This window comes from Chiroxiphia lanceolata, chromosome 2, assembly GCF_009829145.1.
Source record: "Chiroxiphia lanceolata isolate bChiLan1 chromosome 2, bChiLan1.pri, whole genome shotgun sequence".
NCBI lineage: Eukaryota > Metazoa > Chordata > Aves > Passeriformes > Pipridae > Chiroxiphia > Chiroxiphia lanceolata.
In genome coordinates, this window is record NC_045638.1 from 65,471,654 (window position 1) to 65,615,832 (window position 144,179).

The following is a 144,179-nucleotide window of genomic DNA, read 5'->3' on the forward strand; positions in this document are numbered from 1 at the left end:
ATGCCCTTTAAGGTATACATGTTTAAGCTTCTGCTAGATGACACTGAAATATATCTTGAAGGAAAAAAGTATGCTGTGTGATCCAAATTTCCGCTGATATAAATCAGAGGAATTCTCGGAATTGAAATCATCTGCGCAGAACCATCTAAGGATGTGACATATAATTTTTACAAAAAGTAATTAATACAGCTATATTTTTATTTGTTTGTTTATTGAAGTCACTGACTCTTCTGATATTTGAAATATTTAGTTCTAAGTTAATAATAAATTTAAATAGACTTATTACCTACTTCCAATTCCAGTTACTGTTGATTTCCTTACATCAGTTCCTTCAATCTCAGATATCTATTAGTCCCCTGACTTCAGGAAGAATACATTTTTCTTATGTTAATTCCAGACCCTCATTGAAACCAGTAGTTACAATATTTCAGTGTATCAGGTTTATGTCCAAACATAATTTCTCTAAAAATAATTTCTCTCTGATTTTCAATCATATGGACATACATACGTCTTTTATTTTTCTTTCCAAGTTGTATTCATTCTTTGTGTCTAAGAAAAATGAATCCTTCCTTTCTCTATTTTGAATTTTGAAACCTTTCTCTTTTCCTCTGAAACATTAAATTAGTCTATACTTTCTAACGAGTCACTACCTTTTTTTTTTCCTCCACCTCTATTCAGTTCACCTAAACACACATATTCAGTAATAAAATATATTAATGGGTTGCACTTTTTTTCCAATTTAGAAACTCTGACAAAACAAATTTCACTGCATGAGAGAAATAGAAAGCCTATGAAGTTAATAGGCTTCCCATCATCTTTCAAGAGAATGTCTACATTTTATTCTCTTAGAAGCTCTTGTTTTAGTTTTTTTCCTCTTAGGGTCACAATATAACGTAGAACAAAGGCTTCAGAAATGTTAATCAGATATTACTAAATAACAGCCTTATATCTGTTCTACTTTACTCTCCTTAATTTTAGCTACGTAAAAATTAGGCCTGTAAGCCTATGACTGTACTGCTAAATGATTTTCGATCCGTCTTGGGAATCCAGAGAGGTCCCAGCTGACTGGAAGCTGTCAAAAGTTTTCCCAATTTTCAAGAAGGGCAAGAAAGAGGACTCTGGAAACTACAGCCCTGTCAGTCTCACTTCAGTGCCTGGTAAAGTTATGGAGAAGATTATTCTGGGAAATATAGAAAAGTACCTGAAGAAACAATGCAGTCATTGGTCACAACCAGCACAGCTTCATGAGAAGGAACTCCTGCTTATCAAAAATTATTTCCTTTTATGACAAGGTAACCCACCCAGTTGATCAAGGGAAGCCAGTTGATGTAATCTTTTTGGATTTCAGTAAAGCTTTTGATACTGTATACTTCTGGAAAAAGTGTCTAGCACACAGCTGGATAAACACACCATGTGGTGGATGAGCAATTGGCTCACAGGTCGAACACAGAGGGTAATAGTGAATGAGGTGACATCAGACTGGAGACCTGTCACTAGCGGGATTCCACAGAGCTCCATCTTGGACCCTGTGCTCTTCAACATCTTCATAAATGACTTGGATGCAGGACTGGAAGGGATACTAAGCAAGTTTACAGACAACACAAAACTGGGAGGAGCTGTTGACTTCCTCGCAGGTAGGGAGGCCCTGCAGAGAGACCTTGACAAGTTAGAGGACGGGGCAATCACCAACTATATGAAGTTCAACAATGGGTAGTGGCAGATTCTGCACTTGGAATGGAGCAACCCTAGGTGTTCCTAAGGACTGGGGAATGAGATGCTGGAAATTTAAATGTCAAATGTTCAGCATCCATGATACTTAAAGCAGTATTCTTTGTGTCATATTTTCATGAAGATGGATTAATGAAATAATCAAAAACAGAGTTGGGAAATGATTTAAGAGTTAAACAATGTGAAAAATAACTGGTCAGTATTGGAATGCACTCCCTATCCTGCTTTTGTTCCTCAGTTAGCATGTACTTTATGGTTAAATCTGTTACGCAAACTCTCTCTGCTATTAAGGTAGAGGTACATATTTTTGTTTGGTTTGGGTTTTTTGGCTTATGTAAATGAATTGGTATTTGTAAAAGGAAAAGAAAACCTAGTCTTGACTTGAAAACTCAGGAGATACCTCCCTTCCTGGCTGTCTGGTTTTCACAGATGTGTCCTGCCGGCAGTGAGGTTAAGTGTACACTCAGAAAAGGCTTGACCAAACACATACAGTACAGACCAGAGGGACACAAACACAGGTAAACACGCTTTTACAGGCATACACACAAACACAAACATCACCTAAATAAATATAAGCAACATAAATGTCCCAATCCTATTCTTCCTCAGGGCTATCCACTAGTAAAGTTTGCTTATTGGAATTTAGACATAGTCATATGTCATCTGTCCAATCACCTTTACCAGTCCTTCAAACACTGACTTTAAGATCATCCAGTTTCCATGCCCAGTGCTTGGGCATGTCAAGTGGCCTCCAGTTTAGAGGTTTTGTCTGGAATTTCCAAATACTCGTCTCCATCTCCTTACCTGTTGTGAGACACTGGATTTGAATCCCACTGTATTGTTTAATTATTGAGTTGGAAGCAACCAATTCGTGCGTGTTGGGGGACAGGCCAGGTTGGAGTCCACGTGGTCAGGCCTGCAGCCTCATGGCAGCACGGAACTCACATGGCCAGGCTGGAGCCCACATGGAGTAGCTGTCCATCAAAAGGCCTGCCTGGAAGCTCACCCACACCATGCCCCCCTGGAGCCTCTGACTGGCTGCACTACCCCTCACTCTGGCCGGGAGGGCCCTGAGCGCTCAGTGAGCCGGATGTCCCACCTGGGAGGGGTGGTCATGCTGGCCAGACCACATAAATGCAGCAGCACAGGTTCTTACTCTTACCTTTTCTCTTGGGTCCTGCCATCGATGTGTGGAGGTCTGGACTTCTATAGGGCTCTGCGGTGGTAGCTATTTAATTCTCTTACTCTAAGCTCTTTACTCCTTCTCTCTTCTTCTTTCTCTTTCTCTCTCTTTACTGTTTAAATCTCTTTCTTTCTTTACTCTTTCCTTAATCTCTTTTGGGTAACTTAAAACTGATGTCTTGTATTTTACTAAGCTGTGTGGGGTTGGTGTGTGCTGGGTACTTTGGTGAAATATTTTATCTTGATTGTATGCTCCCCCTTTTAACTTTTGCTAAAATACCTTTTTTCTCACTAAATTCCAAGAAATCTCCTCAGAAACGTATGTAGTGTTCTCTCTTTACACAATCTTGAGGTATTAAGCACTAAAGGCTTTCCAAAGTAATTTGCTGGGAGAATTATTTTGGAGCCTTAAACATAAGTAAAATGCTTGGGCAAGCAAGTGGCTTGGACCTGGGGTCTGTTAGTCACACCTGTTGGTCTTTCTTGAAGTTTGATAGTGAACCATTTACTGTGCCCCCCGCACCAACAGAATAGAAATTAAGGTCACACAGAATGTAGTTAGGAATAGAGTTTAATGAGAGGATATGATAGATTGTGGCAATCAGTTTCATTAGAATCTTCATTAAAATCATCTTCAGTAAAATGCTTTATTAAATGTAAGTATTTAATTGACAAAATATTCTGTGTCTTTGTCATGGTGAGCAGTGTTTACCTGCAGTCTCTTGTTTTATGCAGTGATTGTACACTTTAATGTATCCATTGATTTAAAGTTTGGTATGGGAATAGCAATGAAGTCCTTCACTATCTATAATTAAGATTGATGTCTGTATCACAAAAAAAAAAAAAAAATCATTGTAAGAATAACCTTCAGTTTCCTGCATGTGAGTGATTGTACTGAAAATTCTCTTAGGTAGCTAACTTTCCCCTTCTGATCAAATGACGTTGCCTTATGGATAAGTTGTGATGCTCATCTGAATCTCAGGGACTTTTAAACGTTGCTCCTAATATGGATAAACTTAGTCCTTCTTGCAAAACTGAATGATGTAATATATAGTTTTGCAACATGCATGCGCAAAGTCTGTCACAAGTTAACACATCTTAAAACATAAAGGAGCACAGCAGACAGATGGTCCTAGCTGTTAGTTCTGTCAGTTAATTGTAAAATAATATTATCCAAGTGGCTTTCAGGACCATGTACCAAATTTCCCTAGATGCCTGCTTCAAGGGACAGCTCATGTCCTTTAATAACCAACAAGTAGAAAACATGCTTTACAGCTTTTAACTCTAAGGTAAACCGTATGATACAGAAAACAATACTTGGTTTAAATACATAGCAATCTTCTGATATATTGTTAGAAAAAGAATCTCAGAAAAAAATTAGTTTGGAAGTGATTAGCTTGTTTGATAATTCTAAATTTAACTCAGAAGATGTGAACTATATAAAAGTTGAGGCTCCCCTGTAAAATCAGTACTTTTATTTGTTTACAAAAGAGATTACAAAATCTTCATTCATCTGCTGATTTTTCAGGTATATAATTCTTTTTTTTCCAATGTGGTGAGGTTTTTTTCCTTCTAATGTACTGAAATTTCAGAATAGTGCATTATTAGAACAAAAGTGCTGTAAAAATGTCTGTCATCAATGCATAATCTATAAGAGCTCTGATCACTGTTGTCCTGTTGATGCGTTGGTACAATATATCATCAAGATGAAAGACAGAAGGAACAGAAGGCCAAAGAAGGATCTTTTCCAATACTTTCAAAAAATGTTGTGATTCTTTCTTAAATATTAGTTGAAGATAAGCCTTCTGTTTGCATGTGTATATAAAGATTTAAAAAAGAAATATCTCTTCCAGAAAAGGTAATGAGGGTGGTCCATTAACAATAACTGACATCTTATTATGCAGAATAAATTCACATCTTTTCTAAAAAGTCTTTTTTATTGTATTTCAGTATTTTAGATATACCTCACTCTGAATCCCTTTTGCTGTTGGTGGTTGTCATGTTTGCAGAATTACTTGAAGTTCAGTATAAATGCATCTCAAGTACTCTTTCTTCATCAGACAATACTTCATTTCTCCCACTACGAAATCATATGATTTGGTCATCCTGAAATAGAACAAAATCATTCTTCATTCCCTTCCTACTCTCTATTTTGTCATAACAAGCCCAACTGGCTCCAATATGTGTAAGCCTTTTCACTCAAGGATATGCAGCCAGTGACTGACAAAAAGGCTTCAAAGAGTAAGAGAACAGTTTCTTAACTTCAACATAAATAGCAACAACTAAAGTGAAAAAATATTGAATGAAATGATAAAAAAAAATAAATCCACTTATGCACGTAGCCTCTGGACACTTGTCTTTTACGTTTTTTTTCTCATCTGAGTTAATCACATTTCTATTTGTAAAAAAACCAAAACAACCCACACCATTTTTTTTCTGTAACAGCATCTCATTGACTTTGTCTTTTTTCTCTGTCACACATAGGCTCATTAACGAATTCACATCCATATGTATATTAGTTTCTGTACTTCATCTTTCCTAATTCAAAAATATAAAGGTTCTGCAGTTTCCTTTGATACTAGTTTTACTTTTGAGAAAAATAAATCCTGTTTTCCAGATTAAACAAAGAGGGTATATTCAAATTAACAGCTTTTCCACGGATCTATCAAAGACTTTTAATAAGATATCCTTTCTTATCTCTGTTGCTGTTTCTTTTCTTGTTAATTTTGACCTAACAGGTTCAGTGTAATATAATTATATGCAGTCAGAATAATAACAGTCCTTTAAACAAAGACATATAAAATATATCTATTCTCATTTCTTTTATGAAGAAAAGTATTTTGTGCATTTTTTCTCCCCAATGACTGGCTTGAACGAAAACATAACTTGCACTTACTGCTTTAAGTACCATTTTTTCCCTCCTTTTGGAGATATACTTTCCAACAAAACAGTTATTCCATACCTTTCTTACCTGCTTACTCATTATTTTTACTTGCAGCTGAAAGCCAGCCTGGCCTGGCCTGAATTGAAACATAAAAGGTATTGTGAGGTTTTCTTTCTCCATATCCACTGAATTTAGTATCCAAATTTGACTAATTCCAACCATTTTTGTGCTTCATAGATCCGAATTAGTCACTTAATTAGTGTTAATGCACTGTAGTTACATAATTACACTTTGCAAGTGTATAACTGGTGCTTGTAATGGTATTGGAAATACAATTTTGTCAGGAGAACTCATAAGTTTTTTGGCCCAGGATAAAGTTTTCAATTCTTGTTCTAGCTTGCTTATTTAGAAAAGACATTTAAAATAAGCTTAACGATATTTTCTGTCTTTTATTTGGCATTTTTATCTAAAAGAGAAAAAGATTTCTTATTTCTGATTTGTCTGTAGGAGAACGAGATCCATTCCTTACACTTTCATTTGTCAGAATGAACCTTTCATTGTCAAGGTCAAACCATAGTAAATATATTATGAACCTTGAAAAACAGAATATTATCAAAAGTCAAGTAACCTTACAAAATACAGGAGTATTATCACTCATTTCTATTATAAAAAACATCTTTTATGAACAGGTTAAAAGAAGATGAAACAAGAAGTTCAGAGGCATAATCATATAATTATACTACGGTAGATGAGGTTTTGAAAGATTATGACTTTGTCTTACACGTTTAGGTAGCTTATGTTTGTGGAATGCCTCACAAAGCTGCAGTTTATGTTCCATATTAAACATCTTTGTGGGCCATTTCAGAGAGAAACAGCGTAAAGCATAACTTATTCAAACTCAGAATTCTGGAATACTTAGTATAAGATGCTAAGTGCAAAGCAAGCTTCATCCCTTAATTGTTCTTTTCTCTGAGCTACACATTCAAGCATTAAACATTTCTCCAAATTGGTTATTCTAGACTCCAAAACTTTGATAAATGTTCAGATTTCTACATTTAATAATTTAACTCACTTGCCTTTAGATTTTGTTTAGCAAAATATATGACTGATATAGTGACTAGCCACTTCCTTAAATCACTGTTCTGTTCAACTACACTCAGAGTAGCAAAATCAGGAAAATATCTAATATTTTTCTAGTTATTTCTGTCCATCATGTGGGTGCTAATAATAATAATAATAATAAAACCCACTCATTTAAAAATGTTAAGGGTAACAGAACAAAGAAAAAACCAAAGCCCGGTCTTGATAATGTATTGTAGAAATATAGACATAAATTGTTGACAAAATATATTTAGGAGACTATAGTAGTGTAACAACTGGAATACCTCTTCATGCAGCTCTACCTCCTAACTTGTTGCTTTATACTCATGAAGGAACATACATATACTCTATGAATTACTAATTGTATTGACTCAATATTGTGTAAAATTTCACTGGAAATCAAACTTTGAAAATATTTAAGTGATAGAAAGGATGGTGTCCAACTCTCTTTAGGTTGTATGCAATGTTATTAGTAGTAATGGTAACATGGTAGGTTTCAAAGACTATTTACATATTGGCCTAGTATGTCCAACAACAAAATGCATGTGACATATAAAGTGACAGTGTGCCATTGCCACTCTTATTGTAATAGTTATTGGTTGTAAACTCCTATTGCATAACTTTAGACATCAACAGTTTGGTTGACTGTGTTGTAACTAATCATCCAGACATGGTTTACATTGAAATATCAGATCACAGGATCAAGTAGCTATGACAATGCACATGTCAACCCACCAGTAGTAGAGGAAAGACTGATGTGTGGCCTCTTGCAAGTCCTCAACCCACACAAATTTATGGCCTCGGAGAGAATCCATTCCAGGGTTTAAGAGAAGTGGCTGACGTTGTTACAAGGTCACTACCTATAATGTTTGAAGTGTCCTGGAGATCAAGGGGTATCCTCATGACTAAAAAAGGGCAAATTTCATCTAAAATAAGGACCCAAAAGAAGATGTAGGAAACTACAGGCCCACTAGTTTTTCTTCATTCACTGCAAAAGTACTGTAATAAGTTCTCCTGGAAACTACTCCAAATTAAATTATGCAGGTGATAGGGAAAAGCCAGCATCAATTTACTAAAGGTAAATTATGCCCGAGTAACCCGATCTGTTAACATCAGGAGAGCATGGATGTTGTTTACCTGGACTTCAACAAAGTGTTCAACACTGCTTCCCACAGCCTTGTCCTGGACAAATTGTCAAGATACAGATTGGATGGGTGAGGTGTGATATGGGTGAGAAACTGACTAAGTGTAAGGTTCTACACCTGGGATGTCATAACCAAAGGGCCCCCAGTAGAGGCTCGGATGTGTGTGTCTGAGGAACAGCCTTGCTGAGAGGGACCTGGGGATCCTGGTGAGCCACAAGCTGAACATGAGCCAGCAGTGCTCTGCTGCAGCAATGAAGGCAAATCAGATCATGGACTATATTTGCAGGGGTATTATGAACAAAGAGAGACTCAGCACTTGTCAGGCCACATCTGAATTACTGTCTCCAGTTCTGGTCCCCCCAGTTCAAGAAAGATACAGAAAGACTGAAGAAGGTCCAAAAATTGACAAAGGACTGGACAACCTGCCTTGTGAGGAAAGCCTGAAGGAGCTACATCATTTCACCCTGTAGAAGAGAAATTCCAAGGGAAACCAGTACTTAAAGCTTTACTACAAAGAGGATGGAGGCTCTCTTTTTACAAGGAGACATGTAGAAAGGACGACGGGTAATAAGTTGCACTGGGTGAGGTTTCATCTTGATATAAGAAAGAATTTTTTTTATAGTGAGAACAGTTATTCACTTGAACAAACTTTCAAGGTATGTGGCAGAGGCCCCATCAGTGTATGTTTTCAAGATGCAATTGGACAGGAAGTTAAGTAATCTGATGTGGCTCCTTTTCCAACAAAAGGTTGGACAGATGGTCTCTTGAGGTCCCTTCAAACCTGGGCTGTTCTATGATTCTGTGATTCAATGAAGTAGAAATCAAGGAAAGCCAGACATTTCTAGAAGATTAATTCCATTTAAAGGGAGACCTCTGATTAAATTACTTCACTTTAGTGCTTATTTCTTACAATTAATCATATTGAAGAGACCTAGAGCCACTTCTCAGATTTAAGAATTTTTGTTTGTATTTAATTTCAAGAGATGTCCACTCATGTGGTATTAAACTCCTTTACACTTTTTATTTAGCAACTACATAGTAGAATCCTAAAGAAACTTCTTAAGCTGACCACATGTTTATTTTTGAGAAGCCTGACTGGCTATGTAGATTTCATTAACATATGTTATCTTGGAAACCAACACCAAGCCATCTAATATCACTGAAAAGCCTGAGCCCCTCCTGGCTGCTGCTCCAAGGAGTATCATCATACTGCATATCCCCTGCCTCTGTGCCAGTCTTGTGCATGTGTCTGGTGCCTTAGGGTTCCCCAGGTGGACCTGCTTTTGTGTGGGCAGATGGAGTCAGACCTTGCTTGCCTGTAGGTAGATACCATGGGCATCTACATTTGCTCAGTTCTCAGGCTGAGTATCACTGATATGAATCTACACCCCAGCCAACTTCAGATGTATGTATAGTATGTATGTATACATTTATTTATTTATGCTTTCTCTAGGCCTTTTACTGGTAAAACTTCCATAGTCTTATTTCAATTTTAAAATAATAAGCAAAAACATGCATATTTAGTATACAGTACATGTTGTAAGAGTAGTACTTGATGACCATGCTTACTAAGGAATATTTAGTTAATTGCTTCAGTTCATATCTTTAGGTTTTAAAAAACAATTTCTTATGGTGATACTAGTGCCACGAGGAAGGACATAAATTCTCAAATAATAGAATTCTGAATAGAATTGGAAAGTGGTTTTTTTATATATATATATATAAAACAGCTTTCAGAGATTTTTTTCTGTTGGGTTTATTTTTTACAATATCTTTTTATTGTTGTTGTTTTGTTTTCATGATGAAACAAGGGAAAATCTGAGATGTATTGAGCAGGTGCAGTGACAAATGAAATCAGAGAATATAGTGTTATTTAATAAATATGAAATTGTGTTACTTTGAGATTTGCCAGATGTTCCTGATCCATTTAGTTTAACAAATTCTGTTATACTGATTGCCTGTGATATTAAGTTTTGGAGAATCACAGTATTTACCATAGTCCAGTTCCTTAGGGGAGTGTTTAAAGGAGAATCAAAGGGGAAAAGAATATATTAGATCCAATATGACATACGGAAAAAATAATAAACAGTAGGAAGATATCAAGAAGATGAAGGAATGAAGATGATAGAATAAGATAACGAATGAACAACAGTTGCAAGAATATCTTTTGTGATAACACAAAAGGTATACTTCTTAAAAACTAGCTAACGTACATATGTGCATCTGTGCATGTGCACATGCTTTCTGGGGCAAGAATAATATCTCATAGATCTGATTTGCATCTTGTTTATCACTTTGAATACAATGTAAAGATTACTAGAACAATAAATACATTATTACTTTAATCATTGTCCTTTGTTTTAATGTAATATTACTAATGTCTGGTTGCCAATATGCCTGAAATTACAATACAAAATTTTATTGAATAGATCTTGTAATAGTATTGTTATTTACTGTTACAATAGCTAAATATGTATTAAATACTGAATGAAATACTTAAAAAAAAACTTTTTATTTTTTCCAATTACTTATGCAATGAGTTTCAAGCACATAGGGCATTATTAAATTATGGATGCAGATAATAATAAGGGCTTTCACAATCCAATCAGACTTAGATCCAATCAATTTCAGAAAAGTTTTATCAAGTCAATAGCTAACAAGCGACCAGAAATAAGTTTCATCAAGATCTATTGCAATTTGTGTTACACCAGTGGAAGTAACATTCATACTTTCTATCTAATCAAGTATTTAGCAACCATTCTAAGCATCTCTCTTTTGTAACAATAGGAATAGGTAGGAACTATGGCAACATACATTGTGTGTATACATGACTTACCTCCAGAACTATTCCTTTCAGATATCTTCATATACATATTAGCCCTAGGTATCTAATTCTGGGCCCTCTGGTGGTCTAGTGGTTAGGATGCGGCGCTTTCACCGCCGCAGCCCGGGTTCGATTCCCGGTCAGAGAAAAAGTCCCCCGGGTAGATGGAGCTCGTTAGCCCTGTAAGGCCATCCATCTAAGAGAAGGTCACTCTAAACAAACCTACGTCCTGAGGACCTCACTGCCACCGTCCAAGCTTGCTCGGCCCCGGCAGATGAACCTCAGGATTAAAGGGTGGGCTCAGCTCAGCGCACACTGTGTCTCACCTAAAAAATCCACTGCGCAGGCTCGAAAGGTAAAGACCCTTCCCAAATCTTCGTTCGCGAAGACTGGCCATACATCTAATTCTAAATCTATCATTCCTCAGTTTAATGCCAATTTAAATCACGCTTGGAAGTGTTTGGTGACATTTATACTATTGGTCTTGGTTTCTCAAACAGAAAGTTAGCTTTCAATAGGATTCATAGTGCAATGATCCAGAACCAAATATTCATATTAAAGTTTAAAGGACTTAGAAACAAATTATATGTTCTCTTTATTATTTTACTTTAAAGGAAATAAAGTAAATCAGCAGACCAAAAATAACATAAAATGCAACTTGCATTGTTTAGCTTAGATATTCAACATAGAGGAAACAAATGTAGAAAAAAGAAGAATTTTAAAAGCACATATAGATACCTTCATAAAACTGAATAATGTATTTTTCTTACTTTGGTGAAACTTTTAAAGTAGTAATTTACTTATTGAAACCAATTTTTTGTTACATAAATAGCATACATAATAGCACACCTACATAAATGCATATTCTCTGCATCAAATTACATCTCGGTAAAATTATGTTATTTAAACACATCATTAGGTAAAAGGGGTTTTGTACATGTTAACATTGTAATGCTGCAAAAATTTGAACTCTTTCCCCCAAAATAAAGTGCCCAAATCAGTCTAACTGCACTTAGTGAAGGGTCAACTAGTGCTGTCACTTCTGTTACAATATGACTCGTTTATTTATTTAATTGATTAGTTATTTGTTCTGAATAGCCCAAACTTCAAGTCAGAAGTAGCTGAACAGAAGTTTCTGGTGTTATGGAAAATCAAGTCAGGTTTGAATGCAATTAGTAATTCAATTGAATGCATTGGATTGACTTTTTTTTCATTTCAACTACCCTCTTATCCCTGATGGAAAGTTCTTTCCTTGACACACAAGAATTTTCCTTCAAATATCTTTGAAATATAGGACTATTATGTAAATCCAGAGTAATAAAGAATGAGAGAAGATGCTAGAAAAACATTTAGCACAAAGCCAGCTATGGAAATGTATGTGAAAATGTATAGATGAATGATTTATGCTTTAATTGGGAGAGGCAAAAGAGGGAACTTCTGTGAAAACCTCAGATATTCATCATTTGATGTAATATTTCTAATATCAGTTGGCAAGAGTGATATTGATTTCTACCATTAAAATCACAACTTCAGCTGCAAATCACTGTATAACTAATAAGACAAACATATTTCAGTGTACATTTTGAAAGCCTTGTAAAGTACAAAAAATTTTTAATAAAAAATGAAAGCAGTAAGCTGATTTTTTTCCCTCAGATATATCAATGTATGCACTTTTTTAATAATACACAAGGGAAGTCTCCAGAGGGCAGGTGATGAAAGTTTGTCTTGATTAGTTTCCTTTAATGCATATGTAACAACTTCAGAAAACCAATAATGGTTAAATACATGTATATCGCTAGAACCTTGAAGTACTTTGGCAGGATGTTTATCAGCATTTCTTCAAGAAGGGAAAGGGAGAAAATATTTGATTTGAAAATTTTTGTATTGTCCCTTGAAATTTGAAAGAAAGCATTAAAAATATGTAGTTTCACTTCTATTTGAACAAGTAAACTCAACTATTTTCTGAGTATACAAGAGGTAATTTTAAGAATGCAGGATTAACTTACATTCATATTTCTCAGCATAATAGACAATTTATTGTAATGTTGAGAAACAGATCTGAGGGGAAAAAAGTGCACTGGAATACACTTACTGTTTATTTTGTTACAAGTTAAAACTGTAAAACCTAAAGAAAAAAATTGGTCATAGATAAACACTTTCAGAATGCTTCAACTATTTGAATTCTTTTTCTGAAATGCTGTCTTCTTGCAGATTTTTTCTTTTGAACTTCTCTTTCTTTTCCTATGTCTTTTAACTTTGGCTTTTACTCCCAAATTCAAGAGAATTTGTTTGACCCTAACAACAAAGATGAAACAACATCATTATTTAGATGTTCCTCTTCATCTAGGAAGAGGCATTCTGAGACAGAACAAGCATTCCTCTGAAGGGACTGTGACCCATGGATAAGACTCTATTTGAGCAGGTACACCTCTGAAATTACTGCAGCCCATGGAAAACCCATCTTGGAGCATAGGAAGAGTGTAAAAAGGAAGAAGAGGAAGAGACAAAGTACTATGTCCTGACTCCAATCCACTGTGCTGCAGAGACTAAGATAGCTGTTTGCAGTGAAGCTGGGTCTGGAAGAGAATTTGAGCCTGGAAAGTGGAAAAAAAGGTGTTTTATTGTTTGTCTTTGTTTCACAATGCTCAAATCACTAATTAAGTATTTATGCAAATTGACAATAAATTAATTTTCTCTTTTGTCCATGGCAATAATTGCTAAGTGATCACTCTGTCTTTATTTCTAACTGTGTGCTGTTTCGTCTTATTTTCTGCCAGTTTTCTGTTGAGTAGGGCAAATGGGAGAGTGGCTGGATGAAATAGTTCAGTGAAAATTTAAACCTGCAATGAGTGAGACTGGAGTTGATGTGGGAATTAAGGTAAAGTAGGAATCAGTTCTTAAAATACACATAAATGTCATTAGAAAAAAGACTAAAGATGAAAACAAATACAAATCAGCACTTTACTGTGTAAAAGAAACAGGAAGGAGAACACCGACAAAAATTAATAAGTACATAAGGGCACAAGACATCTTGATAGGGAGCTCAGAAAAAGAAAAAACCCTACTAAGATACATAGGTGAAAAAAGAGAGCAGGGTTGGCTTAGCCTCAAAATCTTTTCTTTTAATGGGATTTTTCATGTTTTGCACATCAGTGAGCTTTCTACAAACTATGAAATTATGCCCATATTTATAGTAGGTAAAGATGAGGAGCATGCTCCAGCCCAGTGAATATTACTTTATCATTACTGGTATGAGGCCGGAGGTATGATAGTGACTGACACCACAGGGTCTCAGGGTTTGTCTGAGCTTGTACTGGACTGAGCTGGTTCTAGCTCGTAACAGTTTTCATGTACTGTATATGGTATGATAGAGCATGCTATATCACATGCTCTCCCTGGTTAATAACAGTGCATCAATAGCCCCAGGCTGAGTCTGACGGAAGACTATTTTGCAGCTTTAGGTGGATCCCTTGGGAAGGAAGATGGTTGTGACAGGAATCATATAAGAAGAAAAGTAAGGAGACTCTAAGACTGATGGAGAAGCCCCTACTACCATGGGTAGATACCCTACTACCATGGGTATCTAATTCCTCCCAGCAAGGAAATGGTAATGTTACTGAGCTGTAAATACTTCCTCTGTCTACCCCACTTCCTGAGGAAGACTGAAACTGCTGACTGTAGGACCCGAAGGGACTATGGGAGAATAAGGGTACCATCCAAGAAAAGGAGAAGATACTGGAGGAGTTCTGACAGTAATTTTTATGTTTTCTTGTGAGGCTTTTCTATATTAATTAAATATTTTGGAATTCTAGAGCATTAAAACATTAATTGGACTATTCACTTTTTTTAATATGTTTGAGTATCAAGTATCCTTTTGCATATAATCTTATTTTCAGATTTTTAGAGTAAAAAAAAGTCTACCAGTGTGTTGTTTATGATACATAAAAATTCTGGTGGTTCAAAAAAACATACCAACCTGCTAGCAGTATGTTTTTTTTTTTATTAGGAGATCACACCAAGTCTTCTTTAAACCATTATATGTATATGTATGCATATATATATACAAATATAAATATATATATATATAAATATATATAAAAAACTTTTCCTCCAAGGGAAAAATTAACTCTTTCATGTTATTAGTATGAGTAGCTCATATAGTAAACACAGAAAAGCTACTAAATGTGTGCCTCTTTAATTTCCCAATTTTTTAAATGTGAAATTGATCAATATTATTCCTATTGATTATGTGTACTTATTTACAGACTTATTTTATGAACTAAACTGCACTACAGTTATATACAAATAATTTTCCGATAATTGTTTTGTCAATAATTGAATGTTTGGAATCATCTATTGGAAAATATTTCTGATTATTGAAACCACGGGTTTCTTAGCCTCTGAAATTTGTTTCTCTTTCATGAAAAAACAAGAAGACTCAAGCATCTAAATATAAACTCCCAAACAGTTTTTATTATTTAATTACTAGGATTTTTGAGTTTTAAATATATGGTCTGTGAAAAATAATTCATCCTTCTGAAAAAAAAAAATAAATGAAACTAGATGAAACTAAAATTTTCATTCAAATTTTGAGACTGAATTTCCTGAAGCTGCCATATCAGCCATATATAATATATTATGTCATTATATTTGATCTCATATTTATGTAGTAAGTGTAATACTCAAGAAGCAAATTTTTCCAACTGCAATCATTACAAACTCTTTTTTCTCTTCTTATCACATCACTTGTTTGGATTTTTTTTTTTTCATTCTGGCTTATTTCTGAGATATGATATAGGAGATTTAAGCCTCTATATAAAAATGATTCAGGCTTAATTAGTTTATTTGTGAGACAGACTGTTTAATGCTTTTCCTATCTAAAATTAACTGATCTAACACAGACACCCAAAGCTATAGAAAACTGTTCAGAAAAAGACAGGAGACCTTCTGGTTTTGGTTTGGAAGCTTTGAAGAGGAGTAGGGGATAGAAGGCTGCATAAAGTTTACCACATGCATTAAGCAAAAGTAGAAATCATTAAAAACATTGTGTGTGTGCTTAAACCAAAAAGGATAAATTTTTAAAGGAAGTATTCTTCCTATCAGGTTTTGGTTTATGCATTAATATTTTTAAACTTTATTATTCGCAGGATCTTCTCTGAGATGGAAAGGGAAAAGGGTTTTAGAGACTTTTTGGTTAAATCCACAGTCCAAGATCTTCCTGCACACTCGTAAAATCAGTGGGGTTTTTAATATATGAAGAAGTTCTTAATCTGTTTCTGCAGTGTCAGTGATTATATATTCTATCTCTAATTTTTTCCCATGTATTTTATCTTACATTACACCATTTGACAGCTCTAGTGCCTGGTACAGTCATACTACACTAGTCAGTAAAAGTTTTTGACTACAATTAGAAGACTATATTGAAATATAACTTGTATCTGTTATTTTAAATTTGGGTAATTTTAATTCTTCATTGTTTTAAATTTTACTTTATGTGATCCCAGACCCAGTTTTGTATGTTGTTGTTTTGATATTTTCCATAGGCTGATCTTGCATGATTCCATTTCTTTCTTTCTCCTTCAGTGACAGTGACACAGTTTTTCTCCTTCAAATTTAATCTCTTTTGTCTTTTAGGTAAAGATAAAACAATCTTTATTGGGGATCAATTGCTTATCACAGAATAAAATCTAAGGGGTTGACTTTACAATAAGTACATTGCCAGCTTTTATTGCTCGTGTCTGGAGCAAACCTATGGAAACAAGGAATAAAAGGCACATTCTGTTACAAGTCCAAAAGAGCTAGCACATAGATTGATAGAATAATCAATAGACTCAGAAAAGGATGAAATAGAGGATAAGTTTTAGTGTCATGATTAGTAAGCAGATGACAGTTCATAATAGCATCTCTAAACAAAACACAGTCAGTGGTCTTAAGTATTTTTGAAGGAACAAATCTGATAGCTGAATGAACATAAATTCATGGAGAATGAAAGTAGTAGTATAAGTGACTGAGGAAATGGGCTAAGTATATTTAGCACTGAGTAAAAAACACATGATACTTAGGTCATAATTAGCCTTTATATGATTAAGATTAACAGTAGAGAGTATTTAATGTGATTTTGTTATGATACAAATTCTAGGCTTATTTATAGTGTGATAAAACTGGTGATTCTAGAAAGCATCTACACATACTCAGCAAATCAAATAGGAAAATGTTACTCCACTATCTTAAGTAGAATTCCAGCTAATTTTTAGGAAAAAACTGCCACTTTTAAACATTTCCTTTTTTTATGCATAGTTTACACATTAGTATATTTAGAGATTAAACCCCTGAAGTCTTGTATTCTGGCTTTTTTGCTTTTTTTTTTTTTTTCAAGACACTTAAAACTAAATGTACTTATTTATACATCATACAAGTATTTTCACAGTGATTTGGCCATTATTGGTAGGAATTTAATCTCATGCTGAACTGTACTTCCTTCATCAAAAAAAATGTCTTTTGCAAGTGTCATCATAGCTCTCTAACTCTTGGAGAATCTCTTTATTCTGCTAAGCACAAAAGGGAAACAGAATTTATTTTACATACAGTGAAAGTAATACAGTAGAAAAAATTTGATGTGATGTTTTTGTGTTAATATTTTACATGGATCATGGTGGAAAAGCACCACACTGCTTCTGCTATGTGAAGCATCTTTTTTATGAAAGAGCATAATACATCAGAAAGAAATATTTTTATCAGCTGCATGGCTGATTTCTTTCTATTCAAATGAAAGCTTTCATTTGTATTACTCTTCCCTCAGATATTCCACTCTCGTGGCTCACATCTCTGTACACAGTGCATTAATTCTGTAGACATTAGACTCTTTCATAAACCAGTACTCTCCCTGTTGTGCCCAGCCATATGAATTTGCCAGCTCTCTGGCTTCTTTGCTCTGACATCATTCTGCTTCTGTTATTTCCCCTCTGCTTCTCTGGCCTTTACACTTTCTTCTTTTCCTGAAGAGAAAGGTTGGTCAATGCTGCAGGTAATTTCAGATTCATTTTTTGAAACGAATTATTCCCAAACTGGTATAACAATTACCTCAAGTCAGCAGTATACGGTAGAATGTGTAGCTTGCTGTATACTTTTTTCAGTGCCTACAGTCAGACAAATTTCCAGTGCTTGCTCTGTGCCCTTGTCAATAACTGCAGGCTGGCAGAGTCAGAATATATGTGCTGGTTTTGGCTGGAGTAGTTAATATTCTTCACAGTGGCAAGTGTGTGGCTATGTTTTGGATTTGTGCTGAACACGGGGTTGATAATATAGAGATGTTTCTGTTATTGCTGAGCAGTGCTTATACAGAGCCAAGACCTTTCCTGATTTTCATAGTGCCATGCTGGCAGGGAGACTGGGGGTGCATAGGAGACTGGAAGGAAACACAGCAGGGACAAGTGACCCAAACTGATCAAAGGGATGTTCCAGACCGTATGACATCATTCTCAGTCTATAAAGTAGGGGGGAAAGAAGGAAGAAGGGGGAACATTATTAGTGATGGCATTCATCTTCCCAAGTCACCGTTGTGTGTAATGGGGACCTGCTCTCATGAAGATGGTTGAACACCTGCCTGCCTGAGCAAGTTTGGAGCTGGCTTCTTGCCAAGTCTCCAAAACTCAGTGAAAGAGCCAGAGAGGGAAGAAAAAAAAAAAAAAACAACAGCCAAAGCTATAGCAAAAGTATATATTTTACATATAAAAGAGACACATACAGTGAGAATGCTATGTACATATAACCCCAGAAAGCCCAAACAGCTCCCCTAAAAGGGAAGAGGGGAAGGGAGAAGGGAAAAAAGAACAAAAAAAGGACAAAAAGGGACAAAAACAAAGCAGATATGCACAACTGAAAACTTGGTAACCAGCAAAATAAAGAACTAACAAAATCCCCCACTTCCCTTGAGAAAAGCAGGACAACCAACCACAGCCCAGCACTCTCCTCTCCTGTGTGGCAGACACAGCATTTGCTACAGGCCTCAACTTCAGATAAGCAAGACCAACGTAGCAACCTACTGTTCTCGAACCTCGCCGGAAAAGAAGAGAGGGAGGTCTCTCCAGTCGACTTTATTTATACCTCAGTTTACGTAAAGGAATAGCATGGAATACTTCCTTAGTCACCTCCCTAGTTCCTTCCTGGTTCCAAGTTGGTCTCCAGGTAGGCGTAGGCTAAAACTATCACACTGCCTTTGGGAAGCAGTGAATTAATTCCTTGCTTTGTGTGAGCAGCTTTTACTTTCCCTATTAAACTGTCTTTATCTCAACCCACAAGTTTTCTATCTACTCTTCCAATTCTCTCCCTGATTCTGCTGGTGGGAAGGTGAGCAAGCAGTTGCATGGGGCTTGGTTGCTGGCTGGGTTAAACTACGACAATATATTATACTTTTTCCTTTGTGTACTCATGGAGGATCTTTAAAACTTACACTTAGTGTGGGGTTTAGATAGCTATGTATCTGCCAAAAAGTTGGGTGTTTCCTCTATTTGATCACATCAAGGCTGTCAGAAGTTCTGTGTTCAGAGCTTTTGGATGGGATCGAACAGTAAGAATCATTGTTCTTCTATATGATAGGTCATGGTATCTTAATTCTATCAGAAAACAAAAAAATAAATACAAAACAAAAACCAGCCCTGCAGATTCAGACAGAGATGCCCAGTAAAACTAGTTGAGTCTAGAATGGAGATAACTAGAGTAGGGAACTGTTTTTCAGTCTGTCTTGAGATCTGCAGAGGTGCCAAAGGAAACCAAACTAAGAACATCAGCAAAAAACTGGGAGATACAGGATAAGCTTTCCTCAATATAATGGAGAACTACTGCAAAGGATACCCTCTATTTCCTGGTTGGAACTACACAGAGCTATTGGAGAAGCCACATTTTCTGTACCTGCCAGCTTTCACCAGATACCATTTGTTCTCCTGCTTTTAGTAGTGGAATGGGAGAAGGAAGGCAGGTTCAGCTCGTCAGCAATCCCAGCAGTTTTGATGGAAAACTTCCTTTGATCTTTTCTCTGTTTCAATCTCCTTTTATATTTTTTTTTCTTGGTGTTTTGGTGACTTTACTCATAAGTATTAAATTTAGGTAAAGTTAGTATCTATTCTTTCTTCAGGGGTAAATGACACAGGTCAAATGGATCACCATGTTCTCTTCCTGCAGGATGTTTTGTGAGGAGAAGCTATGATGTCTTCACATTATCTCTTCCCATAGTTTCATACAGCCGTAGCAGGTGTTTATCCATAGCTTTGAGGAACTTTGTGAAACAAAGTGACCTTGTCAGCATCCAACAGGCACCAGCTGGATTTTTCTTCCGGACTCCTTACTCTTTAACTGTATCTATTACTCTACATATACTTTTATGACAGCTCCTACTTCTCAACAGGTTTATTTCTTTAACATCACCTTCATTAAAAAAGAACCTGTGAACTAATTCAAACTAAAGGAGAGCTTAGTATGAACTTCAGTTCCTTAAACTCATTGCCATCATATGTTATAACATTGTTTAATTATGTACCTAACAGAAGACCGTTCCAGTAGCTTGAGCAAATATTTGGTTTAAAAAAGGGATATACTTTTAATAAGCTTTTATTGGAAACATTTTGTGATTCAGTCTTCCCCTGTTAGGTATCAAAATTCAACATACAGTGATTGACCACTCATTCATGTACACATAATATTGAGTGTGGTACCTAAAACAAGTGGATAAGTCTTCCTGTTGAGGCCTCTAACTCATCCAACCCTGTTGCTGCCAAACCCATACGGGAAAATCAGATGCTTAATTTGGGAGTACGTGTTCATTGCACATCTGAAATGAAGGTGCAAACTAGAAACCTAAGTTAAGCACAGTAGATCTCCTAGTGGAATTCACAATCGAAGTCTACTCCAATTAATGTTCCCAAGTTATGCCAATACTTTTTGTTTTTACGGATCTCATAAAGATTAAATTATTCAGCTGGCTGAACATGAGCCAGCAGTGTGCCTAGGTGGTCAAGAAAGCCAATGGAATCCTGGACCGTATCAGAAATACTGTAGCCAGCAAGAACAGGGCTGTGATGTCCCCCGTCCTCAGCACTGGTGAGGCCACACCTCGAATCCTGTGCTCAGTTTGGGCCCCTCAATAGAGGAAAGGCATCGAGGTGCTGGAGTGTGTCCAGAGAAGGGCAACAGAGCTGGTGAAGTGTCTAGAGAGTAAGTTCTATGAGGAACAGCTGAGGGAGCTGGAGTTCTTTAGCCTGGGGAAAAGGAGGCTCAGAGGAAACCTTGTTGCTTTTTACAAGTACCTGAAAGGAGGCTGTAGCGAGCTGGGGATTGACCTCTTCTCCAAGCAACTAGTGACAGGACAAGAGGACACAGCCTTAAGCTGTGCCAAAGGAGGTTCAGGTTGACATCAGGAAGAATATTTTCACTGAAAGGGTGGTTAAATACTGGAATGCACTGTCCAGGGAAGTGGTGAAGGTGTCATCCCTGAAAGTGTTCAAGAAACAACTGGAAGTGGCACTTAGTGCAATTTGGCAAGATAGTATTAAATCTGTATGCGATTGTTAAGTTGCTTAAGCAGCCATTGTTCTTCCCTCTGTTCCATTATAATTTTTCATGCATTTTTCCTAAAAAAGTCCTTTTTCTTTTGGTAAGCAAGGAAGTATATAGTTCTTCAGGAAGATACTGATTTGGTACAGAGAGGTATTTAATCTAGAACAATGTCAACAATGTTATCTAGCCATATCACTATCTAATACAAAGTATCAACATAAAGATATCTCTTTTGTATAAGTCTCCCAGAAGGGGGGGGGGAAATATTTGATTTATAAATACAGTAATAGAACTTTCCAAGATTTCCTGGAAATTGGTGAGTTGATCTCTTTTAGCTTCATGACAATTTTAATTAATATTATGCACAGAGCAGAATAAATCATAGCCTTGAAATAATTATTTGTATAAATATATACAAATTTACCCTTCCAGGACTACTGGATATCACTAACTAGAAAAACACAAGGTGCAGATATTCTGGTAAAATTGCAAATAGTTTTGACAATAGTGTTTTTTCATATGCTTCACATGCATCTGTGTCTTTGCACAGATGAACTATGACTGTACTTGTCTAAATGATCAATTTTATTTTTTTTTTCAGATACAGTTGTAGCAGATTCTGTGGGAATCTGTAGCAGACTGTTGCTCCTCTGCAGGGAAGTCCATATTTGGCATTTTGTGATATTGGCAATCTATATCATCATACTTCCTCTTGCTGCACTAGCACATGTGAAAGAAACTGTATTCATGTAAATAGGAGAAGAAGGCATTCCCCAGTATGATGCCTTTCGCATACTGATTTAAGACTGGACATATGAACATATGACATATGAACATATGACCAGTCTAGTTCTTCATAGTACTATCACTCTTAAGGTGAGTTTGTGTTGTGGTTTAACCTCAGTCAGCCACCAGATACCAGGGCGCCACTCATTCAGTTTTATCAAAGTTCATTAATCATTATGCAATGATCAGAGAGAATATCCCAGAGGTTCATATCCCAGAATGTTTTTAATAGGCACTACAGGAACTCTATCCCCTTCCAAAGTACATAAAAGTTTTCAATTTGGCTGGGCCAGCCCAGTTGCTGGATTCTTGGGTGCTGACTAACCATGTGGAATATGCTAATAAGTATCTCAGAGTTTGAAAGTTTTAACACCCATAGCTCTAAAAAAATTAAACTCTACTGTAGCCCAAACCACAGTTTCCCACTGTCATGCCCTGCTTTTAATCTGTATTGCAAATGAGAACATAAAGCAGCTTAAATTGCCAATTATTTTGTTTATTTTTGTTTTCCTTAAGCACTTTATACCAAGCATGCTCGTGACAATAATTGCTAAGTTACATGTACTTCTTAGTCTTGAAAGACAACTAATCTGAATGACTCCCTTTGTGCAGATAAATTTGAGCTAATGGAACCCCAGCTAAAGGACTCATTATAATAATAATAATTAAACCACAATATCTTTCAAAAGAAAACATCCAACTAACCAACCAAACACAAACCATCAAGAACAAGAAGAAATCCAGTCTAGGGAAATAAATTATATCACTAATGTTTTGTAATAGAAATAGCTCTGCACTCATTCTGTTTCCTGTGTTTACTACCACTGATTTCTGACTAGTTATCAGTAAAGTCACACTAATGCAAGCAATTTGTATTCACAATCAAGGGTAGTGTCAGAAGAACTGCAGCTATGATGCCACGTCAAAGGACTGACTGTGACATGAACCTATAGAGATAGATCTGCAAAAAATACCTGGACAATGACTGTTCACTAGTACCACAAAAGCTGTGTTGACAAACACTCAGCATGGTATATACAAACCCTCCTGACAAGAGGAGTCATCCTATCAGGTAGAAATGGTAGACAGGAGGGATTCCTTCCTTCCTTCTTTCATTAAAATACAAAAGGTAGCAGCAATAACCAGCATTTTGATTTCTAGCATCTAATATACAGCAAGAACATAATTCTTGATTCAAGGACCTGGTACTTGTTTCAAAGAGTGTTCTAGAAAATCATGGTCTCTTTTGCGTGATTCTTGTTCTCACCAAACTCAAGCATTTATATTTCATTCACAGAATAGCTTCAAAGAAGAAATAGGTACCAAACCTACCTATCTCAACACTATTCAAGAAGGGTAGTGTTCAAGGTAGGGAACTGTTTTGTCCTATAAGAAATGTGGAACAAGTAATTTCAGCAAAAGATTTGAATTTTGGCCTTCTTGCATCTGAGGCAATAACGTTGTATCTGTGAGGAGGTTCAAGGCTTTCCAGAGTTTTACCTATACTGTAATTGAACATGGGTAGCTAACAGAGGCAGTATTACCATTTTCTAGCTCTTTGATAGGAACAAAATCTAATATGAGTTAGGAATTCTGCTTTCAGTTACAATTTCTTTCATGATGTTTGTAATTTTAGCTATTTCCTTAGTACATAATTATTTTTCTTGGCCTCTAGTAAAATTTCTGTTGACATTAAGGAGGTAATTTACCAAACAACATTTCTTAAAGTGTATACCTAGATCAATATAGGTAGGTTATTTCCATTATAAAAACAATAAGTTCATCAGCAGTGATCTCTGTATGACCTGAAGGGAAGGGAAGGAAATTAAGTTCAAAATACTTAATGAGTATCTGTTGATTCATCTTATTATATTCATGGGATGATATATGCCGCTTGGATATTCCTAGTAATAACAAAAAATGTCAGAGGTTTTCTTAGAGGCTATCTCCTCTTTCTCACCTACCTCCTCTTAAGTGAAAATCCAAGCTTTTATTACTGTTGTTCCTTTGTATGGAAAGTTTGACTCATTCAATCTGATAACAGAAACAAAAGCCATGAAAACATAAGCCATGAAAAATTGATAGTACCAATCTCAATTGCCTTATAATGCTGAATAAAATAAAAGTACATGGATTTATACCAGTGGGAGAATATTTCTGGTGATCACCAATGTTAATACATTATCAGTATAAAGTAAGATAATTAGCATGTACAGACCTAAAAGACCAATCACTGCTCACAAATAGCTCATGTCTTTTAAAAATCACCCTTCAGAAATGGATAGTAGAAGAAGAAAAGATCTATATTGTGCTAATGCTCTATACATTGTGCACATTGCCCAAAAGTAGCAACCATGGTGAGTGTTGTACTACCCTTCTGTGGAGTATTATGTGATACTGTGAGTATTCACACAAGGCCATTGAACTGGAAAGAAATGTAGAGAGTAGCAACACATTCTCAGTTACAGTCTTGTGATCTGTGTCCCAGTTTTACTGCTTACTGCTTGATGTCTTAAGAGTATTGTCCTTGGTTTAGGTTTTTTCACTGACACATGTCTCTGAAAACCAGCTATGTGAGTGAGATACATACTTTTGATCCAACTTCTACTCTTCCTAGCACTCTGCACAATCTTGCCTTAAAGAATTCAAACATGACTTGTTGGAATAAAAGAAATTAAATCAGTGATATGTAGAAGGACTGGTTACACACCCTAGAAGTCTGTTATTTCCTAAATGAATTGAGTAAAGAAGAGAAAATGACATGTATTAACTCCCTAATGGCCTTTGAATTAACAAAATCTTGGCAAGAGTACTAAAAATGAACCCTAACTTTTAAAAATATATACTATTGATGATCTTCAATCTTTGTAGGTCAAGTCTCTTTAGAAAGAAAATTCTTTATCTCATTTTTAAATACCAAGGAAAGGTCACAGGACACTGAAGACAAAAAGTGATAGAATTGTGTGAGATTTAAAATCTAAAATTATTCATGATCTTATATATTATAATAATATTTTTAGTGTTTATGTCATATAAATAGATGAAACCCGAATTCTATATCAATAGTCCTCTGTCTTTGTACTGCAGATATTTTTTGTTTAGTTCATTGTTTCTTGGTTCATTTTTACACTGTTTAGCAGTAACTAAATAGGGACTTAAAAATACAGTTAGCTCCCCTTTCTCCACCCCTCCCCCACTCTCTAAACAATACATTGTGTTTTGAATAAATAATTCAGGTTACTTATATAAAGCCTCATTTGCTTGCCCATGCTCTGGCTTATTCTTTATTCATCAAAGTTAATTTTGGTGCACCCTCAACACTTTCAACTGTGCATTAAGTTTATCAGAAGGTACTGTTCATGGGATGTAGCTTTACGACAGCTGTAATACCACTCCATAAAAAGACCTATTCTGACTAACTTCAACATCTGACTTTCTCTTAAATAGTAGGCATCTGGAGTGAGGTTTGTTTGATCTCTGGAACGTCACATCAGGATGTCACTGATATCTCAGTCCAAATGAATACCCTAAATAGATCAGATGAAGCAGCCTCTGGAGAGGACCATAAAAAAAATTCCATGTTGATAGCTGAGACCACAGATATAGACATCTATGTTTTAGCACTAGCTGTCTTTTAGAGATTTCATGTTTGTTGATACAACTTTCACTTCTGCTATTTTTTCCTCTTAGCAGTCGCTTAAAATGAGACACTCATTTTAAGTGTTTTCACTCTAAAAGTCTTCAGAAGTACTCATTTTTACAGACTGTATAGGGAATGCAAGCACTTACTTTTAGAAGATTAATCTATTCTATTTAATATATTTAAGTTGTGTCTCAATAACATAATTTTCCTCTCTGTGAGTGTGTGTTTTTCACGTGTGCTTGAACAGAAAGTGACTAACGCATTCAGTATTTGATTGTATCTTTAAAAAGTTGTAAGATGAAGTAATCACAACAAAATACAAATATCAATTTTCACTAAGTATGGAAGCCCTACATAATCAGTATTTTTCATTAGTTTTCAAAAGTCAAATATATTGTTAAGAGTAAATATATTGTTAAGAGTAACTTATAAGATAATAAGTAAAAAAAAGGGATAATTCCTGTGACTATATTTTATAGCTGTTGTGTTTTTCTTCCCCTAATATTTAAGGCCTGTAGAACAACTAGTTATCAGCCTATTGCTTTTCATTCAGCCAAAGCAGAGCAGGGGGCAGGAGGTAGGAAAGTATATTTTCAGATAGAGAAAGAGTTTCAAGAATATTGAAAGATTCTGTGAGTTGTTTTGGGCAGTCATATAAATGCTATTGAAATCAATTGACATTTTACAGAAAAATCAGTTGTAGGAGAATGGAGGGTAGTGCACATTAAATGCACTGTATGAATTCATATGACAATGGCTACTCTCCACTGATTATCTATAGATCTTTAAAATTTGAATGACTCTCACAAAAACACAGGCCAAAGTATATGCCAAAGTGTGTAGTCGCAGAAGAGTAGTATTTAATTAAGTTCCCACACTGATTCGGGTTCCTAAATATGCTTCAAGTTGGTAAATTAGTTTCTAGGCTGTGGTAAAATCTACATAGTAGCTTATTGTTTGCATATGACTGGAGTAACATGGTCTTGAGATTCCACACTTGGTCTACACCATCCATCCACACTTCTCCTCATATCAAGTTTATTTAGTTTGAAGTGGCACACGAGTCAAGCAGCACAGAAGTTATTAAGAACACTTATCTTGTGATGAAACATGTATAATACAACATATGAAAAAAGAAGATCTGTATTCAAATCTAAAGATTTAAGTGCTGAAAATATCTGCACAGTTGCTTGCTAAAACTTTGTTTTAGAAGTGACAATTAAAACATGAAAGCTGTAAGTGACTGTGGGAAACTAAGCAGGAGAAATCTGAACTCCTTTTGGCACTTAAATCTCATCAGTTTGAATACACAGTGAAAAGGGTTAGGATATTTAGGGCTGTTAGTTAGATCAGCTAAACTGAAATCTGTTAAGTGTCATGATTCAGCCACTGCAGGTTATGTGGAGACTCTGAATGATTGTCCAGACCAAGGGGAATAAGGTTTATATCACTTGCAAGCAAAAGCAAACTGCTCAGACAGGGAAGGACTGATCTCAACGCAGATGTAGCAGATGCTTCCTTTTTGAGACTGCTATCTCTTACCTGTTTTTCAGCTGCTGACAGAAATGGAGTGGAGGGGGATTACTCATGCAAACAGGAAAATTATCAGGAAAAAAACTGAATACTTCTATGTCAAAGTTAAGGTGAAACTGATAGTCTAACGTTTAGTTTCTTTTTTAAAAAGACTCTGTGTAATTGTTTTAAGAGTGTAATTAAGTCACTTTAAACTTAAACGATTGTTAATTTGGATTGCTTTTTCTGAACACAGGATTGCTTTTGCTAGTCTGAAGTAAACTATCTAATCTATGCTCAGACCTAACCCCCCCTAAACCCTTTGGCTCCTAAACTCTATTAGTCTAAAACCCCTCTTTGGCTGTGTTAATGTGTTGAACAAAATTAATCACAGGATTGTGCAATAAGAAGTTCTTGTGTGTAGTAGTAGTGTAGTTATTTCCTTTGAGTGGGAAAAAAAGAAGGAATTTTATGAAATATGTTAGTAATGCTCTCACTTTATGCAGAGAAATGGAAAGAATAGTCATGACTGACCCAAACTTAAATATTAAGCACACAATTAATACTTAAATATTAAGCACACAAAAAATAAATTCTGCTCTAATATAGATCAATCTTTGAAAAATATAGCTGTCTATTTTTTTTACCCTTAATAATTGTAGGTCAGCATTTTATTTTTTTTAGAAATTAAATTAAATATTTTATATTTATATTAGTCACAAGATTGTTAAAGTGTATTGGACTTTTTAAAATAATTTTTCTCTTAATTCTACCTAAATTCATCCCTGAAATCTTTGGTTAAACCCAAATATTTACACTGATCTACAGGACACGCACACAAAAGTACTGTTTAGACAACAGTGAAAAGAGTTGACTGGTAAGAGCTGCTAGAAAGCATTTGACAGAAGGTATAGTTCTGCTATGTGTGATGTAACTTTCATATAATCTCCATAAATAATGATATGAATACATAATTTGATATCTAAAGAGAAATTATTCTATGCATTATTAATGCATATGATGGTATTGTCAGTCATCCTACATTAATTTCAACATTCTGCACTATGATAAATGTGTATGTGTGTGTACATACATGCTATTTTTCAGGATCTAATATTTCTTCTTTCGATAATATTTAAAAACCACATACAAAATATTGCATTCAGAATCAGTTAGGCTCAAAACAGTGTGAGTGCTTTCAAAATCTGAGCTTGTTTCCAAACATGACAAAACAAATCATAGATGAAAACGATGCTTAAATAAAATTTGTTTCGTTCCTAGAGAATGGTATAGAAAAATGCTGTCAAAATTGCTTAGTTACTTGAAGGTACTTTAGACCCTAAACCTGAAGATGGTGAACATGCATGTATTTACAGCTGCAAATGTCTAGATAAAATACAAACAAATGAAAAAGATATTTAATGTATCCAGTATACTTAGAACAAGTTGTACTTTGCATTTTAAAACTCTGTGCTGTGTTATTTCAGTTACTTCACTTAAAATCAAAGGCTTTTAAGAAAATGTTCAAGGAGAACATTTTCTAAGAGATAAGAAGACCTGGATTTAAAATTTGCAGTTGCATTCTTCATATCCTGGGGGATTACCACAGTCACCAAAACACCAGATATTTTCTTTAGAAGTATGTCTTTCATACCTCCTACTCAAAGCAGGCACTGTGCAACTAGGAGTGTCAGAGACACGGCACCAGGGGTAGAACAGGCTGTACAAGAGCCTATTACACCCAGCATTGCAGCCAGAACAGTGACTTGTTGTATATATAAGGTACAGGTAGACCAAACAAGATTAAATGAATATTTGTTTGTCTTACACCTGTACATAAGTAAACCAAATCATCACATTAAGCATTTCATAAGACTGTAACACAAAATATGTCATAGCAGTCTGTAAAATGTTACTGCAAAAGTGAGTTGAAGCATAGGTCCACAAGCAGGATTCGATAAAATATATCCAAGTAGTAAAATCTGATAAAGAAAAGCAAAGAATGCAGAGTAAGAAAAAAACAGTATTTGGCAAAATGATAACAAGTACAGATATTAGAAATCATATTTGATGACCTTAGCAGTTAAGATCACCTAATTTCTGTTGAAGAGAGATCTGTGGAACACAAAACACCAGTGAAGGGAGAGTCAACATGGGAAAGAAAGAATATTGCTTTGGTTCTGGTTTCCCTTGTCGAAGAGTTCTCAGACATAACCATCTTGATCTCATGGACTGAGAGAGCTGAGGGCTGTGGCTGTCAATTCGGACTATACAGTATCAGCTCCATGTTGCTGCTGTTTTAAGTTCTAACTGTTAAAGACTGTTTTATATACTCAGTAATAATTACTGGTAATGAGTAAGAAATAAGATTGACAATGTTTATTTCTAGTGAATAGCGATGCAATAAATTATTATCCTAAAGTTTAAAACTGTCCTCATCTCTCCATCATTTCCATTCACAGTGATTTCTAATTTCCTAACTGAATATTTGCATACATTATATGTATCTATTATGCAACTATATATGTAAAATATATTCACATTTGTTGCATATAAACATTGCACATTTGCAGCATATATTCAGTCTGCTGATCTCTTGTGCTCCCAGCTAATCTTTGAAGGTTGTGCATCACTTCCTTCAACTCATCTGACCTACTGGGATTCTGTTCATTGCACCGTGGAGTGCCAGAGCTTTACCAGATTAGTTATTCCTGGATCCTCAGCTACAATAACTTTATGTTTTAGCTTAAGTAACAGTTCTGCAGTTAACCAAAGAATTTTGCCTGTCATTTAGCATACCTTACATCACCTTTTAACATTGCCACCCTGCATTTCATCTTTCCACATATCCAGCTAGGTACTGGGAAATCACACTGGTAAAACTAATGATTTTCAAAATCTCTAAATCACTTCACTTCCTGGGATTTTTTTTTGTTAATGTCATTTACTCTCTGGAAAAGTATGTCTCTATTGAAATCTTACCTTTTCTTCTGAAATAAAAACTTGATTTCCACCTTGATATACCATATCTGTGATTTAAGTCTGGTAACTGTATGAACAGCAGAATTATCTAAAAACTGTATAATTGGTTTTCCTTTAGTAGTTTCATTTCCTAAAATACTGTGATTAGTCTCAACCAAAATAAATACCTACCTTTGTATGTTTTTACATAATCTTTGTGCGATGTGATTATAACTTATATGAAAGATGACAGAACTAGTTCAGACATTATTAAAGACTTCCAGCTAATAATTACCAATCTAAAATTGATACTGTCCTTTAGAAGTGATTTTATTTATATTGGGATTTTTTTGACATTTCAGGACTCTTAAGGTTAATGCAGCAAGTCGCTAGTTAATAGTCTAGATAAAAGAATTGTTCTTATTTTGAAAATAGTTCTCTCTTATCTGGAGAAAATGTAGCTGAAATGTACAGTGAAACACACTCTTCTGTTTCTATATCTGAAGGGAAGAGAAGTTTAAAGAAGTAGAACACTTCATTGGGAGGCATCAAGAATGATCAAACAACCTGAATTCATTTGTATTACTTGGTCCTGAGAAAAGTTTGAATAGATTGGACTCTGGACTAACTGAAAGTTGAAAAAAGCTTAACATTTAGGAAAGAAATTTTCTCTTTTGTTGTATTATTTCTGCTGCATTCAGGGAAATATGATTTTGTATAGTCTTTATAATAAGTAGCATTGCATCAGTGAAAAACCTCATCCCACAGTGAATTCCTTGTAACTGGAACAGGTTAGCTAATTCTTTGAGGAAAAGACAAACAAATAAAAACCCAAACAATCTAAAAAAATTCTTATCTTAGCATACAAAATTTATTTCCCTGTGTTATTTTTCTTTCCATATAATCAAAATCTCTTTTTTTTCCCCACTGTATTTTCCAATTTGGCTGGTAAAATTAAAAGCAAATTTCACTGTCCTCCTTTTACATATTAATAATAAATTGCAAGAGCTAATTCTGAGAAGAACTAATAGTGAAACATCAGCACTTTTATTATAAAAAAGCATTGTCTCTACCATCTTTTACAAAGACTTAGGAAATATAATCGTGTAGAGTACTGTATTTTTTCTTATTATCCTTAAAGGGAGTACAGTACTTGTAATCTTATGTTTTCTACAGGATGGCTGTAAGTATATATGTAATATTCATGTGAATTTTACTGAAGTGGAAGAATATATTTGAGTAATCTCATTTTCTCTGCTATATGGTTGTAGGATTACATACATAAAAATTCCATGACTACACTTGGTGATAAGATACATAATATTGAAACTTGCAAGCTTTTCCTTTTAATAAGGTTTGAATTAGATAAAAGATTCAAAGTTTCTAATCAGCTATTTCAATGCAGTCAAAATAATTAAAGAATTTTCAAGACAATTTATTGGTTTTGCACTGTGATATCTGTTTTATAAAAGTTTTTTAAGTCACATTCCTAATGTCAGTCATTAGCTAGATCATGGAGAGCCAGTCATACAGAGTGTACGAAGACAGTAAAAGGCATTAGAACAATACCAATCAGTATAAAAAAACAACTAGGTTCAACATACCTTGCACAGAGCAACCAGCAACCAGTCAACAGGAAATGCCAAGAGATAATTTTTAAATCTGACTTTTCTAGAGGAGTCACTTCAGGACTAATTTAACTATTTTGGCACTGTGGTCTCTTCCAACCTTACCCATTCTGTGAATCTGTAATTTTAGGGCACTTAATGAACCACCTAAGTTAAGAACATAACCACCTATTGTTCACTATATTATTGAAGAATAAATATTGAAATCTCTAGGGAGAAGTTTAGATTTTAGGTACACTTCTTCTCTCCACTATTAATATAGAAAGTAGAGAAAAAAATATATTTTAGTAAATTGCTAATAATCACAGGGAATCAATCTTAAATCATTATGTTGGTTTTAAAGGAATTCTGAAATGTTGAACAGAATACATCATATATAAATAGATGTTATACTGTGAAAATCTGGAAAGTAAATGTTAACATATGAAGATTTTGAAAGCTAATTTCAAAATTATATATTAAATGTTAAAAAAAGAAAGACCATATGGTATCAGGTACAGTTCCACTAACTATCTGCTGATTTAGAGCTGATATTAGCTCTGTTCAGACTGAGGGCACAAGGGTTCTAGGCTTCATTGCAGCCTTCCAGTACTTGAAGCGAGGCTACAGAAAGCTCAAGAGGGACTTTTGACAAGGGTATGTAATGATAAAACAAGGGAGGTGTGTAGGACTGGACATAAGCATGTTTTTTCTCAAGCATTCTGACTGTTACAACACCACAGATGTGGTTGGAAGAGAGGGTCCTGTGGAGGTGGGGTAGTCTACCTCATACTCAGCACTGAAGTTTGTTGTGGAAGTGGAGTGCATGTGGATGTGTTTGTGGCTTGTTTACCAGCACCTTTTAGTATTGGTGCATTGTGGCTTGTGAACCAGAACCTTTGAGGAGTTTGTTGTGGCAGCTGAGAACTTGTACTGTACAAAATCTATGGGTTTGCTAGCCTCCACTCTTGTGGAAGGGTGTTATGAGAAATGTAAGTGCTTGTTAGCCAACACCTTTTCAGTCTAAACAGTGGGCTGGTTGCTGGAGTGGGCAATCGTACATTAAAAACACAGGAGTTCCTGCACGTGGTCCAGTGTCTTTGCTCAGCCTACCACGTATTTACAATGAACATCATGCCCCTTCTTATGGGTTGTGATAGGGTAATGGTTTTAAATTGAAAGAGGATAGGTTTATATTTGATATTAGGAAGAAATTTATTACTATTAGGGTGGTGAGGTGCTGGAACATGCTGTCCAGAGAAGTTGTGGATGCACCATCCCTGGAAGCGTTGAAAAGTGATCTGTTGAAAAGTGTCCGTGCCCACAGCAGAGGCGTTGAACTAGATGATTTTTAAGGCCCCTTCCAATCCAAACAATTCTATGATTCTCTTGTTGTAACTCCTGTAAATACTGGTCTGGTGTGGAAGACGACACTGGAAATATTCTTAATTGAAAATAAAAAAAATCTAAATGCTTTTCTTTGGTAATACTCTCACTAGGATTATAGTATTCTGTAAATTTATTTGTATTCAGTGCTGAGTCCCTTTAATTTTCTGTCTCTCATCAATGTATCACATACTGCTAATTTGACTGTATGTTCCAAATGACAAAAGCACATTTGCTTATGATTATCCTTTTTTATATATAAAGCTTTCCTGGCAATAATAAACTGCCCATTTACTTTTTTGTAAGATTTTTTTATAAGTGACTTTTCAGATTCAAAACAACTCAATTTTGAGTTAAAATGTTGCTGTAATGAGAACTTCAGAAAAAAACAAGCCACTACTAACAACAAAATTACAGCCAGGCACTACAGTGATATACTCCATTGCAAATAGTTCAGCATTTTCACAGATATAGAGATTGTTCACCCAAATGTAATATTCATTCCCTATAACTTTTTCCCTTTTCTGCCTGCCCGATAGTAGTAAATTAATAAAGATTTCAATCAATGTATTACTGTACATCTTTCAACCAATTTATTTCAAAAAAGTAAAGATTCAAAGTGCAGATCAGGGAGCCATCAAGAACATATTTCATCTAAAACTCATGAAAGGCCCAATTTTTTTTGATCTAGGTTAGAAGTTAAGTTTTCCAGATCATTGCTTATCAAATTATGTTGTCTTTCATCTTTTACACTGTTAAATTTTCTTCTGTAGACCTTGTATGTACTCAGTCCTCAAAAGGAAGAAGAACAATATCTGAGTTAAGTCCCTTTCTCCTATGTAGGAACACAAAGAAATTCAATTACTGATTGGAAGAGATCATTGGAAATACTGGTGAACAGACCCCATAACTATTCACTAGGCTGTCTGGAAACATTCATCATAAGACTTTTTTTCCAAATTGATTAGCATATTTAGTAAAACACTGAATCAGAACACGGGGAATGATTTAACTACTGTCTCAAAACATTTAGGATGTGTTTAATAAAATGACAAAACGTGCTTTGCATAATAAAAATAAAAAACAGAAGGTAAAAGTCGTGTCTCAATTTCACTGGCATATTGGCAAAGAAACTTCCAGAACCCCAGAGAGAATTGATGCAATTCCAGATACTTTTGCTATTCTTTTTAGTAATAAATCACTTTCAGAACATGAAGCAGGTAACCAAGAAGCATTACAGATATAGGTGTTCTATTATGGCTGTTGTACTCCAAATTTGCAATATTTTTTTCTTGGTTTTCATTAGTCAGTAGGAGACTGATTACATTTTTCCCCAGGAAGCGTGTTTGCCTTCCTTAATTGAAACATAAGATTTGGACTTTTATCCTTTATGTTTATTTTGAAGTGGAAACAATCAAGAGTCTTTGTTCTTGTAGGAACTGATAATGACCCCCAACATGTAGCAAAATAATACCTTTCCAATTTAAAAGACTTTTGGTGATCTTTCAGTAGGAGCTGATCATACTCATTGATAGAATCAGTCAACAGAAATTCATCTGGTAAAATATATTTCTTTTTTCTTTAAAATTACCTTCACTGATTCATATATCAAGGTTTGAAAACTGTCATAGTTTCACTGAAGACATTATTTAAAGAATGAAAATATTACTAAGTTATCTGCATAATCTGATTTCTAAGATAAAAAAAAAACAAAACCACAAAAAACAAATTACAGACTCATAGGAAAATAAAAGGTCAGTGTGTGGTCAAGATTGTGAACAGTTTATTGGAACAAGACAAAATTAGGACTGAGACTAAAATGCCTGGATTGCGTAGTAGGTATAAGCTCCATTGAGTTTCTATTAACTATTTCTACCCCACATTCCTGATAATATATTTTAGAAGACTAAACAATGAGGGCTAAAGTTTTTGTAGTATAGTTGCATTCCTCTAGAAAAAGTAACTATTTGTACATACCTACCCATTTCATGACTTATCACTATGATGCTTACTATCTTCACTCAAGTCTTTCAGCTGTATAACGTGCCTCTCCTACTCACCTTTCCCTGGGCAAAGATTGAATCTTATAGGAGTGCTGTAGCTGAGAGTGCCAAAAATAGTGTTGGATGTCAGGCATTATGTGTGAGCTAGAAGATTCATCGAGCTAGATATCTCTTGTGGAAGGAGCAGAGTACCAACTCTGAATCATATGCATTTTCGTCTAGTAGCTATAGCTTGTTGCTCTCGGGATCAGTGTTTTAAGAATGTACTGAAAAAGTTCAGTGAAAAAAAATAGTCAAAATTTAAGATACTTGTAGGACTGAAAAATCAGGTGCATGCTAGGCTTAAAAATTATGACATCTGGACTCTTGCATTTTACTACTTTCTGAGCTCCCATTTGGGTGCCAACTGGCTCTGTAGAAGTAGTTGAATTTTTTCTAAGCTGACTGTTAAATACAGACAGATATTAACCAGAACATGAAAATATCATATGATGTGATACCCTAAGGGAACTATTTCTGGTAAATTATCTTTGTCACTGGTGCAAGATAATGATGGCATGTCCATGTGGCTTTCATCAAAAGACCTATTTAATTCTGAAGAAAGTCAGGTATCTCTGCATGATTCCAGACTACCTACCATCTCAGAAAGAGGGAAGATTAAGTCAATTATATGGAATTCTTACCTGCAAAATTTCTGTGATGCTTTGTGGACAGGTGTGGGGGCCACGCAGCAGAACTGATAGCAGGGAACCTGCACCTTCAGAGCCACCAGAAAAGAGAGCAAAGGCCTCTCTTCCCTTCTTCTTTATACCCGCTTACGTAAAAATCGTAGGAAATACTGGGTAATATGGCCACTTCCTTGGTTACAAACTGGTCACCAAGGAAGGCCTAGACTAAAACTATCACAACAGCAGGACTGATAGTGAGGACATAATTGGGACTCTCATATATAACACCAATATTCGAACTAAATAAAATGTAGTTTGAAAAAGTAATACAGGTGCTGGCCATTAAATATGAATGATAAAATATTAAATTAGTATCTCATTTTTTGAGTCTAATTCACATTGTATATAAACATCACCTATATTATTACAAATTTTTGTAAAAGAGACACACTAAAATTATGGAATCTGAATAGAAAAGTAACCAACATCATAGTTGGTAAAATTTATTTTATTTTGAATTTTGAAAGTTGTTGGAGCATTACTAAAAAAGAGGTGATTTTCTTTTGGTTGTAAAAATACTGATTTTATAGAAGTCATTCTTAGAAACTAAGATTTGAAAGTTATGACCTTAATTTTTATCTGTCTTTCATGGAATTTATATCACACAGTACCTTCTGGCTATATTTAATCTTTTTAAGGAATTGCTTCTGACCGCAAATCTGATGAGATTATGCTGCGTTGTGCTTTTTTTTTTTTTTAAGCATTATGCAAAGCTATCCTTAACTAAGAGGGAAAAATTCCAAAGGTCACTCCCTCTTATTAATTTTAAACCATTATGATATCAGGCATAGCAAGCAAACTATCATAAATGTTCTGATTACACAGGGAAAGGAAAGATGTTGCAAACTATAGAAGATGACTTTATCAACTTAAGTTTCAGGTCTGAGTTTATATATGAAGATTCACTTTCCAGACGTATTCAAAAACTTCTGCTTATCTCCATATGACATACAGGAACCTTATGATGCTTAGTGAGACCTTCCTCATTTTGAGTAACTGAATGTGGACATAACAGATAGATGACTTTCCTAAGAGTTTAAAGTCAATGCATATTAGATGATCATGGAATGGCAAAAAGTCTATAATGGACAGTAAATGACATTTTTACAGCACATGTCAGTTCAGTTCTGCAGGGAAGATGGGAAGCTTAATTAGAAACTAGTAGTCTAAATGGAGGCATGAAGTAAAAGTTATTTTGGAGGCACAGCACAAGAGCATGAGCAATTATACAGACTCTACCACTGGGTTTATTATCAGCAAGGGACACAGGGATAGAGTAAGACATGACAGAAAAAAACCCCACAGTGTAACCCGAGATACCTTTAAAGAATTCTCGTTTCCACATTTTAAGGTGTTTCTACCTTAGGTGTTACTATTTGGCTGTCTCCACAGTTCTGCCTTAGACTATTTGGATTTAAGATGGAAAATCTAGGCCCTAGTGCCCCCTTTTGAAAACTTTGTTTGTCTCTATCTGTTCTCCCTTGCCCTGTATCTCCTCAAATCTTGTCTGATTATGGCTAGTTTCCCTGGTATTTAGCTATTATTGAATGCAGTAATGAAAGAAACCATAGAGATACTTAATTATCTACACAGCAGGTGTCCAATGAAGAAACTTAATTCTGACCTTTTCCTCTGTGATAAGATAATTAGTTGGGTATAATTGCTGCTAATATAAATATTCACTGATTGCAAACTGTAGTCTAAAGGCTGTTTCTGTGAAAACGAAAAAAAAACCTAAATAAAAACAAAATAAAATCCCTAGTCTCTTCTAAAACACAACAGGAATGCTGTTGCTCACTTCTAAACAAATACAGATTTTACTTGAAGAAAAAAACAAGCAAAAAATCCTACCCATTTTTATTGTGAAATAATAATAGAGTGCCGTACCTGGGTTAAAAATTCTAGCTATTACTACACATATTTACACATGTTAAATTTATAACTAAGGACCAACAGGTTGTTGGTGCCCCTACCAAATATTATATTCACATAGGAAAAAAAAGAACAATATTACAGGAACTTTGAAAGCAAGTGACCCTATGACCCCACACATTGGTGAAGAGTGGGGAAATTAGAAAGGCATATGGGGTTTGCTTGTGATGATCTGCAAATCAATCATCAGTGACACTGTTTATTACACTGGCATAACTTGTCATGTTTTGGTCTCATTATTAAACATTAAGACACTGACACAGTTCACAAAGAAGTTTCGAAAAGGTTTGCCTTGATTATGCAGGCATGCAGCCAGATCCTAATTGCGATGATAAAGCAAGAGCCAAACATTGCCTTATACTGATATATGCAAGGGGACACAATTTACCACTGTTTACTGTTCATACTTATGATGTTCTATTGTGAAGCAGACAAAAATTTAAAGGAAAAACTAAAGAAGCCAGGAGATTTATTCTTTGCAATGCAGTTTTGCAGCCAGGAGTTCATTTTGAATGGAGTGCCCTGGGCACAGATTTGCACAGTTTATGGGTCTCTGAGAATAACAGAGAGCAAATACAGACTATTTTGGAAAAGATGTAATAAAAAAAAATTCATTATGTTGAGTTGGTTTGCCAGTAACCTTTAGAAATACAGTACTTTCAATCAAGACCCTTTTTACAGAACCTCTCCTAAATCCATCACCTTGAATGGCAAAAGGGCCATAGTCAGCACCTCGAGAAGCTGTTCAGACCTCTGAAGATCAAGCCTTGTTTTTCACCCACATTTAACACAGAGTGGTCATACTGAATTCTTTTTTCTCCCTTTATCAGAAGAGTGGACTCCTTTTCCTGTACTCCTTGCCTTCAGCTGTCATTCTTGGTGTTAGAGTGACTTATGGTGAAAGACAAATTCTTTCTTCTTGATTTTTGTTTTAATATGCTAATGCCACGATAAGGCAGCTCTAAGGTTTACAGCACAAAAACTCTAAAGGAGTTTAATATTTTTTTCTGGCAGAGGCATTTGTTAAAATTGCCTCTGCATTTTTTTAAAAAATAGCAACTAAAAATAGTAACTTGAATACTGACAGACAAAATACTAGAAACTATATTGTAACTAGAGCAACATCTAAAAAGAATAATCTATATTAAAAATTCTCTCAGAAATAAATCCAAATTTTTTACTCATGAGATGTACAGCTACAAACTAGGAAGAACATATAATACTGAAATGCGCTATGTGGAGAGATGAGAAGATTTATAGTTAGACTCCAGTCTTCCAAACAGTAGGTATGAGCTCAGCTTAGTGTTAGTATTATGGCTCTGGGCACTGTGTAAATGTTAGATTTCAGTACCCTAAAAAATGGTGGCACTGATTCAACAACCGCAGGATTGTAGAAAAACCTAATATTGATGTGTGTTGCCGTTTTTATCTGAAAATTCCTTAGGGAGTTTTCATGCAGTATATCCTGAGGTTGTCTTCTGAGTTCCTAGACATGTTTAGTGGAGATCCAAAAACTGAGTAAACCACAACCTAATTTTGTTGGTTTTTAACAATATGTGCATGAGAGTTTTTAAATATGCATTCATGCATTGTAATATATTAATATATAAATATTAATATATCTTTACAGACCTTTACAGTTCTGTAAGTTACTTGGTCTCAGACAGACTAGTTGAGTACCAAATATAAACATTTGGCCTTATTAAAATGATTGGCCCTGAATACTTTTGGAAGTTGAAAAACATAAAATCTATCATGAGGCCATTAAAAAGAAAGAAAAAAGTAACTGTTAAATCTTATCCTTTACACATTAGCTTTGTTTCCCAGCATAATTTTTGACTCAAGAGCCACTTAATGTTAATATAGCAAAGCTATACCTTGCACCAATACTCTGATCTCCTTTGAAAGATCATTAAGCTTGAAGTTCCTAGTGCTAGTCATTCCTTACTTGTACAGAAGCATATGTTTTTTTAGGTAGAGACAAAGAATTAAAAAAGTATATTTTACTTTGATTCTGCTTAAAAAACTGTTTAGATCTAGTTGTAATGAATGTAAAGCTAAAATAGTCAGGACTAAGCATTATTTAACAGTACTGTCACAAAAATAATTGCCATTAAATGTATTAACTACTTGGCTAGCTCCTATGTTATCCTATGATATTCCTGTTCATGTAATATCTGCAATCTAACCAGGGCAAGGTCCACGTTTACTCCATAAGTTCACACACTGTAACAGAAATAAATGTAAAGCACAGAGATCAGCTGAAAGCTGACTTATGTCTGAGCAGGTATATCCGGACTGATCCAAATATCAAAACTGTTAATGCAGCTCTGAACAAATGAGAACATTCAGTTTCTAGGAGCTGGTAGAAAGCCAATACCTGCAAAATCACTGCTGGAGTTCAGAACAACACTGGCCTTTTCTACACTCTTTATGACGTTGTTACAGCATTTGGATGAACTGTCTCAAAGAGAAGGAAATCGTTGATGTTGTCAACGAAATGTAGAATTAGTTTCAAAAAGTGGATTCAGTTGCTTTCCCTGCTCTTCAAAAAGTAAGGACGGTGTAAAAAAGAGATTGTAATCTAAAGTTGGTAAAATGAGTGGAATTACCGATAATTTAAAATTAAATATATGTTTATGACTTGGGAAGATGGGGACATGTGTTCTTGATTTGCTACCTTTAAATGAGAACAGTGATTGCAACACAATACATTTATCAATGGACACATCCATCTCTGAACATTGGCCCATTTTCTCGGTATTCCATCACATTTACTAAATAATGAAATCAATGTTTACTGCACAATAACGTATTATTAGCAAAAGCAGCCATAATAGTTCTAGCATATGTCTAATTCACCCAGGGTAACCAAGACACCTGGTTACTAAATAAAGGAATGATAACACTAGCTGGCATTTCTTATTTGTGGAATCATTTTGAACTATGTACATAGTTTACAGAGACTGAGTGATGTAAGTTTTAGAAGTGTATTTTTAGATATGAGAATACAGAAATGATTCGACCACAGAACAAGCAAAAACCCTGATTTCTGCTGTGACACTCTTAAAATGTCCCTAATTATTTCCTTTTTATTTTTTTATTGCAAACATTATCTTTAATAGCCTTTTTTCTGTAGAGCTATACAAACATTAAAACATATTTTATTTTTCTTATTCTATATATAGAACATCTATTGCTCTTTGAAGCTTGAAAGGGAGCCTTCATTCATTGCGCATTATTCAGTAACCAAATCCTATGAGAATACTCCCCACTGAGAAGCAAAAGTTGACAGTAGAGCTAAAATAACTACACTTTTTTTATTCATCTATCTGACCAGATAAATGATAAGCGCACATTTAATAGAGCTTAATGAGGTTTCACACTGTTTATATGCTCTGGCTATACCATTGTAATTAGCACTGAGGCATTACTCACTCTCGTCTTTGTAAAAGTTTCATTTTAGACTTTGCTAGAGGCCCTGCTACTTTATTTCTTCGTTGCTTGGCTTTATTGAACATTAGAGCACATAGTAGCAATTAAGTATATTAGTGAAAGAAATTAAATCACAAAAAATGAATAAATAGTCAGGCTTAAATCCATACTAGTAGGGAAACTGAAATGAAGGTTGAAATCATACTTATCTCCTTGTGCCTAAAAATGACATTTTTTATAATGTCCAAGTATAGTATATAGTATTCAAGTTCATGTATTCTTTTCATCTCTGTAGCTATACACAATGTGAAGGAATAATAACAATGTTTGCTATATAATTCAGCATTACCTTTTTGAGAGTCTTTCAAGGGCTCAATACTTTACTGATTATAGTTTTATCTTTTTAAAAATAACATTAAAAATGTCCATGGATACTATTTATATATGCAAATGCATCTAAGTAGCTCCAGCTTAGACTATGACTCGAATTGATCAATATATTTTTATATTGACAATAAAATATCTCAAATATATTTAATCAATGACACATCTATAATGTGTATAAGCCATATCCTCAAAAGTACTTTATGCAGATATTGCAAATATATATTTTTGAAGTGTTTCTTTAAATTATACACTGAAAAATTGTTTTAAGTGATGTGAAAAATAGAAATAATTTTCTACTACATATTAGCAAAAGAATGGCTTTTCGAAAAGATGTGCTAGTTTATACCAAGATCTGTTCTATTGAATCTGGCCTTGAATGGGAAAAAAACCACCAAAACTGTATCTTGTTCTAAATTAACTCACTTTTAAAGTTGAAAAAGATTGAGAAAAAGAGATTGTCCACAGTCTTAAATATTCAAACACTTTTCATCTAAATTACAGGTGAATTTGTATTTGAAGACAACTTGTATTCAAAAGCATGTTACAGCAAATTGTTTGACAGTTGTAACAAAAATTTTCTATATTAAAATGTCTTGTAAATGCATTTATGTAAGCTGAATCTTTACTCTTATTTTCAGGTAAGATTCCACCAATAATAAAATAGCATGGAAAGGTAATTTAATATTCTTTATTTACCTATGAACTTTTTTTTAATTCCAAAGTAAGCAAATACTAGTTCAAATATTCTGAGTGCTGAATCTTGCAGAATACAGCTGTTTGACAGACTTTAGGACAATTCACTGATCTTAGGCAAATAAACTATTTTCATGGAATATTGATTCCCAAATATCTGAGAAACATGAAGTTAGGATTAGAAAAGAAACAAACAAAAAACCCAAAATTGTACTGAAGAAATTATGATCATGAAAAGCCCTAGAGTAACACAGTAAACCCCAATAATAATAAAGTATCATTTTGTTAGTGTGGAACAGGGAATCTTTTACTTCTGCTAAGAGTTATTATCACTTTCTCTGACAGAACAACAAATCAAACCACTTTTTGAATCTGTCCAAAATCTTTCCTTGAAGCATTACAAAACTTACAAGGCTAAATATACAGGAATCAAACTTGCATTGAAATATTAACTCAAGCGGTTAATTCTTTATGGAGAGAAGTCTCAAAGCTAAAAATAAGATGTATCAAAAATGAATGGCTCAGAAACAACTTTAACCATTCCTCTATACATGTTCTCCCCTTATAATGCCTACAAAGTTTATTTCTGTCTCCCCAAGCCCTGCCAGCAGTCTGCTGCTGGCAAAAGCATCTTTGCTTGACCTTGCAGTGAGTTGACCCTGGACTGAACAGCAGGTACCCACTAAAGCTGCTCTCTCACTCTCCCCTCTGCAACTGGATAGGGGAGAGAAAATATAACAAGGGTTCATGAGTTGAGGAAAGGACAGGAGATCACTCATTGATCACCGTCACAGACAAAACAGACTTGAAGTGGGAATATTAATTATGTTTATTACTAACAGAATCAGAGCAGGATAATGACAAATAAAATGTCACATTCCCCCCCCCCCTCCATCTTTTCTAAATTCTACCTTCTCTCCCCCAGTGGCACTGGGAGACAAGGAATGGGGGTTACAGTCAGTTCATCACAGGTTGTTCCTGATGCTGCTCAGAGAGAGGAGTACTTCCCCTGTTCCCCATGGGGTCCCTCCCACAGGGCACAGTTCTACATGAACTTCTCCAGCATAAGTTCATCCCACAGGCAACAGTTCTTTCTGTGAAGAACTGCATCAGTTTTTCATGGGATGCAGTCTTTCAGGCAAAGGCTGTTCCAGTGTGGCCCCCCACAGGGCCACGTCCTACCAGGAAAAACCTGCTCCAGTGTGGGCTTCTCTCTCCACAGGTCAGCAGGTCCCTACCAGGACCCTGCTCCAGCATGGATCTTCCATTGGGTCACAGTGTCCTTTGGGCTCCTCCATGAGTTGCAGGGGGATCTCTGCACTCTTAGTGTCTTCCATGGGCTGCAGTGGGACAGCTACTTCCCTATGGTCTACACTATGGGCTGCAGGGAAACTTCAGCTCTGGTGCCCGGAGCACATCTTCTGCCTCCTTCTCCACTCACCTTGGTGTCCTCATTGTTGTTCACATGTTCTTACTCCACTCTGGCTACAGTTTTCATCTGCCCAATAACTTCTTATTCCTTCTTAAATATGTTATCACATAGGCATTACTATCATTCCTGATTAGTTCAGTCTTGGTCAGTGGTGGGGCCATCCTGAAGCCAGCTGACATTGGCTTTACTAGACATTGGGGTAGCTTCTGGCAGCTTCTCACAGAATCCACCCCTGTAGCCTCTTCACTACCAGAACCTGGCCAGACAAACCCAATACACACCTACATATTTAATTAGAGACTCTTTTTCTCTGCCTAATGCGTTCCTCTACATGGAAACTTCTGGGTTTTAGCACATTCAATTGATCATAAAGGAAGGACTAATTTCCCACTTCTTCAGTACTATCAAGCCCTTCCCTAGTTACTAATTAAATAGTACAAGAAGAGTAAATAGAATATACAATGTCAACAATCCTGTCTGAAAAGGTTTCAGTGCTGATTTGGTGAACGACCTAAAGTTAGACCATAACAGGCAGACTTCACAGTAAAAAAAAACCTAAACAGTAGGAACAATAAGAAAGAATAAGAAGCTTGTGTTTCCTGGACAGCATACTCTGACAATCAATGGGATTTTAAAATCCCTATCAGAAAATACCATATTTTCTCAAGTTATTATGTAACGAAGATATGTGAAGTGTCATGATATATGTATATATATGTGTAGATATGGGTCTAGAGGTAGATAGGTGTACATACATAGATGTCTAATTTATTTTTTTTTGTTAGCTAAATTATATCACATGAATCTCTGAATTTGTTATAGCAAAACTATTTGCTGTAGTTCAGTAATTCATAGTGTATGGTTACTACATTTTTAATTCTGTATCAAATGCTCTAGAACACGATATACCATCTTGTTAAACTAGTGTTTGGACTAGGATACACAGAATGGTGCACATGTGAACTTTCTTTTATATAGGTGGATTCACACCTCTCCTGAAATGTTACTAAGCAGACTACTCGGACCATGCATACTGTAATCCTGTTTACAGGTTGAAATCTATTTCCACTTTCAGATCTTTGCAGCTTTTATTATATCTCAAAGGTAGAGCTCTTAATTTAGAAATAAATTTCTTAAAAGTCTGTCTTAGATAAGTTGTGCCAACATATTTAAAAGGATGAAAAAATAACTTTTTGTTATGTGAACTTGCTATCATAAAACCCAGATTTTAGAAAGAAAGGAATGATGCCTTTACATTTTCTATGGTAATTTGCAATTATGTAAAATTAGTTTGGCCATCAATAGTTTTAAAAATGTTGATAGTATTGGTTTTATTCTTAAAAGGACAAGAAATTAAACTTCCCTGCAACTGTAGATTGGAATGAAGGAAACTAGCTCTTGCTATGCAACAGATGTAACCTCTCTTTAGGTAATTACTTGTAATAGAACCCGGACAGGAAAGAGCAATCTTTTTCCAATAAACGTTTTTCCTATATCACGTTTCTATTATGCAGTGACAGCAGAAATCTCACCTCACCCTCTGAATATGTCACTTCATGAGGGAACAAAAATGCCACTGTAACAAGAAAGTCACTGAGTAGCAGTGACAGCAGTTTAAGATAAGTATCTATTTCCTTAACCTCCATTCTAGACCTTTCAATATGTCCTAAAGCATCAATGAATACACATAAAGAAGAATTAAAAAGTCATTAAATAGCAAAGAAAAATAGCTATGAAAAAAATGATTGAATAATATTTTTTCCTTTTTTTTACATTTACTGTTTTCTGACCAAGTCCAAGAGAGAGGTATTCATAGTATTTCATATTCATAGTATTACATATTCAAAGTATTTCATCTAATGAAGTATTGATTAGTAATAGTAAAAGCTAATTGTTGACTGCAAAGTAAAAAATTCTATAATACATCAAAAGTTAGTATGTTCGCATTACAGCACATCCTAGCAGGGACAAAAGGACTTACTAGGTCTGTTCAGGTTACTTCAGACTAGCCAGTTCAAAATAGGCAGGGTTAATGCTTGTCAACTAAATGCTTCTCCACTCAGAATTCCCCTATGAATCAATGTTGCTGCTTTCATTTTTTGATATTTATATACCATGTCAAGACTAAGAGTAACAACAGTGTGGAGATGGCAAAGAACATTCTGTGATCTTATGCATTGATTAAGCAAATCATTCAAATCCAAGAAATAAGCTTTACAATGTGGAACCTAAATACCTAAAATACTCCTTTCACTAAAGATAACATTGAGAATTGCTTACTCCTCACAGACAGCTACAGAAAAGGGATGTTTTACCAGTCTGGTAGAACATTGCTGACATACGCAAAACTAGAAGTGACTGGAAGTTGAAATGAGAAAAAAATCAATCTTGAAATAAGGTGTATTTTCCTAGCTGTGATGATAATTAAACACTGGAAAAGCTTCCACAGGAGGTAATGGACCAACTAGTACTTGCAGTCTTTAAAATGAGCTTGGCTGTCTTTAAAAGTATAATACTTTAATCAAGTCTTTCAGATAAACATTGTGTGTGATATGAACTTGAAAAGGAAGCACCGGAGCTCAGTGTTTCAAGTGGTCACCTCTGGCACTGAAATTTGTGATGGTATAAGGCCATTGTTCATATCTTTCTTATTTACATGTGAGGCGATCAAGATAATAAGACTTGTCCTTAATATTTGCAGAGCTATACAAGAGAATGACTACAAACCAATTTCAAGTAATATGTTTCAGGATTATTTTCTCCCATTCTGTCTTCTCCCTTCAGAGGTGAAGACTGACAGAGTAAGTTTTCATCTCTATCAGCTCTTTACTGTGAACGTCAAATGTAGATTATCTAATGTGACACATAGGAAGAGCAGATATCTTTCCTTAGCAGTACACAGAATTCTCTCCGACCACTGGCTACCCTGTCTTGCTCACCAGCTCAAGTACCAACACATATATTTTGGCCTGGAAAAACACTTCTTCTTCAGGTGTAAATTAAAAGGGACTTTAAGAAAAGTGTCCATCCTTTTCCACGTGGAAATATCATTTACCCAGTAGGATAACATAGGCATTGTTGTGGGAGCCCAAACCCAGCTTTCTGCTAAGGAAAACAAGGGCTGACAAAAACCTTGTGATCTGAAGGAGCTAGACCCTTCTCACAAGACCTGTTAAAGTTCTACCTCATTGATCAAGCCTGGCTCCAGCAGAAATCAGAAAGGACTTTTGAGATGATTGTATCAAACCATGTCTAAACCCCTATAATCCCTCTATCCCCCATGTAATCCTACTAGAAGAAAAATTAACTATTTAGAAATTGCAGTAAAAACTTGTGTAATTCCATAATTAACATAGCTCGTCCCCTTCATTAACATGTCCAGCCTCAGATGCCTTTAAAATAGTGTTCTTGTGTTCAATAAACGATTCCAGTTTCCCCATACTGGGATCGTGTTTAGCTTTTATTTTTCAGACCGCCATTAATGTCGCCACAACCGTGGGGCTGAGAACCTTCTAACATTTAGAAGATTCCTCAGCCATCGGCTGGCTGGACCAAGGGAAGCAGCACTCCTTGTGTTTCGGTGGTGTGTGCGTAGTCAGAACTGAGAGAAAGCGGAAGACGTGCACGGAAACTTGTCCTCAGCAGGCGGGAACTGCTGAGCGAGCTGACTACGAACTCCGGATTGGGTAATTATTTTAAAGACTTTGTAACGATAAGTAGGGTACAATGGGGACTCAAATATCTTCTGAACAAAACCACATTTATTTAATTTTAAAACGCGAGCTTAAGCAGCACAGCGCGAAAATTGACGAACAGCCCTTGCAGAACCTGTTGCTGTGGGCCCAGCGTCACACGTCAGAACTGAGCGTTACCAACCTTCTTGATACGCGCTTGTGGGACTCGGCAATCGCCCGAAAAAACCTCAGCAGCTGCTGCGCGGGACGGGCCCCAGCCGCTGAGCTGAGCGCACAAGCACATTGCAGCCCGACACACGCTGCCCGGAGAGAGCCGTGTGAGACAGAACCATGGCCACCGCCGCTGCAGCCACCCCATGCAGGGTCAGGGTACGAGCCAACGCCAGCAAACTGCCGCATTGTCTCGGCAAGTTCCTGTGTCACCGCCCGCTACCGCTCTCAGCAGCAGCAGCCAAGCAGCGGCCATAGGCGAGAGGTCAACACCCCCGAGCAGGTCCCTGAGAAACGGCCACCACCTCCGGCGCCCCAGCAAACAACGAGACCGAGAGACCCGCCGCGGAGGAAGCAGCAGCGGGACCCGAGCGGGAACCACTCAGAAGGCAGGAGGAACCCGGAACCCGGAAACGAAAGAGGCACCGGGAAAGACAAACACAAACAGCGCACGAGGTACGCAAAAACCGGGGCTATGGAGCGTGGGCGGCGGAGAGGATCCCACAGAATCCCTGGGGGGCTCCGGGAAAGGTCCGAGGGAGGAAACAGCCCGAGCGGGACCGTCAGCGAAGGAGGGAGCGAGCGGAAGCCCGGGAGCAACAGCACGAGAGAAACCCAGGAACAGTGACCCCGGAGACAAAGGGAGTGGGGCAGACACAAAGCTGCCGACTTCAGCAGTAATCAGAGCAGCAAAAACCCCCTTCCTTGATATTTTTTCCTTTTTCTTTGCAGCCTGAACTATGAACTGATCTTTTTTGCAAACCCTTTTTGTTTATTAACCTGTTTCAGTTTCACAGTATAAGGCGAACAAAACGCTACCAATGGAGAGATTGTCCCCCCACACCCCGCAAACAAACAAACAAAAAAAAAAAAAAAGGGGGGGGGGAGCGAGGGAAAGCAAAGAACCCTTGCTGAATGAAGATACCCTTCCATAAGTAATAGCCAAAACAGTTTTTAAATGTATGCATAGCTGTATTTTTGAAAATTTTTAAGTCTTTGCAATAACAATTTTCCCTAAGTCCAGAAGCCAAATTAACACAGAAAGACATATATTTGCCTTAAAAATAGAAGAAGTATATATTTTATCCTTGAACTATAGGAATGTTTATATGTATTTGAAATTTAAATTGAACATGAAGCAAAATATGCTTATGTTTTTACAGGTTATACTATCATCAAAACAGAAAACATAGTTATATTAGTAATCGAAGGATGAGAAACAAAAAATGTGAATTTCTCAGTTCATAACCAAAAAACCCTGTAAAATGAAACCCAAAGGTATGTTTGTATGATGTGTGTTCGATGGCCATCGAGTGTGAATGTGTGAATGTATACATGCATGTGAATACATAATATGTTCTGATTTATACACAAATGTGCATTACCTCACATATGCACAAACACTCTTAGATAAAAAACAGAAAACATATCACCCTGAGTTGAATAAAATTTCATTTGCAGAGACATCTTAGGTTAAATAAAAGTTTTCAAAAACAAACACTAAAAAACACTTTCAGTAAAAATCAGGAGCACACAAACCCTGAAGTCATCAAGTTATTAAGTTCGGTTCAAAATCAATTGCCTATAAGTCAATAGGATTTTTAGAGGATAGCTTAAATAAGATTTTATAAGAGTAATTTCTAATAAGAAATAATGGGAATAAGTTAAGTTGTTTAAACAAGTTCTATATTAATCCAGGGTTATTTAGTTTAGCATTGTTGGGAATTTTTCCTTCTTGCATTTTGTTCCTTGTTTATTTTTCTATATCCAAAAATGTCTGATAGTCTTTTTGATTAGTTAAATGTTCTTAATGTTAATGCTAAGTTTAAAAAAATAATTTATGTAGCAATACGCAGAATGCCTTAAAACAGCTATGATTCCTTCACATGCCTTTATAGTGCCAAACCTTGTGGCCCAAACTATTCTGACACACAAGGCCTTTGCATAATCATATTTTCCATCTCAGGTATGTAAAAGACTGTACATTGCCTTGAAAAAAGAAGCCTCCTTGCTAAAATTAATTTCACTTGTGGTACTGAAAGTAAGACTGCAATGTTTCTTGTTAGATCCATTTAAGTATACCTTTGCTTCTAAAATGCAGCTATAGAATTTGTTATTAGCTCACTCTGAACTAATGCATCAATGCATTGATAAATTGAAAGAAGAAAATAGTAATCAAAGCTTAGACTCCATGTTTAGTTAGCATGATAAGTTAAAAGAAAACATTTAAGGTAATATTTGTATTCCCTTGTATTTTGTCTTGCATTGGCAAATGTTTGATCAAAGTTTCTTCTGAGTTTTTTGTTTTTTAGAAAAATAAAAAAAGAAGGGGCAGATGTGGGAGCCCAAACCCAGCTTTCTGCTAAGGAAAACAAGGGCTGACAAAAACCTTGTGATCTGAAGGAGCTAGACCCTTCTCACAAGACCTGTTAAAGTTCTACCTCATTGATCAAGCCTGGCTCCAGCAGAAATCAGAAAGGACTTTTGAGATGATTGTATCAAACCATGTCTAAACCCCTATAATCCCTCTATCCCCCATGTAATCCTACTAGAAGAAAAATTAACTATTTAGAAATTGCAGTAAAAACTTGTGTAATTCCATAATTAACATAGCTCGTCCCCTTCATTAACATGTCCAGCCTCAGATGCCTTTAAAATAGTGTTCTTGTGTTCAATAAACGATTCCAGTTTCCCCATACTGGGATCGTGTTTAGCTTTTATTTTTCAGACCGCCATTAATGTCGCCACAACCGTGGGGCTGAGAACCTTCTAACATTTAGAAGATTCCTCAGCCATCGGCTGGCTGGACCAAGGGAAGCAGCACTCCTTGTGTTTCGGTGGTGTGTGCGTAGTCAGAACTGAGAGAAAGCGGAAGACGTGCACGGAAACTTGTCCTCAGCAGGCGGGAACTGCTGAGCGAGCTGACTACGAACTCCGGATTGGGTAATTATTTTAAAGACTTTGTAACGATAAGTAGGGTACAATGGGGACTCAAATATCTTCTGAACAAAACCACATTTATTTAATTTTAAAACGCGAGCTTAAGCAGCACAGCGCGAAAATTGACGAACAGCCCTTGCAGAACCTGTTGCTGTGGGCCCAGCGTCACACGTCAGAACTGAGCGTTACCAACCTTCTTGATACGCGCTTGTGGGACTCGGCAATCGCCCGAAAAAACCTCAGCAGCTGCTGCGCGGGACGGGCCCCAGCCGCTGAGCTGAGCGCACAAGCACATTGCAGCCCGACACACGCTGCCCGGAGAGAGCCGTGTGAGACAGAACCATGGCCACCGCCGCTGCAGCCACCCCATGCAGGGTCAGGGTACGAGCCAACGCCAGCAAACTGCCGCATTGTCTCGGCAAGTTCCTGTGTCACCGCCCGCTACCGCTCTCAGCAGCAGCAGCCAAGCAGCGGCCATAGGCGAGAGGTCAACACCCCCGAGCAGGTCCCTGAGAAACGGCCACCACCTCCGGCGCCCCAGCAAACAACGAGACCGAGAGACCCGCCGCGGAGGAAGCAGCAGCGGGACCCGAGCGGGAACCACTCAGAAGGCAGGAGGAACCCGGAACCCGGAAACGAAAGAGGCACCGGGAAAGACAAACACAAACAGCGCACGAGGTACGCAAAAACCGGGGCTATGGAGCGTGGGCGGCGGAGAGGATCCCACAGAATCCCTGGGGGGCTCCGGGAAAGGTCCGAGGGAGGAAACAGCCCGAGCGGGACCGTCAGCGAAGGAGGGAGCGAGCGGAAGCCCGGGAGCAACAGCACGAGAGAAACCCAGGAACAGTGACCCCGGAGACAAAGGGAGTGGGGCAGACACAAAGCTGCCGACTTCAGCAGTAATCAGAGCAGCAAAAACCCCCTTCCTTGATATTTTTTCCTTTTTCTTTGCAGCCTGAACTATGAACTGATCTTTTTTGCAAACCCTTTTTGTTTATTAACCTGTTTCAGTTTCACAGTATAAGGCGAACAAAACGCTACCAATGGAGAGATTGTCCCCCCACACCCCGCAAACAAACAAACAAAAAAAAAAAAAAAGGGGGGGGGGGGAGCGAGGGAAAGCAAAGAACCCTTGCTGAATGAAGATACCCTTCCATAAGTAATAGCCAAAACAGTTTTTAAATGTATGCATAGCTGTATTTTTGAAAATTTTTAAGTCTTTGCAATAACAATTTTCCCTAAGTCCAGAAGCCAAATTAACACAGAAAGACATATATTTGCCTTAAAAATAGAAGAAGTATATATTTTATCCTTGAACTATAGGAATGTTTATATGTATTTGAAATTTAAATTGAACATGAAGCAAAATATGCTTATGTTTTTACAGGTTATACTATCATCAAAACAGAAAACATAGTTATATTAGTAATCGAAGGATGAGAAACAAAAAATGTGAATTTCTCAGTTCATAACCAAAAAACCCTGTAAAATGAAACCCAAAGGTATGTTTGTATGATGTGTGTTCGATGGCCATCGAGTGTGAATGTGTGAATGTATACATGCATGTGAATACATAATATGTTCTGATTTATACACAAATGTGCATTACCTCACATATGCACAAACACTCTTAGATAAAAAACAGAAAACATATCACCCTGAGTTGAATAAAATTTCATTTGCAGAGACATCTTAGGTTAAATAAAAGTTTTCAAAAACAAACACTAAAAAACACTTTCAGTAAAAATCAGGAGCACACAAACCCTGAAGTCATCAAGTTATTAAGTTCGGTTCAAAATCAATTGCCTATAAGTCAATAGGATTTTTAGAGGATAGCTTAAATAAGATTTTATAAGAGTAATTTCTAATAAGAAATAATGGGAATAAGTTAAGTTGTTTAAACAAGTTCTATATTAATCCAGGGTTATTTAGTTTAGCATTGTTGGGAATTTTTCCTTCTTGCATTTTGTTCCTTGTTTATTTTTCTATATCCAAAAATGTCTGATAGTCTTTTTGATTAGTTAAATGTTCTTAATGTTAATGCTAAGTTTAAAAAAATAATTTATGTAGCAATACGCAGAATGCCTTAAAACAGCTATGATTCCTTCACATGCCTTTATAGTGCCAAACCTTGTGGCCCAAACTATTCTGACACACAAGGCCTTTGCATAATCATATTTTCCATCTCAGGTATGTAAAAGACTGTACATTGCCTTGAAAAAAGAAGCCTCCTTGCTAAAATTAATTTCACTTGTGGTACTGAAAGTAAGACTGCAATGTTTCTTGTTAGATCCATTTAAGTATACCTTTGCTTCTAAAATGCAGCTATAGAATTTGTTATTAGCTCACTCTGAACTAATGCATCAATGCATTGATAAATTGAAAGAAGAAAATAGTAATCAAAGCTTAGACTCCATGTTTAGTTAGCATGATAAGTTAAAAGAAAACATTTAAGGTAATATTTGTATTCCCTTGTATTTTGTCTTGCATTGGCAAATGTTTGATCAAAGTTTCTTCTGAGTTTTTTGTTTTTTAGAAAAATAAAAAAAGAAGGGGCAGATGTGGGAGCCCAAACCCAGCTTTCTGCTAAGGAAAACAAGGGCTGACAAAAACCTTGTGATCTGAAGGAGCTAGACCCTTCTCACAAGACCTGTTAAAGTTCTACCTCATTGATCAAGCCTGGCTCCAGCAGAAATCAGAAAGGACTTTTGAGATGATTGTATCAAACCATGTCTAAACCCCTATAATCCCTCTATCCCCCATGTAATCCTACTAGAAGAAAAATTAACTATTTAGAAATTGCAGTAAAAACTTGTGTAATTCCATAATTAACATAGCTCGTCCCCTTCATTAACATGTCCAGCCTCAGATGCCTTTAAAATAGTGTTCTTGTGTTCAATAAACGATTCCAGTTTCCCCATACTGGGATCGTGTTTAGCTTTTATTTTTCAGACCGCCATTCATTGTCATCATAATCCAGGTATATTCTTGTCTTTGTATGAGTCTCCAACACTGAAACATAGATAATGATATTTTGGTTTCTCATTACTCCCTTCCTGAGACACAGAGTTTACTCCCCTCATAACGGAAAGTCTGTTCTAATAAATAAGCAGTGTGTTTTTAGGAGAAACTTTCTGAAAAAATTGCATAGAAAAATCAAATTAGATTGTTTTCGTATCCCATTAAACCTTGAAAAATGTAGAAAAATTATTATTTTTCAGTCCAACTCTTAAAAATACATATAATCCAATAAATTAACTGAACTCATTTATGTGACATTTGCATACATAATTGAAGCTAAACGTACTTTTAAATGTCCAGCTGGGTAGAATCAGATTAAAAAAACCCAAGAAACTAAAAAATTAAGTGTAGATTTAGTGGACTGGTAGAAATACTGTAAATATTTTCAATAATAATTTGTGTCATACAAGTTTGCATTGTTCCATTCGTGAGGGACTGAAAAAACTTAAAAAATTATAAATGGCTCAAAACAACCCTGTGGAGGGCAGGGAAGGACAAGATCTACCAAGGTTGAATAGTGCTCTACTGCCCCCCATACCTCGCCTCCTTGAGAGCCTCTGGTGAGCTGTCAGTCACTGGTACACCGGGAGCACTGTCCCAATCCCCTCACCCTGTCCCTGGAGCCTTTAGTCCAGTCTCAGAATAGCTATTAGCCATTGGCACCCCTGAAACCCCACAGCCCACCCCTTGGAGCCTCTAGCACAGCCCCAAATGGCTGGCACACTGGGAGCACCACCTGGGGGTGTGAGGGGATGGCCACAGGAGTCCAGAGCAATAAAATCACCACCACGTGGTCTCCACGTGCTTTGTGGTCCTGTCATTCTTGGACTTCTGGTAGCTGGATCTACACTGGATATAAGGTGGTAGCTATAATTCTATTTTTGTCTCTTTCTTTCTCTCTCTCTCCCTCTAATTCTCTTCTTCTTCCTCTTTGAATTTCATTTTCTTGATATTTGGGTAACTTAAACCTGCACGTGTTGGAATTTTCTAAGTCAATGCTTTGTGAAATGCTTGTTTTAAACTTTTGCTGAGTTCCCTTATTTTCCAAAGTTTGATGGTAAAATGTATTATTTTGACCCCTTGAAAAGCATCGTAGCATTTTTCCTGTGCATGGCCTCAAGATATAAAAGAACTGAAGACCCTTTAAATAAATCTCTCAGGTAGGTTTTGGAGCCTTGTATATTTTTAATGTAAAATCCCTTGAATGAGCTCATCTTAAGATCCTGGGCTGTTACACCACTTGAAATATCTCCAGAGATTCCAGCAGTCATAAAGCTGCTGTTTGCAAGATACAGCAGTAAGAAAACAACACTGTGGCAGTGTTGTTTAGATTAAACTCAGTCTGTTTCATTGACGTAAAGTGAGATTCTCACAAAACAGACCTAAGAAATCACAAGGATCACGTTTTCTCTGTAAGAGAGGAAAAGGACCAAAAGGTTCTCTCTGTATTTTTCCTGGAATAAAAAGCAATCTGGTCTGCACAATTCAGGGTAGAAGTGGCTCATTTCTTTGGGTAGAACTCACTCCTTCTCCTTAACACAGTACTTATATAGGCATATAACAGCAGATACTTTATAAATGTGTCTAAATACACAGTAAAAGTCAGAAAAAAAAAAAAAGTTTAAAAAAAAATACAAAAGAGCCCAAAAGAGAACAAAAGAGAGAAGTAAAGAGGACTAACAATCTTAAAAGAAATAGTTACTAAAAGATTACTCTGTAAACAACAGATATACAGTTTTTAAATGCTAACTTCTTCTACAAAAGTCCAAAGCAGAAATATTTTAATTAATCATCCTATTTCAAGGACTAGAGCAAATGTTTTCTCCAAATTGGTGTAGAAAATGAGTCTGGGATCATTGTTGGTTGTTAGGCAAAGTATTTTTAAGAGTTTGGAGCACAAGAAATAACAACAGCAATTAAGAAAGCACTAAGCATATTGTTACTTTTCAAGATAAAAATAAATTGTAGAAAGTAATAACACAAAAAATACAGCAGGCTCTCTACACAACTTATTATTTTAAAGATGGTAAGACTGAATACCTGCTATGTTTTCAAGCAGATATTGCCAGCAAACTTTTTAGTTAAACTGAAACAGGTGTCAGCACAAAAATTAATGCTACAATAAACATAAACATATAATTGAATATCCTCTAAAATGTTCTGTATATTTCAATTCATTTGATTACTTTAGTCTTCATTGCCTCCAAATGCTCATAAAATTGAATTATACCAGAGTATACATTCATAGAAGGCCATATAAATTCACATATGAGAGTACCTCTGCAGGGAGAAAAAAATAAAAGGAAAAAAAGGAAGACTTTCAATGACTAGGGTTAATAGGAACATTTATTCAACTCTTAATTACCTCAACTCTTCCCTTCTCCATTTGCCTCCTGTCGCATGTTCTCATTTTGCCATGTGCCTGAAGGAGTGCCTGAAGTGTGTGTTGCACTGACTCCACAGCTGGCCATGTTTCCCAGGTGTCCTCTGGGCCAGAGGTGGCAGATGTTCTGACAGTGACCTGCAGGTACAGGAAGTTCTGCTTCTGTCTCCAGTGCAACTTGAAAGAGACTTCTTTTTTTTTTCTTTCATTGCAGAGTTCTTTGAATTTTTTCCTTGAACTAGTTTTGAACAGAGGTCTTGGTAGGCAGAGGGTACAGCTCAGAGATCTTTTTAACAGAAGGCAGTGACACAGAGACAGTTACAACAAAGAAGTGAAATGGAGGTAGGTTTAGGTATGCTGAGTTGCTATCTGCTCTAGGGGTATCTCTCCCTGCTGCTGTTGCTTTCATGTCCTAATATCAGTGATGAGAACTTATTTGTTTTGAATGCCTTTCACTATATAAATATTCAGAATTAATATTTTTTCTTCAGGGGCAGATATCTATTTTTAGGGAAAGGATCTAATAAATTTGGATACCTTTTTCTCAAAGCAATTGCTAGCTAGATCTCTTAGAGTTCTTCATATGTAATACAACCTGATATTAAAGGATTATCACATACATTTCTGAAATATCATGAAAAAATATTAAAAGCACTAAAATATTAACAGTTTTGTGCTCAGAAAGACAGATAAGTTATTCAAAGATTCTTGAACTCTTGCATTTTTTCTTCCAGGATGAGAGTTTTAGGTTTTTTGGGGATAAGGAAATAAGTTTATTATCAAACAGCAGAACATCACATATATTGAAGTGAGATATGTAAATCACACAGGCTTTTGAAAAAAAAAGAAAACCTTTTTTTCTCTTTTTTTTTTTTTTCTCCTGAGCCAAGTAATTTGATTTCAATTTGTTCAGTAAAATCACAGAATTGGTGGCAGAGGAGTTTACTTATTTTAAATATATTTTAAGTCTTAGGTTTTAACATTTTTTTCTTGTCAAGGAAAAGGAGAAGAAGTGTGAGCTCTTACTTCGAAAATGAAATTAATTTTTTGTTTCTTCTCAATTTCGTTTGATTTTCTTGGCTATTCTGCTGCCTCATCACCTGCTCAAGTAAATGTTAGGTACTTTGGAAAATTAAGGCCTTTCAGAAAGTTAAAAATACCTCACCTAACACTTCTATCTCCCAGTAAATCAGTGTTAGCGATAAAGATTCAGTTTTAATTTTCTTAGTCCTCTCCACTGGATAGACTGATATTTCCATTTTCTTTTGCTTTTTCTGAAAGCTTTTTCCGAAAGCTTTTTCCTTTAGAATATGTACATATTCTGAACACTAATGTTATATTTCAGAGACATATAGCAGAACTGTCTTCACATACAAGTGTCTGCATTTATTTCTTCTGCTTTTCATGCTATAACAAGAGAAATAAAACAAAACAAAATGCCATACATTTATATACTTGAGGTCTTTTTTCCATTAATTAGTTTTATCTATGAAGTGGATTTTTATAACAAAATACTAAACAGATAATACCTTAGTAAATTGCCTTTTTACTTGTCTGGCAACCTCAATCTCCTTTACTCTATAGATGAGCAATTATTTATTTTTATTTTATTTTCTTATTTTATTTGCAGTGGACTTCACTGGACTGACTACTCAATCCATTTTGTGTCACTTACTGATTTTGAATTTAGGGGAACAATGTAGGTGGAATTCATCTAATTATCTATAATATACATGTCTACAGTTAAAATAATAATTTAGATTATGTTTGTTATAAGTGAAAAGAAGCATAGCCCATTTAGCCAATCTGGTTTAGACGTAAGCCCTTTGACAAGGTGAACCAGGCCTTGATCAGGTCTCTGTAGACATGGCAATAACTTGGTTAGGCATCTTCCAAATACTCAGTATTAAAGAAAAGTTGCCTGTGTCTGCCTTGACATTGTAATTGGTGCACATCAAGACTAAGCAGCAAGGGACAATGCTCCAAGAACCAGACAAATATCGTCCTAGATCTGAGCTCCCCACAAACATTACATCTCCCAAAACAGGTTGGTGTCTGGTTTGCTTTGTTCCTGGAGGAGAGCCTCCATTTTTATCTGGATTTTTCTCTTTATGCAGTCACTTGGTTAAGGCTTTTCAGACTCTGATGCCTGCTATGACCATCACCAATTTCTGTTGCACTATACAAGTCCTGAAGCAATAGAGCTACAAATGGAAATGACTTCTTATGCTCCTAAAAGTCACAAGTTTCCAGACACCTCTACTTTGTAAGTCTGCATCTACTGCTATCTTTGAAGAAACTCTTTTGTGCATCCCTCCACCACCACATGACTCAGGCTCCTGCCCCTGCAGTCTCTCTGTGAAGTCCCAATAAAATTTTTGTTTGTGCTCCCGTTGGTGTATGATCTGTTCACCTCTTACTCCAGCTGCTTCCTATGGCAATTCAGCACCTTGGCCAGAACACACCTTCCCTATGAGAGGCTGCTCAGCACCTGGAGCTCAAGATCTGCAATGACATACTGCATCTGGAGCTCAATCTTGGTCAAGTCCTCTGACAGAACAAGGTAGATTATTGCCCAGACTATGCTCTGACTTTGCTCACTTTGACGTGACCTTTGCATGGCCCCACAGAATCCTGAGTAGAGTTTCTGGACCTCTCTCTACCCTGTTGAGCAAACTGTTGCAAGAATTACAGTCTGTCTTGGCTGCCTTTGCTGTCCTTTGCACTCTTATAAAAAGATTGTGACTGCTGATAGCAACCCCACTGTGCAAAAAAATTTGTTGTCAGACACTACAGCTCTCAGAAATCCTTCTCTCCAAGGAAAATTGCCACATCTTCTCCAAAAAGATTGCCACTTTTCTTATTTCAAAATAGTTGTGATAGGGAATGATTGTCCCAGCTGTGATCAATATCACAAGTTTGAATTAAATATTTTATACAAAACAAATCTTGAAGTGATATTCCCTAAGAGGTATTAATAATATGGATAAGAAACAACAAGATTTATTTTAAAAATCTGGTGCTAGATGATGTGGTTTAGGGGTTAAAGAGGTAATGCTGGGTTGACGGTTGGACTTGATGATCTTAAGGGTTTCTACCAGCCTTGACTATTCTATGGCTCTATGAAAACAAAATGTATCATATTTTGAAAATTCTCTGACACCTTGGTATCATATTTTAGAGACTCTCTTAATGACAATTCAATTAGAATGTATTTTAGACGTGAACGTAAGGTTTAATTTACCTATAAATGAAATAAAACAAACCCACCATATTAAAATTACTTACCCACTGTGCCCTAAATTGGATTTCATTTGGGGCATTGAACTAAGCTGAAAGAGCAGTTAGCACAATTCAGAACTAGACTCTAGACTCTAAACAGTAACTGTAGAGTTAAATATCTTTTTAGTCAGCAGTAAATCTCTATTAATGCATTATGTAAACAGTGAATACAAGCACACTGAGTTTTCTCTAATTACTGGCCCTTAGAGTTACTGCCACATACACGTATGAACCTTGTTGATGCATGGCTCCTTCTACAGGTGCAAACACCCAGACCTCTCTTTCACCCAAATCCGTCCAGTGGCAGACACCACAGACTCAGTTACTGGCTTGTTTTCACTTACCTTGGTTCCTCTAGTTGCTGACACTGGTGGGGCAGCTGATCCCAACTGACCAAAGGGATATTCCATATCATGCCAATGTATAAAGCATATAAAGGGGGAAGAGGAAGGAAGGGAAGAGGGGACATTTTGAATCATGGCATTTGTCTTCCCAAGTCACTGTTATGGTGATGGAGCTCTGCTTTCCTGAACATTTCTGAACACCCACCTGCCAATGGGAATTAGTGCATGAATCCATTATTTTGCTTGTGTGCAACTTTGCCTATTTGACTACCCTTATCTCAACCCAAAACTTTTCTTATTTTTGGTCTTCTGATTCTCTTCCCTGTCCCACTGAAGGAAATGAGTGAGCGGCTGCGTGGTGCCAAGTTGGTGGCTGGGATTAAACCATGGCACTGTAGGAAACAAAGGAAATTAAAACTGTAAGGCCTACAGAAGGCTGAAGAACTAGAGAATGTCAAAAACCTTGTAAGTCAAACTTGACTGAATAATATAGTTTCCAAAAAGGTTTTCCCACAGTGTAGCGATAACCATCATTCAAGTGCCAAACATAATGTGTCTATGAAATTATAATGTAGGAATTATGCACAATAGGGATTCACAGCCTATTCTATTATGATGTTATACTGCTTCTATGAGCATAAAAAACATTAAATTCAGTTGCAGAGAGAATACATCCATCCAAAATTCCTCAGAGGAATTTACACACTAAGAAAGTCATCATTCTGGGAAGAAACTATTTGAACTGAGGAGGCGAAAAGTGTTGAATGTCCAGGTTTTCCTGGAAAAAGTAGCACTCCTGAAATACTGGGAAAGATGCATTACTCCATACTGTTGCATTAAGCATTACAAATTTGAACACTTTAATGCCCTTTAACGTATGTTGGTTCTATCAACTATCAGCTGTTAAGTAAAGTGATTTACACAAAACCCCTACAACTTGAATTATTAAGCCAAACAAGTTCAAAGTATGTACACAAAAATGATACTTAAATAATCCCATCATACATTAGAATTCACCTGTGACAATAATGGGCTGTCTCTGATCTCCGTCAAAAGACAGGAAAAAAAATAATTTTCATTTCTTATCATACTATACTAAAAATACTGTATTCAGTTCTACTAATTCTCCTCCAAACAAAAGACCCTCACAATTCTTCAAACAATTACAGTACCTACAGAAAAGTAAATAAGAAATATTTTACTTGATTTTGGTGACAGTAAAAGGATCATTGCTAAGGGTATCAAATAACAGTAGTGACATAGCACATTTGGATACAGGTCAGCAATATTTGGACTTACCTTCAAAATAGCAATTGGGTCCAATGACATTCAAAGGCTAGGCCTTCTGGCCAGTCTTACTGAGTTAGGGTCTGAAGATGATGTGGGGAAAGCAATTTTTTTTACAAATTTATGAATTTTTGTGTTTATTTTTTTCTGTACCTTTTAAAACAGGAATTCAAAAAGAAGAACACAGAAGAATTATGCTTATTTATTCTGGAATACAAATGTTCCCTGCCCTTATAATACAATATACTCTGAAAATCTCATCATGATCATTGCACAAACCTTACAAACTACAGATTTCATTCCTTACTTATGGGGAACAAGAAATAATTATTTTTTTTCTAATACATGATTTATAAGTTTTAAATCAGTGTTTACAAGCTAAATCCACAAGAAGAGAGCAAATTTTTATTTTATATTTCCCTACTTAAAATTTGGAGATTTGATCTTTTTATGAATATTTACAAGCATTTGTATTATAAATGTCAATATTAAATTTTATGGCTATTAATAAAAAAATCAAAAAGAAAACATGTTATCTCATTGGGTGATATAAAAATACATTCCTACATAGTGATTGACTATTCCCATTTAATAGCATTAACTGTTAAAGAACATATACGTTCTCACATAAGAACATAAAAATGTTGTTCTGTAGGTATACCTAATGACACAGGTGTATAATATATTCTTATGGGATATATACATATAGAGGTATGTATATATTATATGCAAATAACACTAAGTTGTTATGTATACACACATTTAAGGATATACGGTATATATGTACAGTATACTTTTTCTTGTGTCTCTGGTGAATTCACTATGTTTAAAAACATATTCTGAACATCTAATAGTTTTAAACCATTCTTAGTAGTCTATGTAACTACTTAAATTCCAACAGCATGAATCTTCCCTTAAAATAAATCACTGGAATTAGTTAATGATTTTGTTTATCTGTGCTTCCTCAGCGCTAGATAAAATTCCTAATACGTGTTGTTCTTGTTCTTTTATTTCTAAATGGAATATCCCCTAAGAAATGGACATAATCAAGATAAGGAGCAGATCACAACAGTAACAGTATTCTCAGAGGAATCAGCCTAATTATTTGTAATTACTGGAAAAGAAGAAATACACAGAAAGTACAGGTACCCCAAGAACTTCTTGTTTCTTGAATTAAATATATGATTTCCAGATTGTAAAGTACTATTTTAATTCATATTTAGATAGGAAAAATATAATGTATCATATATTGCCTGAAAAAAAGCCATTTAATGAAGCAAAATGAATAATAAGTCTGTGCTTCAATGATGCCAGAAATTATAGGCAAAACATCTGCCACTGTAATTTCCAAAGTTGGAACAGGATGGTATAACCTTCAAATCTTTGCATTCATTTTTTTGTTCTCTAGTCTTTCTATTACATGCGCTGCATGAGGTATGTAGGCTACAGACTTTGCCGCCTTTTAAAATAGGTGTTTGGGGAAATTAGAATAAATGCTCCTAATGGAAATTTAAATGCTCTATTTATCTTTTCTGTACTGTCATATCCTTTTCTGAAAGAAGTAAAACTAATTTAATGTTGGAATCCTGAATTTTTAACAAGGAATTGTTACTGAAACTGTTGTGCTAATCATGTAAACAGGTTAAGAATATATCCCTACACTGGATATTTAGATTATTGTAGTGAAATATATGGCAACAGAGTAAGAGATTATCTGTCCTGCAGGATGCTGAAACTGTATCCGTGATAAACAAAAACTTCTTTATTTTCTTGATGTTCCTTAACATTATGAAATTTTCCATTTCTCGTCTATTTCACAAGACAGAGAGAATTTGTCTTTTTACCTTCTTTATGGGTTTTTGGGCCAACTTCTGATTTCCATCTATGCTCATGAATTACTTTCACAAACATCAAAGAAAGGAAGATTATTAATGTCATCATTGCTTAATGTTCCAATTAGAATGAAGCTTTTAAACCTGCACAGCACGTGTGGGAAAACACTGCCTTTTGTTACTGCTGCTCTGCCTTATATGTATCTTCTTCTGTTCCCTAAGTGAAAACAAAAATCAAAACAAACCTCAAACATCAAGACAAACAAACAAACAAAACCCCCCTAAAAACATTTTAAAAAAAAAGCTGAAACCCTTTTTAAGAATGATAAATGTAAGTTAATTGTGATTTTTAAATCATGAGTTTTCTCCTTACTCATTGACTTGGGTGCTATAAGCATAATGTTCTTTGGATGGTGTATTTGTGCTCAAGAATAGAAAGTGTTCCTGTGTACCATCAGAAAGAATCCCCAGTGGAACATCTTCTTGTATGGACACCATCACAGATCTGCAAGACATTTTTCTGCAGCACCTGATGTGCTAACTTAAGAAGTTTTACAGCTTAAATGAAACCCTTTCATTTTGTTGGTAAGTGTGTTGGGGAACAAGGTATTTGTTAGCAGCTTTTATATTCTACTCTTAGAATGCTGAAATCCTGATACTTGGCATGAATCCCAAGATATCAAGGCATTGCAAAGTCCTAACTATGAAACTATTCAAAATGGCACTATTCAAGTAGTGGAAGTGTGAGACTTAGATACTGATATTTTTCATATTTATGGTGATTGATTAGTGGTGCTTTTATCCACAGCCACAATACATTTCATGAAAATTAAGATTTTGCAGCTGTGATGTATATGTAATAACGACATACATAAGTGCTGCTTGAATGGGATAAATTACAGAGGACATGATTAAAATACCATTGCTTACATGGATGGAAGAGAATAGATATAACTATTTACCGCGGGTTTCTAAGAAATCATGTGCCTACTATCCTCTGGTTGGGAAGCTTCCTAAATAACAGTAAAATTTCTTCTCTTACACTTGTTGAGAAAGAAGCAAATGTTAAAACTTCACATGGGTGTTGGCTCTGTTATTCTTTCTACTATTCCTTGGAGATATGATCTAGAATGTTGTAGTTTAAGATCACTACAAATTTTTAGTCAATGAAAGAAATAGTTCACATACCATTTCTTAAATTATTGTATGTCCTATTGTTCTTTCACAGATCAACAGCCCCAGATTTGCCCTGGCAAACTCCATCTTTCTTCTCTTACACTTTTCTAGTGTAGCAATTGGAATCAGCAAATTTTCAATGACAAAACAAATCATTCACTGCTGGACTTTTCAAATTATCTGTCTGATAACCTATTTTACTGATCTCCAGAACATACTTTAAAATGTGTTTATAGAGGCACTTTTCAAGGTGTTCCACTACTATTGAGTTTTGTACTGACATAATGTGTTGACAAAATTTTGTCTACACTATATTACTTTTGTTTCTACTAATCAATTACTATTTTAAATGTCCTTACTGCTAGAGAGCAAGATATAAAAAAAGTCAGTCAATCACTATTCACAAAATAGGAAGAAAATTAGTCGGTAATGTTTACAAGTAGACTTGATGGAATTTTACACCAATATATTGTAACATTTCATTTACCCTTATTTTACTTATAAGTTATTGGTTACTAAAAATATATGTTCTTTCTCAAATAAATAAAAAAAGTTCACCAAAATTCAAATACACAGTCTAGTCTTAGTGAAACATTTAAGAATAATATAAAACTCTGATATCTCCCAACTTTATAGTGAGTAAAACAAATAATCTCACAATGTGCTCCCAGGATAAATTTATATTCCTTTTACCTCATATAAAGAAACGAAATATAAAAGGCTAAGTGACCTAGATCATTAATTGCATTATTGACTGAGCCATGGCTTGTTTCTCTTAAGTTCTTAGTCTAAGAACTTTCTACTCCACTCAGAAAACCAAATACTGATATTTGGCATCTCAAAAGTCAGCATGAGTTCAAAATGTTGCTTAACAATTAGATAATTTCCTTATTCTATGCTTTTTTTGTCTTTTTTTTTAAATTAGTTTATTTGGGTTTGGTTTTTGTTTTTTACCAAGTAAAAGGTACTAAAAATTATTGGCAATTATAAGGCAAAATCTTCTCTTTATTCTTCAAGAATTTTTTCTTTACTAAAAGTTAGTATGACTGTCCAATGGCAGGAATGGAATGGAAGCATATGTGCAATGATCCAGGTGTATCCTACAATGCAAAAGTCAGAAGTTTTAAATATTTGAATTTTTCTCTGTTGATTTTAAATTTTTCATTCATCTTTAGAGTTCTACTAAAAGATTCTTGGTGTTATAACTTGTACATCATTCTATTGTACAAAAAACCTGGAAAAATATAATTTAAAAAATAGTGATAGTGAAAAAATATAGCGATATGCAAATTGAACCAGTGTTGATGTTCTTCCTTTTACTTAGCTATGGATTTTATCTTGGGACTAGGATTCTAACACTCAAAATTCTCCAAGTTTGATAACAAGATATCAAAAATGAGATGAGGAAGCTGGTTTTGTCAAGGTGAACTTTTGTTGAGATGAACAAGTTTGGTTTTTTGTTTGTTTCATATTTCATATTTATTTGTTTTCATAGATTATGTTGGCTTTATGTATTTTTACTTAAAACTTTATGGTATTTTAACATTTTTCCTGAAGGATTGGAAGTTTCTTAGTGCCTGTGTATGCTCACTAGTGTTCAGGTACAAAGAGAGTTTGCCTTCATCTTCAGCTACTACAGCACGTATAGAGAGAGATTGATTTAAACTTCAGCTTCTTGGTAGCTTTAATATTATATAGTCTTTTGTCATACAGTCAAGTCTTCAGCCCCTTTCACTCCTTATCAGGCAGTTCAGTGCAGTGATACGACTACTAAAGGGTCAGCTGCATGCCAAGGCTTTCAGAAGGAAGCTCAGAAATTAAGTACTCTGTCTGGAAAAATAGACTGTAAAAGCATTCAAGAAACTGATGGACTGAAACTGCTTTGAAAAAATATTGCTAAACACAAAGTATTTGTATTTCAGTACCTAAATGCCTACAACAGTAAAACATCCTTACTGATACAGTTATTTTCAACTCTATATAAATATTCAATAAAGTACAAAAATTTAATGTACTAATAGTTCAGGTACTACTAGGTCTATGTCGTTTCAGATAGATTTTCCTGTTTATATAGAGTCTCTAATATCAAGGTGTATTTTTTAATATATTTTTTTTATTTCTGATTTTGTGTAATTAATGAAAAATATATGACCTACATTTGATGCTTGACTGCATTAACAAAAACTTTTGGATGTACAGCAACAAAGACTCTGTAAGGTGTATTTTCTTTTATGTCGTATCTTGACTTTTTTTTTAAACTTCATATTGCTCAAATTTTATTTGTTCTAGGCTACCTTTTGTTTATAAATACACTTATTACTTTTTTTAAACATATGAACTATATCCTAAAGGATCTTATAGCGCTTAGAGAAACAATGAGCCTAAAGGAACTCAAAGTTCTTAGAGAAATAATGAAAGAAAGTAAACGTGATATAGTGTAATATTAATGTACTATATTGATCTTTTAAAGTCAATTGCTCTGTCTACCTAGCAGAAGATGCTTATCTAACGAATATTCTCAACAAACTTTGTGTTCCTCACAAGACTGCATCTGTATAGAACGTACCACCATGTTTTCATTTGAACCAAATATATCTAGCCTCAAGCCATAATCTTCTAACAGTGCATGAGTGTTCTTGAAGGCACCACCTAATGAGTGGCCTTCTCACATCAGATAGCTCAGAAAGTGGTTTAACACAGAGTTAGTAATTACTACACTTTGCTAAAGACTGGTGATGTAACGGATTTTGAGTACATAATGTTATCAGTCAGCAAATGATAATCCTACAATGGCCTTGATCATTGCATTCCTAAAATGGAACTTTCAAAATCCATCCTGATTAGGTAACCCAGTAAAACTCCTGTTACCTTGTAATTAATATATCATTTATATTATTATTATTATTATTATTATTAATATCATTATTAACAAGAACAAGAATAAATAAAATAAATATATATTATATATTAAGTAATAATATATATATAATTTTATATATATATAACAAAATGAATCATAACCCCTTAACAACTGATCAGTACAGTAAAAACTTATTAACTAGATGATCTACTTCAACCTACTTGAATCTACTTACAGTTTTACAGGGGTTTTCTATTTTCTTCTGATTTCTTTCCTGGATGATCTACCGCTTCAAAGCTCTTACTGGATTTCATACAGAAATAGAAAATAAATTATTTCACTGCTCTAGCAGAACAGCGATCCTTCACACTGCATTTTTCATAAAATTGTGGTTAGTCTGTATAGTGAAGCTTGTATTTGGTCAACAACTGAATTTGCAAAACTCAGTTACTTTCAGTAAAAAACATTTACTAGTATGTTGCGACATACTATGAGATAATATAAATGAACAAAATATAACAAATCTTAGGTTTTGAGAAATTCTTCTAAGTTTGGAAGTGTGCTCTTTTAATGAAAGCAGACCCACAGGCAGCAGGAAGAGTATTATGGAGTAAAATGTTCTAAATATAAAAAACCAGGATGGAATGTGAACCATCTATTTTCACCACCATAAAACATTAAATGCAAGTATTATTGAGATTCAATGTTATACCTTTTTTCCCCCCTAATATACTTTTAAGAGTCTGAAAGTTAGGAGACTAGTCAGCAAGGTTTACAGAAGACACAAAATTCAGTTACTTAGGACCAGTTACAGCTCTGAAAAGCTTGAAATATTTAAGGCAGCAGTTAAATGGGTAAAAGGATTACTAATGAATTTTAGTATCAATAAAAATGAAGAAAAGCATGCAGGGCAAGAATTCAAATTATCCCTATAGCCTACAAGAATTTCAATTAACAGCTCCAGTCAGCAAAATAACCTTGGAGTTACTGTTGATGACACAGAAGAAAACACTGTACAATTATAATGAAATATCTCCTACAAGACACTGGAATGTGTAGAGGATGAAGAAGTGAACCATGTAAAGAATACTATGGTGACTTTGTTGAAATGTTTAAAATGTTTATGACGTGTTGGAAAGTTCAGAATTAAAAGATGTTAAAAAAATAATAACATAATCGAAGAGTGGAGAAATCTTTCCAAAGAAAAAAAGGATTGGTTTTTAATCTTAAATATTTTTTAGAACAATAGAACTAATAATTATAAAAATAAATCATAAATTAGCTGTATGGACAAGATATATGACAAGATTTTTTTCTAGCTGACCGAAAGCTCAACAAAAACTAAACAAACAGAATTAAAATCTGAAGAATTAAACAACTAAAAAAAAGATATTATCTCATACACTCTTTAATTTAGTTAAAATTTAAGTAGATTTAAAACTGGACTGAGCATTAAGAATTCCATAAAAAGGTTTTGAGTTTGAGTTTATGTTTGTATTTTAATGGGGTTCAGCTCAACATTTTCCTCCTTATTAAAGAAATAAATAACTTTGATATGTCTTACTTTGACAAAGATCAAGAAAGTTAAATGAAGCCAAGATTACTTGAGAATAATTTTGAATTAAAGAGATCATAATTTTCTTCTGAATGACATCACTGAGTATTTATATGCAAGAATATTCAATGTTTTAGTTAATTATTAAAAAATCGAAATGTTTATTACATTTCATACTTTGGAGATTAAAATATCATATTCCAACTGGAAAACATGATGAGACAACATGGGACTCAGATTATCTCATATCAGTTCCACTACTGTGTTCTTTATTTTTCTGAAACTTTTGATATTGGCTTCTGTTGTAGATAGAATATTGACTATGTGGTTTCTACACCTGTCCCAGTACTGTAAATAATATGTATCCATAAATAATACTGTCACAATATAATTCTAAAAGTAAATGACCAAAATACACTCTCTAACTCAGAGTATTCTGGATATTTTTATGCCTTCTGTTTTTTCTCTTTACACCAGAGTGCTGGAAGACATGCAAAAGCTGCAAACTGCTCTTCTGACACTATGAGGTCTTATGGATGAAACAAATTGGCAACATAGCAACTTTCTGCCCTTACAAGGCAAGTGATTGTTTTAGAGTTCTTTCTTCTGCAAAGCACTTAAGAAATTATGCTTTCTTTTAATTACAGGGTTTTCAGTTCTTACTGAGTCCCAACTTTCAATGTAACAAAGCCACTGGCTTTATCAGGAGCAGAACTGAGGATGAGATGTCAGTGAGTCATGTGAAACTCTTCCCACCTTTCCACTAGTACTGACATCTATAACATGCTCTCTTGGCAAAAATAACCTGAAGTGTTAGGTCAGGCACTCCAAACAGCACTTGTATCGTCAACAATCTATCTAGCTGAAGAAGCTCCCCTCTAAGAGTTCTGACTTTTATCCTGTGAAGTTAAAATTATAAATCAGTGATATCAAAGGCTATAATTACAAATGCTGATCCTGAAATGTCTCATAAAACGTTACCAATACATAGCTTTTGCTAAAGATTTTTTGGATTTGATAAATCCAAGCTGTCTTTTACTTTTATGCCTATTTTCTACCTCCGTCTCTGTTGTGTCTTGGTTTTTGTTTTGTTTTCCTTTTTTTTCTCTTCTTCCTGTTGCCTCTCTCCTACTGTCTTACTTTCTGATTTAGGTATATACGCATATGAAAAACAGAATCTGTGTGTTCTTTTTCCAATTGGCTTGATACGTCTCCTCATTCTGTTAAAGGAAGACCATACGTAGTACTGACTGAAGTTTTCTTGATTGCTATGGGAGCTGAGAATAGAATGCAGGCTGGTGGTCTGCTGTCTGCTTGCAATTCTTTTTAAGAAAACTGACAATGTCCATAGGAGATGAAAGAGGTGTTGCATAGAACATGAATAGATAATAAAGAGCTACCTATGCTTTAATCTTTGGGTACAATATCAGCTTACAGTTGATCTGTGATTGAAGATGCTTTTATATTAGATTTTGTCTACTTAGGATTACTCTTGCCATTGTCTTACACTCTCTCCACAGATACTGAGGATTATTTTATGTTAGCAGCATAAATATGTTCTACGCAATTTTAAAGGACATGCAAATTAAAGAACAATAATGAAATGAGAACAATTTTGGCTCCATGTAAACCCTCTGTTACTTTACCAGGAGGTTCTCGTAATAGAAACACAATGCTGCAAACAATTTACACCATCAATTTTAGACAAGAAGTAGCTACCAGTTAAATCTATGCCAAACCATGTGCTAAACAGTATAATTTGCCAGGAACCTTGTTGACTGATGCATGGAAAAAATAACTGTGTCATCTACTACACTATAGCACAAAAACCAATGATGATATTCAGCTATCCCTACAATTTGACAGAAAAAAAAAAAAGTTGTAGCAGAAGGCTTCCATACCCATACAAAAGCCTATAACTAGTTATTTAATCACTGCAGAATTAATTTACAAGTTGCCCTTGTGAGGTACAGAAGAGATTAAGGGTTGAGACAAAATATGTCAACTGCCATATTTCTCTATAAGATTTTTTTCTATTCCACCCTGTCTGCTGTTCCTTCTGTGCACGGTGAACCAGGAAATGGAGGATGAAACAAGGAAAATTAAGCATCAGTGCTGCTGTTCTCTTTAACAAAACAGCAAGTTATGCTCTGAAAAGAGCAAGGTATTTTGTATTTTGACATAAAGATGAAAGCAAATGAAGACCAGATAAGATTAAATTCCTTTAATTTAAAATATAGAAAAAACATTTATTTTTTAGCGTTGATGCAACTCTGATGTTGTCAAAATTCATATATGAAATAGGTATGGATTCTACAGTGGTACATATGCATCTGTTACTATACCTCTAAGATGACTTTTTATTTGAAAACTGAGAAGCAAAAATAGTATGTTTTAAAATCTCAGAGTTTAACCCAAAGCAACTCTTCTAAATCCCTTCTTGAGATATACATATAATTTATGAAAGAATAATTTTGTACTTTCAAGATACGTCATTATTAACAAAGAAGTTATTTTCAGAAATATTTTAGAGTAAAAGGGTAATGGGACTATCTTTTATTGAGTCTTACACAAATAAAAAAAGATCAAAGCATTGCTTATTTGGAACCCATCTGGCAGACATTTTGGGAAAATTGAAAAGCCAAACAAAAACTAGAATATACTGTCTAGTTGTGATGTTTCCTCACAGAACAGGGGCAGACATAAACATTAGATTAAGGATGTGAGGCAAATAGCAGCACATTACTTCCTATGCTCCTCATTTTAAAGCAAAGTTATGAGGCAATAATAAAAGTCACTGAAAAGACTAACACCTAGACAAGTGAGTGTCCCATCAGTAAACCCTTCAAGCTTAACAGAACATTTGTTTTTCCATCAGAATGTAATTTAATTTTCATGACGAATGCTCACTCTAGTAAACTGTCTCACAATATTCAAAACCGTAATCTTTAGGTTTCATGGCTTCTTTAGACACTTCAAATTTGTCTGAGATGGAACACTGAATGTTCCATTCAAGACTGATAAAACTAATCTGTCGTCTTTTCATTATTTTTTTTAAATATTAATTCATTTTTAAGTCACAGTATCTATCAGACACAGCTTTTAACATCTTCTTACCATGTCCTAGATACTGAAGGCTTAATATCAACTAATTAGAGGCATAAGATAGCAGACATATTATTTCTCATATTTTTTTTTTTTACCTATAAAAGTCTTGTTATTTTTAGACCTCTGAGCCAACTATTTCAGTGATGTGATAAGGACTGACTTTTTGTTAGTCCTCTGATACCCACAGAAGAAGAGTATTTGAGTTTTTGTCATTTTTGCATGACTGAAGTGCTTAGAAACTCCAGAATTATACATTAAAAATCTGTGTTTTCTACTGTGTATAGGAAAAAAGTTCTTATCTTGATGATTATCAATAAATTAATATTTCTAGATAGATAACACTCCTAAAGTACATGCCAGTTCTCTCAATTAAGATTCTTAATATCTTTTGGTTTTTGGTTTAATTTCCAGAGAGCAGAAGGCAAGGATGCTTACATGGTTCATGTACAAAATTGAAGCTTATGCAGAAATTTTAAAATGCTAAAATCTATTGTGACATGAAGTACTGAATATATTTTGAAGTTCATTTTTAAAGAAAGCAATAAAAATGTCAACATGTATTTTAGAATGGTTTTGCATTGAAGTTTCTGTTTGGGAAATGAAAAGAAAGTAACAAGCTACAGGATGCTTAGAAGAAAATTTTCATAAGGTCATAGAGGCAGAATTTGTTTGTTTGTTTGTTTTTTAATTGTAAACATCAACAGTATTTTCATGGGTAATTAAAAGGACTTATAGAATCATAGAATATGCTGATTTGAAAGGGACCCATCAGGATCATCAAGTCCAACTCCTGTCCCTGTGCAAGACACCACAAGAATCACACCATGTGCCTGAGAGCATTGTCCAAATGCTTCTTGAACTCTGTCAGGCTTGATGACGTGACCACTTCCTTAGGGAACCTGTTCCAGTGCTCAACTACCCTCTGCGTGAAAAACTTTTTCCTGATATCCAAATTAAACCTCCTCCAACTCAGTTTCATGCCATTTCTTCAAGTCCTGTCACTGTTCATGAGAGTGAAGAGATCTGCTACCTGTCCCTCTGCTTCCCCTCATAAGAATGTTTAAGACCACAGTGAGGTCTCCCCTCAGTCTCCTGTTCTCCAGGTTGAACAGACCAAGTGACCTCAGCTGCTTCTCACATTTCTTCCCCTTCCTCAGACCCTTCACCATCCTCGTGGTCCTCCTTTGGATGCTCTCGAATTGCTTAATGCCTTAATGAGTTTCTTTTTGATACCTGCTCAGAAAAAAAATCCAGTAAATTATATTATATAACTCGTTTTTTCCCACAACTCAGAAATAATGACTGCAAGCAGTCACTCAAAATCTCAAATTAAGTTCTACCATCACTTATGTTTCATGATATATGAAATATACCCCACAAACCACCACAATCCCCCAAGAAAGCTACAACAATAAAATAAATTGTGGTCCACTGATAATATAAATATGTTTATACGTTTTTGGTTTAGTCATTTCAAGATTGCCAATCAAAAATTCTATTGTAGATATTTTATATCGACTGTTCCGGAGACAATTATTAAAAACCTTAAATGAAAGAATGAAATTTTTCAGTTATGTTAAGGTTGTGGACTTGGAAACTACTAGATTTTTGTAGAGATTAACTTTTGTTAAGGTGTTTGTTACTTATTTTCAATGACATGGAAAAAGGAGTATGTAACAAATAATTACTTTGTACCTTTTAGAAGAAGGACAAATTAAATTTTAATTTATCTCAAGTTAATGACATATATTTGCATTACTCTGACTTTCTCAAAATCTTTCTTTCATTAAAGTTATTTGAATATAAGTTTGTTTAGAAAGTCTTTGTGGTAAAAAAATGGAAAAGATGCCATTCAGAGTTCTGAAAGGCCTTGGGAGTTAGCAATTTTTATTGAGGATTTATCACAGCTTTTAATAATTGCTTCTATCTGATTTGTCAGTAACATTGTTGGAAAATTCTTAATCTATGTTATTATTTTCTTTGAAATACACAGTAAATTAATATATCAGCAATAGCTGAGATAGCCATAACTACCCAAGTAAAACTAAGGTTGCAACGATTTGTTTTGGAACTACCGTTTAAAATATTATGGTTTAAAATTTAACATAATCAAGTAATTGCTCAGCTTAGGACTCCTGGTGCATCTGTCACTGATTTCACAATTTCACTATCAATATGGGCAGACAAGAATCCTTCTTGCTAAAGAAATAATATCACACTGTACTATGCTTGAAATAAATCAAGTGTGACTTACAACTCTTACTCTTGGTGTACTTGGGTCAGTTTTGTGTCGTTAATTTAGTGGTGCGTTACCATTACTACTGTGGTATTTGTAAGTCCTAAAATTGTCATTATTCACTCCAAATCTACTGATATTCTTATTTAAAATAAGATTTACTAGGGTTATGTTCCTCCTTGACTTTAGGTTTCTGAAAGAGTTATTTTAACCCTGACTGAGGCAGCAAGTAAATTTACTACAATTCACTGTGAAGTTGAAAGGATATCCAAGGAAGTAGTCAGTATTAAAGTGAACCAGTTCAACTAATAACTACGTAAATAGAAATATAATAATAAAAATTAATAAAAATTAATATTTTTATTCCCAGCAGACATGTATATTGCAGACAGTGATAGAATTTCATATGTTTTCAGTTTGCTACTTTGGATTTTTTCTCTGATTCTTTTCAGTAGAATTTGTAAATTGTAAAAACTTTAAGGTAAGAGTTTTACCCTCCTCTGTGTATATCTATTAAAAACTTCTCTTAAATCTTAATGATTGTACTAAAGTAGTCAAGTGAACAAGCACTCCAAAACCAAACCAAACCAGCAAAAAAATAAAACTAAAGAAAGAAAGTGCCTGTAGGAGAATGTCAGACCACATAAATCATCAAATTAGACTATCAGATTTCTATCAGCATATAATCTGTATTTAATATAAAATAGAGTGTATTTTTATCAAGCAATAATTTTAACTCATTGTTTTATCATACATACTGGTCAGATTTATGAAAGTAAGAATCTATTATGTTAAACCCCACATGACAATAGGATTAACCTATATACAGGCTTAATAGTTGCAATTATGAATACATTATTACATAAAGTTAACATACTCTGTCCGTCCTGAAAGTTTGTGTATGGACCTTGTATCTTGTAGCTGTGGGGTACCAGAGACCTTGTGGCTGCCTGTGGGCTGGAGACTGTGTGCTATGGATGCTTCCCATGGAGCTGTCCTTAGGCAGCACCAGTGCAGCTCCAGCACCAGGCAGTGATCTTCTCCCTGGGGATGGGAGGGGCTGAGGTCAAGATGGGATATGGTCCACAGGTGGCTCTGGCTGGGTGAGGCACTTGGCTGGGCTGAATATGGATGCAAGGAGTTGGAGATGAGCCCTACTGCACGGTCCTGGGGTCTAAAATGGGGTTCTGAGTTGTAGGCAGAGAGTTTGTGTCAGGGGAGTGTTTCAAGGAGCAAAGTAAGAGCATGGACAATGATCAAGGAAAGGGCACAGCCCAGGAGACTTGAAGCCAACTCCTGAGAAGACCCAGAGAGCTGAGTTCAAAAGGGGATTGATTTTGGTGCCTGGGGTTGAATGAAAGATCAGCACTGCAGGAAGATCAGAGTCCAGTGAAACGCTAATCTCTGAGGACGGTGTGTAGTCTTATGGCCCAAAACTGCGACTCTACAGGCCTTGATTCAGAGCACAAGAAGGCTTAAGCTCACTTTCAGGGCACAGCAGGCATCCACGGATTGGGGTCCAGATGATGGGGTACCATGGCCACGCATGGACATGTCTGTGGCTGAGCTGGATGCTGACACTCCCCCAGCATAGCTCAAGAAAGGGCTGATGGCCCCAAACAGAACTGAAATGGCTTTGGCCCCATAGGTGTGGTTGGAGGCTTCAGGAGGTTGGAGGATTCAGGATTTATTAGATCCCTCAGGGCCCTGAGAATGGCACTTATTTGCAAAGTCAGATAAAAATTTGAACCTTTGTGACTATCTTTGAAAGCTACTGTATATAATGTCATCAATTTTCAATCAAAATTCTAATAGGGAGCCTTGCTCAAAAGCTGATGGGATGACAGAACCTAGGGTTTTGAGGTACTTCTCTAATGATTTGTTTCTATTTTGAGAGAAATTATGTATTTGCAAAAATGTTTGTGCATGTGCGTACATGTTTATCTGTCTAGACCCATCTGTCTTGTTTTAATACTCCTACAAGCCTCCTGTATGATTTTAAAATGTGGCATAGACTCATGTATTGGTCTCAATTATGTATAAAATCCAGGCAGCATATTCAAGTGCACCAGCCACATTAAAACAGAATTAAATCTTGTGCTATGCCACCTAGATGGAAATATTAGTGCAATTAAATCTACAGGATTAAATAATGAGCCATGAAGGATGCTGATTCCTTGAAAAAATTGCAGACAGTAAGGGCTACTGTTAGGTAGGAACTGAAAATATTTATTAGATGCTCTCACTAATAAAATTATAATTCCCTTCAAGGACTATAGATTGAATAAACAGTTCTTTAATGAGAATGCTTACAAAGATAGTATCCATAAGACATATCAAAAGTTGATTCACTGCTAGTGAATACACACATGGTTTAAAAAGAAAAACTGGATCATTTTTTAATCTTAAACATTGGTCTACTATTGCAGTCAGTTGTTTTGTGCATGATGGTTGCATGCTGATTCACTTAGATTAAGAGTAGTTACAAATGCAATACAGAACAACTTCATGTTGACAATTTGCAAAATTACATGAGACAAATCATTTCAGCCTTCCAGTCTTCCCTGTTTGTCCAACATATAATTTAAGTAATAAATAAAACTGGCATCTTTTACCCACAACCCTTGCAAAGCAGGCAGATATGATTTTTGTTATTATGCAAAATAAAGAAGTGAGTACTTTTGTATCAGACTTATCTAAAGTTTTCCTTGCATGTCTTAATATATTTGCACCATGTAATTTTCTGCTTCTAGTAAAATAAGATTCATAGAACAAAATTCATAAATTCATCTGTTCTCTACTGTACTTTCCTAAATACTGTAGTCTATTTATTAAAACTACATAAAAACATTAACCATTAACTTACCATTAACACTGGTAAACTGATCAAGAAATACACATGCTCTGACCAAATAGAATTAGTTATTACTGAGAAATGTATAATAGTCATAAAATTAAGCTCAAACCTTTCCCGATCAAGACTATCAATGAGTTGAGTACAGCAGATGAACTTTCTTTTCAATGCAGCAGATTTTCATCACAAACTGAATTTTACAAAAAAAAAAAAAATGGGAATATAGTAGTGGTGACAGATTTCTTTAAAAATAAATGCTAAAAGACATGACCAACATTTTATTTTATTTTTTCTTCTGAATATTACATTTACAGTCCATTATGTGGTACTTTATGGCACCCAAATCAAACTAAGACATACCTAAAAGCAAACTAGTTTTCAGTTGTTCCTGATGAGGAAGGAAAAATGAGGATAGGAGGTGTCATGAGCATGACAGCAGTGTACTTTGCATACCCAAGCTTCAGGGATGTTTATTATTTTTCTGAAGTAATATCCAGAAATCCATTACTTTCTGGCACGAATTTGCAGATATCTCAGCTTTAGAGATTTGTAAGGAGTCCAAAGAGATCTCTTTATCTGACTCTTCAGTGAGCTGCCTGTCAGAAATGCCTACTCCTTAACTTGCAGGAAGCCACAATAAGGGGGTAACCTCAATGACAGATACTTGTACTTACTTAACAAATGCTATTGAACAGAAATAAGATATAGTCAGGCAGAGAATGTATGCGTTTCCAAATTGACTCTTTGATACTTTCAAAGTAAGGGGGCAAAAATGGTGTTAACATCGTGTCTTTTCAACTTGCTTCATCTTGCTATAGTGACAAGTTAACAGGCAAGGTAGAGAGGCTTCTACTTTGGTCTTAGAGAAAGAGACCACCAGCACCAAATAGCAAATAAAAAGCCAGGAACTGAATAATATCCTTGAACAACCCTTAACACCAGAACAGCCCAAAGGTGTCACTGTGAGTGAATCAGCCAAAGAGCAGTCTACAAGCTATTCCATATAATAAGAAGTTTATTGGATGCACATTTGGAATCACATGTGAAACAATAACTAGATAAGTTAGTTGAAAGCCTGACTTAATGACTGAATCATTAATCTAGAGTCATGGTCACAAATTTTTCATCCTTCTAATGAGTAACTCTCCAGAAAATAGTGATAGAGTCATGTTAAGTAGAATACAGCTGAGGAGAATAGGCATAATAGAATAAAGTTCAGAACCTTTCTAATAGTAAATACATTTTGGTAAAGTGAGATTGTCTTTGGTAGTAAAAATTTCAGTTGTGATTGAGAAATAAGGACCTGTGTATAACAACCCTTCAGCAGCTATTTGCCACAATGGAGAAATTAGCCTTAAAGATTTAATTTTATAAATATTTCAGAAGTATTTTCCACTTTTTTCCTAGTGTTTCCATTCATTCTAGTTGCTTTTAAATTATTTGTTCTATGTTTGTGAGATAAACTGTTATATCATAGAATCATAGAATTGTTAAGGTTGGAAAAGATCTCTAAGATCATAGAGTTAACTCAGTTAGTTAGAGCATGGTGCTAAAAATACCGAGGACATAGGTTCAATCCCTGCAGAGGCCATTCACTTAAGAGCTGGACTCGATGATCCTTGTGAGCCTCTTCCAATTCAGAATACTCTGAGTTCAACTATGCACCTAGAACCACCTGAATAATCTAGCACCACCATGTTCACTACTAAATCATATCCCCAAGTGCCACATCCACACACACCTTTTCAACACTTTCAGGGATGATGATTCTACCACTTCCCGGGATGATGATTCTACCACTTCCCTGGGCAGCCTGTTCCAGTGCTTGGCCACACTTCTGGTGAAGAAATCTTTTCTAATATCCAATCTAAACCTCCCTTGGTGCAACTTGAGGCCATTTTTTCTGGTTCTGTCACTTGTTACCTGGGACAAGGCACTGACCTCCACCTCTTTACAGCCTCCACGTCTTTACATCCTCCTTTCATACACTTGTAGACAGTGATAAAGTCTCTTCTCAGCCTTCTTTTCTCCAGGTTAAACAACTGCAGCACCCTCAGCCACTCCTCATATGTCTTGTTCTCCAATCCTTTCACCACCTTTGTTGCCCTTCTCTGGACACGTTTCAGCACCTCAATGTCTTGGGGGTAACGGCTGCAAAACTCCCCTAAACCTCGTTGGAGATCCCTCCAAAAATGGAGGGGGTGGACTCTTACTGATTAGAAGTCCTAAATGGGTAAAGGAGCTAAAAAGCTCAGTCGTCCTGAGAGCTCAGCCAGACGGAGTGTGGGAGGTTGGCCTTGAGGGCCCTCCCTTGCTGCAAGCTACAAAGAAGCTCGCAGCCTGAGACAGGGCACAGAGGCCCTGCAAGGAGCTTGAATCTCCTGGAGATACCAGACTGTCACAAAGACCCCCTGTGCTTTGTGATATGACGTGGTGAAACGACCTTGTCTGGGGTGACGAAGCCCACGGAAGACTCCTCGGTTGGTTGGCGACGGGGCCGAGAGAGAGTTTGGATACCTCCCTCGTGAGTGCTGGCAGAGATCCAGCTATCAGCTGCATGCATGAGATGAGGAGAACCTGCTGCCTTAGAAGATGCTGCTGCTTAGTGACTGCTACTCTGAAGAAGCTGCTACCCTGAGAGACTGGAAGGGATCTGTCCTTCTTTCCCTCCTGGACTTTTATTTGGAGGGGAGAAGAGATCTGATCCATTGTAAATACTTATGTCATAGTAGAGATAGCTAAGGTTGTATATAATGTATTGTAGTATTTATTTGTACAGTCATTGTAATATATTCCCTTTCCCCATTCTGAGTCTGGTTGTGTTTTGTCTGGAAAAACCCATCTCACATTGGGTTGAGATGTGGGAGGGGGAATGGAGCTAGGAAATTGGATTTTGGGCTATCTCAAACCATGACACTGTAGTGAGGGGCCCAGACCTGGACACAGGACTCAATGTATGGCTTCACTAGTGCCAAGTACAGGGGACACTTCCCTGGTCCTGCTGGCCACAATAGTTCTGATACAGGCCAGGATGTCACTAGGTTTCATGACCGCCTGGACACTCTGCTGTCTCATGTTGACAACCCTTTTCCACTGGGCCACTTTCTGTCCACTTTGCCCCAAGCCTGTAGTGTTGGGGTTATTGAGATCCAAGTGCAGGACCCAGCACTAAGCCTTGTTGAACTTCATATATTTGCCCTCATCCATTGATCTATCCTGTCCAGATCCCTCAACAGAACCTTCCTACCCTCCAGCAAATCAACGCTTCTGCCAGCTTGACGTTGTCTGAAAGATGTTTATCACCTGCAAGCTGCAGTATTTTAAAACAGATATGAAAAGATGCTATTTTATTTGATATTGGATCTCCACTTAATGACCTTTGTGAGGAGACAGAGTACACAAGAATGAAAGCTATCTTCTCAACATGAAGACACTCAGAAGTTTAAACTGAAATTCTGACTGAAATGGAGAGAAATTGTGTCCCATTTGCTTTGATTTTGCTGATGATAATGGGTAAACAGTTCAATAATGCTGATTTCCAGGCACTTTAAAAAAAAATTATTAATTTCTTCACATCAATCCAATAACACAATCCATTCCTGAGTAATTAAATCTGAGCAGTTTTTCAAACAAGAGACTTTTGGAAGAATCTTCAAAGAAGCTTTTTTCTTTTTTCCTTTGTTAAATTATAAGTAGATATGTCATCATCAAAAAACACAGTTCTCTTTTTGGTAGATTGAACTGTTCTCTCTGGCCAAATGCAAGACTTATCACTTTGCTCATAAATTGAGACAACCTTTTTTTTTCCCTAGTAGAATCTGAAATCAACTTATTTGACATTGTTTCTTTCATGAGGTACTTATTGACTAGTCTCCTCATGATATTTCTGAGGACAGTATCATAAATGTCAGAAACTGAATAAGGAAAGTAAGAACTGTCCATTGCCTTGTTTCTTGCTCTGCCAATAATTGTCATATTTTAAACTAGGAACTCTAAATCCTGTAATTTTCATTTAATGTTTGCTGGTGAAAAATAATAAAAGAATGTGACAATACTCTTCATGATCTGTGCTGTGAAACTTTACACTGCTTCCTCAGTCTCTGTTTCAAAGTATTTCTTACTTGATTGGAGAAAACTCTGCACTGCTAAGTGTTCTGTTTTGCTGGTTTGGTGTGAGCTTATCCATCTCTGAACAAACTAAATTAAATTACCTTTTTTGGTGTTTATAATTGTTTCTTTACTTTATAAATTCTGCATTTCATCAGTACTATTGATTCAAGCATACATGGAATAAGGAATGAACCAGAATATCTGCTGTTTTTTTAGTAATATGTGTAGAAACATGGGGACGGATTTGGATGCAGTAAGTCATAAACAGTGATTATTAATTATTAATAAAAAATTAAGAAAACTAACATATGATATTTCAAAAAAAATTGCAGATAATAGAGCTATCTTCCACTGTCTGAAATATAATGTATGCAAAAGTTCATCATAAAGAGTGTGAGTAAGACTGAAACATTTTTTGTTCCCTTTGACTTAACAAAGTCTTCAGAAGCCCCCCAAAAGGCCTTGCATCCTCAGATGCTCCTACAAATACTTGTGTATGTTCTTATGTCCCCAGAGCATATCACAAACACTCTCAGTTTTATTTTGTAACTGTATAACTCTGAGGGTCTTCAGCAGAGATCTCACAGTAGTGAGTACCTATGGGGAAAAATAAATAAAACAATAGATAAATAAATAAATAAATAAATAAATAAATAAATAAAACCCACCCAACCGAAAACACCATAAAAAGTCTCTCTCTCAAAAAAAAAAAGGAATAATAAAAAAAGGTGTCAAATAGGCACGTACACAACTCCAAGTGCTATGTAGCCTAAGTGCACTCAGTCTGGGCTACCTCATCTTCAGTATGGAGGATGGTGTCTGGTCCTGCAAATGGCAGTGCACATATATACGGAAGTAAACCTTTTTCTGCTGAAGCCAGGAGAAGTTGGGCTTGAGAGCAAACATTAAACCTAGTTCATTTACACTGATTATGAGATCATTCCCTGGCTGTGCCACTGTACTCTTTTCCAGAGAACAATGTTATGCTCAAAATCTTGTCATGGGCAAGAGTTAGCGCACTGTGTATATTGAGTTTAGAATTTAATGATAACTCGGGTAATGTATTGCTCTACTTAAAATAGCATGCGTCCCATTTTCCAAATTACTTCATAAAAGTCTCAAATTTATTAAAACTCTCACATAGAGGAAAACAAAGAACTCTTTCCTAGTCTAGTCCTTTTCTTCAATATTGTATTCACTCTTTCAGTGTTCCTTTGAGGCCTAGGTTTGACCTTCAATTTTCTTCAAGAAGTGACTGAGAATTAGTTCTTCACTGGGAGGAATATGGTGTTCATAGCACTAGCTTTTTCTTCCTCTTTCCTAGGGGAGCATGATATTGAGGTTTTCTTTCTCTTCAGCTCACTTTTTCCCCATTTTCAGGTCCACTAGAGGTTTATTTTTAAATGTTTTCCTAACATAAGTCTATTTTTTCTCATAAGTTGCCATCTAATATTGTAAAGATACAGAATAGCCTCCTCCATCTTCAGCCATAAAGAGCTGTTGTTGATTATCTTAAATATACTGGAACCATTTAGTCTAAAATATGTTTTGACAGAATATTGTTTGCTATTTTAAATATAAAATAAAATTTATAATAATAATTATAAATAAGATATAGAATAAATATTTTTAATACAAAGGAAAAATAATTATTTTCTTGTTTAGCTGTTTATTTTCAAACTCTTGAATGTAGACACCTATTTTCAAACTCTTTAAGACAAGAAGCCACAGTCAGAAATTGATGCAAAGGAAGTTCTACCTGAATATGAAGATGATGGTTCTTTACTGTGTGATGACTGTGCACTGGAACAGGTTGCCCAGATAGATCGTGGAGTCTTCCTCACAGGAGATATTCAAGAACTGACTGAATACAATCCAGTGCAGGATGATCCTGCTTGAGCGGGGAGGTTGGACCAGATGACCAACTGTAGTCCCTTCCAATCTCACCCATTCTGTGATTCTGTAATGTATTTTTTAATAATACTGTCAAAGTCTGCTTCTTCAGCTCTAGCAAGTGCCATAACATAAGAGAGAAGTGTTTTTGATTCCTTTATGAATTGTAGCTTTGATATAATTTGGATGATAATGAGCAGTTCAAGAAATATAGATATGCCAGATCAAAAAGTTTAGAGTTTGTTGGTTTGTTTGTTTGGGTTTTTTTAAATTTCACCTCAACTAATATTTAAAATTGTAGAAGGGGAGGAACTACTTATGGCTCTTTTTGATCTGAATTACATTTATGAGAAATGTAGAGTGCACGAGTTTGAATTTGGATCATAGCCTGGTATTGGTTTAATTTTCAGTCACCGAGCAAAGCGGTTGTCAGGGATAAAGATATAGTTTTCTCCATATCTACCAACTGAATCTAGAGCAATTTAAAGATTAAGTTTAGCAAAGGAGAGCTTGACATACACAGATAAGATATCTTCCAGAATTGTAATGAATTTCTTTTGTTGCATCTTCCCTTCTCTACTTTGTGCAGCATTCAGTCAGTGTTCAGTAAAGAAAAGACTGAATCCGGTCTAGATCTCACTAGAAATCTCTCAGAGTAAAAATGTGAACAGTAATGATCAAAAATTGAAGAGTCAAATGTGAACCCAAGGGAGCTACAGATTCTAATGCTACATTTGCAAACATTTTTTTGTAAAGTCTGAATTGTAATGATTTACATGCATAAATTTGCAAATGACATACTAATCCACAAACCAAAAATCAATGCCTTTATATTTTAGTAATATTTATTGCTTCTAACAATTTCCCCCCTCTTTCAGACATAAATAGGATAGAAATTATCCCATCTAACTCAACTAACTGATTACAAATATCCCATAGTGACTTTGGCTAGATGGGCTGTGGATCACGATCTTTTGATGTGGTATTTTATGGTACACAGGAACATTCTTTCAAAGTTAAAAAGGTTCTCAAGTAGAGTATTGTTGCTTCATTGGGTCAAAGAGAGAAAAAAAAAGAGTACTATTACTATGTACTGAGATTTGTCTTCATTCATTTTGTGTGTGCATTTCCTTGTTTCCTCCCTTTGTGTGATAGTTTCTGTGATTCTGTGTGAGGTGCTTAATTCTCTCCATGTGTTGTATTCAGATTTTAGACATTTTAGTCAATGTTCATCTTAGTGTTTGAGTTTTTAAGTGACGACACTGCGATGCTGTGACAATGAAGTATTTTGTGGATGAGGATACTAAGTACTGAGGAGTAAGTCAATAAAAGAGTGAGTGAAGCAGTCAGACAGAAATACAAACAAATTGTCCCTGGAGTTAACTAGTCTAAATCAGGAATTCTTATTAATACATGTTCAAGCTGTTCCTCCAATATCTAAGAATGGTCCTTAAAGGAGATGATTTGGTGAGTATGAATGTTCACCAAAGTATTACCAAAAAGTACAGTTTACCTCTTAGTTATTCTAATTAAATTATTTAACATTAGAAATATTATAGCAATATATATTCACAAATTTTATTTATAGCATTCATACATAAAATAAGATTTATGTAATTTCCTGTAATGACTACTAACATTTTTACCCAAAACAGTAATAAAGATAATATTAACTAAATTAATAATATGGATGAATACTATAATTATCTTAATTTAATATTATAATTTATTTATAATCATTTAAAAATATTATTAAATTGAATCTTGAAGATTATCCTCCAACCAACATGTAACATGTTTTAAAGGAAAATATTCCAAGGCATGAAACAATTTCTTTGTGTGGAAAAATTCACTAATGAAATCTACTTTTTCATAGAGTAAAAGAGTGGTTTTCTCCTTCCCTTCCTCATAAAGACATGAATTATCTTTCATTTAAAATTCATATTCTCCTCAAAAGCAATATATTTTCTTAAGTATTACAGAGAAATGAGATAGTTAGCCAGTTAGTTACTAGGTTGATTGGCAAAACAGCTATTTTGCTCCTAGCAGATGCCTCTCTATCTCTACTCACTTAAATTGCCAGAGATATGGAAGTATAAGCGGATCTCTAAGTCATAGACATGAGTGAAAAATGCTTGTTTTGCTATGCTGGAAAACTATTTATCATGAACACCATTTTTGTATGCTGGTAATGTCAAAGCAGAATCCCTGGTGTGACAGAAACTGTGCTCTAGTGACAGCTGTGCAACAAGCAGTAATTGAACATATTTAAAAATCCACCCCATGTACTGAACAGATTTCAATGTCTGCTTTGTTTAAGGTCCACTGACTTGTGAAATGGTTGCTTCATTCACACAGATGTTAATATCTCCAGGCTCTTCTTTGTTGTTCCTCATTTGCATATCTGCAGTAAGTTTGCTGCTCATCAAGTCAGACACAGCTACTTGTCACTACTCTCTGTTAGAATAATGCATCTTGAAGACAAAATACAAGAAACTGTAATTACACCTCATTAAGATTTAAGGAGAAAAATAATAAGAAACATACCAATAGGTGCTTAGTCGCCAGTGCTTCATTACTTTCTTTACTGCTCAAATACCTGGCTCTGATGAATATAAATTACTTAGGGAAAACAATATAGTGTTGAATCAGTTTAAGATCCTTTCTTTGTCTGTTCATCTATGAACACATTCTGAAGTAATGATCCAACAAGATATTGGAGTTTTATATGATTACTAAATGCTATACTTGGTCATTACACAGTGAAAAATGAAGTTTCATTTAGTTTTAGCTATTTTTTGAGAATCACAGCATGACTGAATACTCAAAAAAACTTATTTCAGTAAACAAAAGGTACAAATAAATTAAGAAGTAAATAATAAAAATACCATAAATGTGGTTGTTGACAGGCTAAAATTGCAAGCAGCAGCTTCTAATATCAGTGACCATTAATTTCTGAAGTAAATTATATATCAGTTAATTCTGTATCATTGCCAGAAGGTCAAGGGAGGTGATCCTGCCCCTCTCCTCAGCCCTGGTGAGACCTTACCTGGAGTGCTGTGCTGAGTCCTAGGCTCATTAGTATAAGAGATACATGAAGCTCCAGGAGCAAGTCCAGTTGAGGACTGCAAAGATGATTAAGGGATTGGAGTACCTCTCTTAAGAGGACAGGAGTTGGGCCTGTTCAGCCTCAAAAAAAGATGGCTGAGAGGGGCCCTTGTCAATGCATGTAAGCATCTGAAGGGAGGGTGCTGGGAGGATGGAGCCTGACTCTTCTTGGTGGTGTTGAGCAATAGGACGAGAGCCAATGGCAAAAGCTGGAACACAGAAACTTCCACCTGAAAATGAGGAAGAACTGAGCACTGGAACAGGTTGCCCAGAGAGATTGTGGAGTCTCCTTCCCTGGAGATATTCAAAAGACGTGTGGACACAGTCCTGAACAATGTGTTCTAGGGGAAACTACTTGAGCAGAGATGCTGGACTAGATAACTTCCAGAGATCCTTTCCAACAATGCCCATTCTGAGATTCTCTGATTCTGCGATCAAGGTGTGACAAAGTCACATGTTCAGGGGGAAAAAGAATAATTAGCCCTTACAGAATGTAACACAACCAGATCATGCTAACCTTGTCACATGTTTTTTATTATCATTAGAGAAATTTCAAAAACCACAATGCATATTACAATTGTTACAATAATACAATAGCTAAAACTAAGATTTGAGTTTCAGGAGGTTGTGATTCTTGTTTATAGATCCATGAATCACTGTTATAATAAAAGGTTCTCTGATTTTTTAAAATTCTTCATGTTACCATAACCTCTGATCTAAAATTATTATACTTATATCCTATAGTTTCTCAGCAAACTGATATTTATTTTGGCAGGTTAATGGTAGATTAGAATATATTTCTGTGTGGTGAGTTGACCCTGTCTCTCTTCCAGCCTCCCACTCAGCTACTCTCTTACTCCTTTATTTCAAAAAGACACAAGAGAAAGTAAGAAGAAAAAGCTTATGGGTTGAGATAAAGACCAGGAAATCAGTTATCAATTAGCATCACAGGGAAAATAGATTCGATTTGAAGAGAATTAATTTAATTTATTGCTGAATAAAATAGATTTGAAGAGAGAAAAATGAAGACAAAAACTGAAACATCTAATTCTCTTCTTTCTCCTGCCATTTTCTTTTTCCCCAGGCTCAATATCACTTATTCATTCCAGAGTCGTCTATCTCCTTCTTATCTCAAAGAGGTACAGGTAGTGCAGTCTATAAGTATTTTCCTCCTCTCACTTTTCCTTTCATCCACTGTGAGTCCTTCTCACAGGCTACAGTCCTTCAAAAAATGTTCATATCTTCTGGGTAATTTGTGGTCATCTTCACGGAGGCCACCTCTTCAGCATCCCTCTACGAACGCTTTGTCACTTGCATCCAATAAATATAATCTGCAAATTAATTTTACCTATTTTGCATATTCCAAAATTATTTTCTCACTGGCATTTACTTTAAAATTTATTCCACCTGCAAATGAAAATATACAAAGTAGTATAAACATAGTGTTTTGCTACTTACAGCTGAAGACTGAGATAACAACCTACTAGGTTAAAAGTATTTTTGCCTTCAGTGAAAAGTTGGGGCACTGACTATAATGAAATGGATAAGGTTAATTGCCAATTACATGGTAATAGCTTAGAGGGTTTTCTATTAAAAAACATATTTTGTTAGTCTGAGAAAGTTATTTTTGTTGAAGTTATTTTTCTCACAGCATGGGTGACAGCTGTGGCCAGCTTTCCAAGAGTGAGAAAGTTACCACAATGTACAACACTGAAGATTGTGAAATTTGAACTTTCTAGGAGGGTTTGGATTTGGTTTGTTTGTTTGTTGTTTGTTTTGTGGGTTTTGTTTGGGTTTGGGTTTTTTTGTTTGTAATTTTTGGTTTGCTTTGGGTTTTTTGTTTTGTTTTGGGGTTTTTGTTTTCATTTGTTTGTTTGCTTTTGGATTTGGTTTTGGGATTTTTTGGAGTTTTTTTGGGTTTAGGTTGAGTTTGGGGTTTCTTGCTTTGTCTTTTAGCAGAGAGGCTTGGAATTTGAACTGATATTTTCACTTCATTCTAAAATCACATGAGGTATTCAGTACTCCTTTTATCGGAGAGTTTGTAAATTAGAGTGAATAGCAGCTACATGTATAGATGGGGATTATGTAACCTACCATGGTGACAGTTAACACTAAACAGGTTACTGGGAGCTGCTAAATGAGAATACAACTAGCAAAAGCACCTAACAGCACACTGGCTAATGGTGATTAATGGAGCCACAACTAGCATATACACAACAAGGTGTACATTAAGCAGGAGTGGCTTCTGGCAGAAAAAAAAACAAAAAGAAAACAAAAAAAAGTATTATCATCAGGGTCAGCAGTAATTCATCTGAAGCATCACTCTCCAAATTCCCTCCAACAGAGACAGGTTGGAGAAACCTGAAAATTCAGCACTATTGTAAGAAACAAAAATCTGTACTCAGATGAAGAGGCAGAACAAGTTATCAATCACTTAACTAGAGGTTAAGGATGCAGATGTTGATTACCACCACTATAAGATGAATGTTTGTTTTGAGTTTTTTTGAGAACTATTAATGATATTACTGATGGAGTTCAGCTGTGGTTTAAGACACCAGAATTAAAGGGTCTACACCGTTTAATGAGTAAGTGAAACCTGAGGTGATTAATGCTTTAAAATCATAAAAGACATAGGTTTTGATTGATTTATTTACTCAGGCCTTGACTGTACTACTTAAACATAATTTAGCACATTTTGAGATGCCTTACAATCTTTTACTAACCTTCTGGTTGCTACTTAGGTCGTGAATCTCCTCTGTCCTATTAGCCTTCTTTGTGTGGCTGTCACCAGTAGGCCAGAGCATTTCAGGTAGTTTTAGATACCTATGTTTATCTCCTAGTTGACAGATATTCCATGAGGCCAGTAGGAGGAATTTAACTCCTCCTGAAGTAGACCTTTAATGTCTCAGACTTCTGAATGAAGCTGACAGGTATGACAGAGAATTCACAGACTTTCATGTACTTTTATGTACTTTCAGAGAGACAGCTGGATGCCAACTGGGTTATCCTGTGCTGTCTCAAAAGGTACAAAATGTCTGCTTAACCTAAGACCAGATGCAGTATCAGGTCCATTCCCTATAATGGCAATTAGGACATCTAGCTGACAGACAGAACGTTCATAAAGATATCTAGATTTAGGTGACTTATTATCAAATGTACTGTATTCAATAGGCCAGATTTTTTGCTCTACCACAGTTGCCTAATGCCTTTTCAAACGTCTAAGGTTATGTAGCCTAGCAACTAACTGGCATTCCAGATAGGGCATGGGTCCCCTGCAAACCTCCCATGCTATGACATGCAGAAATCTTGAATACCTGGAGATGTTAACAGTGCTAAATTCTTGTGTTCTCAGGTTAGGTAATTAAATTAAGCCCATAATTTTTTCCTTCCCCATATTTTTCCCTTGTACTAATTATGTATTTAGATAGCTTAATTTACTTATTTCACAATTTTCTGGGAAGATATGTGGAATAATGTTGTATTATACATTTTTGAGGAAGAGTTCTTGAATTTTCTTGAAGCCTCATTGTTGTTAAAAACTGCAGTAGTCACAATGAATAGTGTAGAGAAAAAAGTTCCTTATACCTTATGATTAGTGATTATAAATGATTCTATCCTTACATTAGCAATTTGTGATGTGAAAAAGACAGAAAAAAAAAAATGAAGAATTATTTCTCACTTAACTTTCTTCACAGTGAAATAGAGAAAAGGAAGACTTGAAGAGAATGCAGTTTTTCAGAAGAATGCACAACCTAGTCCAGAAAAGTCCAGAAAAGAGGATAAACATCAATTAGCTTCTTTAGGCCAGGAACATTGTCTGTTAACTCTTTAAAGTCTGTAACATTTCAAGTTTTTCCCTCTGATTAACAGTAATGTGCCTTGTGATCTTATACTCAGGTGCATTGAAGAACATCTCATTTTCCATCTAGTCAGCAACATTTACTTGGTTACAATATTATGGCTCCCTCATGTTTTATAGCCTTGTTATCAGTGTAATTCAAAAGGCCTAGACTTCTTTTCCAAGCCATCTTCAATTAACTTTGAATTTTACTGGCCTGATTTATGACTTCATTATGCATGAAACATTTACAGGTGCAAGATGTTGTGTGCTGTTGTTCTCCACTATCACCAGTGCCTTATTGCTAGTGTTGGCGCTGCTGGGGGGGGGGGGAGGGCGGGAGAGGGGTTGTTTGGTTTGGGTTTGATTTGGTTTTGGGGTTTTTTTAGGTTTTATTTTATTCTGTGGTTTTAACTATGTGTTTCCTGATGATACTCTGTCTGTAAGATCAGGATCAGGTCTACAGAATGATGTATAGGGGCATCCTAAATGTAATATTATTTGGTATTATGAACATTCCCTAACCAATTTAGATTTACTTTACCTTTTCTTTTTAAGGGCCAATCACAATTCATCGGATTGATTCATCCACCCTCATCCGTCCCTGACTCTCCGTAATGGCATTCACATCATCCAATATATTTTTCTGATTGCTCAAGTTCACATCACTTTAAACTGTTGGCATTTTTTTTTTCCTACTGGAAATCACTAGAGAGCACAGACTTCTTAAAGAGCTGCAAGAAATAAAGTTACAGCAAAGTTAAACTACCGACAGAGTTTAAAATAAAATCAATTGAGTGAATCAGAAGGTGTTATTAACCACATCAAGTCCAAATCATTCTAGTCAGGGTAACTTCCCTCCCCCTACAAAAAGCTAATGCGAATTAAAAAGTTCAAAGGTCCAATTCTTCCAATTAAATCACAGTCTTGAAAATAATCTTACTTGTGTTTTTTTGAGATATATGTGTGTAAGCGTAATCACAAATTGTTCTATAGTATTAAAAAACAGCAAATATAACTCCTTAATATGTACACAATATAAACATTAATTTGGAAAACTAAAGGTTTGATAAAGTAATGAACAAGTTGTGAAACAGAGAATTTAAATAGTGAACTACAATACATTTTAAAAATGGAGAAGAACGTTTTATTGAAGTAGCTATCAGTCTGTTAAAGCTGGAGAACTTTAATGCAAATAATTGGCAGTAAAATTACTACTTTTTTTAGATTTTCATGTGGGCATAACAGTTAGGCTAAGTCATTACAATGTCATCTACAATAAGAGTCCACAGTGGCAAATAACGGACACTGTCAGGAGCCTATTTCCGCTACTGCTGCTTCCATAAGGCTTCACTGAGAGCAACAAAAACATGGATAATAATTGGCTAGTACATCTCTGAATTATATCTTATTAGTATCTACGTCATTTATTTCAAAACATAAATGGATCAGTCACCACCTCTTGCTTTTTTCCACCATTGTTTATCACTATAAACTATGATATTAAAATGTAATATTGTAAATAGTAGAAAATTATATACGTGTTACAAAAACAACTCCATTTAATTTTTCTGATTTTTTTTTCCTCATGGTTTTGTTTTTATTTTGTTTTCTTATGTGTTTGTTATGAGTGCTTCAGCTAGGATCTATTTCATTAAGTTTTCTGTAAGTTACTCAGTTGTCTTTGAACGCTGGAAAGATATAGATATATCTCAAGTGATACTCATCCCATCTTGAAAAGAAATCTTAGAAAAAATTTTTAAAAAGAAACAATAAATCCTTTGCTAAGAATTCTTAACTTAGACAAAGTCAAGAAAAGTAGCTTATTTTCAGGTAGTAAAACTATAAATAATGAATCCTAGTCTTCATTCTTTAATTCTAAATTTTTGGAAATCAAGGGCAAATGTCTCTAATAAGAAAACTAGCTAGCACACACACCCTACTCTTCAGTCTTTAACAATTTAAGGAAATGTATTAAGTAGAACTTATCTGACTAATCTAATTTCCTATTTTCATTTTTTTATATTCTTTAATTCTTCTGAAGAGCATATATGAGCATATATTTCCACTGTTCTACAGCCATAACCAATCTCAATTAGTAAAAATTTTTTTTATAATTTACTGCATTAAAGCATCATTATTCCTTTTCTTATTTTTTTATGTTTTGGAAGACATTTTGAGTTATTTGAGTCATACTCCTTTCATGTATTTTATCTATCAACTAGATACTAGAGATTCTAGTGACTGATTATGATTAAGAACCATCAGTGGTGGATGGAGTAATTGCTCCATGTTATCTCCTGCACAATGTTACTGCTGAGAACTGTGTATCCTTTCTGGCAGCTGCTGAACTTTATGATGCAGACTAAATTGCCCCTTCTGGACAACATCAGTCATGGTGGTGGTGTGGGTTTTTTTGTTTGTTTGATTTGTTGGTTTATTGGTGGCTTTTGGTTGGTTTGGGTTTTTTCGGGTTTTTTTGTTGTTGTTGTTGTTGTTGTTGCTCTTGTTGTTCAGTTGGTTTTATTGCTTAAAATCATTCTTCATATATTTTAAATAAAGTTTTCCCAACTTTAAACAAATGAATAATTTTCCTTTATGCAGGTTTCAAATCACCTCAAGGTTTGTGACAGGCAGGTCAATCAAAGTATCCTTAAACTAACAGTGGTATACTGAAGGAAAGAAAGGTTAAGTGGGTAGGTGCAAGATGTGTGGTGATTTATCTTGCCTGTCTTCCAGCATGTGCAAACAAGATCTCCAGTGCAAGTAGTCTGCTAGCCTTTTTTTATCATTCATGGACAGAAATAGTCTCCTTCACATGGCAATTCACTTATGTTAATGATATGAATCTTAAAAGAAGATGAACTGCCTCTGGAAATGCCTATTTCTTTTCCTGGGTCAAAAAGAGATCTTATATTACTAGTTTATTCTGAATGTTTAATTTTTAGCTAGAAGAGATTAAATTAGGTGAATTCAGGACATAACATTTAACTGAAATACAAAACCATGACTGGTGATATTTTAATATTAGTTTCATAAGAAACTTTGTAAGCTTGGCAAGTTTAATAAAATGTGTCATAAATACAAATTAAATTTGGGCTTTATGTCTTTATTTGTCCCTATGAAGCTGTTTTATGTTATTTGAGATGTGATGTGATATCACAGACATTTTTGGAGTCTGACAAATTAGATATAGAATTTAGAGGAAACTGATTCTTGTCTGAACTGGCAGCTAGAGGCCACCTAAAGTATAACAAAACATTTCAAAAGGAAGTAGTACACTTTCATTTGTAGATTTGAAAGCAGACACCAACGAGTCCTAGACTCCAATACACAGCAAAACAAGCAAGCCCTGTTGCTAATCTGAGGACCCCACCAATTAAAAACTGAGGAACCGTGACTATAAATGTAGTCTACCACACTTCAATCAAGGCTATCACCATCTGGAGCCCCTTAAGACCCACACTAGGTGCCAAGAAATGGTCATTGGGTGGACCCTTGCCAACAGCCATACACTCACACAGCTGCTCACTCGGTCCTCTACCTCATAGGACAGGGAGACAACTGAAGGAACATGAAAAGATTCAGAGATTGTGTTAACAGTAATTTAGCAGGTGAAGCTAAAACTGCATGCACAAGCAAATAATAGATTAAAAAAAGAAAATAATTTATTCACTGCTTCCCACTGACAGGCAGTTGTTTAATGACTTCTCAGAAAGCACGGTATGAGCATGTGTAACAGTTTCTTGGGTAGACAAGCACAACAGCCACTAATGTCCCTGTTTCCTCCTCCTTTCCTTGAATATTCATTGCTGAGCATGGCATCATATGGTATGGAATATTTCTTCGGTAAATTTAGGTCAGCTGACCCAGCAGTGCTTGTCCCCCTTCTTACTCATCTCCAGACTACTCATTGTGTGGCACAGTCTGGAAAAAAAGAAAATGGCTTGACACTGTTCAGCAACAGGAAACATTGGAAAGGAGATCATCCAAACTAATACCACTTCTGAAGCAGGGTCAGCTGAAGCATGTTGTCCAGGACCTGTGCCCTGTTGGGCACAGATGGAGATTCTACAGCCTCTCTGCACAACCTACACCTTTGTTTGACCACTCTTGCAGTAAAAAAAAAAAGTGTTCTCTCACGTTCAGATGGAATTAATGTGTTTTTGACTATCAACTCTTGTTCTAGTAGTCAACACTACTGAGAAGAACCTATCTCCTTTTTAATTCCCTATCATCCAGTGTTTAAACACATTGATAAAATCCCTGCTGAGCCTTCTCTTTTCCAGACCAAAGTTCAAGTTCTCTCAGCCTCTACTCGTCCTACCCCATGATCAAGTTGATGATGTAAATGAAGATGTCAAATAACATTTACTCCAGTAATGATCTTTTGTAATCAACTGTCAAATAAGCTTGGAACAACTGTAGCCCTTTCAGGTCAAAAAGTCCATACTCCAATTTTCAGTTTTCAGGTCTGCATCCACCACTTTGGCTATGAGAAGCCCTTGTCAAGTTCATGATAAATGAAAGTAAGTTCCCCCTCCTTACTCTAAATGCCAATTATTTCCTCGCAATATATCGGCATACCATCATGATGGGGAATTATGGGTTGCCTTTGGTAACACCCCATCTTTTCATTTCTTTTTTTTCTCTGTGCCTGGAAATAGCTCCCATGAAGATTTGTCCAATTATCATAGAACTCAGCTCAGTTTGGGAAGAACCTCAAAAGAGTATCTGGTCCTACCTCTTTTCAGAAAGGGGTCCTACATGAGACGCTAGCTACTGAGAAATATATCCAATCGCATCTGGAACACCCATAGTGATGTCCTCTACCACATCCCTGGAGAGGTTTTTGCAGTGATTGATTGCTCTCACTATAAAAAAAATTTACTTATGTCAAGATGAAACCTCCCCTGGTACAACTCGTACATGTTGCTGCTTGTGTTCTCTGTGTGGCTCCTTTTGAAGTGCATGCCTCCATCCCCTCTGTAGCCACCTTTTAAGTATTGGAGTATTGTAATGAGGACTCCTCTAATCCTTCTCTTCTCCAGGGAGAAAAGACCTAGCTGCTTCAGTCTTTCTTAATAGGGCAGATTCTCCAATCCTTTAATCAACTTTGCCACCCTCCTTTGGACCTTCTCCAGTCTCCTTGCACCTTTCTTGAATTGCAGAGACCAGAACTGGACACTACTCCAAATATGACCTGACAAGTTCTGAATAGAATGGGTTGATCATGTCTGTCTCTCTCTGCTAGTGCCCTTGTGGATTCAGCCCAGGATCTACTTTGCCTTTATAGTTGCAGCAGTCCACTTCTGGAACATGTCCATGAGGATCCTCAGGTCCTTTTCATCAAGGCTGCTTTCCAGCCACATAGATTCTAGTCTGTATTGGGCTCTTTGGTTATGTCATCCCAGGTGCAGAACCTTAGATTTCTCGTTTTCAAATTCTATACCATTCTGGCTAGCCTACTCTTCCAGCTTGACCAGGTAAGTTGCTCTCTATAAGATATCTCTGCCTTCTGACATGTCCACCTCATCACTCAGTTTGGAGTCACCAAAAAGCTTGATGAAGGTGCTTTCAAACCCATCATCCAGATAATTTATGAAGATATTTAACATCCTGATGCCCAATATCTGCTCCTGGGGGACCCCACTTGTGACAGTCTGCCAGTCTGAGTAAAAAACATTGATTACCACTCTTTGAATGCGACATATTAGCCAGTTTTCCACCCATCTCATAGACTGCCTGTTGAATTTATATCCTGTCAGTTTGCCTAGGAGGAAGCAAGTTGAATGCTTTGCTGAAGTCTAGTTAAACAAAATTGACTGATCTTATGTGGACAGAAAAGTGTGTTACACTTTAGAAGTGTAACACCTTCTACAGTGTAACACACTGTAGAAGGTGATCAGGTTAGTCAGGCATGATTTGCCTTTGTTCAATCTGTGACAGCTTTCCCCAACCACTTTCGTCATTTGGCTTTTAACAGTCTATAAGAGGACTTATTCCATTATTTTGCCAGGCACTGAAGTAAAGCTAATGGGTCTGTAGTTTTCTGGGTCCTCTTTTGGGCCCTACTTTTTAATGGTGGTGACATTTTAATGTTCCCAAGAACTAAGATGAAGCAGTAAGATCTGACCTACAGTTCCATGTATCATTTGTCTTGGAATTAGAGTGTTGTTTGTTCTTTTCCAACCCTTAAGGACCTCTCCAACAAACAATAACTTTTTAAATAGGAGAAAAGTTCTTACAATAATATCTCCCATCTCAGTCAGTATCCCATTTGGTTGTGTTACTTGTGTAGTAACTAAGTAGTCACTGAATTGATTATATTCTCCTCTGGATTGTCTTTTCTCCAAATTTCTAGACCTGAGAGACCTTAGAGTATACCTTGCTAACAAAAGCTTATGTGAAGAAGACATTGTGTACATCATGTTTTCTGGTTTGCTTCTCAATAGATCATCAACCTGATTCAGTGTGGTTTGACATTGTTCTTGAAATAGTTTTTGCTACTGATAATTTTTTAAAGGCCCTGTTGTACTAGACACGTCTTGCCAGCTTCATCTTCAGCCAAGGTTTGACTTCATAATCCGATGTCTAGGGGGTCTTTTTTTAGTAGATACAATATTCTTGTTTGCTTTCTTCTTTTCTCTATTTTTTTCTTATTTCTTTTTATTTTCTTTTTCAGCTTCAACTGATCCTACATATACACCCGAAATCCAGAGTGGTCTATATCTTACTTCTAAACCTTTATGTTCCTGACACAGGGCAAAAATTTCTTTCTTCTTTTAGTGTCAAATTTTGAATGTTCACTGACAAAGCTCATTCTTTCCATCCTCACTTTGCAAGCAGAGAAATCTTGATGAAAATATTTGAATATATTTATTTGGAATATATAATATATATCATATCTATTTGAGTATATTTTACATGATGATGTATAAATAAGTATTCATTACCATAAATGACCAGGAATAAATGTGACATCTAGACTGTACATGGAGAGATGCACATGCATGTCTCCAAACGTATTCTATGAAGAGAACAAATAAAAAATTACTTCAAGAACACGAATATAAATTGAATGGTACAAAGCTATGACAAAATTGAAGCTATTTTATCTTAATAAAGTACATAAAATAATTCTCATTATTTTTCTTATGTTTTTATTTTATTTTTTTCATCATCCCAACCATTTGCATAAATATGTGAGTCATGTAGATTGACCTTTTAATTGCTACAATTAATCTTGAAATAGGTTTTATTAAGACCAAAGGGTAGTTTTATAATTCACAAATCTGGAGTACTAAAGAATTCATGCAGGCTCAATTTTGTCAATTAAATGGATTTTATTGTACTATGTGAATTGTAAAATATTTTATATATGATTAATTTGCTTTTTCTACATTTCTAAGTCATTAGATTGGCTCCCATGTAATGGCTGTGCCCAAGAAATCTCATGGAAAAAAAAGGTCTTCAGATAATCAATTTCTGATAAGAAAGAAGTATGCTTCAGGATTGCTTTGTTGTCTCTAAAGTAAAACTTCTCATCTAAGTAGAGGCAGCATTCAGAATCTTGCTTTTCCCTTAGAACACTAAGGCTATTAATTTCTGAATACTGCAAGCTGTATAATCAATGCAAGATACAATATTTCAGCCTGATCATAGTAAGAAAGCAATGTATAATTACAGAAATTGCATAGGGAGGAAATTAGGAAATATATATAGCATACATCTTAATTATTGCTTTTTATCCATATGCAGGTGAAAAAAGTGGTATTCTGAGTTTCTCAGCTGACTATAATTTTACAAAGAATCTGAACAGAAAAAAAAATTTACTTTTGTATCAGTATAAATTTCTGTAATTTAATGTTCAGAAAAGTATGTATTTAAACTATATCTAAAAGTGCACTTTCAAGATAATAATTTGCTGTCATATCAAATCTTTAATGTGCCAGAATTTAGAAATTTTAGTGTTGTGTTATTAATGCTTATTTGATTGTTGATTCAATAAAGGAAAATTATCCAGCACATGCAAGGAATCTAAAGAGAATGACGCATGAGAAATAATTTATTCAAATTTTAGACATTTAATCTTCAGCCTCTTGCTAAACTCTTGCTCTGGTTTCCCAAAACAGAAAGTTTTGGGAAACTTTCTGCACTGCACTACCCCTGCACTGTTTGGGCAATGATGAGTACTTAAAAAAAATTATTGAACATTTCCTTCCAAAATGTTAAAATAACCTCCTGCAGGATCTACCTGTATTTATCAGGAAACATGGAGAAGAGAGGTGTGTTGTAAGTCCTACACCTCTATGGCCCCTCTATGGCAAGTGCTGTCCAAGAACTAAGGATCAGAAACAGAAAATCTTCTTGCTATCTGCAACTGTTTTTCAAATGAACAGGAAAGGCCCATATTTTCTTGTTAAAACACAGGTGAACAATAAATGTGGGAATAACTAACAAGTTTCCATGTATTTTAACATTTGAAAGGAACCTGGTGAACCTGGACAGGAACAAAGTCAAGACCCCAAGCTTTGCAAGAGTAAATTTTTAACTATTTAAGGAACTGGTAAATGAGATCCCCTGGGTAACCGTCCTTAAGGATGTAGGGGCTGACCAGAGCTGGCAACTATTTAAGGTCACTTTTCTCAGAGTATAAGAGCTCTCCATCCTGGTGTGCAGCAAATCGAGTAAGGCAGGCTGGAAACTGGAATGGCTGAGCAAGAATCTGCTCTTCAAACTGAGGAGTAAGAAAGACAGGCATAAGCAGTAGAAGCAAGTACAGGTGACCCAGGGAGAGTGCAGTGATACTGTTTGAATGTGTAGGGATGTGGTCAGGAAAGTCAAGGCAAAGATGGAACAGGATTTGGCAAGGAACGTGAGGAATACAAGAAGGGATTCTATGAGTACATAGGTCAAAAAAGAAAGGCCAAAGAGGGTAAGTAAGAAGTGTGAACTGGTGGAAACTGATATGCAGAAGGATGAGGTATTTAATGAGTTCTTTATCTCAAACTTCACTGACTGGTGCTCTTTAATATTTTCATCAATGACATAGACTGAGATTGAGCACATCCTCGGCAAGTGTGCAGATGACATGAAGCTGAGCAGTGCAGTTGACACATTAGAAGGAAGGGATACCATCCAGGGAGGGCCTGGACAAGCTTGGGAATAGGGTGCATGAGAAACTCATGAGGTTCAACAAGTCCCAGTGCAAGGTACTTTTCTGTCCATCTACTACTCACAATGAAGCAGATATCCACACTGCAGTCCATGGGGAGCTCTATGCTGGACCAGGTGTGCATGCTTTGAAAGAAGCTGTAGCCTAAGGAGAGGAATCCATGCAGGAGCAGGTTTGCTGACAGAACCTGTGGCCCATGGGGGACCCACATTGGAAAAATCTATTCCTGAAGGATTGTACCCTCTTGAAATGACCATGCTGAAGCAGTTTGTGAAAAACTGCAGCCCATGTGAAGGGCACAGGCAGGAGAAGTTAAAGAAATACTTGTTACAAGGACTTCACCTCTCTCTGTTGAACACTTTAACCATTCAGATAAACATAATCTCCCTCTGTCCCAAAACCAACTTGAATCTCCTTGGAAAAAATAAATTTATTCTGTTCTCCCAGATCTTCTTTGAACATTTGAAAAAGAGAAATAAAATATATATATTCACATTCACTGTTCTTCAAAGGAGACAGGAGAATTTATGCAGAAATGTGAAGTAAAACAATGAACATATGTTGCATCTTTCATTTTTTCATTTATTGGGAAGTGAAATGAGAGCATATTAGTCATTGGAAGTATGTGGATGAATGTAATTTTTCTTGCATGCATATGGATGAAATACACAATTAAATGCAAATGTAATGTCCAGACAGGATGTAAACAAAAGAAATCTGTACAGATTCTGCCCTGTGAATGCAAAGAATATTTCTGAGATCAAAAGAAAAAATTATTTTACTAATGGAAACCCTTCAGTCATTTCCAATTTTTTAGATTCTTAGATCTATTATTGCAGAAGCATAAAGAATTTTAAAATAACTTAATCCCCAGTAAACTTTGCAGGTTTAACTGATAAAATGACAAAGAGAGAGGAAATTTATTTGAAAAATTTATAAGAGCAGAAATAGTTTTCTGCCTAATATTTAATACACTGAATAAGAGCATCGCACTGTGATTATTTTTCTCTACAGATAATGGTCTTCTTTCTAAGGAAGGACTTGGTTTATACCTTTCTTTCAATTAAAATATATCTTTTTGTCATTTCTTTTTCTTATTATAAATGGATTGCATCATAAGGTTATAAAAAGGATACTTGTTCTCTCTCTTTACAAAGAGAGCATTTAAATGACCCTGAGACTAGATTTTAAATACTAGAAATTTCAGTTCATTCTTTGTGCTCTCTATTCCATATAACATCCGGTCAAATCTAACAATGGTGTATGATATATAACAATATTTAAAGAATTCAGGAAGGCTAAATTACGGGAGTAACCAGGATTTTCAAATTAAATAATCACAAAGTTATACAATGAAGATGTTATTTAGACTCCTGTTTGATTTTTAGTTTCTCTGGCTCAGTATTTCCATTTTATGTTAACCAAGACATCTTAACCCCACTAACAAGGACATGTTTAAATGCAGTTTTGGTTTAATGATGCATGTTTTTTATATGCAATCTTTAAATTCTTATTTTTTGATCATGGTAAGAAAAGAGACAATCAAAGCAGATGTAATTAAACAGTGGGAATCAGTAAATGCTCTGCAAAGAGTGTTAGCAGAGACAACCACAATGTTTAACTCTTCTATTTCTGATGCTTTAATATACTCAGAATTTGCATTTCAGCAGTTTCTATCAAGGTAGTGAAATTTATTAATCTCTTCTTGGGATACTGGTAGTTTATTTGAAGGGTAAAAAGAGTTATGCATTTTGGCCTTCTTCAAAACTATATCTTTTGGAACTAAAAGGTAAAATCCTTGGTTAAAAATTTTCCGCTTGTTCAGATCCAGTTTCGTGGGGGTTTTTCTGTTTGTTTGTTTTTGGGATTTGTTCATTCTTTTCTTTTCTTTTTTTTTTTTGTTTGTTTTTGTGGTTCATTTTGTTACCTTTTTTTTTTTAATTTTGATTTGTTGGTGTTGTTCTTTTGCATTTGTTTGGGGGTTTTTGGGGGAGTGGGGGATTTTTCTTGTTGTTGTTTGGGTTTGGGGTTTTTTGTGTTTATTTTCCAATCAAGTCACATTCATGTAAGTGTTGTAATTGCAGTGGACCAATGAATACCAAGAAAGCCATTAATTTTTTGATGGATTGCAGTGTTGGCTGCATGAATACACACTGATGCTTTATAGGCTTTTAATGGACTGTAAAATGTGTGAGATTTTTCAGATAATAGATGTTACATATTGCTATTCCTAAAGGAATTTCTTTATTCAGTTAGTCACTATTCACTTCCACTGCATGCTTTTCATTAGAGGTTTTTTTTGTTGGTGTTGGTTGGGAAGCCCTAGTATGTGTAAATAGGAGCACAGGACTATATATACCGAGGATCTTAAAGTGTGCTTCCTCCTATCAGGTGCATTGTTCTTTAAGAGTGCATTTTAGCTTTAATTTTTAAATTATAATCTACAAAACAGCAGGAATTTGATGTCTTCCTGAATGAACATTAACACATATATGTAGAACAAAAATGCTGCATTTGTAGAAGTATCCATTTTTTTCTGGTATGCTATTGTATGTGCAAGTATATACACTTTGATCAGCACCTCACCAGATAAAGACAGGTACAATAGCATATATTTTTGACATCTATCTATGTTCACTAAAGATGCAAAATGGTGGACCACATTATTATTATTGATAAAGAAAATACTGCACAACACAAATTAAGGGAATATACATAAAAAACAGACTTCAGCCAATTCTCACAGACTTGCACAAATGCAGTCTCTGATGTAATGGAAAGTTTATCATTTATACAATTATACAATACTTCAGCAACAGTGTGAAAATAAAGACTTGATTCTTTTTCCAATGTTTTTAAACTTGAGGGATATAATAGTATAAAAGTCATGTTAACAATTTAGAAGGAAACTAAATTCCAGTATTAAGTAGAGATTTTGAAAAGACACATTTTGCCAGTAGTTCATAAAAAACAATTTCTCATTAAGAATAATAATTAAAAAAAAAAGAGAAGGAAAAAGGCAGTAAAATAAATTGATCATATATAGCTTGAAGGCAGTAGTGGAAATGTGTACTCACAAAAATGCAGTGAGTTCACGAAAGCATACACGGAAATATGGTAACAGGATTTTATGATTTAGGACTGTACTGCCATTCAGTGAGACCCGGACAGGGTAGAGTTGGATAGAGAGGAACTGTCCAAAGTCTAACAAAAGCAAGGGCAGGATCCCACACCTAGGCAAGAATAAGCCCATGCATGAGTATAGACTGGGACCTGACCTGTTGGAAAGCAGCTCTGGGGAGAAAGACCTGGTGGACCACAAGCTGTCCATGAGCCAGCAGTGAGCCCCTGGGGCCACGAAAACTAATGGTGAGCATTAGGAAGAGCATTGTCAGGAGATTACTGGAGGTAAAACACTTATTTAACAAGTTTGCATAACAATACACTATCCCAGAAGACCCAGGGAACTATAGGGTGGTTGGCCACATCTCAATCCCTGGGAAAGTGTCCAGTTCTGGGCTCCTCATTTCAAGAAAGACAAGGAACTACTGGAGAGGGTCCAGTGAAGGGTGATGAAGACGATTAGGGGACTGGAGGATCTCTCTTATGAGAGTTCCAGCTGTATATGAGGACAAATTTCTTGACTGTGAGAGTGATGGAGCACTGATATGGGCTGACCAGAGAGGTTGTGGAGTTTCCTTCCCTAGAGATACTCAAAACCTGTCTGGATATGATTCTGTGCAACCTGATCAAGGTGAACCTGCTTTAGCAGGGGGGTTGGACTAGATGATCTCCAGAGGTTTTTTCCAAACTATCCATTGTATGATTCTGTGATTTGAAAAGCAGGTTATCCAGTTTTATGAATAACAATAGTCAGTCACACATACTAAAATATGAGCGATCACTTTTGAAACTTTGGGGCATAGCTTAGTCTCTGAAGTGTTAAGAAAAGATCTTTCCCTATAGCATAGCAGTACAGGATTGGTCAGATGCATTATGGGGCTTGGGGAGTTCTTTTGAAATATCGGGATATTGTACACCATGGAGCTGGTTTGAATCAGTGACACACCATAATACTTGAAAAAATAAATGGCACATATTAGAGTATTTGCATACACGCAGAACTGTGGCAAAATATTCTCCCAGCTGCAAAACCAGACAAGGAAGCTCTTTGCAATTCACAGCCTTATTATGCCAGCTAGATTCACGATGAACACTGAGCATAAAGGAGACATTAACATTGTGCAACTGAGCTGATGAGAAATTTAATTCTAGGGATTGTGCTTTATAAAGGAAAAGATATGTATAAAAAACCAAAAAAACAATATGTTATATAAGAAATTAAGTTATACTAGTGCCATTTTATTGTAAAAGTATATACTTACATGTTTTGTCTCCAATCTTTTTAAGTCTATTTTACAGGGATGAATTAAAAAATAAAATTTTCATGAGGTAGGATGTTGCCTATGGTAAAATTAGCGTGAAAATGTCCTCAGAAATGTTCCAAAATATTTATTCATTTAGGTAGCACTGGAGGAATAGTAATAAATAAAAAAAATGAAAATAATGTTTAAGAAATATATATTTTTAAGATTTATTTGTTCTGATATAGTTTGCCTTTTGAAGCTCACACATCTTAATTAACCAAAACATTTCTGATTAGGCTAAACATGATGGTTTTTATTTTTTTTAATTAAATAGTTTAATTTTTAGTGAAAGCTTGGGAAAGAACTAAGAAAAGTTTCTAAGTAAAATCAGCAATTTTGGAATATTTAATTTTTTGTTTTGCTTTTAAACAAAAGCATCTTGTAACTAATATTTGTATTCAGAATATAACTGTGTTATTGCATTTTTAATTAGGAATGTAATGAGGATGTAGGAGAAGGAAATCCTCTCATAAATATGTAGATAATGATGAGGACTTTAATTTTGTCACATAAATAGTGAATCTCAAGGTCGTGTGGAAGATTACTCAAGTGCAAACATTGGCATTTGTGGTGGCTGAAGCGTGCTCTGAGGTGTAGCATTCACAGATCATACTTTGACCTGGACATGATGAAGGCATAAATCATTGTGGCAGGATAACATGCAGACACCTGGCCTAGAAAATGTGTGTGTGGAGTGGGGAACACCCAAGAATAGCATGTTTAGAAAACTAGTCATTAGAGGATGAAGCATACTGGGGGGGTGAGCCAATGCTCTATGGTTTAGTGTAAAATGGGTTGTGAGCTAGACTTGGCACGCTAGTTCTACCTTTTCTTTTGAACTAGCTAGCAGCATTAGTGATAATAAAAAAGAGAATACATGTCTACATATACAGTCTAGTATGCAATCTGACTATAATAATTGATGGAATAGCTTTTCTGTGTATTGACAAATGCACTCAATTTCAGCATGTGGACTCTAACTAGATTTTTTCTCCATCTCTTGCCTTAATGGGAGAACTAAGAACAGGAAAGCAGGTATCATGTTTGAAAATAAATATATCTGCTAACACAGGAATTTCCAGCGAAACTGCAAGACTTAGTTTTGCCCAGCTGTGCAGAAGGAATAATTTGACAGAAGGAAGAATGAATTCCAAACCGATATTTTTCTATGTCCCACTGCAGCACTAGCTCCTCTTATAGTTACATGCATGCTGAATAAATATTGCAAATGTTTCTTCTTGTCTGTCTGGAGTTGTAAGGAAGACTGGACCATGAACTTTGATCCTCTACAACCAGTAAATATATCAATAAATCCTTTTAAATATTTAAACTCTGAGCTTTGTAAAGTTCTTAAGGGGGTCTTGAACAGGAAGGTGACAATGCTGGCTGTTGAACTACTTCTTCTTTCGTTGATGGATTTGTAATAGCAGTAATAATATAAAGAAGAGTGGAATTAAACTTGGAACAGCAGTACAAACCAAGAATATTTTGCAAGCTATCAAAATATTAGTTAAGGAACTTAGTTCAACAAATAGCGGAATCATTCTTGATTCACTAAAGCACTTTTTCAACAGCTTAAATATAAAAACATATATAGAAGCTAGTGGCAATCAGCAATTAGCTACATGATTTATGCTAAGAATCTATCTAGGTCCTTTGAAGAATAGAAATCTTTTTCTGAAATAAGAACTTTTTCAATAAAATAGTGGATGAGTTAAGGAATAGGGGAACTTAATTTGACAGACAGGAACTGAAATTTAATATGTTGAGGGAAAGTTTGTTAATGGACGCTCATTTTATGATTGATTTCAAGTTTTTTGGGTCCAAAAGTGTTCCATGTGTTGAAGGAGAGAAAAAGGACATACTATTTATCTATGTTTAAATTCATGGAAATAAGACCTAACATATTCAATATAAATCATGGTAAACTGGCAGGATGAAAATCACAGCAAGTATTTTTCAGATCATTTTGCTTCAAACCAATCATTAAGCTGACACACATTTCATTTCAGGTTTGTATTTTTAAATACTTACAACAGCTGTGTGCTAGAGATTTATGGATTCTAATTTTCACTATATTGTGAATAATGGTCATTGAATATTTAATATTTCTGTATATCATTCTCCGTCATACTTTATAAGGGTAAAAAAGACAGACATACAGACCGTCTTTTTCATTTCCAGTCTTAATTTCAATCAAGTTGTTCTTAAAAGGCTGATGAGTATTCAAGAAGTGATGGGTGTTAAGAAAAAAAAAGTTGTAAGATCAAACAACCATTGAAGGTCTGTTGCTGGTTTTTAATAAAAATGAAATCAACTTTTCAGTAAAAGCTATAATATTCTGAATGTAATTCTAATGTAATAAATATATTAAAATGAAGTAATACACTGGCATACGTTATGATAAATAAGGTATATTTTGAAATTATCCTAAATAGCCAATTACTGTGGTAAAAGCATTGTAAGAAAACCCAAACAAACAAATTAAACCAAACCAAAAACACAAGGAGAAAATCAGTGTGATGAAACAATGAATCAGCATATAGACCTTAATATTTTTTAACTGTCTGCTTCATTTCTTTAAGGGTTAACACAGAGTTTTTTGTCTATTTTGTACTCTGCCTGTTTCTAAAACACTAGAGTCCAGTTTGATCTTATATAAATTACTACTAGGTAGAAGTAAAATAAATAATTGTTATGCTTGAATAAAGAGAGGTAAAAAACAACTGAAGAAGAGGGGAAGGACTGTTTAGAAGGGACAGATATTCTGCAACAATATTTCTGATCAGCATACTTTTTCACTATTCTGTAATTACTTAGATATTATAGGTTCAGTACCCAGGAAAAAAAAAGAGCAAGAAAAATATAACTTTTAATCATCATATTTTCTGTGTTCAATAGTAGAGGCCAGATCATCCTTTCCCTAAAGAAAATCAGAACATAAATATGTAAAAGAAATGAAATAAGTGCATTTTCTAGTTTTTATGCGGTGCTTATTAGGTAGAATAACACATCTAATAAGTGCAGATACATAAATATGTGGTGAGAGAACACACATCTTAGGAGTTTTAAACAAACAAGCTATATAAATGAATATTATTTCAATTCAGCAATTTATTTCAGAATGGCATGTAACCTTTATTAGAAAAATATTTCAGAAACAGGTCAGCTTGCCACCTCTTTCTTCTTATTTCATTACCTATGAGGGCAAAGTTAAAATTTTATTGAATCACAATTTGAAATTTTAATTTGAATGGATAAGAGTACTGTCATGTTGCAGGTAGGACTTCTGAAAAAAATTAAAGCCAACTTTTATTTGTGTTGTAAACCTGTCTTAGTAGGAAATAAGCAGAATCTCGAAAATTACAGTATGTACTGTTCTAATAAAAAAGGTAAGCAAGAAAAATAAGTTCCTTCAACATTATGCCACAAAACAATACTACACACAAATTAGTGTTCTTCTAAAAGAAATAGTTTTGAGGATACAAGAAATTATATTTCAGTGGCATCTGAAACAGAAATTAAGATTAAAGCTATTTCCATTAATCAGTATTCAGAGACATGTTAAAAAAAATAGGCACTAGCTTCTAATTTAAATAAATAACAGAGAAAAACAGGGCAGGATAAGGAACTGAAGTATGCATTGAAGGCATTTTATAGACTATCAGAAAACAAATCAAGAGCAAAATTCTGTTATTAGTGGACTGAGGATGCCCACAAAATATTCATATATTCAAAGCAGTCTTATAGACTTCTACTATAGTAGAAAGGAACACTTGCTGCCAAGAAAATGTTCTATAAGATGATTTGGACCAATAGAGTCTTTTCTCCTAATTAATGAAATAAAGAACATAAAATGACTGGGTCAGATACCACAGAAATCTAACATCTTGTATGACCTTGTTTGTTGGACACTACTGTATTTAATAACAAGAATCACAGGATGTAAAAGAAAATTAATGTATAGATACTGTTAGACAAACCTAACTTTGTAAGTCCTCATTTTGTTTGCAGCAACAGAGAAATTAATGTAATGCATTTTCATGAGGTAGGCAAAAAGACACATATTTTATCCTAAAAGTCCTGAACTGAACTTCCTTTTCTTTTAATCATCAGTGTTAAGTGGTTTCAAATGTATTTTTGTATCAGTTCATTTCCAGCCACTATTGTAAAAATCCGAACTGTAAATGACTTAATGAAGCAGTCTGATGATCCTGATGACACATACCTCTGCAGACACACATCAAGAAGTTTTTACTCACACTTGTTATTTGATCTTTCCTTGAAAATAATAAAAAATTTAAGATAGACACATCTATTGATTTTCTTTTACTGTGCTTGTCATGATGCTATTATGGGTCAAGTCACCAATTCAGATCTATTATAAACACCAGTGTACATTTCTGACATGTTGTGACAGAAGGGTGTTCAAAATCAGGAAGGTAAAGGACCAGAAATACAGTCAAAGGAAGAAATGTTTTACTTCCCACATTCCTTATAATTTTCTGTTCATATTCACATCCTCATATGACAGAAGATATGGAGAGATTATTATTCATTGCTAAAAACGACTTTTTGCCATTAAGAAGAAGCTTTGTAGAGTTCAGTAAGTTTTTAACTAAAAATTCAGAGTTAACTCCTATGTTTGAAAAAATGTTTTGAAGTAACTGTCAAAGCTTCAGAGTTTTCTCTTGAAAAAGTATCTTCATAATCAATTTATTTTTTCAATAATTTTCATATTTCAAAAGAATTAAAAAACTTGAAGGAATTGGCTTTTTTCATGGTTGCAGAAAGATCTTTCCTCACTTGAAATTTCATTTTCTAAACACAATGGGTAGTGATTTTGATCATGCAGATAAAATACTATGACAAGGCTATTCTTTTGTGAAATTTTCCATTGCTGTCTGGAATGGTAATTAATGAATGTATTAATTTATGCATGCATGAGTATGTTTGCTGCCCAAAAGTCTTAGAGTATTAACTAAAATAATCAATAACGATTTGGTAAATATAAAAATGTTGACAACATTACTTTCCATTTCTTTCGCACTCTGGGAAAGCATAAGTAAGTCTCATTTTGCTGGTCCTGCAATTTGATATTATTTCAGTCAGTAATCAGAATATCATAAATTATTTTTCTTAGAATAGGTTAATATTCTAGATTAAAATTTTTGAATGCATCTTTCACATGCATTTCAGTGGGATTTTAAGCATCAAATGTGAATTAATAAGTTACATACTTCTCTGGATTTTATTCCTTACAAAGCATTAAGGAAAGCCACCTTAACAATTCAAAATTCTAAATCCTCTCATGAAAATTCAATGAGATTTAGGCTTTAGGCAGGTATCAGAAGAACAGTTACTGTTACTATAATTTTAGTTCCCAACTTTGTGGAATTCAAGCATGGAATAAGGCACTGACGATGAGATTCTGTCTCACAAACTTCACTTTCTGTCTTATGGAAAGAATAGTTATAGTCTTTTAGTGTCCACATTTTATATCCTTTAAAATATTCCAGAGTAAAATCTGGTTGTTTTAAACATATACACTTCCATCAGGAAGCCTTCTCTATTAAGAGAAAAGCAGTGTAGGCTCCCATTTCATGCAAAATCTTAGCTTTTGACTAACTGGAACACAGTCAGTTGTTCCTGATGGATTGGGCAGGGAATCATTAGACTCGCACTGATTACCGAGAGGTCTTGGGAGGCATTAAGAAAAATTAAAACAGGTTTTGATTCCAGCTTTTTTACCCTTTTTATTAAAGACATAATAATAATCCTTTGTCGATAGGTATCAAAAACGTAAAAGTGTTCCCACAGCTCCAGACAACTCCTTGACAATAAACAGAAATAAATAATAGAGGAGAATACGTGTGAATCTATTTTTCCACTACACACCCTCATCACAGGATCCAGAGTTGGATTGATAATAAATGTTAAGCATTCAGAACCGAAAGAAGAATTAAGAAAACTTAATTCCGTGCAAATCCATTGATTCTGCATGGAAAGTGTCCACTTGCTTCTGTGGATTACATGTGGAATACAAAATCCACCATTGGGCCCTAGATTTGTTCTGTCTAGCTGCAAGAGTTACCCTAAGCAAGTTCTGTAGCCTGTAGAGAAAGACAGAAATGCATATAAGGTCGTTCAGCTCACCCAAAACCTGAACTGTATTTCAGATGTATCTGTTTTATGTGGTTGATTAGAAAATGGATCTAAGGAGACATGAATGGAAATGTTGGGTTTCAATTTGTTAGAGATAAATGTATGAAAAAAGCACCACATCTTTCCTTGAACAGAAGGGGACACTTGTATGGAACCCTATAGGAATTCTTTCTCATGTTGATAACAATAATAATTAAGAATGATGATTTTAAGACCAATAACACCTTCTGAGTACAACACAAGACAACAGTTCACATACCAAAAAGGAAATATAAACATATAGTTGAGTCTTAAGTTTATAGAGACTCTACTATTTCATGATCTAAATCTGAACATATTTTGAGGATATTTTCTTCACAAAGGCTTCAAAGTTCAAAGCAAATGAATTGTCTCTTTTTCATGACAGGAGATTTTGCAGGTGACACTCAACTCATATCCTGGGTATGGATAAACATGAAAACAATTGAACTGGCTTTTTTGTTAAGTTTCTTGAGGCTGTATATTTAAATTTTATTTCTTCACATAAACAGGCACAGTTTGATTGCTGCCCATATTTCTCCCAAGTGGTGTGATGCAGCTACAGAAATGACTTACCTTTAGCCCCCATTTTAAAAACACTACCACGTATATTTTTGAGAGTGACAGTATGTACTTATTCATAATCCTGAAAATGTTCTGGTGCATTCTCATATAAATTTCTCCATGTAGACCTAAAAATGACGAGGAGATGTCTGACAGCCAAAAGGAAGGAATATTTTTTTATTTTTTTAAAAAATATATTCTAGACCTTCTCAGCCATTTGTAGCTATCTTTATTTTGTTGCATTAAGAGTTTGTGACTACTTTATTTATACTATTTAGGATAAACATTCTAATTCAATTAAAATTTACAATTATTTGGAGCAAACTGCTTCCGGTATCTTTGAGATAACTTTATCATCAAACTCGTAAAACAACTAAAACCAATTAAAAACCACATTAGAAAAGAGTTTTGGTTTTAGAAAAGTAGAATCATGATACATAGGAGAAGCCCATACATTCTATCTGGATTGACCTGAGTGCACAGAATTGTTTTTCCCTGTATGTGGCATTAGACTTTTATTCCAGGACAGAATTTTTTTTTTAATTCACTGTATGCATATTCATTAGGTTCCAGCACGCAGTGTAATAGGGAAAAAAAATTTTCATAATGACCTTAACCTAGATGAATGAAGTATCAGTTTGCTTGGAAAAAGAAGAGATGCCTCCATTTCTAATAAAATCTGAATCATTAAACCAGTCAGTCTGTTAGGTGTTGGAAATCCAACCACTACAGCACTAAAGGTAATGTAATGCTTATCTATGTGTCTTACAGGAGGTATTAGGGTTTTTCCACTCTCTCCTCCTTACCATCCTTTCTTGCCATGTTTATTTGGAAAAAAATTGGTTTGGTGCTGGACTGAGTCCTGTTATAAAAAACTTTCTTCTTTGGACAGAATCATTTTGCACAGAAAGGGTAGGACACGTGTAGCTTTGAGAAACTGTGTCTTTCCTGGATATAACAATAGTTTTCAGTGAAGCTGATGCTGACAAGAATCATCAATAATAATATGCTTTGCCTCACAGATATCTCATTTAACTGGAAAAGAATTCTCAATTAACATCAGTCTGAACTACCTGACTTGTTACCCACACTGGTTTTCCCCTTGCCCTCCCATTCTCACCCTTCCCAACCCCTCCTCTCCCCTCCCCTTCCTTTCCTTTCTCTTTTCCTTCCCTTCCTTTCCTTTCCTTTCTCTTTTCCTTCCCTTCCCTTCTCTTACCTTCCCTTCCTAAACCTTCCCTTCCCAAACCTTCCCAAACCTTCCCTTCCCAAACCTTCCCCTCCCTTCCCAAACCTTCCCTTCCCAAACCTTCCTTTCCCAAACCTTCCCTTCCCAAACCTTCCCTTCCCTTTTTCCTTCCCTTAACCTTTTCTCTTTTCCTTCCTTTCCTTTTCCCTTTCCCTTACCTTTCCCCTCTGTTTTCTCCCTTTGTTCCCTTCTAATGTATTTTTAAAAATGTAGCCTTTTTTTCTTTTTATTTAGTAAGTAACTTCACTAAAATGCATGGAATATTTCTTTATATATATCAGAGCAAAGAGGAGAATCGGGATCTCTGTTGTGTAGAAAAACTGTTCTTATTTACAATCCTTCCTAGGAGCTTGATGTAATTTATCATTCTCCTTGGTTGTTGTGATAATAAGTTACAAAGTGTTTCCCATAAAAGTGTCAAAAACCTCACATAATTCAAGTTACATGCAAGAAATAAATTTTAAGCTATTTCAGGGTTGGCTATTTAATCAAGTAATTGGCACACTTACAGATTTTCTTAGTGTAACCCAGGAAAATTTTTATGGGTAAGAGTTTAATTTACTTATGGAACTTTCCATTCTTTTATAGGTCACACAATTCTTCTACCCTGGCATGGAAATGGCATTTGTAGTGAGCTTGAAAAGCTCTTTCAAATGATTGATGAAGTATAGATATTCAACTGAATCTGCTCTTTTTTTTTTTTTTTCAGAATGATAGAAGTTACTTGAGGATTGACTATTCAAAAACCATGTTCTGTGAGACTACGTCAAGTAAGAAAAAAGTCAGACAAGCCTCAAACTTGTTTAACAAATGGTGGCTAGTACCAGCAGTTTGTGTGTAGCCATGGGATAAATAGCAAATAATTGATATTTAAGATGCAGAGGGAAAAAGAAAAGTCAGTCTCAGTTTTTCCTTTATTTCAATTCATCTTAGACAGAGACATTATTGTTAAGTTTATTTCTTCCAGATGATTGTTACAATGCTAACAAAGCCTTTACTAAAAATCCACAGAATTGTTTGTGGATGTAGAATCATAGAATCTTTAAGTTTGGATGAGACCTGTAAGAACATCGAGTCCAACATGTGGAACACCTAAGAATATCTTAAGTTGAAACTATGCTAATGAGATAATATTGCTATCGTACAGAGAGTGAGATAATTATTGTCCCCAAATACCAAAATTATGCTTTTTGACAAAAGTTACAGCTTGAAAGCTGAACCATAAGTACAGAATAGTTGGAGTTTTTATTTTAAAACAGAAGACTATCCATCAAAATTTATGCTACCACCAATACTTTGAGACTCTAACATGTCATACAGTAGAATGTATAGTCAGAGATATGCTTTTCATTGATAGACAATGGATGTGAAAGAGAGGCAACTATGATCCTCTTTATGAAGATCTTTACATCAATTTTACATTGATGTTGAAAACTACCAAAGATGCCTCAGGAAAAGAATATAGTCCATATATTTTTTTTTAAAATTTGCTATGTCAGATAAACTTTTGAGTAAATTATACAATGCTTATGGATTTATGGATTATGAATGTGTAGATTAGTTGACAAAAGAGTTTTTTGGCTCCGTGAGATTAATTCACAAGCAGTGGTGGTACAGTCCTCCTTAGACATCATAATATTATATATTTCTCTGATATTAAAAAAAGAGAGAAAAAAATCTATGCAAAGAAAGGTGAACTTTCATTCTGTTTTTATCAAATATCTTCACATTAAAATCATTACTGAAATGTTTTCCATCCTAAAAGAAATTTTGACTCCAGTTTAATTGTAACTTTTGATAAAGCTATTCAAGAGGAACAATATTGTAAGTTTATACAGAATTTTACTTCTTCCAGTTAAAACTAGGTAAAATAAATCATGTTATCTCTAAAAAAATATTTTAATAAAAGTAAATCATACCATTAATATTGCTTTGTCTTACCTAAATTTCCTAGTTTATTGACCAATATTTCTAGTGTTACATAAATCAACTAGGAATTAATTTTTATACTTTCAAAATATTGTCATTATATTTAATGCTCAGGGAAAACATATGATAAAAGAATCTGAAACAAAATAGGGAATTCAAGGAAAATGTAGCTTAATAAAGATGAAGAGATTAAGAGTTTGGAAATATCATGTGTCAGATTGTAAATTCCATGTGGTTTCAGAGCCTGTACCTTTTACTCTGACCTTAATTTGCTATTTCTACATCATGCTAAAATTACCTTTGGGTTTTAGTACAAAAATTTTGTAGTATAAGTTTGACACCAAATAAAAAGACTGATAAGAGATGATGGAACAATCAAGAGCCGTTAATGATGAATGAGCCATGGTCCCAAATATATGTGTTTTCAACTGGGCTGTTGACTTTGAATGATATTCAGTATAAAAGTCAGGGATTGAAGTGGAGCCTTTGATTTCTCCAGTGGAAACATTTAGGGATATTGCTTTCTAAAGAAGGGATGGATCACTATGACATGGAGGAAAAACAGATCAAGATTCTGAAGAGCAATCAATTCTGCTAATGATTTTGATCTTTTTCTTGGACCTTTCACTCTCCAGCATCACACAAGGTGAAAGCCTGAGAGATTAAAAGATGCTTTTACAGGTCTGCTCTCACTGTCTGTCTATTATTTGCACACAAAGGCTTTAAGTAGAACTGGAATCTCTGAGGGAAAAAAAAATGTCTGAGCAGTGAAAGGCTCAGGAGGGCTGTTAGACCCCTCTTGAGGTTTTAGATTGTAAAGAATTTAGAGAGGTAGGTCTTCTAACTAAGGAAATCTCTTGCAAGAACACAAAAGTTTACCAGAAAATATATACATACATTGACAGACTCCCAGCAGACTGACTTCCATCAAGAAAAAACCTTCAGTAAGGTCAGAAGTATAGCAATAGAGGGTCATCTAATATTCAGGAGACCTATTTTTGTCTCTGAGACAAAAACATTTTTGTTTGGATTTCACTTTTTGTTCATTTTTCAGTTTTGAATCAATCATGAAAACAGTTATGCATTCAAATTATTAATTAAAAAAAAGAAAAATAAAGAAAAATAAAAAGGAAAAAAAGGTATATATGTTATCCAAATGTCTGGGCCTTCTATACTCTGTAATGAGACTTGTATATCCTAGACAAAATTTATCAAGCAAACAAACAAACAAATATAATTTAAATACATGCATGATTGAAAAGTGTTTAACAATTTTATGATGATCTATAATTGTGTTAATTGTCTGTCATCCCAGTTTGTGTCTTCCTTGTGGAGATAATGGTCACAACTGTACTGTCAGAACAGCAAAAAGTTACTATGATAGTTCATTTAATTCAACTACTTCTATAAACAAAGAGAGGTGTTCCTCTCATATATCACCAACAATCCTTAATCAAGAATTTGCCTGGGATCACCTGGCACTATGGCATGAAGATTATACATGTCATTCAGGTATTTGATCTGCACTCATTCATTTTGTGTATGTAGGTTTTAACAATATTTTGGATAAAAATTTTCCTAAGAAATTAGATTTCCCTAGTTATCTCTCTCCAATCTTAAGCACAGATTTACATCACCTCAACTAAAGCTTCTGGGAGTCCTTGGAAATTGTGAAGAAAATGTGAGCCTGTGAAAATCATTCTCAAGAATTGTACAGGTGTGAGACATTTATGCTAGAATAAATTTCAGTACATTAGTAGATGGTAGTATGGATCCACAAGCTTTAAGCGAATAGCTTTTTGCTATGTCAGCATAGAATAGAATGGTTTTTGCATATACTCACATATTCTCTAATACCTTATGAGAACTTTACAGATCAAAGTATAAAGTACAAAATTTGAACATTTTCTCTACCTTTATAATCAGTACTGTCTTGTCTATATCACACTAAGTTTCTATAAAAAAGGGAAGATCACAGCTCAGTTAAAGTCAGAAGCTTTTTTCCTATCTATTTTCATAGATATATGAAAATAGTTTTATACATCATGTTCTTGATAAAAATACTTAAGTTATATTTAGTTGTATTTTTAGAAAGTATAAGAAGATTAATATTATGGAAACTCCCACATTTTAAAATATACAATTTTCAATAAAATCTGTTGCTTTTCAGATAACATATAAAATACACAGTATAGAAACACAGAAACAGGAACTGCAGTGTTAGTATACTTTAGCTTAGAAGTGGTAAGTATTCTGCACATTATAGGGAGATTTATAGGAATATAGTAATGGACCAGGCTCATGGCAGGACCTGGGGGCTCATAGAGAGATCAACCCATACTGGAGTAGGATTGCTAGCAGGATTTGTGACCCCACGAGGGACTGTGAGAGACTTAATACTGTTAAGATCACCAAACAACTTCGCCCATTGTAGCAAACTCTGCAAAGAAGCAACTGCTAATCCACATCCACCAAAGCCCCCACCCCCTCCCATCCCTGCATATGCCTCCTGGATCCCAGGAAATTGGACTGTGAGTTAATCCATCTCATGGGAGCTTGAGATAAGATAAAGGTGGTACTGTTGTCTGACTCTCTCAGGTCTAAAGAGAGGTAAAAAAGCTGGAGGGAGAAGAATGTATCCACAAGGAAAGCCAACTCAGCAGCTGCCTTGAAAGCCAGCCCTGGCTGGGTCCTGTGACAGGAGGCCATAACCCACAGCCTCATTTCTGAGGCCTCCCACCAGAGGACTGCATGTGATCCACAGTACTGCAACAGATCCACAGTGTTGTGGATCAAGCACCACAGGGGACGTACTTGAACATTCCCATGTATACCCGAATGTCTATTAACCCATTGAACTCTATGTTTCATGGGCTTCCTCCACCAGTAAGAAACCCAGGGTGAAAAGGACCAACAAGAAACCTCTAGATCTGTGGGTGGTGATATCTTTCTACTTAATCTGTCACTCTTTCCCCTCCACCTCTCTTTTTTCTATTTCTTTCTATCTCTACCTCACATTTACTCTAAATAAAATCTGTACTATTGACTTCGGCATATGGTCTCATTGGCACCTTACTTTGGGCAGAGGCATCTCTCTAACAATCATAATAATCGGATCATAACAGAGACCTACACTGGAGCAGTCTGTTCCTGAAGGACAGCAGCCTGTAGAAAGGGACCCATGCTGGAGTAGGGGAAGAGTGTGAGGATTCCTCTCCATGAGGAGGAAGGAATGGCAGAGATGGCATGTGATGAACTGATCACAATCCCCCTTCCCTGTCCCTCTCCACTGCTGAAGGGAGGGAGAGAGAAATCATGAGTAACACTGAGCCCAGGAAGAGGGGAGGGGTGGAGTGAAGGTGTTTTTAAGACTTGGGTTTATTTCTCATTATGGTACTATGATTTGATTGGTAATAAATTCAATAATTTTCCCAAAGTTGAAGGTGTTTTGCCCATGACAGTGAGTTAACTCTCCTTGTCTTGATCTTGGCCCACAAACCTTTAATTATATTTGCTCTCACCTGTCCAGAGGAGGGGAGTGATAGGGTATCTTTGATGGCCATCTGTTGTCCAGCCATGATCAGCCCACTATAAGTACTACTGAAGATATTTTCATGATCAAATTTAAAAACAATTCAAAAGTGACTAAAGGCAGAGTTGTCCTAGCAATCAATCTGATTGTCATTAAGAGAACTGTTAAGTGAGGGGTAAGAATGACAGTAGGTCCTGCCTAAAACTAGTAGTGAAAAGTACTCCTGAGTACAGTAACTGATATTTTAATCATTGCATTGAGAGAGTATAAATCAAGAATTAATTATTATAAACAAAAATACTTCTAAAGTATTTCAGTCCTTAATAAATTTTTTTATTCTAAAAAACTTTTGATAGGAAAAATTCACAGTGTGTGATATTCTGAAGAAAGCATGCCAACCATCAAAATAAATTATCAGCTGCTAATGACGCTTTGAACTGGCATGAAATTGTTTACTTACTTATGTTATCATCTTAGTTCTGTTTTATGAGTAAAAACAGCTGCTGTAGCCTGATGTATGTACATGATCTAGCATATTGAAGAGGCCTTGGAAATCTCAGGACATTAGAATTTATACTGTGAAAAGAAGGAAGCATATTGTGGCCTAAGACATGTCAAATTAACTAGGAAGTTGCCAGACGTTACGTTTTAAATTAATAGGTTGTATTATGTGCTTATGACATAGATCTTAACAAAAAAAGTGTTGTTTAGAGAGTATGTTTGTATTATTTGTGAAAACAAATAATAGTAATGAACTCCCAACATATACGGTAAGAAAAAACAGAGTTTTATGCAAAAAAAGTAGTAGTAGAATCTAGATGGATGCTGTTACTCAGACTGAGATTTTGGTATTTGTGGAATAAAGTGACCGTTGATGTGAATAGCAACAGGATAATATTCTAAGACTCAAGAGCTGAATGTCATTCAGTTAAAGTGAAATCCTCTAGTTTTAATTAATAACTAAGTTGTTTCCTCCTTTAGGAGTGCCAGTCTCTTCAATGTCACATTCTCTATTGTGGTCCTGGAAAGAATACTTAATTTTAAAAATTCTCTGTTTTTGATACACTTCACTGTCTTCTTATCTGGTCCGTATATCAGCAGCATGCCTATGAAATTCTAATTGAAGACAGTAACAAGCACTACAAGGCTATGTAGACAATACTCACTGCTCTTTCCTCGTTTACCAGGCCAGTCACTACTTCATAGAAGAGTATCAAGCACAATATTGGTCAAGCACAACACTGACTACTTTTGATGATTTTCTTGTCATTCATGTGCTGGGAAATGGTTTTCAGGATTAACTGCTCCATCACCTTCCCAGGGACTGAGATGTGGTATGTAGTTCCCTGGATCTTACGTGATAATGTATTATTATCCAAACTCATTAAATAAATGTTTTAAAAACACTTAAGACAGTATTAGACTGTTAGACACCAGATCAGTGATTACTGGGTCAGAACCACCTTGTTGGGAGTGTTTATGTGTGTGTGTGGAGGGGAAAGGGATGGGTTCAAACCTCATGGAGGTGCAGTGGAGTTGTATCCCTTATGACAGGCCCCTGGAGCCCGCATAGGGAATCCCTATGTGGATGTAGCTGGTGTAGCTTTCAGTTACAAACAGTCCAGGAAAACTATAACACATCACAGCTCCTGCAGCCCCTCACCCAGCCTCGAACTGGCAGGAACAGTGAGGACACCGCTCCTCACCCTGTCCTGGAACCCCCAGAGTGGCTGGTGGGTCAGAGACCCCACCAGGAGAGGTTGACCATAGGGACCAGAGCAGATAATACCACAGACATGTGTTTGCCTCATGTGGTGGTCCTGCCATCTGAACATGTGAGAACTGGTCTTCTACAAGGTTCCAGTGGTAGCTATATAATCTGTCTCTCCCTCTTTCTCCTTCTCTCTTCTTGCTCTCTCTGCTTGTCTTTATTTGCTCCTTTCTAGATGCTTTGGGTGGCTTGGAGCTGGAGGGATTGGATTTTGACTGAAGTGTTGTGGATTTATTGAATTTTGAGTTAGGTGTTGTGGATTTATTGGATCTTGACTTAAATGTTATAGATTAATATGTGCTGGGTTGGTATTGTTGTGGAATGCTTTTGTCTAGCTTGTGGTGCCCTTTTTGAACTTTAGCCAAGTTCCCTTATTTTCTCCCCTAAAGAAACCCCTTGGGTACAAGTTGTTCTCTTGACAATATCTTGAGGTATTAAAGAACCCTATATCTATATTTTAAAGTAAAACTCCTAGCTGAGCCAGTGAGCTGGTAGTTCCCGGGGCTGGAGTGTTACAGAGACCCACTCCAGGATCTACCTGTCTTGTACTGAGAAACCCAGAACTGGACACAGCACTCCAGATGTTGTCTCATCAAGGCTGAGTAGAGGGGCAGGATCATCTCCAGCAACCTCCCGACAGTGTTCTTCCTAATGGTCTCCAGGATACCATTGGCCTTCTTGGCTTCAAGGACTCACTGCTGGCTCATGGACACCAGGATCCCCAGCTCCTTCTCCGCAGAGCTGTTGAACTCCTTTTTGCTTTTTGACCTGCTCCGCAGGTCAGCCCCCAGTCTGTACTGATGCATGGGGTTATTGTTCCTCAGATGCAGGACCCTTCATTTGCCTTTTGTTGAATTTCAGACACTTCCTTTTGGTCCTTCTCTCCTGTCAAGGTCCTTCTACACAGCACTCTGGGGTGTCAGCCACTCCTCCCAGCTTTGTGTCATCAGTGAACTTGTTGAGGTAGCATCTACCCCTTCACTCAAGTCATTGATGGATAACTTAAACAATACTGGGCCCAATATTGAACCTTGGGGGGAAACCATTAGTGACAGGCCACCAACTGGACCCTATACCACTGATTACAACCCTCTGCTGGTAAACCAGATCTCAATTCACCTCTCTGTCTACTCATGCAGTCCACACTTCCTAAGTTTGTCTATGAAGATGTTGTGAGAGACAGTATCGAAAGCCTTAGACAATATCCGCTGCTCTCTCCCCTTGTCCATCCAGGTAGTTGTTTCATTATGGAAGTCAATCAGGTTGGTAAAGCATGATTTACCATTAGTTAATCTATGCTGACTACTCCTGATGACCTTCTTGTCCTCCATGTGGATGGAGATGACCTCCAGCATGAGGCACACTATCACCTTTCCAGGCATTGATATGAGGCTGATTGGCCAGTAATTTCCTTCTTCTTGCACTCTTTGAAGACCAGGGTGACATTTGATTCCTACCAACCCTCAGGCACCTCTCCTGATTGCCAAAACCTTTCAAAGATAATAATGAGTGGCCTCAGTATGGTATCTACCAGTTCTCTCATCTCTCACAGATGCATCCTGTCAGGGCTCATGGACTTGTGGGTGTCAGGTTTGCCTAGGAGTTCTCTAACTCAATCCACCTTCACCAAGGGAAAGTCTTTCTTCCAACATTCCTTTATCTCGGACTCCTGGGTCAGAGATTCCTGAGAGATGGTCTTGTCAGTGAAGACCAATGCAAAGAAGGTGTTCAGTAACTCTGCCTTCTCTGTGTCCTCTGTTACCAGGGCCTCTCCCTCCATTTAGTAATGGGCTCAACATTATCCTTAGTTTTCCTTTTATTACTGATATATTTCAAAAAGACCTTCTTGTTGTCCCTGACATCCTTGGTCAGATTTAATTCTAGATAGGCCCTGGCCTTCCTTATCTCATTTTTGCTTGCTCTGTCAGCATCTCTATACTGAACTCTATAATCTTGTGGTCACTACAGCCAAGTCTGCTCCCAACCTTCACATCTCCAACAAAGTCTTCTCTGTTAGTATGAGATCAAGCAACATACAATTCCTTGTAGGTTCCTCCATTACTTCCACTACCTATGACAGGAAGTTGTCATCAATGTTTCCAGGAACATCCTGGACTGTTTGTACTGTCCTGTGTGTCTTCCCCAGAAAAGGTCTGTCTAAAATTCTCCACGAGAACCAGTGACTCTGACTTTGAGGTTGCTTCAAGCTGCCTGTAGAAGGTCTTATCCACATAGATGTTTACATTGTAGGAAACCAAATAATTTAAAATTTGTGTTTGTTTTTTTTTATATGTCTTGAGAACTCCATCCAGCTGTCTGTTTATTGTTGGTTTGTTTTTTTTTTTCCCAAACAAGATGTATTTTTTTTTTATGCTATTTCCTTTCTTTGGAATTTTAACAATTCAAAAAGTGATCCCACTGAATTTCAGTGATATCAATCACAACGTATGCCTATTCATAAATATTTTGCAGTTTTGTTTTGGATTTTGGGGGTTTGTTTGATCTAAATTGTATATGGACTTTTTCTGCAACTTAAACATTTACTTGCATGTTCCTTCGTGTTGGCTTTAAGGCATATCTATACTGAAGTCTAAATACAAATTCAAGAGTTTGGGTCAGTAACTGTGTGTTGCAGAAAAAAATGTGTGGTTTTTAGGACTGAGAAAGAATTAAGTGAATTGAGCTTCCATTACACAATTTTAAATTGTGGTATAAAGAATGAGAAGAATTTAGCTGTGTCTGACCTACAAAGCACTGGTTTTTTTCTAAATTCTAGAAAAGTATTTTGTGAGTTGTTCAGTTCCGTCAAATACAAATAGGTATGAGTGTAACATTTAGCCTTATTTATGTAACTGTTTTTGTAGTACTGACTAATACTAAGTATCGATAACTTTCAAAGTCAGCATAGGTAAGCAAATGAGGTGGCTGGCTTAGAAATATCTTGGTACATTAATTCTGAGAAAAATAAGACTAAGAACTGTTTGCTTAAAACTTTCCAATAAAAAGTGAAAACTAATACACAGTTGATACAGACAAAATTAATACACAGGAATTATGGCTAGTAATAATTTTTTTTTCAAAGTTAAACCTTACATAAACTATTAGGAAACATAGCTAATTATATACTTAACTCTCAATACTATATGCTAATTTTCATTTTAGCAATCACTGGCATTGAAAAAAATATTGAAGAACATATTGCAAATTAACATAAAGTTATCAACAATTCCCAGTAGCTAAGATTCCATTATGCATATATAAACAAAGTATTTCTGAGATCTATGAAGTCTTTCTAGATTTTGCTGTACAAATTAATCATAGAATGATCTTAAAAGTAATTTGATTAGAACAAACATACTGGATATTTGCCTGATAAAAATCTCTTTGATCATATTCTCTCAAATATTCTCTTAAAAGGACACAAGGACAGGTTTTTTCATTGTATTTTTTTTAACCTCATCCTGTAATGAAGATCACTCTTCTATAATTTCAGTCTATTGGTGCTTTCCATTTTAATTTGTGGTGTCTCCTTACATAATAAAAGAGGAAACTGGTGATCTTACAGTCTTCCATAACACTTCTACCCTATCAAATCTTCACTCAATCCTTTTTCATTTATAGTAATTGATACTGTGTTTTCTCCAGCATGAAACTGTGTGTGTGTATGTGTACTCACACGTGTGTGTATGTATACATATTCTTTTATCTCCTGCAGGATAAAAATAGGAGTATACATGGTCAGTAAGTGAAAAGTTTTTTCTAATTTTAGAAAGTGAAGAGTCATAAGCTTGTTGCAGTTATTATAGACATTTATTTGAAGTGAAGCATCCCTTTGTAGAGCATAGTCACCATAAACTGCCCCAGAGGTCAGTGACCACCAGAAACAGTACTACTACTTCTGTTCCAGACTTGAATTAACATTAATTATAAAGAAATGGTATTCAGTGCTGTTCTTTGCAGCTCTGAAGTGTGTGCTGGGTTCACATGTCATCCTTAAGAAGAAGCGGGAGTTGAAAAACATACATAGATATACTTTACATAATTCCTATAATTTCCGGTCTCAGACAATGTGGATCCAAACCAGCAAAGTAATGGCAACAACTTATAACTTGATCCAAACAAAGTAACATAGACATTTTCTTTACATTGGCATGTTCACAAATTATTAGTCACACATAAGAATTTGAGGGAAAATAGTAAAAACAATTTGTGACATGACAGTTTTGACTAGTGCCATCTATTTGCAGGAAACAGAGATGAAGGTGTTATTTAAAATGCTTTTATGTTCAGAGTCACAAAATACTTAAGGAATGTATCTACTTAGAAAATCAATTATTCATGGATTCTTAATGGATGATGGTATCAAAACCTTTTGATAAGCATTTATAAAAGCTAGTATTATTAAAAACATATACAATGATTACATGCAATATAAAATTTCAATCAAACCAATTATAAGGTCCTGCATGATTTACTATGGCTTTCTTTTGCATCTGGTTAAACTAAATGCAGTTATATTTTCCCTATAAATTGTTTTAAGTATACCATACCATTCTCAGTCAGGTTTTTTTTTAGGTACAATGAAATCCAATTATGAGTCCAGAGCTGAGTCACAGAGAGAAATACCTATTTACACAACATGAATAAATTATATTCTTAATCATGAGGGTCAAAACAGTACACTCACTGCCTGCTCTCTGGAGAAGAATAATTTTACCCCACATTTGGGGAGCAGATGCATCAGTTGCATGCCACCTAATTAACCATTTCAAATATTCACTCTCATAGAAGCATCCAAATCTGTATTAAACCTTGGGGTTTATTTTCCGCTATTCCTGAATCTCATTTCTTTGGTGACTCATAAATGTGTTAGATTGTTTCAGAAACTGAAAATCTAACTCAACACTCTACATGAGAAATTTTATATACGTATGCAAAAGTTCTCACTTGGGAAGGGGTGAGGTGGAGTGGAAGTTCAGGAAAAACAAAAGAGAAAGGAAAAAAAGAGAGATTCAAATAAAAGTTACTGAGACTAATGATGAACTACTTACCACTATGTCTGCTAACATGATTTGGCATGATGAGACAAAGTTACAATCATATTTGTCCTCCTCCACATTCCTTAAGCCATTCTGAAATGCCTCAGATGCTGGTATAACAGAAAGTATTACCTATTATGCTTTTAAGTGTGCAAACTCATTTGGCAAAGAGTGGAAACCATAATAAAGTAGGTTAACTTTGTCCATTTCCTTGATGTGGGTCATAAACATTACGGCATGACAGTGACTAGCTGATTGCTCACAGTGTGTATCAGTGCAATCTTATTCAGACACTGTAAAGCCCTATTCAATGGCACCAGTAGTGTGGTGGCCAAACATTCACCAAAACCAAAACAAAAGTGTTCAATTTCATGATTTCTTTTCAGCTTGATGGATATAGATCTTTCTCTCATTTTGAGTGAAGTCATCACTGAAGGAAGTTATTTTGCACCTGTGCTTTTCTGTTTTCCAATTTAATATAATCATATCATCAATTAATGTGCCATCTTCTACACAATAAATATAGTTTTGCTTGAGGATTGTAGTACAAAGTCTAACAATAAAAGTTTAACAAAGAATTTCAAGCAGTTATAGTTTAACCATAGGTCTTGTTTGTTACTGGTAACCTTGAATTTACTCGAATTTTTTTGAACTTCTGAGAATTTCTTTTCTTAAATATGTAATTTAAAGCTTATCTGTACCACAGTCTTATACTTATGAAGCCTAGAAAACAACCATGAGTAAGTAAAAAACTAACATAATACAGAATTGCTGAGCAATGGGTGAGAAGCTGACAAACTGACAAACACAAACTCAAAACTGAGGAAAACGAGAAGAGGAAGCCACTGACACCATCAGCTCTAACGTTGTCTTACCAGGAACCCGGTATGTTAACATTTAACCAAGAAGGCTTCTCTCCTCTCCTTTTCTCAGAAAGACATCTCAGGGATCCTTCAACAGTACAAAACACTAAAGAGAGAGTCAGAAAAGTGGAGCATCAGTAAGATAGCACAGCTTCTGTATTATGACAATTTCATTATTATTCCCTTCTTTTTTTGTTAATTTAGTGGGGGATAATGGATTTCTGATATATAAATTTCATTTTAGCTGAAATATCCATTGTTTTTTAATTGGATTAGAAATAAATTAGTGTGTCCATAAATTGCGTTGTCTTCTTGCCCATAATGAAATTTTGATCATAACAAGTCAAGAAATTATTACTTGATTCTAAGGCAGTATTTCAGAATGGATTTTTTTCTCTGTTTTTTTGTGTGTTTCATTCCATATAATGTAGTAACATGAATGAAATTAGCTGGTTGAGTTAGGACTATTTTTCATTGATATTTTTAACTGTGTTAAACATACAAAATATTTACTCTGAAAATATCGACCAGAAGCAGGGTACTATATCTTCTGATGGGACTCTTCCTATCAAAATCCAGGGGAGGGTTAAGTGATAAAATCAGTGTTATTTGCTCACTACTGCCTCTTTTAAATTCCTGGAGTATTCTTTGAAGCCTGTAAGATGTTTTAATGCAGACAGAAATCATCAGTGCTCTGAAAAGGCTCAAGTTATGATGGAAACAAAAGGTATGTGAAGACAAGGGTGGAGCTCAATCTTCTCAGTATTCTGTATTATTTAGGGATTCTTCTTAAAATCTGTTTTCAACCCAGGATTTTAGGAAATTACAAATATGCAACTGGCTAGATGCTAAGTTAGTAGTTTTTTTCTTCTCTGATAATCAGTTTGAACGCTCTTATTGTGTATAACTACAATTAAAGCTCATTCCTCAGAAAAATGCCCAGGAAAGAAGATCTCTGAATTGTTTTCCAAGAAAAAAAAAAAAGTTTCTTTGAAAGTGATTCCATCTCTTACTCAGGTGGTTTTGCTACTTGTGATGGTTTTAGTTTAGAATGTGAGTTTGGAATGATTTACCCTATTATCTTTGTCAAAAAACCTCCAACCCTGTCTTTGTTGTTTCTGAAACCACTGACTGCAAAAAGGGGAAGAAATACAGTTATTGAAATAAATGTCTGACCAAAGCACATATTACCTAAAATGAAAATATTCTTAATGATGTTATGCTTATCCTTTCTAATTCTCAGTAGGTATTTGAAAAATTTAAATAGCATAGTAATACAACAGTGGTATTATTTTGTATTGGAGTGACACAGCACAAATGTTTCCTCCCTACGTAAGTCCAAGGTATTCTTATAATCCATCAACCAATGTAGCACAAGAATTCTCCCAAGTTTATGTTCGTATTAAAGTATATGTTTACCCAAATAATTTACATTACGTTGTTAGCTGTCTTTCATGGTTTTTTGCCATATTTTGTATATGTTATGTTTTCTGAAGTTCTATGAGAATATCTCTGTATCTCAAAACAAAATTCAAACATTAAAGAAATAATTTTGCAATATAGTTGCTGACTTATTCTAATTTACCTTTTTTCATTATTTCTCTCAATTTATAGAATATTTAACAATCAAACTTTTCCATAAGATTTTTATGAATTGTCAAAAAATGCAAGTTACAGTAAGAAAATTCACAGTCCCACATCTGAGAAAATAAATGAAAGGAGAGCAAAACCACGTGGTCAAGTGTACTATCAATGGATTATAAAGAGAATATGTACATGTAATCTGTAATATTAATTTACTAAAATTAATCTGTAAGGCGTCAGAAATTTCCTACCTGCCTAAAGTAAAAAAGTAAAAATATTTTAGTGAATATAAAGTATTTTTGTCACATCTAAGACTACATCAATTTTAAAAGGAAAATATTCATATATTAAAGTCGAGGGGATTCAGATACCAGATTCCAGTACAACCACAAAGTCTGATGATTTACAGAGTTTTGTAAAACAAATTTGTATTCATTTTATCTGAATGAGTAATAAGCATTGTTTACATAAATGCTCAGAATACTGTATATTTGTTATTTTTCAATTATAAATTAGTGTTTATTGGAAAATCATATTTCTCTTCTACGTGCCAGATGACTTTATTTTCTATCCACTGTTTTTCTTATGCATTTCTAATGCAATCATTTTTATTTTTAATTGATAATATAGTTTGAAAAGATCATGTTTCATTCACAGTCACTGAATATTAAGGTGTTGGTTATTTTTTTCAATAACTTTCTCATTTGGTATTTCTCTGCTATTATACAAGAGTTGGAACAAAAATGAAAGGTTACTTGAAAGCTTATGGTATAGGCCTTCTTACATCTGTTAACCTTAAAGACTGTTTTTGTAGAAGAATTGTTGAGAAAATAGATAATCGTACTGATCCAAACTAGATCCAAACTAGAACTAGGACATGAGTAAACAATTAGGCAACATGGAAATTATGGTGCTTGAACTTGCCCCCTAATTTTCTTCTATTTACCAGCAAAGATGCATTCGAGACTTTTGAGACTGTTCAAAACAGGAAGGTTGCAAAATATGAAAGTTTGTGTTCAGTAAAGTAGAACAAGATAGAAATAACTAATTTTAAATGACATTAAACAAGGTGGAGATTGATGTTTAGGCTGTTTATTTAACATTTCTTACCAAGAAGATTTCAGTTTTCTTTATTTACAGAATTATCTCATCCTACCTTATTTTTTTTTTTACAAATTAAACATAGCATTAGGGATTAAGAGTTACTAATGTGTTTTTTGCTGGAAAATAAACACAAGAAAAAAAATTGTGAGACAGGTTTACAACAGCTCTATTTTAAAATATAGCTAAATTGGGAGTTGTTTCACATATTTATGCTTAGATATTTGTATAATGAAAATTACTTTCATTTTCCTAATAAATATTAGAACTTTTCTGGCCAAAATGTAAAAATACAAAATAAGGATGTATTTTAATTCAGATTTTAATGCTTAATCCAAACATTAGTTGTCAGAACTTACTTATGCTGACTAATGTAAAGGAGGAGGAATTATAGTAATGTGATCACTCCTTCAAGGTACTGCTATAGAGATGAAATGCATTTTCCATTAGAAACATATGAGGAATTGTCCTGGTTTACGCAAAATTCTGGTATCCATCTTTTCTCTTTTCCCCAAATATGACTACTAATTTGGGCTGTGATGGGAACTTGAGATAAGAGAAAGGTGGTGCTATTATCCTAGAAGAAGAATGTATCTTCTAGTGTGAAAGACTGGAATGCTGATGATTCAGACAGTCCAGGTGCAAGCTGAGGATGTGCAAAGTAACCACCCAGGTGTTGAGGGCCTGCATACCCTACATCTCCAGCTACAAGTTGGATGTTGTTTGTCCTTACACAAACAACTCAGCTGTGATAACTTTCCTTCAGGGAAACATTGTGACAATTCAGACATAGCCTGAAGATTTTCTTCTCTGCTAATGGGACATAATGGATCCACCTGTGCTGAAATAACAGACAGCTGTAACATCTTAGAAGGTGTCAAAGACTCCTGAAGTGTCCCGTGATCCAGTATTACATCATCCAGTGTAGCACTCCACTCCTCAGGTGGGGTGTTAGGGGCATTTCCACCTAGCCTAAGCCCAATAAAAGACCACACTTGGACTTCACTCAACACTGGGTTTTCTTCCCTTACCACATGGGATTTTCCTTACCACCCAAGGCTTCCATCACCACCTCAACAGATCTGCACTGCAACAACTATTTTAACAGGACTACAGCCACCGCTTTGACCAAACAACGAGCATTGAAATTACAGCAAACACTTCTTGTTACTGGATCCAACAGGTGTCTTACAGATCCTTGCAGTCACCTGGGGGGTCCGCAGCCCTGCTCCAACTGCCTGTACCAGAACTGCAGCCTTGCTCCAGTGCTGACTCTCCAAGTTTCCTATCAGATTTTCTGGGTGTGGGGGAAGTGAACCATGGGGAACGATAACCATTCCTGTCTCTGTCCTGTGGCTCTGTTTTTTTTCCAGGTGGGGGAGTCTGGTTGTCATCTTGATTTGGGCTGGTGGGCAAGGCATGTGAAGTTTCTCCTCATCGGTTGGTTTAACTCAGTTTTATCAGTATTGTTATTAACATTCTTCTTGCTAAAGTGTTATTCTTTCACTTACATCCAGGTATTTTTAGTGTCTTTCTGTATTGAAGAAACCAGGGTTATTGAATTGGAGGGGCAAGACTTATGACCAAGGTCTCTACCTCTCCAAATTTTCTCAAACTGAGACAGGAATGAAATTGAAAAAAATAAGGCTCCCCAGAGATCAAGTTGTTGTGTAACTTGAAAATATTACTTTGAAAACATTAATGAATTAATATAAACACAAGAATAACAGGAAGTATGACATAATAAAAACATGAATCCAAGAAGGATATTGTCATGGAAATTAAAAATTCACTTACAGTGACTATGGTTTACAAATTCTTTATCTTCTTCATAATTTTTCATCAATACTCTTGGTAAAGGTAGTAGAGGAGGGATGATTTAGGCTATAAATTACTGATTTAGTTTTACTCATTTCCCAAGCAGTTCAGTGGGTCACCCTGCATTCACAGAAGAAATGCCCTGTGCATATAATTTAATTATTGCTTTTCATATCAAGTTGTATAATTATGTAATTGTGTAATTATGTAGAATTTCCAATGCAAATTTAATACAAAGGCAAAAAAATAAATAATCTTAAATCAATGAGACTTCTGTATTTAGAATTTTCACAGGTGTACAATGATGTTTTTTACAGAAAGACCTATTTCATAAGACAGATAAAGAAAAAATACAGGGTCTTTAAAAATTTCTTAGAAATATTATTTCAAGCTAAATATGAGTCATTTGTCATCAAAAAGTATATCAGCTGGTAGATAACAATGATAATTTGCCCTGCCATATATTACTAAAGAAAAGTTCACTTTTAGGGGCGGTCAGTCATGCTTTTTAAAATTTGACTGAAAGATTATTTTGAATATAAGGAGACATTTTTAAAACACTTTATGAAATAAACTGAATTTTTGCTTAATTTGCAAGAAAAGGTGACTGCTTCCTTTTCTGTACTTATTTATGAAAAGTTCTTGTTGTGGAATGGAAAAATGCTTTAATATTGTGCAGTTTTTGTTTAAAAGGGGATTAGTGTCTAGGGCTTATATTCTGCAATGTAACCATCTAAAGATGTTGGAAGACAGCAAAGAGAGTATCTTCAACCAAAAGAAGGATTGACTATATCTCCATCTAAATATAGATACACTAAATATAAGCACACCAGCTGAAAAACAGTATCTTAACCAATGGTGCCTACTTGATACATTCATGGTTTTTGGACTGAAGCATTTTGTTCTATTCTCACTACGCACATCATTACCCATCCACTGGGCTTGTCCATTTGCTGATGATAGTTCAACAGCCTTTGTCCACTCCTCAGAAGGCCTTTGGACATGTGAAAGGCCTGGTTACATGCAAAAGAATATCCTGGACTTCTTATGTTTACAGGTACACTGGGTATCTACTTAATTCTTGAATTACCAGTAGGAAGAAAGAATGCTTTTCATCTATCATCAGTTGCACACTTTTCACATCTATCCTAACTATCCATAGCTACTTCTCTATAGTGCCAGGACATGGAGTATGTAGGAAAGTGCTGGGACATGATTCCTCTGCCACTCTGAGGGCTTTAATTTGGGTGAGAGGGTATTGTTTTGCAGGGAGTGGGACATTGCACTTTATTTTTGAATAGTGGTACATATTCTTACATGGTTCTATAAAAAAAGTCTGTGGGCTCCTTTTAGACCACTTGCTATTTGGACTGGTTCTTCGAGTTTCTTTTGCAGTTTTTTTTTTTTCCCCGTTCTTAATGTTCATGAACTTTCCTTTCATGAAAGTAAATATAAACCTTCTCAATTTATTTGACCTACTTTCTTCTGCTACAATTCTAAGGTTAATTTTGTAGTGGTTGTTACATTAGTATTTCACTAATACCTTTTTGGACTGAATCTTGGATGTTACAACTGGAGTCCAGATCAGAATAGCATCTGTACTTGTAGGTTCCAAGACTATTTCTAAAAAGCAGCCTTTCTTTTTCTCATGTTGGCAAGGCATCAGTCCAGCCTATGTGTGGCTAACTAGAACTCTTACTGTTATTCTTACTAATTTTTAACCATTCTCAATATCACTTAATATTTCCTGAGCATAACCATCACCCAGCTTAGGGTGTTGATAGCCCAATCTTAATATCACTTTATTTATGAGTGCCACCCACACAGATTCTGAAGATTTCTCTTTTCCTGTAATATCCTTCCTATAGTACCGGCCCTTAACCTGTAATCCCTATTCTATCACACTGTAAAGTTGAAAACATGGTACTACTGTGGCACATTGATTATCTTCCCTTTAGCAGGTTTGTGAGAGACCTGTTTTCTTCAAGTTGTTTACTGACACCAAGCACCATGGTTATTCTTTTTTTAGGTTTTAAACCTCTGCGAAAAGAACTCGTAAGACTTCCCTCTGTTCTGCCAGTTAATATTGTTCATGCTAGTCAATGGCATTGCAGGCAGTTTAATTTTGCCCGTGTTATTTACTGTTATTGTGCTGTTTAATTTACTCCTGACCTTTTCAGATTTGTATTGAATATTTTCCTATTACTGTCCTTCAATCCATATCCCTTGCTCCATAAATTAAGGATATTACTATTTTTCTACTCCCTGTCCCCATAGCTGTCCCTATGTAGGTCTATAGATATAAGTTATTAATGTATTTGAAATAATAAAATTTATATGGTACACTAGATTTATCACTATCATAGGATTTTTCATAAAAAACACTAGTTCAGAAATGCAATATTATGATAAATATTATTTTTATATTCAATTATTTATTTGATTTCAAATAGTGGTGTGAAACTGAAGTGTCTTATAAGACATATCTGTTTACAATACAATAGGAAACTTGAAGCAATAAAATAATAAGTATGCTATTTTCTTCCTCTAGTGCTCTAGAAACACTAGAACCATTTTCTGGAGACTGTGTCTTATCTGTAAGAACATTTTTATTGTTATATTTTTACTAACTTGTATAGTTACATTACTGAAATGAGTATCTTAAATAATTTTTTGAACTTTTTTGAATAAATAGTATGAGTACTTGCTTACTCAGAACAGTTAGTATATGATGCAAAATGTCACCCAACCTTTCTTTTTTAATCCCTCAGGGGTAAATGTAAATCCTCTTGTCAAATAACAAGACCAGCTCAGGATCCTACATTGGATAGGAAAGAAAAAGTTACTCTAAGTAACTACATATATTTTGAAAATTACTCCAGAAATGAGAGTGTAACAGGTATTTCAGACACAGTCCAGAAATGTTTGTATCAAATTAATATTAAACAATTTATTTTATTTTCATTGGTGGTGTTTCTGAAGTTCAATTTCCCTAGTTTCCTAGAAATGTCAGTTAAGTTATATTCTCAGCAGGTTTGGCATGCTTAATGAATTCCTTCGGGAAACCAGAATATCTGTAGCACAATTAACTTCCCATTCTTATGTAAATGAGAAGTTTCAGTGTCCCTGATGGAAGTCTGCTTTTGGCTACAGTTAACAAGTGTATGTCATTAAATGACACATGGAGCCTTGAGCTGAAATTTAGACTTCACTAATTTGTGCTGTGACATGTGCAAAGCTGCTTTAGAGGAATGTGAAACACAGTTTTTTAAATGTACCTGATGAAATGGGGATTATTACCGCTGGCTAGACTGTAGTCAGCAGTCTGATTCCCTGTGCTTTTCCTTGGTCTTAACAGAATAAGCACACTGATACTCTCTTTATTCTTTTTATATTCCCTATAATATTTTTGGTTGAATATCTTTATTATTATTATCCAGTTGAGATTATTAATTTAAGATGGAAAGATTTCAATAGAGAGAGATTGTATTTTAGGTTTTATGTATGTATGTGTATTAATGTAATTAAAGGTAATACTGAAAATTTAATACTGGAAAGAGAAATAGACTCCATGTCAGGTAGATAAAGTTCATGTACCTTGTAAAGGAAAATAAAATCACATACATAAATTTAACCACCTGAGTGAGACAGAGCAGTCAGAAATAATATCCAAAATGAAAAGAGAGTTACTGAATAGTTCAAGCTTTATTGTTGCTAGGTAAGTCCTTTGAGATCTCTGGATGAAAGACATTATATAAATGCAAACTATTATTGTCTCAGAGGAAAAAAAAAAAGCTATATGTCAGTTCTAAAACACTGAAATACAATCAGATTCAAGCTATAACCACAAAATGGTATCTGGCTGAGTATTTTGTATGTAACTTTAAGTTACCTGGCAGGATTCCTAAATCCAAGTTTTATTCTAGCTTCCTACTTGTCATGGAACTCATCAACTGGGAAAATAAGGGAAAAGGGGAAAAGCAGAAACAAAATGTACAGAGACACAGACCTTAAACCCCACAAAAACAGCTCATGGAGAGCTGTCAAGACACAAATCTCACCAGTCACATTCATTAATGGACTATCCAGACACTACACTGCTCTTCCAGGAAGATCAACATGGACTTTGCAACAAATAAGATTGTAAACCAGGGGAGCCTCTCACTGGGAATGGTGCAGGAATTGATAAAGTCTTACTGACCTACAGGGGGATCTTCAGGGGAAGGTAGACCAGAGAGGAAGAATTGGTGGAGGTAGGACAGAAAGTGGTATAAATGGGGCTGGTCACGTGTAAAATGGGACCAGTCAGTACATGAGTCTGAGTCCTGTGCTTGATTACTGCAGTGAGTTCTAAATTCTTACATCTTTTTATTAAATCTGAGTCCTCTACGTAGATGCTGTTGAATGCAGCATCTTGTCTGTGTCTGTCTGTGTAGCCACAGCTATGGCTGTGACAGTGTCCTCTTAGTGTGTCTATGAGTCTCTGGGATATGTGCTGAGCTTCACTATTATTATTTTTATTAGTGTCTGAACCTGTAAATGGGAATTGGTATCCCTCAGCCTGGACAAGTATGATGACCACCAGGGAAACTGGAGGAGTTATCACTTGACTCATATATAAAATGTAAAAAAGTTTTCTAAGTTTCTCCTTGGTGGTTAACTTTATCACAGCAGTTCAAATGGGAATCTTCTTAGCTATCTCTAGTCAATTTAAGTATTTAATCTTTCATGAGAAAACATTTTGGGGACACCTCTTGCTCCATTTATCTGCAAACACTCCAGCACAGAAGTTTTTCCCTCTCAAGTTATTATGATTCTCACAATAAACTCTTCTCTGAATAAATTTGCACATTAGACCTGCTCAGATCACTCTAATGGAGGAGGAAATTATTCCTGATTTTACATAATGCTTTAGTGGATGGAACACTTCCTTAAGAAAGGAAATGCACACATAGAAACAATTCTTCAGTTTGACAAATTACAAGTCCTACTTGTGAGGAAACAGTCTAACCCACACCTTCTAAGTGAAGCTTAAATCTGATTCTTTTTCAACCCTTCTGAGAAATATAAGCTACTGCAAATGAATAATATATAGATTTATGAAATCAGTCAGGAAGCAAGAAGCATGTCTCTTTAACCTAGAAATGCCTATGCTTTCCTAACAGTGGAAAGGATTGTGATCATTCTTCCCTGTATACTGAAGAATGTGTCTGTTTCGTGTAATTTTCTAAAACAGAGTTTATTAAAAAAAAAAAAACTCATAAAGACTTCACCAAATGAAGCTATGTAACAGTCTTGTGTGAAACAGTATTTTCCTCACTGTGAAAACACAGAGAATCCTTTCATATTTTAGGTATCTTTTGTATCCCTTTAGAGAATATATATGTGATCAAAGTTTAAAAAACATACATCATGTCATGTTTGTATCAGCATCTTGTGAACACAGTCAGCATTACATATACTATTAAAAGGCACTTACTTGCTGGTTCAGAGAAAACTATAAGCAATTGACCAAAAAACCCCTCAAAACCTTCAGAAATTGCATCTGTGCACATAAGTTCCTGTGAAAAACGTTTTTTCTCTTTTTTCTCTCTGTTTAATGATTCAGGATCTGTCAGATCAAGCAAGGGGAAACAAAATAAACACAGGGTATCCAGTGCTACTATAGGAAGAGAAAAAAATAAATATGTCTTAAAAGGTAGAGGTAAAATAATTATTATCCATCAGGCTTAAAGATGTCAAGGACAGATGGCAGTAAAAAGACCCAACCAATCCTTATATTTTCCACTACTAGACAATAAAATATGCCCCAGAACCTAGTCCATTTTTCATATTCTAATATTTAAATACATTTACATGTTTATCAGAAATCTGCATGTACATGCACTCAGTGACCTACATTTAACTCCGAAACTTAAGGGAGAGCTGGATTAGTACACCTTGAATTTCTCCATTTCCATTTAACTAGAAACAGTGTGTCAATGTGTTTCTTTGCAAGAATTAAAGAACTTCCTGAACCTAACAGGCACAACTACTAAACCAAAGCTACACTTCCTTTAATTTTTTCTTCTTTTATCTTTATACTTCTTATATTCTTGACTCCCTAAGGATGTCATGACATGGAAAATATGAAATCAATCATCTTAGTCTGGAACTAGCTTAAAACCTGCATTTCCAAATTGTTTTTTTGTGACAAAGGCTTAACCTCTGGATAGACATGTATCAGGGGCATCGCTATTGCCATTAATTATATCTGATCCCCAGCCTTATGTTTTGCCCAAGAGAGTTATTCGTATAAATTAATATATATATAAAGTGAGCTCTACACTGATATGTTTTTCTTTCATAAAAAAATGTAAGTGGTATGGGGCAGAAGCTGTTAGAGATACTACTGATGAAAATTTTAATTACAGACTCTTTTGAAAGAAAACATAGAGTAAAATAGCTGTTTTCCAGTTTGAGTCGTAGTATTTAATATGTAATGATCTAAAAAAAAAGAGTTGATGGTTCAGGCTTTTACTCTCTGTCTTTATTATTGCCTTGTTATACCTTGTTGTCTTTGGGAAAAATCATTTCAAGCATATGAAAACAAGTATCAATCTTTTGAATTTTCCTTCTTGAGTATGGCTCTTGTTTATATGTAATGGAGATGCAGCTATTTGAATACTTGATAATAAATTGTTAGTACTGTTGCAGATATCCAAACATATTTTCTACTTTATTCACACAGAGGAAGGTCTAAACAAAATTCCCTAGCCTAGTAATATTTTTAATTCTTTGAATATTGTGTAGCTTCTGCTTGTCTGAAAACAGTCTTAACTTAACAGATAAACATATGTTGGTGAGATATAGTAAAGGAAAAATTCAGCAAGAAAGATCGAGGCTCAACACGTAAGCATATACTGTAGTGCAATATTGGAGAAGTTTCATGCTCATATATTTTCCATGTAGTGTTCCTTAAAGTATTTATGTTGTTATTGCATGTTGTGTGCATGATGGAACATGAGATCAAAACAACACTTTTATCTTCTGATTAAATTAGTGAGAAATGATGTCTTGAAAAAAAGTGTTGCATGACATTTTGCTCCTTACGATCAAACTTTTAGTAAACCGATGTGTAGTCAGACACATTTCTTTGTTAAAAATAATCTTAGATTAAAATATAATACCATCTAGAATGGAAATTCTCTAAAATTTTGGTTTTAACTTAAAGCTTGTGACATTGAAAAAGTTGAGCAATGAATGATGTCATCGGTATGTTTGAAGAAACCCTTCTTCTTATCCTCAGTCAGATTTAATTCCAAATGGGCCTTGACCTTCCTTATTCCATTTCCAGAAGAAAAAAAAAAGAAGAAGAAATGAGCCTGCACTTGGAATAATGCTTTAGTTTCTGCTTCGGGGTATGTGTCAGAAAGCATGTAAGCTTCCTGGTGGCAAAAGAAATCATCAAGAAAAACAGTGATTCTAACCATGACATTACAGTTCTCCTGAGACAAGATATAATATGGTTTGGAACACTGCTCTGAAGGTAGTATATTTATTTTATCAGTCACACTAATGAAGAATGCAAGTACAAGTCTGAAGTAGAGCTAAGCATTGCTGCACCTAATTTGCTGTCTTTGTAGAAGACTAAATTAATACTCTAGACTAATCAGAGATATTACAAAGGATGCAGAGAATGGTGACTTATATGTCCATGATACTGTGACACTTGGATGGAAATTAAGAGTTGAAGCAAACAAAGTGTTTTTTTTTAATGATTACTTTTTCATCTCTGTTGATAAATGGGGTATTTCCTCAAAATCAGAATTTAGACACAAATTGGACCTAAACTTTAATAAGGGGCTGAGAACAGGATATCATGCAGACTACTGTTATCATAGAGAAAGACATCTGTAGTATTTATAGTTATGCCTAACATGAACTAAGTCTCCATAACTGCGTGATGAATCACTAATACACAGCGTCCTCTCAAACTTTAAATGTAGTTAAAAATTAATTTCACAAATCCACTGTAAAATGATTCTTTCAGTGTCCTAGGTTGTTCTTAGGTGAGATGTTTACCTGGCAATCTCTTAAGTAATCTCTGAGAAAGTGTATAGTAGGTGAAAAATTTATAACTTTCCATTATTAAAAAAAAATTGTGACGACACTATGAATTATAAATATATTTAAAATCATAAATAATCTCTCACTCTAAAACAGAATTAATATTTCTTCTACTGTATCACACAAATAAATAAATAATCTTGGTTTCTTATGCCATTCAAGGTAGTGTGAGTCACCTCACATAAATATTTCAGTAAAACTTTAACATCTTACTGAAAACATTCAAATTTATTTATTTATTTATTTTATTTTCTATTTTGGTTTCTAGTTGAGTTTCTCATGAGTTACTGCTATACACAAAGCAGACAAAAAGGATATAAACAAGACAACTGTGATTGGAATTGCAGAAAAATTTAGACTTTCATGGTATCAAGTGCCTACATTGTCCAATTTCTTTTGTGTGAGCTGTACCAGAAATTATACATATACTGGGACTGCACCTCATTATTATACACTCTAATCAGCAGGATTTGCTGCTTGATTCATTGGGCATGGAAATTAATGGGGACAACCTTGTATTTCGTTCAGTAAGATGAAGAAATAGAAACATTTGAAAGTATTTGGAGTTTTTTTGTCTATTTAGGTTTTTGGTGGTGGTGGTGGTTTTGATTTGTTTGGTTTTTTTTCCTAGTTTTTCTTCTTATGGGGATATATGAAGAAAAAGGAAAGTACATCAGTGACATTTTTAATCATGTTGACTTATTTTACACACTGGTAAAATTCAGGGTAAGTTGATATGCTACAAATTCTGTATAAAATTCATAGCTTCTTCTATGTATTTTGTATTCCATAGCTTTATTAAATGACAGAGGTAGACTCATGATATCCAGCATAGTAGTCAGCATCACCCATTTGGCCACCTAGAACACCAGAACTGTAATGAAAATACTTCTGTCATGTCAGTATGGAGTAACTAGACTGCAAAGGCAATGTTCTAAATGTCTAACAAACAGTCAGAATACTGTCTATTTCTCTGATTTTGATTTTCACCTTATTTTAGGAAAAACTGAGAGCAGAAAACTGTATTTACTGGTATTTTACACAGGAGGTATCAGAAGTAAAACAAACAGTAGCCACATTAGGACAAAGAAAAAACCATATTTTATTTCAAATAATTTTTTACATTGTTTCAGTTTTTTCTAGATACAGATATACAACAGTGTACATCCTAAGATGACTGATATATTTGTAACTTTCATTAGGATCCAAATGTAGAAAAGAAAGGATTTCTTGGAATTGGAATTTGACATCACCTGTTCTTTGACTAGATCACCTTTATCTCTTTCAACAGTGGTAGGCACATAAAATGCCACTTTTCTCTCCATATACTGCGAGAGAATAGATCCAACCTGCCTCCCCAGAAGTGTTTAAACTCATTGGGGTCATATATATTCTAAAAGTTTCCCAGCTCTTAACTTCAGTTACCTGTGTATTCTGAAAAATATGTGCTCAAGGCAGAGTGTCTCTTTCCTGCCAAGTAGTCTATAAACATGGAATAGGTAGACAAGGCATTTGAGTTCTATTCAAATCCTCTAAGAAAACTCAAATGTCTATGTCTATGAATTATATGCTATAAAAATTATTTGGCTTCAGAGACACTGAGCCTCTAACCTTCACCTTCCAAGACTAAAGTGTTGAATACCCAGAAAGAATTTACTCTTCAATAACATCATGAATCTGTGTATTGTCTTAGAACCACGTGAAAATGAAGCAAGAATAAAAAATAAATCAGACACTTTTGTCTCAATGATTTCTTATACAGATGAAAGGAAACAGAAATGGAAGCAAAGGCAATCAAAGGTTTAAATTACGTGGACTAGATTATTCTGGGAACAAAAATGAAATTGATCCATGAGGAAGTATATTGCTTACAGTGGAATTCCATTATCTTCTTTGTGAACCTAGGAAAGAAATTATTTTCTTCTCCAATTAACTCTCTTCATGGTGAATTTTACATAAATTCATTCTAGTATGCTGGGAAAATGATTAAAAAAAAAAAAACCAAACCTTCATCTAACATTTATTTTCTGTTTATCTTCCTATGCAGTAGACCAACAGACCAGCAGTAGCTGCTCTTTATTCACATAGGAAAGCACAGGGGAAATAGCTCACATGACAGAAATAAAGGAATCCATTTCTCTAGATGAGCACATACATGAGCTCATTGGCAAGTGATATTCTTGGATGCTGTGTCACTTTCTATTCCCAAGCTTTTTTCCTTGTATTTACTGATTGTGTGCTCTTCTGGAAAAGAAATGACATCTTATACGCTGGCTTCAATAAGCAGATCTTGAATCATCTAACTTTTATCGACAGCATAGGGAGGATAGCACAAAGAAGACATACACACTTCTCTTGGCATTAAAAAAATGATGAAATTAATATAACAATTTTTGTCTATTCTCCCTCCACAAAATGACAAACACATAATTTAATAGTTTGATTGATAAAGCCCATATTTCACACAAGAGCAAAAATTGAAGCTCAGATTTATACTTTAAGAACACATATAAATTAATTTAACATCAGCTTTCTTTTGGGTACTGCAATATAAATAAAGAAGGGCTAAGGCTATGAACAGCCTTTGAGGGCAATTGCCACTAATAAAAAGACTTAATGAGTAATTAAAATGGGCAAATTTTTCGGAAAAGTAACCTCTCATCAAACTTTCATGAAGTATGTAAAAAGTGGTCTGGGTTTCATCAGGTCGCAGGGACAATATACTGCATTAAGTCAAATAAAATTGGTATGCATCCTGTTGTGAAAAACGCGCAAGCCTTTCTAAAAACAGAAAATGAGAACATCTCCGGATTATTATACACCAAGGACTGTTATGCCGTGAGAAATATCTACTGAAAGTACAAGGTCTATAAAGATTTGAGTTCATTGGTTATTACAATTGACAGTGAGTTATCAAAGGAAACTGAAGAGAAAAGACTTGGGGGCAGCAACACATCTGCAAAATCCTAAGAGATGTATTCTTTTTATGCTTAACTCATCTTAATGTCATTGGGAGTTATGTGCACAAGTAGAAAGACAAGACACCTCTGTATGCAAACAACCATTCATTTTCAGATGAGAAACAAAAAAAAAAAGGAAAAGAATAAAAAATAGGCATTTAAATTTTAGAGAGCACTTCAAAAAGGATTGTGCAGGCCATGAATCAGGACGTCTGTGAAATTCTGATCAACATAAACAGAGATGACAGTAATTCCCTGTGCACTGTGACAGAAATCTAATCATTATTGTTACCAAAATACTTTGCTTCCATTCAAACAATAGTGGCATTAAATGCATACAATGCATTTTAGAAACTGTGTAACTTTCAGTTCTTAACCCTTCGCTGTTCAGATGTGAAATCTTCATTTCTTCAAGTTGTTTTTTGAATAGGCATAGCTCAATTTTAAGGCATGTATTCTCAGGCTTATAAGAATCTGACTAAGTTAGCTCCAAAATCTATAAGAGCATTTAATTATATTTCTGTCAGTAAAGGAAACAAACTCAAAAAGCAAACAGGGAAACAGAGAAAGATACTAATTCAGTTTAACTAGAAAGATTTGGGGGGTTTCTATTTAACCCTAAATTTACAAGACATTATGAAGTTTCAAATAAATCTTTATATTTCCAGAAACACTTATAACTATTTTGCTATTTCTGGATTCTAGTTCTTTTCTCCTGTCTATTAAACTTTGGGGTTTTTTTTAATTGTCCGTTTGGTTTTTCAGCAGGCTGTAGAGAGATTTTGTTTGCTGTTGTATGTCATTAAATTATCACATGTTGTTCCCTCTTTGTGCTTAAAAACATGTAGTTTTCTTTCTATAAGAGAACAGGCTACAGGAAACACAAACAAACAAAAATTTCCATTGTAAAATGTTCCTTGGAGACCTGGATATTGCATTGTCCAGAAAAGAGTAGTAAAGAAAATAGATACTATGAAGATAATGAAACATGATTTGCAAAATATTTCTACTTTAGTAGCAGCAGCAGAAAATTTTTGTTATTGAACTTTTAGATGAGTTGAAAGATGTTTTAAGATAAAATGGTATCATTTCCCTCTTCTGAGTAATGGCTTCTCCTGACAACCATGAAAAAGTAAGGTTTCTTTGCCATCAAGAACTAGTAGTCAGGATTTCTCACGCAGAAGTATCTAGAAGACCCTTTTACTCAGCCATAACAAATGATTACTGTGCTTTTCAAATATTATCAGTCCCTGGACATTTTTTTCTCTTTCCAAGACTTCTGTACTGCATGTTGATTGCAGTAATTTCTTTCAAGAAAAGGCTTCCTATTCCATTTCTCTTCCTTCTTTGCTTTCCAGTAATTTTCAGAGCTCTCCAGAAACTGTAAATGATACATTAATTTAGATCTGTAGGCTGATATGAAAATACATGTCGAGTCTATTTTTTCCCCAAATAGTAATAATTTTGGTACTTATTTTAATGTCTTTTAAAAATTTCTTAGTTTTCTTTTTTCCCCTCTTATTATAACACAAAAAGAAACTATAACTGTGGTCTATTCCTAGAAACTCTTTAACCCTGTGAAATTCCAAAATGTTCATATTGCACAATGATGTGAAATAAATACAAAAAATTAGTGGTATTAGCTTTGGTTATTCCAAGCCTACAATTACTCATTTTATTATATTTGTTGTCATGTTGTTCAAAAATATAAACATAGCTGTTAATACCATTAATTGAAAAAAAATATACTAACCCCTCCACCTCTTAAAAGGCTATACAATTTTGCCAATCCTACCAACAAGGAATTGAAAGTAATTTTAAAAATATGTGCCATAAAAATGTTCTAGCAAAGGCATTGTAGATGAGTAGAAATCAGACTTTCTCCGTACCGTCTGAGGGACCATAATCTATACACTATACCTTGATCAAATAGCAGAGATGCATTATGCATTAAGTAAAATAATATTTGAAAACATATTTTAAACAAAATTGAAAGTACATTTGGGTTCCTATTCCCCTGACGAACTATCATTCTTTAGTCATTGCTTCATTTCTGTAGAAATATAATTCTCTTCAACCCTTTCTTACAGTTACCATTTTCTGTAAAATTGCATTCATTAAGTAGTAAATACACACAGAAGTGAAACCTTACAGAAGCTAAAGCCTCAAGTAATTAAGGAAATTCCCATGCTTAGCACACATGAAGGTGTGAGATTGATAGTATGTTCCATAAATTACTCTGGAAAACAAGCTATAGCATGGAGATGTGTCTTTCTTCTTGCACTATGAAAAGCAACGGATACAGGAAATGAAAGTTTTCCACAAGAATATAAGCATAATTTGAATCATGGTTTTGGTCTTTTGTTTGTTTGTTTGCTTGGTTTCCAAGTGTAAAACCTTCTCTCAATGACATGGAACTGTAAACAGATTTTAATCTAGACTATGCATATACAAAACCTGTGTTGGCCAATGCTTTTCTTTTTATGAATTTTAGACCATTTCAGACCTGCAGCTTCTTACTCATTAATTTAAGACTTTTCAATTATCTTATTTTTGAACTGATTTGATTAATAATGAGTTTTATGGCACTCATTGCATTGGGGAATAGTTTGTTCGTGCACAGTAAATATACCTCTGATGAAAATGAAATTTCAGGGTAAATAAATATCTCCTATGGATCATTACAGACATTATTAAAAGTATGTGCCAAAGTGATAAATAACATTATAAGATAATTTTATTTTAAGGACAAAAAAAAAAAAGAAAGGCTAATTTGTAAGTGTACCAATAAGCAGAAGGAAAAAAATAGATAAAAAATTTGTTCCACCATTCTGTGCAAAACCACCAATCCTACTATTAAGGAAACAATCTGACAAAGAGGAATAAGCAAAGGTATGCTGAACAGTTTAGGATTTATACAGAAATCTCTAAGCCTGGGAAAGCTATCTACAACAACTTGTTTTCTTGTTTTGCAAGCTGCCTTTACATCTAAAAGTAGTATAGCAAGTAGGAAATATTTCGAATAGTTTATCCTCTGCACATGTAATAATCCCCAAGAACAATTTTGTTGACCACAGATATTTCTTTATCAAAAAACATTTTTTCTGGAAAAAAAATGTAGAGACCTATTCTCTACTAGGTATTAAAATTATTCATAACCTAGTAAAATCTTCTTTTATCTGTATTCTGTTCATCATCAATGTGAAGAACAATAAATAGACCAAGGGAAATATTCACTTAAACTGAAAGCAGTGGAAAGTATATTTTTGTGTATTAAATTTCCTGGTTATGACCTAGAGCTAAAAACTATCTTGCAAAGAAATATAACAGGGTTTTCCCAGTAAACATGACACAGTAAGGATAAAAGAAGAAAACTAGCTGAAGAAAATCCTTTTGAGTTTGTGTGCATGTGTGTGTGTGTGTATGCGCATATAACGGTATAAGAGATGATTGCAAGGAGAGTGTTTAAAAGACTCATAGATCAGGCTAAGTAAAAATTTACAACAAGGACAATCAGCAAAAATATACTTTGATAATTATTAGTTCTTAAATATATCACTCATTGTCACTATATCTGGAAGGCAGTTAAACTTTAAAAATCATACTCAAAAGTAATTGAAAGTAGCATTCACAGGTACCTATATAAACCTTCATAAAACTAACGCTGTGCATTAGCACAGATGACCATTGCTCCAGTCATCTTAGATAAAAAAGATAAATCAGATAATTAGGCTCAAGAGCTTTTCAATAAGAAATACCAGAAAAAAAACAGGTACCTTTTCCCCATTGTCTCTGCACTCCTAAATTAAGATCTACTTTTATAAAATGTTTAGGTTTCTGTACAGTTAGCTAAGCTCTGCTTCACACAGTGAGTTTCATAACAGTTGATAACAAACCTGAGAGGTCAGGATGAGCTATAGCAGTGGTGCTTTAAACTTGTGCCTGGTGATGGTAATACTGCATTGAATGCAGGAATGTATTGTTTCAAAGCTATTTGTTTCAGTGTGTTAACATTTAAAGTTAGAACAAGATAATATTATTTAAAACCTTCTCAATGTACTTGCAGTTTTGAAAGAGAAACAGGCCTCTGTTGACTCCACTGTCATACCCCTCTCACAAGGTTTTTCTCTCTTTCCTATGGCAAATGACCAGCTTGTTCCTGGAACCTATGCTGCACAGAGGATGTGCCAGGGAAAGGAGATCAATTAAATAGGTTTCTTAAC